The sequence below is a fragment of the Eptatretus burgeri genome, chromosome 2 (assembly GCF_056783735.1).
Source record: "Eptatretus burgeri isolate ZD-2024b chromosome 2, Ebu_testis_v1, whole genome shotgun sequence".
NCBI lineage: Eukaryota > Metazoa > Chordata > Myxini > Myxiniformes > Myxinidae > Eptatretus > Eptatretus burgeri.
In genome coordinates, this window is record NC_140962.1 from 79,938,039 (window position 1) to 80,082,217 (window position 144,179).

The following is a 144,179-nucleotide window of genomic DNA, read 5'->3' on the forward strand; positions in this document are numbered from 1 at the left end:
TGTCCATCAAGTTTTGTGTGAATCCATTCATAACCTTTTGAGATATTGTGCTATATATCATTTTGGCCCAATCTCTCAATGGTGAAGAATCACTGAAAAAGTCCTCAGATCTGGATTCGGATTTGGATCTTCATCAAATGAAATGTTGCTGTCCTCAGCTGGGTACCAACACACAAAAATTTCACAATGATTGCTTGAAAACTGTGGCCAAAAATTGTGTGACAAACAAAGAGACAAACGCAACAGACCACCATACTTGGCGAAAATTTGTTTTCGCCAAGTAATTAATGAAGATGTTCAGTGAGCCTGGATTTTGGAAGTTCACCAACTAGGGGGGGGGGGGTTACTGGAATAACATATGCATTCTGCAGTTGATGGGGATGGTCAGAGGACTGAGAGAGAGAGAGAGAGAGAGAGAGAGAGAGAGAGAGAGAGAGAGAGAGAGAGAGAGAGAGAGAGAGAGAGAGAGAGAGAGAGAGAGAGAGAGAGAGAGAGAGAGCATGAGAGTGCGAGAGAGAGAGAGAGAGAGAGAGAGAGAGAGAGAGAGTGCGAGAGAGAGAGAGAGAGAGAGAGAGAGAGAGAGAGAGAGAGAGAGAGAGAGAGAGAGAGAGAGAGAGAGAGAGAGAGGGGAGAGAGAGAGAGAGCATGTGAGAGAGAGAGAGAGAGAGAGAGAGAGAGAGAGAGAGAGAGAGAGAGAGAGAGAGAGAGAGAGAGAGAGAGAGAGAGAGAGAGAGAGAGAGAGAGAGAGAGAGAGAGCACGAAAGACAGCGAGAGAGAGAGGGGGAGAGAGAGAGAGGGGGAGAGAGAGAGGAGGGGGGAGAGAGAGAGAAACAGAGAGAGAGCGCGAAAGACAGCGAGAGAGAGGGAGAGAGAGAGAGAGAGAGAGAGAGAGAGAGAGAGAGAGAGAGAGAGAGAGAGAGGAGGGGGAGAGAGAGAGAAACAGAGAGAGAGCGCGAAAGACAGCGAGAGAGAGGGAGGGAGAGAGAGAGAGAGAGAGAGAGAGAGAGAGAGAGAGAGAGAGAGAGAGAGAGAGAGAGGGGAGAGAGAGAAGAGGGAGATGGGGATGCCTGCCCAGAAGAGAGATGAGGGTATGCTGAACGACAAAATGTTGTTGTCTGCAAAAAGGAACAGTGGGGGTTTTCCAGTGGATTGGTTTCACTTGGAGCTATCTATCTATCTCTGGTGGTATTGTGATTTCTGTGCCATATTCCCCATTCTCAGTTATCATGCGGTCAAGATACGAGCAGGAGCTTCTCCACTTGGTGCAATCCGTTGCCATTCACTGTTGCCTCCAGTCCTCCTGGCCGGTACTGAACCATTTTGATTTTTTACTTGGTATCACCATTTAATATTTGTCTTTTCCATATGTTGATTTGCATTCCGTCCAGAGATGGTGCACAATGAAAGTCAATCAGATGCCTCTTCGAAAAGGAGCATCCATGAAAACGCCGTCGAGAACCAATCCAAAGGTGTTGTCTGTGCTTTACCGCACTTACCACCGCCACTGCTCCCCCTCTCCGCCTCAAGGGGTTTTAAAGTTGATATTAAACTGTTCGGTCGAGTTTACATGACGTGTGGATGCGACGTCGGCTTGATGGGCCGAATGGCCACCTCCCTCCTGCACCCAAGTTCCTCTCGTGTCGTTCCCTTGTGTAACCACGACGACGAAGGTCGACAACGGGCAAAACCGCCACGAAGCCGAAAATCGCGGAGTTTCCCGGTAAAGTGTGACGTCACACGCTTTCCACGTGCGTCACTGCGCGATTCCCTTCTTTTCCACCCCTCCTCCTCCAGCACCACCTCTGCACCCCACACCAATTCGTCGCTCCTCCCGCCCCTCGCCGCGCTTTCAGGCCACGCCGCGTTCCTGCCGCTTCGATCTGTCGACTGTTCGCGCTTTCAGCTCTCCTGGGTAAGTGAGGGTGAGGGTGAGGGTGGTGCCGTGGAGGGAAGGTCTGGAGGGTCGGGGTGCGAGGGAGGTAAAGGGTGACGTGGTCTTGCCGCTGATCGCGGGGTCCGAAACGGCGTGGCCACAACTCCTGGCCTTCAGGGGCGATCAAAGGAAGTCGATGTCTCCCTTTAAAGTGTCGGCCTGTCCTCGGCGGAAGCATGTGCTCGTGTCCCGACATTTGTCATTTCGGCCTCTCACGGGATCCACTTTCAGGATCTCTGTCGTCCTTTCCATGGCGGCGCTTCGTTAACAATCGGCCCAAAAGACCGGCGTGTTCGTCCGGGTGTCGGATTCGGCACAGCTGTAACGCGCCGTCACCCTCGACCGTCACTCCCTTCGATCCATCGGGTCTTGTGGGTCGGGTCGCGATTCGGAGGCGAAACCTCGGTTTCCGAAGCCCAAGCAGAGTCGGGGGCTCACAGTGGTGGTGATCTGAACCGTTGGAACGACCTTGATTCCCCTGGAGAAGCCGCTCCTCGAATGTCTCGGAAATCCTGGCTCCCGGTCTCACCTCCGGGTCTCGCCTCCCGGTCTCGCGTCCGGGTCTCGCCTCCGGGTCTCACCTCCTGGTATCACCTCCCGGATTCGCCTCCAGGTCTCGCCTCCCGGTCTCGCCTCCCGGTCTCGCCTCCCGGTCTCACCTCCGGGTCTCACCTCCCGGTATCACCTCCCGGATTCGCCTCCGGGTCTCGCCTCCCGGTCTCGCCTCCCGGTCTCACGTCCGGGTCTCACCTCCCGGTATCACCTCCCGGATTCACCTCCCGGTCTCGCCTCCCGGTCTCGCCTCCGGGTCTCACCTCCCGGTATCACCTCCCGGATTCACCTCCCGGTCTTGCCTCCCGGTCTCGCCTCCCGGTCTCGCCTCCCGGTCTCACGTCCGGGTCTTGCCTCCCGGTCTCGCCTCCCGGTCTCGCGTCCGGGTCTCACCTCCGGGTCTCGCCTCCGGGTCTCACCTCCCGGATTCGCCTCCGGGTCTCGCCTCCCGGTCTCGCCTCCGGGTCTTGCCTCCTGGTCTCACCTCCGGGTCTCACCTCCCGGTATCACCTCCCGGATTCGCCTCCGGGTCTCGCCTCCCGGTCTCACGTCCGGGTCTCACCTCCCGGTATCACCTCCCGGATTCACCTCCCGGTCTCGCCTCCCGGTCTCGCCTCCGGGTCTCGCCTCCCGGTCTCGCCTCCCGGTCTCACCTCCGGGTCTCACCTCCCGGTATCACCTCCCGGATTCACCTCCCGGTCTCGCCTCCCGGTCTCGCCTCCCGGTCTCGCCTCCCGGTCTCACGTCCGGGTCTTGCCTCCCGGTCTCGCCTCCCGGTCTCGCGTCCGGGTCTCACCTCCGGGTCTCGCCTCCGGGTCTCACCTCCCGGATTTGCCTCCGGGTCTCGCCTCCCGGTCTCGCCTCCGGGTCTTGCCTCCTGGTCTCACCTCCGGGTCTCACATCCGGGTCTCACCTCCCGGATTCGCCTCCGGGTCTCACCTCCGGGTCTCACCTCCCGGTCTCGCCTCCCGGTCTCGCCTCCCGGTCTCACCTCCCGGTCTCGCCTCCCGGTGTCACCTCTCCCATTCAAGTTTCAAATAGTTTTACCAAGTGCGTTGCAATCTGGAGGATAATGTGGCGTAATCTTTTCAAACCACCCAGAGGATACGAGTCGTGGTTCAGGAGGCTCACAAATGACTCCATGCACGTGTTGTAAATCATTTTTGGGATCAGTTCTCTGTTTGTCCTCGAAAGGACTCGTACATGTATTATTACACGAACAAGTACATCATGTCACCTTGGGATGAATCACGAGTACAGAGGGCTGTTGTAGGCTGTAAAACGCAAACATTAGTAAATAATCACCATCGTGAGGCTCGTTACAAGACCATGATCCCACCATGCAGCCCCCCCATCCCCTGTTCCCTCCTCCCCCCCCCATCCCCCTTTCTCTCTTCCTCTTCCTCTCCCCACCTTGTTTTGGACCTTTAATTGCTAAATGGTAAGCGTTGAAACTTCATCTCTCGAACGTCGTCCGTTCATCGTGAAGTGGTTCGAAGATTGTGGTTTATTCGTTATTAAAATGTGCTTGTCAGTGGTTGTGGCTTTAAGCATTTAAGCCGTTCATCCTGCCATTTGTTGCTTCATGTCCTGAGACGTTGGACCAAATTGTGCGGACGTAATGCCCTTACCTATGAGCTGTCTCACGAGTGTGTGTGTGTGTGTGTGTGTGTGTGTGTGTGTGTGTGTGTGTGTGTGTGTGTGTGTGTGTGTGTGTGTGTGTGTGTGTGTGTGTGTGTGTGTGTGTGTGTGTGTGTGTGTGTGTGTGTGCTCTCCCCAACCAGGGTAACGACTGTCCGATTGGTGTTTCACAAGCAAGGCGTTCCATCACCAAATGTTCCTTCACTCTAATGAACGTCAAGCTCGCCGTCCCGTCTGCTAGCATTCGTCGGTCGTTCTTTTAAAAGACCCAAGGGGGTCTCGCAAAGAGTCGGCGACTTATCGCCGGCATGCTGAACAAATTACAAATTCCTGCCCTGACTTCCTGAGTCTGAGTGGTGACCCGTCCAGGACGATAACCCGAACCATAGAAACTACTTCAGAGCACCAACATTGTGCAGAGCATGCACGGTTCACGGTCTGATTTGTCCTGACTACCGCTGGGAAGGCAAAGGCAAAGCACCGAGTGTAGTCCTTTGCCATGGGGCGAGTGTGGCAGCACTGAACCTTCCTTCGGGTGGAGCATGAGAGACCTGTACGCATACCTACATACTTGTAGATTTATCTTGAGATCAAAACTCCCAGTACAGACAAGGTGCTGTATCTTGCAGCAAGCCATCTTGAGGAGGCAAAAAAAACCTTTTTAAGAGCCGCCAGGTATACCTGCCTTGGTGAGATTGGAGGTAAAACCCAAAAAGAGTAACATCAGTATTGTTATTCCAACACCTACCTCATCAATGTATCAGTAGCAGAATCCCAAAGCTTCCAATGCTCATGGGATAAGTAGAGTGGAAGCCTGGTGTTGGCTTAATGGTTAGGGTGACTGGCTTAAGATCTTAGGGTCTTGAGTTCAAGCTTCTGTCTTCTGTTGAATTAACACCAAGCAGGTTGACTCAGCCTGTCATCCTTCCAAGGTCAGTGAAATGAGTGCCAGCGTGCTCGTAACAGGAGGCATTGCATCAGCGGCACAGTTGTGCCCCCAAGAAAATGATGCAGCCAAGTAGCCACAGCCTGTATATGAATGAATAAAATCGTGGTTTTTATTTATTTATTTATTTATTTATTTCATTGGTAATTTTAACATGTTTACCGACACACATTAACTCATTTTTGGATGTTCAATGTTACCAGCTGAGATGGCAGATCACATTGTAAAGGCAAGTTGTGTTTCAGTTACCACCTGATTTTTTTATGGTGAGAAAAAGCACGGTACGTATGTATGGAGGATATGATATCATCATCATCTGATCGAGTGAACTCAGATACACCGTTCAACTGCTTGCCACTCGATTTTTTTTTTTTTTTTACTCCAGTCGCTACACCAGCAGTCAACTCCTGCTCGTGTAGTGCCCACACCAGGAATCAAACCCAGACCACCTGAGTGTACACCAGGTATCCTCACCACGAGACAGTGTGGGTTGGGATATGATATGCTTTGATATGTTGTAAAGAGGAATGTGTTGGTAAATTTGGTTAGGGAATGAGGAATAGAGAGGGTCGGCAGCTAGTGCAGCTGGTGGCGAGGAATGGGATGGCCAAAGGTGGTTCATTCTTTCAGAAGTGGGACAACCACAAAATTACTTACAGGAGTGGACTGCATAGAACAGCCCTGGATTTGTTGGTCGTAAGGAAGCGACATGTGGAGGATTAAGGATTGTCAGGTATTGGCGGGAGAGCATATCACCACCCAGCACACACCGGTAGTGTTTTGTTATGCACATGAAGAGAAGAAGGGAAGACCAGGGGTCTGATGATGATTAGGTGGGGAAAGTGCAGCGACAACGTCACCAAAAGAGTACAAGAAGCGAATGAGGGCCAGGTATGAGGAACTTGGGGAAGAAGCAGAACATTTGGAGGAGTGAAGAAGTACAGAGACATTTTGGGGAATTGCAGAAGTTTTGTGTGGAAGGACATCAGGAAAGGATGCATCGTCGAGGGATAGAAACCAGGTATGGTGGACGGAGGAGGTAGCGAAGGCAGTTCGTGAAAAGAAGGAGGTTTGGAAGAGGATAGAGAACATCAAGGACAGGGGGAGGCCGCCAAATGTGGGGTTGTTGCACCTGTTTGGGTAGAAGAAGAAAGCGAGGAGAGCTGTAGATAAGGCGAGGAATAATATAGAAGTGGACTTGCATAACAAGTTGGAAGAGCATGGTGGGTGGAACATGATATATAGGCTAACATTAACCTTAACCGTAACAGCTCGGCTCATGACAGGGATGAGGATGGCAAGGACATGAATGGGGGCGGTGATGAAGGATGGTGGTGGGACGCTGGTGATAGAGAGGGGATAGTATTGAAGGTGTGGGAAGGATATTTCAAAGAGCTCTTGATGGGAAGGAAGCAACGGCGAGCTGGAGCTGCTGTGTTACGTGGAGGGGAAAGTGGATTTGTTGGAGATCACAGGTAAGTGCGGATGGCATTGAAAGAATGAAGAAGGGAAAAGCGCCAGGCATTGATGAGGTGTGTACAGAGATGATAATTGCGGCGACAGAAATTGGAGTCAGTTGGACGAAGAGGCTGTTGAATGTGTGTATGAAAGAGGATTCATTTCCGGAAGAGTGGAGGACAGGGTTAATTGTGCCGATATGGAAGGTGAAGGGTGATGTTCAAGATCCGGGGAAGTACAGGGACATTACGCTCCTTAGTCATGTAATGAAGGTGCTAGAGAGGATTCTGGACAGGAGGATAAGGAAGAGTGTGGAGATGAAGATTGGAGAAGAGCAGCAGGGGTTTAGAAAGGGGAGGGGGATGACAGATGGGATGTCCACACTGGTGTTGACTTCATGGTTACTCTCAGACAGCTGGTGGAGAGGAGGTTGGAGGTGCAAGGTGAGATGACATTGGGATTTGTGGACCTGGAGAAGGCCTATGACACTGTGCTGAGAGTGATGGTGATGCCGACACTGAGATGGATGGGAGTGCTGAAAGCAGAAGTTTGGATGTACAAGGGAATGAAAGGAAGAGTCTTGGTTTGTCCTGGGATGTCTGAGGAGTTCGGCGTGAACATTGATTTGAGGAAAAGAAGCGCTCTCAGCCCACTCATGTTTATCATGGTGATGGAGCTGGTAGGCATGAAGGTAAGCGTGAGGGGTAGTATGAGGAGCATGCTGTATGCAGACGATCTGGCTGTTGTGGCGGAGAGTGGGCGGGAGATGCGGGAAGTACTGTGGGAGTGGATGGAAGCATTTGGGAAGCATGGGCTGAAGATGAGTATGGAGAAGACTGAGATGATGTAGGTTGGGCAACAGAGAAAATAAATTAATATCAGGTTCAGAGGGGAAGGAGATCAGGCAGGGAAATAGGTTTGAGTACCTGGGAGGAAGAGTGACTGGGATGGTAAATACGAGGCAGAGGGGCGGAGGAGGGTTCAGGTGGAGGAGAGTGGAAGGAGTAATGGCAGACAGACAGATATCAAGGAAATTCATAGGGAAGGTTCTGATGTCATGCGTAATGCCGGCCTACCTTCACAGTCTCGAAATGGTGGCACTGACAGAGCGACAACCACAGAGTTTGCAGAACAACTGGGTCAGGAGGATTGTGGGAGTGAAGAGGGTGGATCGAGGAAGGATGGATGAACTGAGGGAGGAGATTGGTGTGCAGATGAGCTTGATGGGGAGATTCGTGAAATGCCGGCTGAGATGAGGCAAGAGAGAATGGTAAAGGGAGCGGACAGATTGAGGGGAGAAAGGTCGGAGGAAAAGAGGTAGACCATGGTTGAGATGGGAGGAATGTGTGTGGAGGGATATAAATAAGGTGAGGGTGGTTGGAGAGTGGAGATAGTTGGCTGAGAACAGGGGAAAGTGGAGGAGTATCGTGGACAAAGCAGGGCAGAGGGTTAGGGTTGGTGCTATGTAACCTCACCCTTTATATAAAGGAAGAGAAGAAGATGTTGAATGTATGTATGTATGTCCAAAGTCTATAGTGAATTGGTACGTACTGCTTTCTTGCTTGACGTTCAGCATTTATAAGGTTAGAGCACGAACAAACAACGCTGAGAAGCCAATGGCAAACCATCCAGTGCAACCCATTCCAAGAAACTGCCTCGGCAGCACCAATGCTTTGTAAAGAGTATGGTGCATCAAAAATGTATGTCTGTCTTAAACTATGTGTCTAATCTATTTTGTCTATCCATTTGTCCAGATATATAGTGTGGTTTTATTTATTGATTTATTTTTTCAGGTGAACCACATCAGGTTAAACGGTGTTTGTTTGTGTGTTCATCTGCACACCGACACACAGTCGGCGTCATCTCGCTCACGGCAAGCACACAGGGCAACGTTGATACATTTTTTTTTTATGATGCTACAACGAGCAAGAAACAAAAGAGAAACTGGAATTCTATTACTGTATCAAAAAATTTCACATAAAGTGTGGGCACGTCCCCGGAGGGCTTTCTTTGTGTGTATACAGCACGGCGTCGTTTCAGGATGTACCATTTTGTACAGAATTTGTTCCTGGATGCCATCTTTGTGTATCTTCCCCCTTAATTTTGCAAGACGATTACATTTATCAGCAGTCACCATCACCAGTGCATTTCTCGACGTGTAAAATAACGTGGCTTAAATTGCCTGTGGAAGCTACTTTTACATATTTTAAGTGCTTTCTTAACTTCCGTCCGTTCACCAAAGAGTTGATGGTCGATTCATTTTTATCCTCATGTTGTTTGAAAAAATAAAAATAAAAAATCGGGATGTATTGTAGTCAGGTCTGTCTGTCTGTCTGTTTGTCTGTCAGTCACACTCTATCTTCCTCAATGGTTGGGCAGAAATTCACCAAAACCTGGTAGATGTGATCATCACGTGACAAGAAAGTGCGAGAGTAGTATCATTTTTGGTCCCGCTCCTGGGGCAGGGTCAAAAGGTCAAATACCGAAAAATGTAATTTTTTTTGAAACATTTTGAAACATTTCAAAAATAAAAACTTTGCATATACAATCAAGATTGGGAGATGCATGGAATATTTACCTTTTTTTTTAGGATTTGACCCCTGCTTCATGCTCCAGGGAGTGGGTCATTCCTGGTGGAACTTTTTGCCATCTTTCAACTTTACTTTAGGCGGGAAGCGTGGGGATTTGTGATGGCATGCCATCGACTTCACTCCAGTTACGATTATCTTTCAATGATCTCTCATTCAGATTCTCTGAATGTGGTTGTTGCATTTTGTCTTGCTCCACTAGGACCACTGATTGCAATCTTGACGTGATGTCGAGCGAAGAGAACAGCCGAACTGGCTCGAGCGCGTCCGATGCCCACAGACCCGTGGCTTCGCTCTGTCCAACGACTGTGGAGAAGGCTGCAAAGCAGAAATCCACCCCCAGAGATTTGAAGAAGATTTGTACAAGTGAGAAGAGGTCAGGAAAATCTTGCATCGCATGTGATTTTGTTTGATTTTAGTGTAAAATTATTTGGTGGGGCATTGAAAAGAAAACACAGCAGCTACCATGTGATTTTAACATTCGTTTACTGATTCCTGCTTAATCTGTGAATCGTTTGAACGAGAAATAATTTCTCAGAGGCTTTTGACATATGTCCAAAAAGTTATTTTGTTTTCGTATACAAAGTTTAGGTTAATGGAAGAGCAAGGTGATGGGGGGGGGGGGGTAGAAGGCAACACATTGTTAGTAGGATAATGATGTGGACATAAAACAACAAGGGGGATTAACAGACAGGGGTAGTGAGGAGGGAAGGAACAACCACCCTCTAGATTTGAGAGAGGTGGAATGGGAAGTAATGAGGATAGGAAAGGTCAAAGGTAGAGGTTGTGAATGACCTGAGATGGTGATTCACCGCCAACTTGAAAGGAGGGAAGAAGTGGGATTGAACAAACTGAGGAAGAACGTTCCACAAGCGGGAGGAACGAGGAGCGTTGGTGAGCAGCGAGCCTGTACTTTTGGAGTTTAACGAGGATGAGGCTCCTGGAATATTGTTTGTGACTTCTATCCCTGGTGGAGGATAGAACGATAAAAGAGCAGAGCAAGATCTGAGGAGAGGCCACCACCCTGTTGTGCTGAGAAAGCAGCAGACCCTGTGCTTCTGCGTCTTTGTGGGAGAGGATGTTGATGTTGAAAGCTTTGGATTCCACAGCATCTGGGAGTGATGTGTGTGTGTGAAGCAGGGGGTACCAGCCCATATAGGATATCAGTACTTTATTGAGCTACAGGTAAGGCCGTGTGGACTGTCAGAGGTCAGGTTATGCCTGGTGTTATCTTAATGGTTAGGGTGGTGGGCTTGGGATCCGAGGATCCCGAGTTCAAATCCCGCTTGGCTGTTGAATTAATACCAGGTGGGGTTGACTCTGCCTGTCATCATTCCGAGATCGGCAAAATGAGTGGTATCCTGCGTCGGAGTGGCGACCCGTCCAGGATTGTACCCAATAGCCAAGGAGACTGCTTCGGCAGCACCAACGCTCTGCACAGAGTATGGTCCCAATGGATGGATGGAGGTCAGGTTTACCGAGGAAGAACTTGGCATGATGGAGAATACCCATGTTGCGGGTGGTGTTTGAGGCCAGCTTTGATGTACAATCTGCCTTGGTGAGATCATGGCTGATAGTGTAAACCAGAAATTTGGGAGACTATATTTTTCCAGTGGTTGATTATGGAAATACACAGGTGGGTTTGTTGGCCATCTTTTTGGAGAGATGGGGTGGGGAACGAGAGGTGGAATGTGCATGTAAATTGAGAAGGAGAAGAAGGGAGAGAAATGGCACAATGATAGCAGAGGGACAAAGGGATGCAGATGAGAAAGAAGCCTGAACTTTGAAAAGTTGACGGGGTGGGGGGGGGGGCAGCGAAAAAGACAGGAGCAAGACCTGAAGTTCAAGAACGAGTTTAGTGATAATTTTCGTTTGCATTATTCATTCTAAAATCCTGAATGTTTAGCCAGTTGTAAAATGCAAATTATCATCAGTTTTATTGTACTCATTACGTGGCAAACATTGTAACTCTTGTGGCTGATTTGAGACCACGGAAGATGCTTCCTGTGCCCTGCACTTTATCTTGGAGAACTTTTTTATTTGGTGCTTTAAGGAGAAGAGCAGTTAATGAAACATGGAATGTTATGTCATTAATCATTCTCTTGCAGAATCCAAAAGGAACTGGCTGATATTACGCTGGATCCACCACCGAATTGCAGGTAAGTTATGTTAACCCGACTCAGCGGTGTAACGGATGGAATGGCTGCTCTGAGTCTGGGAAGTTGGTGGTTTGAAACCTGGCTGGGTCATACCAATGACTTCAAAAATGGGGTGTACTGCTTCCTTGCTTGACGTTTAGCATTTAGAAGGATGGAGCACAGAAAAAAAACAATCCGAGGAAAGCACTGGCAAAGCACCCAGTGTAACCCTTGCTATGAAACGGCTTCAGCAGCACCAATGCTCTGCAACGAGTATGGCACATCAATGTTTGTAATTTAAACGTTTTGGATTTGTTTTTGAAAGATCTTTCATCAGACATGTGTTTGATGCTTTCCAGCAACCTTGCAGCGATCACCAAACTCTATGCTTTTTCAGTCGTATCATTTTGGTGAAAACGATGTTTACCTCCACTACCGATTGTGGACAGAGGTTATGTGTTGACCCCTGTCTGTCTGTTTGTCTGCGAGCAGGAGAATTAAAAAAAAAAAAAAAAAAAAAAAAGATTCTTCTCCATTGAGAGATGGGCCAAAAACTATATCTAGCATGATGTTTCAAAAGGTTGTTGGATGGATTATGACAAAACGAGGTGGATGAGTTGGTTAGGTCACAAGAACAAGTCAAATTGATTTTTGTTCAGGTCCTGATGCAGATCTGGCCTGTCAGTGGGATACAAAACATAAGCTGTTCGGCCTGCCGGAGGGATGTGCTCAACCGAGTGCCGTTCGACTTTTTCATGTATTGATCATCGATGACTCTATCCAAGCAAAATAATTTGTTGTACGCGTCTGTATTCTTTATATTGCATGCAATGCATCGTGTGATAATCTTCGATTGTGTCTGTCTAGTGCCACTCCCAAGGGAGACAATATGTATGAATGGCGTTCGACAATCCTTGGACCCCCCGGTTCTGTCTATGAAGGAGGAATCTTTTTCTTGGACATCTCCTTTTCTACAGACTATCCATTCAAGCCACCCAAGGTAATATAAATATGTGTTTGAAAAAAATTCATCCTCGATTGCCTTTTTTTTTTTGTAGTGTTGAGGCTCGTGGAGGAGCGGAACGCATCAACAGCCGGGTTAAGAGACAAAACAGAGGGAGACTTGGATGGATAAGGTATGCGTGGAAGAATGAGAGCAAAGGGAGAACACAGGGTGGTGAACAAGGTGGATACAGCTGCAAACTCTCAATCACAGAAGTGGAAGGAAAACCTGGAAACTTGGAAAGATGTGGGCTTGAGGAGGGTTCATGGGTAGAAAAGATCATGATTTTGGATGGGGGTTGATCTGGGATGATGGTGAACAGCTGTCTTGAAGCCATGGAGGGAGGAATGAGATTGAAGAGAACATGGAAGTTGTTGGTTCCACAGGTGAGAAAAAAAAAAAGAGGAACAAGTAAATGGAGGTGAGCAGTGATTCTGGATTTTGAGATTTTCACCAGAAGGGGGGTTGATGGTGAACTGCATGCGCCCTGCAGAAACCTGAGCGGGACAAAGTACGGAAGGAGCAGAGGGTACAAAACCAGAAAGGAGGTGGTAGAAGACACAGAGACGACCGACCTAGAAGACGTAGAGATCACACCTGTGAAAGCGATAGGCTCATGTACTCGGCTTCATCGTGGGAGATTCCAATGATCTTGAAGGTCTTCGTTTCCATGGCATCAAACTGAGCAAGTTGCAAAATAGGGGTGCGAGCCCAGAGGGGAGAACAATACTCCAAGCTGCGGATGAAGGCCTTGTAGGTAGATAAAAGTTCCGAAACAATTGCCTTGCCTTCTATTGGCCATTGCATGAGCGTTATAGTCGCGCCTTGCACCTGTTGCTGCTTTTGAGCTGAGGGAGCAATTGTTGAAATCTACCTGTCCGGGTTCTTCCCCACATTGTTGCTCTTTGTTCCTTTCCACTCTTCTTTCTACTTTTTCACATTTCTCTTTATTCATTCGAATTCTTGCTTTTCCTTTTTCTTTTATCTCTTTTACTCCTTATTTCTTTTCTTTTTATCTATCGGTCCAGGGAGAAGTGAATTCTTGCAGAAAGTTTCCTGTAAGGCTCACTTGGCTGCACCTGGATGGGTTTGAGGATTGCGAAGTAGTGGCTGGAACTCAAATCCTGTCCAGGTTCCTCCTGATGACTCCATCTTTGCTCTTTGCTTGTTTGGATTCGTTCTAATGACTCCAATGCAGTATTTGGTCTTTCATTTGATTGCGACAGCCAACAGACGACGGCAACTAAGCGCCAGTCAAATCTGCGTTTGCTTTTTATGGCTCCGCTGACGAAGTTGCCGGTGGCATTGTGTTTTTTGGGTTGCCCGTGCCTACGTACGTCCATCCTAATTACCTCTGCCGTCCTAATTCACCCCTCTCTGTCTGTCTGTTTGTCTATTTGTGTGCAGGATATCTCAAAAAGTAGTGGATGGATTCAGATGAAATTTGTTGGGCAGGTTGGGTGTGTGACAAGGACGAATTGATTTGATTTTGGTGAAGATCCGGATCTGGATCCGGTTACTGGAATTGATCTTTTAGTGATTCTTCACCATTGAGAGATGGAGCCAAAAACGACGTACAGCATCATATTTCAAAAATGTTATTGGGCCCGATATGTTCTCGTGGATCAGGCATTGCGTGGTGGAGGTGCGTGCTCCACCCAGTGCCCTTCCAGTTTTCTCTGTTTTCTCTGCATCTGCTTATTTGATTGACACGAATTTTTCACCATATGTGTGACTATTCATGTAGAATGTTTTAATAATTATGATGTCATAGGTCATGTGGTGTGGCAGCCATGTTAAAAAAAAAATAGGAAAAACTTTGGGCGTCTGTATCTCCGAAACTGATACATGGAAAAAATTGAAACTTGGCGCATGTGAAGTACTCCCCATGGGCAAAAAGTGTGATTTTTTTTTTTGATGATGTCATAGGTGGATTCGTTTTGACGTCATAATTGCATACCTCGAACACTTTATCCGATCATATTGTTTTTAACTTAAAAACTTTATAAAATCTTCTTCTCTGAAATGGCTGAACAGATTGAGGTGAAACTTTACAGGTGTGATCACCTATCCATGAGGAACAAAACGTTTTCCACCTATCATGTCATAGGTCACATGGGTTGGCAGGTATGATGTTTTTTTTTTTTTAAGAATAAACTTTTTAAAATCCTCTTTTCCAGAACAGCTTGACAGATCGAGGGGAAATTTCACCCACATAATCCCCAAGCCTTGGGTCTACCAGGGTGTTCATGAATAATTAATTGGTCACATGGTCTGGTTGCCATATTGGATTGAATGAAAATGTGTTTAACATTCTTTCTCTTGAACCGCTTCATCAATCGACCTGAAACGTCAGTTATGATTTCAGTAGCCATGCGGAATATATGTTTTAAATTTCAACCGGATTGGACGCATGGTCTGGCAGCTAGAATTATTTAATATTTTGAATCTGTGTTCAGGAATTTAAATCAAACTTGGTACAAGTATGTATAATGATGTAATAAGATGGGTGGAGGGATATCTGGTGACGTCGTGATGTCAGAGTGCCCTTCTAGATTTTTATAGATTCCTTTTATCAGCTCTCTTAAAGTAATTACACAAATGATGTTCGAGCCTGTTGTTGAAGATCCGTTGCTGTTGAGAAGCTGCATTTGTACGAGAGAGAAATGGAGAAATTTTCAGTGCTTGATGACAAAATGGACAGATATCATCAGATGTAACAATGCGTCGGGCAATTGTGCAGTCTGATTAGACCAGTGAATCCAATAATACATTCACATGCAGCAGTTAGTATTCCATATTGTGTATTCGGCCACTTTTCTTCTGCTATTTGCGTCCCGCCATAGTCACATTCTTTGTCGTTCCATCCTCTGCCATCGACATTCTTAAACTTTTATAAGATGGACTGCCAAATTTTGTTTTATCTTAAGTTTCTATGCCTGGTGTTGGCTTAATGGTTCGGGTGGTGGCCTTTGGATCCTCGGGTCCTGAGTTCAAATCCTGCTCAGCTGTTCAATCAATACCAGGTGGGGTTAACTCGACCTGTCATCCTTCCGAGGTTGGCAAAATGAATGCCAGCTTGCTGGTATACTGTGTCGGAGAGGCGACCCGTCCAGGATTGTGCCCAATAGCCAAGGAGACTGCTTAGGCAGCACCAACGCTCTGCAAAGAGTATGGTCCCAATCTCCTCTCCTCCTCCTTTAGTTTCTGGTGTCTGTATAAACTTGGCAGCAGAAACGATTACTCTTAAAGCTGTTGTTTCTCTTCATGTGGATGACTAATGCCTCGATCCTATTGTCCACAATGTATGTATTATCCCGCATGTGCGAAGCAAAAAGTGGGGTTAAGCAATTGGTTCACCGATGTCTGTTTGTCTGTGTGTCTGGCCTGACTACAAACGTCAGTTTATGATCAAGGAACAACTTCATTTCAATTGAATGTTTTATTTTGAACATGAATCGGAAAACTGGCTGTGAATTTGTGCCGATTTCACATGCACAGACAGGAGTGAGATATATATATATATATATTTTTAGTCTGCCTGTTTGGCAATCAAGCAAAAATTTAAATCATTCCAAACAGGAAACTTACTGTTTTTAAGGACACAAACGGCAGGCACTAAGAAATATTGTAAGGTGTTAAACAAGGCGGTAGACACTTCATCAATGGCGGTCTTGTTTTTTTTTGCGACCTTTAAAATATTTATTCTATTTCAATTAAATTATGTATTTGAACACTGGAGAAGTCGAGTAACCTCCTTGGCACTTTCAAAACCCTTTCGCTTCGTTGTACTTGGACAAAATATTACGGCATTTTACATCTCAACCAATCAAATTTTCCTCTCGTTAACCCGCCCATGTTCTTGTTTTATTATATTTTTCCTTTTATATTATTATTATTATTATTATATTTATCTTAAGACTGTGCAGGGTAAGGTATTCTTTGTTTTATGATATTTTTCCTTTTATATTATTATTATTATTATTATATTTATCTTAAGACTGTGCAGGGTAAGGTATTCTTTTTTCTATTATATTTTTCCTTTTATATTATTATTATTATTATTATTATTATTATTGTATTTATCTTAAGACTGTGCATGGTAAGGTATTCTTTGTTTTATTATATTTTTCCTTTTATATTATTATTATTATTATTATATTTATCTTAAGACTGTGCACGGTAAAGTATTCTTTGTTTTATTATATTTTTTCCTTTTATATTATTATTATTATTATTATTATTATTATTATTATTATTATTATATTTATCTTAAGACTGTGCACAGTACAGTATTCTTTGTTTTATTATATTTTTCCTTTTATATTATTATTATTATTATTATTATTATTATTATATTTATCTTAAGACTGTGCACAGTACAGTATTCTTTGTTTTATTATATTTTTCCTTTTATATTATTATTATTATTATTATTATTATATTTATTTTAAGACTGTGCACGGTAAGGTATTCTTTGTTTTATTATATTTTTCCTTTTATATTATTATTATTATTATTATTATATTTATCTTAAGACTGTGCACGGTAAAGTATTCTTTGTTTTATTATATTTTTCCTTTTATATTATTATTATTATTATATTTATCTTAAGACTGTGCACAGTACAGTATTCTTTGTTTTATTATATTTTTCCTTTTATATTATTATGCTTATTATTATATTTATCTTAAGACTGTGCACAGTACAGTATTCTTTGTTTTATTATATTTTTCCTTTTATATTATTATTATTATTATTATTATTATTATATTTATCTTAAGACTGTGCAGGGTAAGGTATTCAATTAACACTAACTCACTTTGGTTCTGAGCTAGAAAAGTGGATTTTCCTTTATTTTTAACAACAGTATCCTTCAACACAGTTCACAACATCATTCTGGGGAACCATCTATTTGTTGCTTATGCAAAATGGCAGACTTTTGACTTGCCCTGGTCCATTGCACTCCCCTCCCCTATTCTCCAAATATGCTTCATTTGTGCAGCATTGATCGAAGGCTCATAATGGAGCTTGGAGATAAATCACTTGCTGAACAAAGACATTAGTAGAGATCGGTGTACTTTGACACAAATTACAAGGACATGAGTAAACAATGAAAAAATACTCATTGTATATGGGATTCAAACCTGAGCTCTGAACACCATCAGCCATCGGTTGAGATGACAAAACAAAATAGACCGACCCTATAATTACACCATATGGTGACTTTGGGGTCATTATTTATTGTGTTCATGGCATCATGATGAGCAGCAGAAGGTGAAGAGAATGATAAATGAAGAGAGCCCCTCCTGTAACTACTGGTGTGGTTTACTTGAACAGCTAACACTCATACGTGACAAATTCTCCGTCTCTCACTCCTCTCTCTCTCAGTCACGCATTGCCTAATCCCTCACAATAATCATTCTCTCCTGCACTCTCCATATCTCAGTCTCCTCTCCCCACAATCACTCGCACTTCCCTTTCCTCTCCTTCTTCATATCTCTTTTGAGCTCCCTAACATTCTGTCCCTGCTCCTCTTATACTCCCTTACTCTCACTTATCCTTCCCATTTCCCTTCCTCTTCTCAATTTACTTTTTTTTCACGTTACCCTTGCAACTCTATTCCATTCGTGCATCATCTATCTATAATTCCAGCAGTGTGTGTGTGTGTGTGTGTTTCTGTGACCGCTGTTTCTCGATAACCACCGGTCCGATCTAATTGAAACTTGCCAGATATATTGCTGGGGACCTGAGGATGTGCCTTTTCAAGGTTTGATATTAATCGGACAAGTGGTTCCCAAGTTATGGCCATTTATTTCCCAAACCAATGACAAGACACGTTGTTGCGTGGGCGTGGCCGAGGGGGAAGGGAAGCTCAGCCGCATTCGCCATTACGGGTTACAACATACGGGCTTCCGGATCCATTACGGGTTACAACGTACGGGCTTCCGGAGAGTGATGACTTCGTGTATTCTAATAATTTCTCGATTTCTAACGCTTATTTATAGATAAACACAATGCCCCAAGTTATGATCGTTTTCATATTAGACGGTGCATAAATTTCAGTAACATCAGAGTGCTGGTATGCTCCGAACCAGGAAGTAAATTTTTTTCTCTCTCTTCTCTTCTCTTTTTGTTTTTCCTTGCGACGACATTGCTGAAAGGCAAAATACGTTGGCGCTAATTGAATAATTGGCCATTAAAACTAAATTGCGAATAATTGTAACTGCGATATGCGAACTTCCGGGCAACGCACGTACGGGCACGCGAGAGCGAAGAAATGGCCTGTGTGGTTGTTGTTTCTTGCTCGCGGTTTGAATATTTCTTTATTAAATGTTGTTGTTTTTTTTACGGGCACGTACTAGTATAAGTAAATGTCCCGTTTTACAGGTATTGAGCACAACTGGTGTTACCTTTCATATCCATATTTGAAAGGCATCTTATCTTGAGTATTGTCATCGACAGGTGTCTTTCAATTATTTATATATCATTTTAATGCTTCACTGTAAACACAAAATTTGTTTCGTTTTGCCACCGCAATTGTTGTATACCATGAAGGGCCATCTCTACACCACTCCAATAAGGCACCCCACCCTCTTCTCCGACACACCCTGTTAATCATAAAGTATGCATGAGAAGTGTGTAAGAGGGGTTAATTGGAGCAGGGTGGGGGCTAGTGCTTACTTCCAAATCATAATCGTTACTTATTCATTGTTTTATGAATTATATCTGTTCTAGTTACCCTTGCCGAAGGAGAGGGTATTGCATTTGGGTCCGTTTGTTTGTTTGTTTGTCTGTTTGTTTATCCACACAGAACTTTGGTGTTGTTGTCCGCAACCGCTTGTTGGATCGAGACAAAATTTTCACCACTGGAGCGCCGACTCAAGTAGAATGTTTTATTGATAATTATGACGTCATAGGCCATGTGGTACGGCAGCCATGTTGGAAAACGGAAAAATTTGAACCTCTGTATCTCTGAAACCGCAACAAGGAAAAAATTGAAACTTGGTGCATGGTAAGTACTCCTCATGGGGAATGATTTTTTTTTATGACACAATAGGTGCCTTTGTTATGACGTCATAATTGCATATGTAGAATGCTACATCCGATCAGTATGAAAATTTTTGAGGGTCATCTCGGGATAGAATGGTTCATAGAAAAAAAAAATTGATGACGTCATCGGTCACGTGAGCTATACTGGGGTTTTTTTTTGTTTGTTTGTTTTTAAACCTTCAAAATCTTCTTCTCTGAAGTGGTTGAACAGGTTGAGGTGAAGCTTTACACATATGACCGCCTACCCATGAAGAACAAATAGTTCACACATATGATGTCATCGGTAACGTGGTTTGGCAGCCATATTGGATTTACCTGAAAACCTATAAAAATCTTCTTCTCCAGAACAGCTGGATAAATCGAGGGGAAACCACATAAATGTTCCCCATGCCATGGGTGTACAAGTTTGTTGAGGAATAATTGATAGGTCACATGGTTTGGCAGCCATATTGGATTGAAGAAAATATTAAATTCTGTTTTCTCTGGAACCGCTTAATCATTCGACGTGAAGCTTCAAATTTATGATCTCGTAATGATGGGGGATACATGGTTTAAGTTTCAACTTGATTGGATGCATGGTCTGGCAACCAGAGTTATTTAATTTTTTGATATGGGTCTTTGGGGGGGGGAGGGGTTGTTTTTGTTTTTTTTGGATAGGGCTCACTTGGCTGTGCCTGGATGAGTTTGAAGATATAGGAGTAGCAGCTGATATGCAAATCCTATCCAGGTTCCTCCTGATGACTTCATCTTTGCTTTTTTGCTTGTTTGAGTTCCTTCTGATTATTCCAATGCAGGACTGTATGTGGTCTTCCATTTGATTCGACTTGAATTTATTTTAATCCCATTCTAAATTCAATTGCATAATAACTAGAATGGCACTCAGTAGAGTGCATACCTCCGCCATGCAATGCCTGATCCACAAGAACATGTCAGGCCCAATACATTTTTGAAACATCATGCTATGTATCGTTTTTGGCCCGATCTTTCAATGGTGACGAATCACTTTTAAAAAAAAAATCCCATATCCAGATCAAGATTCGGATCTTCACTAAAATCAAATCAATTCGTCCTTGCCACACACCCAACCTGTTCACCAAGTCTCATCCAAATCCGTCCAAAACTTTTTGAGATATCATGCTATATATCGGTTTCGCCCTATCTCTCAATGGTGAAGAATCATTAAAAATTTATCACATTCGGATCTTCACCAAAATTGAATCAATTCTTTCTTGTCACACACTCAACATGTCCACCAAGTTTCGTCCGAATCCGTCCGCAACTTCTTAAGATATCGTGCTATATATCGTTTTTGGCCCAATCTCTCAATGGTGAAGAATCACTGAAAACATTCTAGTCATCAGATCCGGATCTGGATCTTCACCAAAATCTAATCAGTTTGTCCTCGTCACACATCCAACCTGTCCACAAAATGTCATCCAGATCCTTCTTCAACTTTTTGAGATATCCTGCACATAGCAGGCAGACAGACAGACAGACAGACAGACAGACAGACAAACAAACAGAGAGGGGGTGAAAACCTAAGCTTCACATTTGGTGGCACAGGTAATAAAGAGAAATGTGAAAAAGTAGAAAGAAGTGTGAAAGGTACAAATAACATGAATGAGGGGTTCACCAGGGAACTTTGGGGATGGGCCAAAAAGGTGAACTTTTAATACAAAAGAAATGTTCTGATGAAAATACTAAGGAATAGTGCAAGTAACATGGATGTAATTCACCTGTGTGTATCTCTCACTCACACACACACACACACACACACACACACACACACACACACACACACACACACACACACACACACACACACACACACACACACACACACACACACACACACACACACACACACACACACTAGATCTTCCATGGAGACAGCCTCTCATCCCTACTGTTCTCCCTGGCATGAGCAAGGATGTGGATGAACCATAACGTCCAAAGAGGCAGGAGAAGTGACATATCTATTGTGCGTGGATGATCACACCAGACGACAAAAAACTGTCAGAAAAACTGAAATTGGTGAAGCAGTACTCCAACAACATTCAAATCGAATTTGGTTGAGACAAGTGTGCCAAGTACACATTCATGCAGGTTAACCAACAGCGGACAACATATAAAATTGACTAAGATACAACAATACAGGAACTAGAAAACGAAGCATCATACAAATACCTTGGAGTAGAAGAGGACCACCAAATATGTCACAAACAATTACCAAAGAATACCTACGTAGAACGAGGCTGACCCTGAAAACATTCCTTTCTACAAGAAACTAAACCAAAGCCATAAACCAACGAGCAGTACCAGTATTCCAATACGGCTGCGGAACAATAAACTGGCCACAAATGGAAATCAACAAACTAGATATCAAAACAAGGAAACTCCTCATCATCCACAAAATGTTCCACAAAAATCAGTACATCCCGAGAATGTACCAGCCGAGACGAGAAGGAGGTAGCGGCCTGATGGAGCTCAACCAAGTGCACAGAATAACAACTGTAGGATTGCTGAGTACGTGAAAAGTTCAAGTGTCTACCGAATCCAATGTGTCAGCAAATATGAGGGCAACAAACCAGAGAAAGCATCCCGAACCCGCTGAGCAAAAAATTTCCAAAGACAGGTGTGAATGGAAGATGTCACACATAAAAGAGAAACAGCAACGAATACAAACCCAACTCCAAGGGCACTCGGTAGAGCGCGTACCTCCGCCACGTAATGCCTGATCCACAAGAACATATCGTGCTATACAGCGGTAAATCGTTTTTGGCCCGATCTCTCCATGGTGAAGAATTACTTTAAAGATTCAATTAATCTCGTATCCAGATCCGGATTCGGATCTTCACCAAAATCGAATCAATTCGTTCTTGCGACACACCCAACTTGCCCACCAAATTTTGGCCAAATCCGTCCACAACCTTTTGAGATATCATGCTATATATCATTTTTAGCCCTATCTTTCAATAGTGAAGAATCACTTTAAAAATTCTAATCGTCGGATCCGAATTTTCACCAAAAATTAATCCGTTCGTCCTTGTCACACACCGAACCTGTCCACAAAATTTCATCTGGATCCGTCCACAACTTTTTGAGATATCCTGTACACTGACGCAGACAGACAGAAAGGGGTGAAAACATAACCCTTCACCTTTGGTGGTGGAGGTAACAATTGCAAAAAAAATAGAAACCAAGTAGAGGTACATTCAAAGTACACCGCCCCGTGCCAAATAAATAAATAACATATCCTCCGGCGCGCGACATTGCTGGGGTGCCTTCAGCACCCGGCGATGCCGTCATTTAGCACATGGAGACGGAATTGGGAGGGAGCAGTGTACAATAATGACTTGATTAAATTCATAATTAAAATAAATAAATAATGATCGTAAAATAATTAATTTATTAATCAATTGGCTAATAGCATACCAAAACCACCACTGTTTCATCCAAATCTATAACTTTTTGAAAATTAAGTGGTTAATCGAAAAATGAATAATTAATTGATTTATCAATAAATAAATGAAATAAAATACCCTTTATAGCGAAATCATTGTTCACTGTCAGGAGCGGTGTACAATAAAAATATAAATCGAAATAGCAACAGATATACAACGACAACTAGGAGAATGATAAAAGAGCAGGAAGGTATTAAAAAAAAAAAATAAAAGAGTTGGACAGATTGAGAATAGACAACGAAGGCTCATTGGAATGGTTAAGAAGTCAGCTCAACTGAGAAGGAGAACAAATCATTATAAATGTCCAACACCAAAGACATGACACCAATGGCTTGAAGAAAATGGTGGGATTGAGTCAATCGGACAGGTGTAGGTTCTGCAAGGTAGAAACAGAAAGTACGAACCACTTCCTATCGGGATGTAAAAAAAAAAAAACTCATGTCAGAACAGATGTACACACAATGGCACAACAAGGTATGGACAGTAATCCACTGGCACATCTGCAAAAACTTCAATATCCCAGTTCCAGAAAACTCATGGAAACATGAACCAAAAGCAATCACCCAGTGATTTTGCCTTAAACAACATAGAAATCAAGAAAATGGCCAAATACCAAGATCTCAAAAATGAAGTTAAAAGCTGAGGAATGCCAAAATTGTACCAGTGATTATTAGAGCAACGGGACTGATGAAAGAAGAACCTTACGGAGATCTTAAAAAAGATCCCTGGGAATATTACTACAAATTAACTGCAGTCGGAAGCTGTCTGGGGCTCGGTGACGATCCCCTTAAGATTCCTCGGAACAAAACTTTGAGAACAAAACTTCACACCTTTGTCCATGAATCATGATCCCTTACTGAAATGGAGGTGGATATTTTGGAAACCTGGGGAGGACTCCGTTTCACCTTCTGAAACCCACATATGGAGAAAACCAAACACACACACACACACACACACACCGATTACAATGGCCTCTGCCTTTTTGTCGAGGTTAATTACAGGGAGCCGTTGTGCTTTTCATGTTGAGATGGCTCTTAATGAGACACGGTTGTCAAAACGATGCCGTGGCTCCTGAAGGTAGTGAATGAACTTGTGTCGTGTCTTGGTAAATGTATTTATCGGTGTAACTTGCACCATATAATTTACTGTACTGTTTGCTACGATGAGTTCACGACTGTATGACCCTGCTCATATTCACCATCCACATGCCGTGCGTGCTGTTGAAATCTCGATGCATTTCGAGCTTCACCTCACATTTCCATTTTGCAGGTGACGTTTCGCACTCGGATTTACCACTGTAACATCAACAGTCATGGCATGATCTGCCTCGATATACTCAAAGACAATTGGAGTCCTGCACTTACCATTTCTAAAGTCCTGCTGTCCATTTGCTCCCTGCTCACCGATGCCAATCCTGGTAGGCTTGGAAAACATATTGGTCATTATTTATTTATGTTGCTCGTTGTCATATCCCAAAGTTTCCTTGTTGTTACCTCCGCCACCGAAGGTAGAAGGAGGTTATGTTTTCACCCGTCTGTCCGTTTGTTTGTAACTTGCAAAATCAAAGATTTTTCCAAGTATATTGGCCAGTTGATTCTGTTATTCTGTCTGTTTGTCAATCGCCTGCAGGTCACAATTCCAAACCTATTGTTATGAAACTTTACCAAGTTGTAGAGGTCGTCTCAACTGAGAGGCTGATTGATTTTGAGGTCAAAGGTCATCTTGAGGTCGGATTTCTAAAATCGTCCTTTTTTTTCATCCGATTGACTTGAAAGTTGAACAGGATTTGCATATTGCGTCACTGAATTAGGAAACTAACTATTTGAGGTCAAAAGGTCAAAGGTCAACTCAAGGTCAATCTTTTAAAATCATCAAATTTTAAACTGAAAAATCGTCAATTTTCATCTTATTAACTTGAGAGTTGAACAGGATTTACATAGTTCATCACTGAATTGGGAAAGGAACGATTTTTGAGGTCAAGGATCAACTCAAGGTCAAACGTCTAAAATCGTCAACTTTTCAACTGTAAAATTGTCAATTTTCATCCGATTGACCTGAGCTTTGATTAAGATTGTCAGTTTTAATCTTAATGAAAGTGACAATTTGATATAATCATGGCAACCTTTGGAGAGGGGGTGGATTTTGCGAGTATTGTGCTCTGCACAGTCTTTTTCTTGTTTGTTTGTGTGGAGCATATCTTTAAAAGTTTTGGACGGATTGAGATGAAATTTGGTGGGCACGTTGGGTGTGTGACAAGGACGAACTGATTTGATTTTGGTGAATATCCGATTACGGATCCGGATAGGAGAATGTTTGAAGTGATTCTTCACCATTGAGAGATAGGGCAAAAATCGATATCTCGCACATCTCAAGAGGTTATGGATGGATTCGGCTGAAACTTGGTGGACAGATTGTGTGTGTGACAAGGACGAACCAATCCAGTTTGGTGAAGATCCTAATTCGGATCTAGATACAATGATTATTTAATGGTCAAGTGATTCTTCACCACTGAGAAATAGGACCAAAAACTATACATAGCACAATATCTTTGCATGGATTCTAAAGAAACTCTGTGCACAGGTTGAATGTTTGGCAAGGACAAATTGATTCATTTTTGATGAAGATTTTAATCCAGATCCTGATCTGGATACGAGAATTTGTCAAGTGATTCTTCACCATTGACAAATGGGGCCAAAAACTATGTATAGCATCCATCCATGGATTGGGACCATATTCTGTGCAGAGCGTCGGTGCTGCAAAAGCAGTCTCCTGGGATATTGGGCACAATCCTGGACAGGTCACCACTCCAAGGCAGGATACCAGCAAGCTGGTACTCCTTTTTTTTTTGAACCCAAGACCCGAGGCTCCCAAACCCACCACTCGAGCCATTAAGCCAACACCAGGCATCATGTATAGTATGATATCGTAAAAAGTTGTGACAAAACTAGGTGGATGAGTTGGTTAGGTGACGAGAACACACCGATTCAATTTTGGTTAAGGTCCGGATTCAGATCTGACCTATCGGTGGGATACAAAATGTGAAATGTTCAGCCTGGTGGAGGTAAGTGCCTTTCCATTTCACCAAGTGCCGCTTTATGAGTGATTTTTCATTTTTATTTTATTTATTCTGATTTTTTTTTCCTCCATCTAAAATTTTGAACATGTTATGTAATGCCTGTGGGTGTATGTATATATATATATATACATATATATATATATATATATATATATATATATATATATATATATATATATATATATATATATATATATATACATATACAGTATATATTTGATGAAGGATAAGGGATGCTTTTCCAAATATGTCAAGGCAGTGTTCCTGCAACGACTGACCATGGCATCACGGAATACCTCCAAAAGGCAGGTGGCGGGCAGGTAATGGAATTAGGGGGCTTCCAGTTTTTTAATGAGGCTTGTATTTATTGGATCACATGAGACGCACCCTTTCCCAATGGAAGCGGAAAGGGAGGGTGACTTTCAGTTGGAAGGTGCCATCCCAACTTGGTCAAATATTTTTGTTGTACACACCAGCGTCGGTAGTGTAATGGCTGAGGCGTCTCACTGAGTCTGGGAGGTCAGTGGTTCAAACCCCAGTTTAGTTATGCAAAAAAACTATAAATAGGACATGCTGATGCTCAGCATTTTTAAGGATCGAGCATGGACAAACAACCATAGGTTGGCAATAATATGGACCTTGAACTGGGCATCCCATTTGCCAGCATTAGTTTGTGGAGGATAAAGTTCCCACAGTGTCTTTTGTGAGTAGGAGAGCGATTGCTGGCACCCTGAACCAATTCAAATTCCTGCTCTAAACTAAAGGGGGGGAACTTTATCGGCGGCACTCCCACAACCTTGCGGGGATTGATAATAATCCGCAGTGATGTGCTACATATGAACACAACCTGAGGTTGTTATAGCATCACAAGACGCATTACTGTAACTAACGCAGGATACCAGCAAGCTGGTATCCTGCGTGTATATATATATATATATATATATATCCCAAAGTTTCCTTGTTGTTACCACCTATGTAAACATATGGGGGCCACCTATGTAATATATACAAGGCCACCTATGTACTAAATTATGCTTCAATTCCTAAGATCTTATTTTCATTGTTGTGCAAAGCACAAGACAGGGATCAGATTCAGTGAAGAAACATCTGGAAAAATTAAGGGCTGATTAAGCTCCAGGGCCGGAGACAATGCATCCACGAGTATTGAGAGATAATATGCATCTTCAACAGTTCATTGGAGTCAGGACAGGTACCAGAGGATTGAAGAGTAGCAAGTGTAACACCATTGCTTAAGAAAGGATCCAAAGAAGAATTGGGGACCTATAGACCTGTGAGTTTGGCTTCAGTTGTGGGGAAGGTGTTGAATATGTTAATTAAAGATTGCACAGGGAACCACTTGAATAATTTCAAGATAATTAAAGGTAGCACAGACTTATTAAAAGGAGATCTTTAACAAATATGTTGGAGTTCGTTGAGGCAGTTTCTGATTGGGTGGATGGGGGAGGTGTAGTGGACATCGTATATCTGGATTTTAAGAAGGCATTTGATAAGGTACCATATCGGAGGTTGTTAGCCCAGGTGAAGGCTTGTGGAGTGACTGGTCAGGTAGTTAATTGGATTCCAAACTGGCTGAGTGGTCGGAAGCAAAGAGTGGCTGTGAGTGGGAGGATGACTTGCTGGGAGGATGGAAGTAGCGGGGTACCTCAGGGATCAGTACTCAGACCATTACTATTCATTATTTACATCAGCGTTTTGGAGAATGGGGTAAAGAGTAAGCTTTCCAAATTTGCGGATGACACAAAACTTGGAGGTAAGGTGGATAGCAGAGAGGGGTGGTGATCAGATACAGGAAAATATTGATACTTTGAGAAATTGGGCAAAAGATGGACAGATGAAGTTTAGCATAAAGAAATGTAAGTGGTGGGGATTGGTAAGAATGAAAATACGGATTACATACTGCAAGGGCAGACTTGGAGCATGTCACACTGGAGACGGAGAAGGAGGAGAAGTGGATCTTTGGGTTGTAATATATATGGGGGGAGGGGGGTGGGGGCAATATGCAGACGGCACAATGCCCGGCAGGCATAGGTAAAGCTTGCATGGTTTTAGGTTTTATCTGTAGGGGGATGAATTATAAATCAAAAGAGATAGTGGTAACACTTTATAGAAATTGTGAGGCCTCATTTGGAATATTGTGTGTAGTTCTAGTTGCCACCTCTCAGGAAGGACATAGCTGCCACAGGCAGGACCGAGCTCGACTATGCTATGTGGAGCGCTTGAAAGAGACAGGACTTTCCACATTAGAAAAGAAGTGATTATGAAGGGGTTTCATGGAGATGCTTAAGATAATGATAATGAAGGATAAGGACAAAATATGTGCAGAAGAGTTTTTCAGCAGAATAGACAGTGATAGGACCAGAGGCCATACATAGCCTGAGAGGAAAGATATGGCAAGGGTTGTTCAGTGAGGGAATGGTTACTGTCTGGAGTGGTCTCCCGAGAAAGGTAGTGACAACAGAAAGAGGATATAGGTTTATTAGAATCGGCATTACATCGGTATCTCGATGCATTGGAGATGGAGAGGTACAGGGACATTGACATGACCTGTAGGTAGCTTGCATGGACTTGGGTGATGGTAACTGGTAACTGGTATTTAGTGTAGTGCAGGCATGATGGGCCAAATGAACTCCTCCTGTGCCAAAATTCCTCGTATATCTCTTTCTGTTCTCCAGCTGATCCTCTTGTGGGGAGCATTGCCAAGCAATACTTGACCAACCGCAGTGAACACGACAAGACTGCTCGCCAGTGGACGCTACGCTATGCCACGTAATATGTGCAACCCAGGCTTCATTTCATGGATAGCTTTGCTTTTCCCTTGTATAACCCCCTCGTTATGCTTTGGTTTAAAACAATCAGAATGAAATTATTTGACTCGATTATTGAAGATCTTGGTTTAGCAACAGCAAGCTAAATTTAATGGGGGGGGGGGTGGTTTGCGACACAGAACTTGCCTAAGTGAACCCAAACAATGCAGTCCACCATATTTTATTTTTATTTCATTCAAAGGAAAGTTTTGCTTGTCTGCAGAATTTTAAAGTTCCTTTGTCCATGATCTGAAATTAATATTTTTTTTTAGAATTCTTTGTAAATGATGAACATTCATCATGTTTTAGTTTTTGTTTTTAAGAAGGGGGATTGAACAGGTGTACCTCCATGGAAACTATCCAAATTCCTTACAACGTGCCTTTATTTCCAAGCTGCCTCCTTAGATTCTGAGGACACACAAGTTTAAATGATTGTAATGTGACGGACGTTAAGCAAAGATAGTTTTACCTCAAAAAACACACACACAAAAAACAAATACTGCGTTGTCCCGCTTTTCCCTTTCCCACCATAACAATCTGCATTTTTTTCCTTCCAAGTTGAAAACTATTTTCAGTGAACTTGCTTTTTCCTTGACTTTTATTTTTTTGAATGGTTTGCTCAAACTTGAGTGCCTCGAACTTTCACTTGCAGCTTTAACTTAACAGTTTGATTGTTCCACTGAAATCATGTCTTGCTCCTGTTGTTCTGCGCCCATTTTCGTGGAAACTTGTATCGCCCACCGAGTGATTGAACCGGTGTAATCTCTCGATTTAAGTCGAGTCAATTTGAGTCGAGAATAGTTTGCCATTTACACTGTAAAATCGGTCTCGTGTTGCATTAAGTGAAAGTAATTGTTGTTCAAGTATCTACTGTTCCATGAAATTTAATTTTTGGATCCCTTGGGATGTCGCATGCAGAGAGTGCATCAAGCAAGTGTCTCAGGATGGAAATTGTCATTTCATTCGTTAGTAAAAATGTTATCGCTTTTTTTTTCCCCTGTGTTAAACTAAATGGCATTTTGATGTTTTTGTTTTTTTTTCAATATTTATATATTATAAATATATATTTAAAATAAGCGTGGGCTTTTCTGGGTTGAGTTTCCTGAATTGGTAGCATTACTATGGGGCAAACTGCTTTGTTGTTGTTGTTATTATTATTGTTGTTTAGGGACTTAGTACGGTATATGCCTCCTGTTGGATCTTTTTTTTAAGTTTATTTGGTGGAGGTGTTTAGAATCTGACTTTGATACTAACGAAGGAGCAAACTAGTTCTTTTTCTCTTTTTTTATTTTATTTTTTTGTTGTTGTACAAATTGCAAAAGGGACATCATCTTTTTTTCTTCCTTTTTTTTTTTTTTTTTTTTCCAAAGTTTCATTGCTTCAGCACTCATTCTCAAAAATAGAACAGCTATTTCCTCTACAGCTTTTGAAACCACATGACTTTGTCAATACGTCACATCCAGCAGCTTTTTATTTTATTTTAATATTTTGTTAATTTTATTTCCTTTGTTTTAGAAGTGACTGGTGTGTGAGAATCTTGATTAAAATTCAAAATGTTTTATTTCTGGACACATATATGAGAATGGTGTTTGCATACAAAACAACACGCCACTTTTTGGTACCCAAGGTCCACTAGCAATGAGCAAATTGAAGGCCAGCCAAATAATTAAATCCAGAAAAATGGGATGAAAAAAGGCATTATTTTTTAAATAACATATTAGTCACAGTTTAACCGGGCGTAGTGGCGTGCGCCTGTAATCCGGCTACTCGGAGGCTTGGGTTGGAGGATCGCTTGAGGACGGGAGCTCTGCTCTGCGTTGGGCCTGCATTGGGCTCTGAGAGGGTGCATGGCAGCCCAGAATCATGGCGAAACCCAATCCTTATCCCTGTGTCGTAAGAGGCGACCAGGGTTGCGTCAGGAAGGGCATCCGGCGTAAAACCTGTGCCAAATCAGTATGCGGATCATAACGGATGATCCGCTGTGGCGACCCTTAACGGGAGCAGCCGAAAGAAGAAGAATATTAGTCACAGTTTGTCAGGCATCTGTTCCTTTTTGGAAGAAGTAATGTCATGAAGAAAGCACGATTGTAATCCTTTAAAAGTCCAATTTTCCCTTCATCTGGCACAGACTTGGACAGAGCTTAATGGCAAATGAAGTTATGATAAACTCAATCTTGACTGGACAAGATCTTTCAAATATATTTTGCTTCGAACTTGCTGATGGAAATACATTAGATCCCTTGACCATGATCATTATTGCCAGCTTTTCACACTTTATACAACAGTGCAAAAGTCTCGTCCCATTCCAGTATGACAAGATAAACACAAAGGTTGCATTTGAATCAACTTTTATTCCTAACACAGAAGTGTCACTTTGCTTTGATTGAAGCATTATGTTCCTGTAAATTTTTGTTGTTAATGTTTTGGGAATCTCACACAAGTGCTGTTTCTGTTACTTGCCTTCACTCGAATAAAGCTTTTCATTATGTTTGTACATTGAATATATTAACTTTAAATTTAGTTTCAAGTAGGGCCTCTATGCAAGATTTTTTTTTTAGTTCACTTGAACGGATGGAAATGTCGTCGTCATTCGTGTTCAGACTGCAGCACGCAGCTGTAGGTTAGCATCAGTTCTTACAGGGACATGGGGGTGCCGCTGCAAGTTGGAGATTACCTAGGGTGCCAGCGATAGATGGGACGCCCGGTTTCTCGTCCATCTGACGAACGGCACACAGCACTAGATTTAGGGGCAGGCGGCCTTCTGGTGTGCTGGCCTCAGGGGGTGCCGGCTGATGGGCTTGGGGTGTGCCTCCCACAAAGCTACAAGGAAACTTGGTTCAGGAGGAGGCCATTTAGACCATCATACCTGCATGACACCAACACCAGATTAAATTAATCCATTCAATTAACGACTTTATTTAATTTGGGGAGTGGGGGGAGGGGGGGATAAGAAAAGTGTGGCAGGCTCAGGGACATCATCAGGGTGGTAAAAATGCTACTGACAAATCCTACCAATATGTATGTACCCTTCTGTCTCCAATGCTTCAAGGTACAGGTAGTGGACAAAAAAAATGGAAATACCAATGTAAAGTCACTTAATAAGGTGTTGGGCTTCTATGTGGCTGGTACGGCCTGCATGCGCCATGGCATAGAGTTCACCAGCATCTGGAATTCTGCAGGAGAGATGAAACATCATTCTTCCACGAGAAAGTCAATTAACTCACACCTGTTTGAGGGAGGTGGAAAACGCTGTCTCAGGTGTTGTTCCAGAATAGCCCATAAATGCTCGAATGGGTTCAAATTTGCTGATTCAGAAGGCCATGACATATGGATAAACATCATTGTCATGCTCATGAAATCATTGGGTGACCACACGTGCTCTGTGGATGGGGGCATTGTTATCCTGGAAGACACCCCTCCCAGCAGGAAATAAATTCTGCAACACGTGATGACGATGATCACTCAGCACCATTAAGTAGTGATTGGCATTGACCTTGCCCCCAAAGGGAATGACTGCACCCTGACATGCCAGGAAAATGCACCCCACAACATTACAGAATCACCAGAACTCTTCACTGTTGGAGCCAAGCACTCAGGGTTGAAGAGTTCTTTTGGTTTGCGCCACTCATGCACTCATCGATTTGTCGACAACAAGGTGAAAGATGATTAATCTTTCCAAATCACTTTTCTCCACTGCTCGGTAGTCCATTGCCTATGTTCTTCACACCACTGGACTTGCAAACATGGATTGCCAGGTGTGATGAGCAGTTTGTGCACTGAAACCTGACTATGGTTTTTCTGATCTGCGGAGTTCTTGGTGGACCATTTTTTTTTTTTTTATTAAACTGGCTACTCTCACCCCTGGTTGAAATTTAGTCAATTGATCTGCACTTGCTCGCCTACTTTGCCTTGCACCTTAAATTAATGCACGGATATCACGATCCTGAAGTATGCGCTTCCGCCTCCTGTTGCCCTTTAGTGAGGATGCCTTTCTCTCGGAATTCCATACTGACATCACCCGCTGACCTGCATTCAATAAATTTATTTATTTATATTTCTCATTCATCCTGGTGCTTCTAGCTAACAACGTTCCCCGAACTAGCTCTTGCTCGTCATCCCTTAAATAATGAACGTTCCTTTTAACTACATGTAGCTAAATTAACTACGTCCCCCCGCCATGATCAATGTATGTCCTTGTCTCCATTCTTCCAACCAATTTCCAAACTAATTCCCCCTCCCTGTAACTTGTGTTCTTGGGCCCCCCATTGATGGCCACTTCTAATGCCCCCAAGGAGTGATTTATCCTGACACGACCCCCTTCTTCTAACCAATCTATTGTTTTCTCATGCTAATTTATTCTTACACCATCACCCCAACCTATCTATTGTTTTCTAATGCTCATGAAAGCTAAATTTTTTTGATACTACTACCCCCTCCTCTAACCTATCGATTGCTTTCTAATGCTCCTTTGCCCCGTAAGCACTACTTCTAGTGCTCTCATTGCCAAAATTATTTTTAAACAACATCCCCCCCCCTCCTCAAACTTATCTATTGCTTTCTAATGCTATTGCTCACTAATGCTAATTTATTTTTACACTACCAACTCCTCCTCTAACCTATCTATTGCTTTATTATACTCCTTTACCCTGTAAGAGGGGGGGGGTTGTTCACTCGTACCCCCATTCGGGCTCTCTACTCCCTACTCTCATGAATGATCCCCCTCCACGCAGGTGCTCAGCAGCGCATCTGTCACCTGTCAATTGATCCAAATGCTTTTGCTGGTGTGCGGAGATTTCCCACGTGAAATCCCCATGTGTCTGACATGCCCACTGCGTATGCTGCGAAAGTTCACGCCTTCTGCTCACTGTGAGCTTCGTGGCTATCCCCTGGCGGTGCTTACCATGCTCACTTTTCCACCATTCTTGCACATGATCCATACCACAGCCTTTCTCACTCTGCTTACATACCCGGGCCATCCAGCAGTCTTTACACCGTCTATGCACACAAGCTATCCCAGTGTGTTTCACGCACCACTCATTCACACGATAGACTCCACAGTCCTCTTTCTCACTCACTCTCTCATCCCAGGCTCACGCTCACTCCTTCCATGCACAGGAGCTGTCCCAAAGCTGCTTCCACTCGTGCTGGGAATCTTGTGAGCACCACTCGCGTTTCACAGCACATTGGGCCTCGGCCATCGGCTCCCATGGGAAAAAATTTCCAGACCAAATTTTATTTTCAGTCCCATTTACTTGCTCCCCCTCTAGCCGTCCTCGCACTGATTATAATTTATCCGGTGTGGAGCAATTACATGGCAGCTCATTTGAAGCCATTATCACTTCGCGGATTTGTTTGTGCCTGGGCGGTTTGCCCAGCACGGAGTGCACACACTCTTAGATACACCGTTCCTCGCACGCCGAGGCTCGCGGGGCCGGCGTGGTTTCCAAAATGATTTTCTCATCCTCTGGAGGCTCACACTTCCTCTCAGTTAACCTAACTGGCACTGTTCGGCCTCTAGGGTTTCGAACCCCACACGCTGGCCCTTGTGGGACCAACACTGAGCAAACCCCCTGGATCTGGAGGTGTACTACACCTGGCGACCTGGGGAACTCACCCCGCTCGTCTGTCCATTTGATTAACCCTATTTGGGTCGGTGGCGCGCCCTGTACCCCCTCGCGCATTCCTCCATGTTTATCCATGCCCATGCTACACACACCATGTTGCACTCACACTTGGTGCCCGTAGCACCCCAAGAAACCCAGCAGGGGCTGCTTGCAGCCTATGTTAATATCTGCAAAGCGTTCTGGAGGGTTCTTGGTCTTCGTGGGGTGCCACCAACATCGATCAATCTGATGTCTGAACTATACTCTGGTACTGAGAGTGCTGTGAGATATGGTGAACCCATCTCTGACTTATTTCCAGTTGCGACTGGAGTTTGTCAGGGGTGTGTACTGACCCCCACAATTTTCAGCACTTGTGTAGACTGGATTCTGCGGAGGATGTCTGAGAGATCAAGCTGCGGTTTATCGTTTGGGAATGTCAAGATCTCTGAACTTGATTTCGCAGATGATGCAGTCATCTTTGCAGAGACTCTGGATATCCTTTTGGGGGCCCTAGAGGTGCTGAATGAGAATTCGGAGCCACTGGAATTACAGGTTTCCTGGGTCAAAACTAAGATCTAGGCTTTCACCGACATCTTGGATGGTGCTGTCTCGTCTGTACCTGTTTGTGGTGAGGATGTTGAGGTCATGGAGAGATTCACTTACCTTGGCAGTGATATTCATGTCTGCTGGCTGTGAGCCAGAGGTTAATAGATGGCTCGGTTGGGCCTCGGGAATCGTGGATTCACTGGATCATGGGGTGTGTCGCTGTCGGTACCTGTGCAGGAGGACGAAAGTCCGAGTCGTCAGGCCCTTGGTGCTTCCAGTCTTACTCTTTGGATGTGCGACTTCGACTCTGACCAATGATCTGAGACGGAGACTTAATCCCTTTGGTACTAGGACTCTTCGAAGAATCCATGTCTATCGCTGGTCGGACTTTGTGTCCAACGAGCAGTTGCTGAAAGAGACTGAAATGAGATTTGTTACCTGCATCGTCCGTGAGCATCAGCTGCAGCTGTATGGACATGTGGCTCATTTTACTGACGTTGATCCTGCTCACCATGTTCTCTCAGCGAGGGAACCTCATGAGTGGAGGAGGCCAATGGGCCAAACACGTGCCTCGTGGTTGCAGCAGATTGATCGGCATCTCAAGGAGATGGGGATGGGCCAGGTATCTGCCTGGGGATGGCCAGATGGAGGCCCCTGGAATATTGGCAGAAAGTGGATGCTGCGGCGTGCTGCTCCAGCACATGCTCCAATACCTGACCTGACCTGGATGGATTACTGCCTCACTGGTTAGCATACTGGATCGATTACTGGTTAGAATACTGGTTGAAATACTGCCTTACTGGATAGATTACACGATAGATTACACAATAGATTACTGGATATATTACTTGATAGATTACTCGATACATTTCTAGACAGATTACTCCATGAATTACTCGATACATTTCTAGACAGATTACTCCATGAATTACTCGATACATTTCTAGACAGATTACTCCATGAATTACTCGATACATTTCTAGACAGATTACTCCATGAATTACTCGATACATTTCTAGACAGATTACTCTACAGATTACTCCATGAATTACTGGATAGATTACTCGATAGATTACTGGATACATTACATGATAGATTACACGATAGATTACTGGATATATTACTTGATAGATTACTCGATACATTTCTAGACAGAATACTCGACAGATTACTCCATGAATTACTCGATACATTTCTTGATAGATTATTCGACAGATTGCTCCATGAATTACAAGATAGATTACATGATAGATTACTGGATACATTTCTAGACAGATTACTCGACAGATTACTCCATGAATTACTGGATAGATTACTTGATAGATTACATGATAGATTACTGGATACATTACATGATAGATTACACGATAGATTACTGGATAGATTACACGATAGATTACTTGATACATTTCTAGACAGATTACTCGACAGATTACTCCATGAATTACTCGATACATTTCTTGATAGATTATTCGACAGATTGCTCCATGAATTACTCGATACATTTCTTGATAGATTATTCGACAGATTGCTCCATGAATTACAAGATAGATTACACGATAGATTACTGGATACATTTCTAGACAGATTACTCGACGGATTACTCCATGAATTACTCGATACATTTCTAGACAGATTCCTTGACAGATTACTCGACGGATTACTCCATGAATTACTCGATACATTTCTAGACAGATTCCTCGACAGATTACTCCATGAATTACTGGATGAATCACACGATAGATTACTGGATACATTTCTAGACAGATTACTTGACGGATTACTCCATGAATTACTCGATACATTTCTAGACAGATTCCTCGACAGATTACTCCATGAATTACTGGATGAATCACACGATAGATTACTGGATACATTTCTAGACAGAGTACTCGACAGATTACTCCATGAATTACTGGATGAATGACACGATAGATTACTGGATACATTTCTAGACAGAGTACTCGACGGATTACTCCATGAATTACTCGATACATTTCTAGACAGATTCCTCGACAGATTACTCCATGAATTACTGGATAGATTACTTGATAGATTACTGGATTGCCTTATTGGATAGATTACGGTATTCCTGCATGGATTTCTCGGATTACTCGATGGATTCTGAGATGGATTACTCAATGGATTCTGAGATGGATTACTAGAGAGATTACTCTATGGATTACTGGATTGCCTTATTGGATAGATTACTGTATTCCTGGATGGATTTCTCCGATTACTCAATGGATTCTGAGATGGATTACTGGAGAGATTACTCTGGATTACTGGATAGATTACTGGATTGCCTTATTGGATAGATTACTGTATTCCTAGATGGATTTCTCCGATTACTCAATGGATTCTGAGATGGATTACTCGATGGATTCCTCGATGGAATACTGGAGAGATTACTCTATGGATTACTGGATTGCCTTATTGGATAGATTACTGTATTCCTGGATGGATTACTCGATGGATTCTGAGATGGATTGCTCGATGGATTACTGGAGAGATTACTCGATAGATAACAAGATAGATTACTCAATGGATTACTGGATAGATTACTTGAAAGGTGACTCGATGGATTACTCGGTACATAGACGAAGAAGGGACGGTCCTAGCTAAACCCACAAAATGCATGTATCCCTCAGACCTCTTAGCCACAGGGAGGGAAAGCTAATTCATGACAGTCAAACAGAAGACCAAAGAAAGAACCCAAAGAAGTAAAGAGCAAAGATGAGTCATCAGGAGGAACCACGATGGGATTCGGGTTTCAGCCGCGACTCCGCAACCCTCAAACCCATCCAGGCGAGCCTTACAGAATAACTTCTGCAAGAATTCACTTATCCTTTGCGAGATAGATAAAGAAAGAGAGGAACAGAAAGTAAAAGAGATGAAAGAGAAGAAAAAGCAAGAATTAGAATGAATAAAGAGAATTGTGAAAAAAAAATTAGAAACAAGTGTGAAAAGAATAAAGATGGCGGGAAGAACCCGAATCGATAGATTTCAACAGTTACTCCCCAAGTTCAAATGCGTCAACATGTACAAGCTGTCAGCGGGGAAGCACAATCCACACAGCATCAGGATATGGTACAAACATAATCAAACAGATGACCAAAGAAAGAACCCAAAGAAGTAAAGAGCAAAGATGGAGTCATCAGGAGGAATCAGGATAGGAATCGGGTTTACTGGTTAGAACACTGGATTCTGAACATGTACGTTTGCATGAATAACCAGTTCATAATCATACATAAGAGTTGTCAAGATAAGCAGTAGATAAGATAAGAAGAGACTCTGCATTCTACACCACATTTGGTCCTTGAAGGTTTCCCATTTTTCTGATGCTGATTGTCTGATTGTCTGATTGTTCGTCTCCCAATCTACATCACCCAACTCTCTCCTCATATCCTCAAGGTTTGCCTCCTAAAATCTAATAGCCTTTCCACACCATCCTGAACTCTAACCCTGAACAGAATCTTTGCACACACAAAGTTATGGTCACTTGCTCCGAAATGCTCACTTGGGATTGTTAGTTAAAAGGTCGAACACCACACTCCCACACGTAGGCTAATCTACAAAGTTAGTTAAAAAGCAATCCTGGAATAAAATTAGGAAATCCTCAACCGCTCTGCCCTTTCCCTGTTCCTGGACCCAATCTATCTCTGGCAAGTTAAAATCCCCCATCATCAATACTCTTCCCTTACCACGTGCCCTTTTGCATTCTTCATGTACACCTCCTTCCTCCTCTTCCTTGACACCGAAAGTCGTCGAAAAGCATCCTACCAGTATCTTACAGTTTTTACAATCTATAATCTCTACCCATACAGAATCAGGTCAGGTCAGGTATGGGAGCATGTGCCGGAGCAGTGCGTCACTGCATCCACTTTCCGCCGGTACTCCAGGGGCCTCCGTCTGGCCATCCCCCAGGCAGATGCCAGGCCCATCCCCATCTCCTTGAGATTCTGATCAACCTGCTGCAACCACGAGGCACGTGGTCGGCCCATTGGCCTCCTCCACTCACGAGGCTCCCTTGCTGAGAGAATCTGGTGAGCAGGATCAGCATCAGGAAAACGAGCCACATGTCCATACAGCCGCAGCTGACGCTCACGGACAATGCAGGTTACAAATCTCATTTGAGTCTCTCTCAGCAACCGCTCGTTGGACACAAAGTCCGACCAGTGATAGCGAAGGATTCGCCAAAGCAACCTGGTACCAAAGGAATGAATTCTCCGTCTCAGATCCCTGGTCAAAGTTCAAGTCTCACATCCATAGAGGAAGACTGAAAGCACCAAGGACCTGAAGACTCGGAGTTTCATCATCCTGCACATGCACCGACAGCGCCACACCCCATGATCTCATGAATCCATGACTCCCCAGGCCTGACCCAGATGTCTATTGACCTCTGGCTCACAACTAGCAGAGACATGAATACCACTGCCAAGGTAAGTGAATCTCTCCGTGACCTCAACATCCTCACCACAAAGAGGTACAGACAAGGTTGCAGCATCCAAGATGTCATTGAAAGCCTGGATCTTAGTTTTGACCCAGGAAACCCAGAATCCCAGTGGCTCAAACTCCTCATTCAGCACCTCGACGACCCCCAAAAGGATATGCAGAGTTTCCGAAAGGATGACTGCATCGTCTGTGAAATCAAGGTCAGAGATCTTGACATCCCCAAACGATGCACCGCATCTTGATCTCTCCAACATCCTCCCCAGAATCCAGTCCATACAAGTGCTGAAAAGTGTGGGGGCCAGTAAACCCCCCTGATGACCTCCAGTAACAACTGGAAATAAGTCGGAGATGGTATCACCACATCTCACCGCACTCTCCGCACCAGAGTATAGTTCAGACATCAGATTGATCAGTTTTGGTGGCACCCAATGAAGACCCAGAATGCTCCAGAGGACAACCCAATTCACTGAATCAAATGCTCTACAGAGATCAACATAAGCTGCAAGCAGCCCCTGCCGAAACTCTTGTCTGCGTTCGGTGAGGACCCAAAGAGCAAGGATACGGTCAATCGTTGACCTCTTTGGTATAAGCCTGACTGCTCTGGACGCTGATGGTCAAGCAGATGGTGGCGAAGCCTATCAATAATTATTGTCATTATAATTATCCGAGTAATCTATCAATTATTGTCATTATAATTATCCGAGCAAAGATCTTGCCTTGCACTGAGAGCAGCGTCGCTCTTCGATAGTTGTTGCAGTCCTGGTGATCATCCTTCCCTTTCCAGAGAGGGACAACAAGGCCCCTCTTCAGGTCATTTGGGATGATGCCTGTGTTCTAAGCAGAGCACAGAACTGCATGCAACGACACGAGTACCGCATTTCCACCAGCCTTGAGAAGTTCAGCCTGCATGCCACAGATCCCAAGAGTTTAACCCTGTTCTTTTTCTGGTTTTCATCAATGATCTCTCTGACTCTGGAAAATCCTCTATCTCATTGCTGATGACTCCACCCTCTGCCGTACCATCTGTCATCCGTCAGATCGGCAAGCAGCAGCTTCTTCACTCTCTGCAGATTTGGGTAAAATCACAAACTGGTCCGACATGTGGAACATGTCTTTCAATCCGGACAAATCTCACACTCTCACGATGTCTCTCCGAAAGGACCATTTGGAAAACCCCCCCATCCACTTTCTCAACAATCCTCTGGAAGAAGTCCTTTCTTTCAAGCTTCTGGGTCTCACAATCTGCCACGATCTTTCCTGGGAAAGCGACATTTCCAACCTCGCCTCCAAAGCCAGTCGCCGACTGGGAATCCTCCGTCGTGCAAAGTCTTTCCTCGGTCCACCTGAGCTCCTGACCACATACAAAGTTTTCGTTCGCAGCCTGATGGAGTACTGCTCTCCCCTCTGGGCTGGTGCTCCTGCATCTTACCTTTCTCGGATTCACGCTGTGGAAACAAGAGCATTTCGGATCATTGGTATCTCCCGCGATGAGGCAGAGTCTTTGGTCCTCTCACTCTCTCACCGCAGGCAGGTCAGTGGTCCTTCTGTCTTCTGCCATCTCCTCTCCGGTCTCGCCCCCCCCCCCCCTGCTCTGTCTGCGATTTTTGTCTCCACCATATTACTGCAGGACGCTCAAGGTCCGCCAACAATCCCCTTCTGGTAAAACTACCAAAATCACGAATCACTGCTCACCTTTGCTCTTTCATGCCTCTTTTTTCCTGCCTTTGGAATAAACTCCCTCACTCTGTTCAATCCCATTCTTCCCTCCAGGCCTTCAAAACAGCTGTTTAGCACCACCTCTTATCATCTCCCATCCAAATCCTCGATCTTTTCTACCCCCGTTAATCCACCCCAAACCGACCTCCTTCAAATTCCCTGCTTTCCTTCCTGAAAGTCATGCCAATCTTGTACACCCCCTGTTCCCTGCCCCATCCCTCTCCCTTCCACAGATCTGTCACTGTTTCTCATTGTTTTGTCTTTCCCACTCCCGCCCCTCTCGTCTCATGCCCCCCTTGCTGTGCGTTGTTTCTCTCTCATCGGAGCCTCGACAAAGTATACAAAAAAAAAAAATTCAACCGGTTCACCGCAGCCTATGTTTCCACAAACAAAGGTGGATCACAGTTGATTGGAGGGTCAACAATAGGGATAGTAACACCCCTGACGTCCAACTCGACAGCTGGTAGATCAGCCTGGAACAGCCGCTCAAAGTACCCGGCCCAGCGGTCCTTCACTTCAGACTCCTCCGTCAAGAACCCACTACCCTCCCCTCTAATTGCAGTACATTGGCGGATGGGCTTAGAGGAACGCAATACGTGAATTGCCCTGTAAGCAGGACGAGTATCACTTGACCACAGGTGATGCTGTGCACCCGCACAGATTCCTCGCACATAGGCTCCTTGTCCTCCCTCAGTGCATGTACAGTTTTACACCTCAACTCCCTGAACATCTCAGCTCTGCCATTCAGCCTGGCCCTGGAACTGATAAATGTTATCCGGTGTCCTTTGAGAGACAAATTCTTTCTTCACCCTTCGGTGAATTCCAAGACATCCACCGGCAACGTCAAGGACGGTGGTCTTGAAGGCACTCCACAACTATTGAGGATGTCCCTCCACAGCGATGATCTCACCACTATCTGGTCTCCGAACCTCGGAGAGTGCTGCAATACCGATATTAAAACATTTGAGCTCGGATGATAACAGAGACAGTTGATCATCCTCTATTAGGGATAGGACATTCCAGGCATCCATCCGAAGGGACCGCCACTGGCAGAAAGTGCTCAGGTGGGTGACACCAAAGCACCACTCCACCAGACGTCACTGCAATCTGGTGAGCTGCCCTGCGAATGGCAGCAGCACAGGAGGTACTCCCATGGAGTGGGTTTTCAGTTTTCTTTGCATTTTTTGTGTGGTTTGCAGAATGAAGTGTTTTACGGTGGCCAGAATGCAAATCCTGCCACCATCCTCAAAAAAAGTAACCCAACTGCAGGAGGACGTCCGCAGACACAGTCGGGCACGAGATGTGGACGGCTGTTGGCTCACAAGGAGCTCCTCCGCACAGAATCCTCTTCATGAATTCCCTCCTTAATGTCACCCCTTTCTCTTGATGCTATGCTGCCCTTTACCCAGATTGCTGCTCCTCCTCCTATTCTCTCCTCTTCCTATCACACCGATACACCTTATAGCCTTCTAATCCTGTCCTGCAGTTACTCTCCTCCTGAAACCATCTCACTCACTGCAACCATATCGTACTCCTCGCTATCCACTTTGGCTTCAAGCTCATCTCATTATTACGTCACAACCTTTTGCTTTCAGTTGCTGACTCAATATTCTGTGACTATTTTTCAAAACCTCAGGTGTACCACAACCAACGTCTTCCTGCCGTGACTCGATGCGGTCATTTCACTTTCCTCACAATGTCCCTAACTCCTGCTCCTTCGAAACTACACACAACTCTGTCTATGATCCTTCTTACAGAAATTTAAAACCTACATCTAATATATAAAGAAGAAAGTTTGTTTGTGCGTTTGTTCGTTTATGCCTTTGCACCCTGCAGGATGGGCACCAGAGTACTGGTGATACGGGCACTCCATCAGTGGTATCGTCGCGCCCCGAACCAATGATGCAACCACCCGATAGGAACAAGTGCACCCAAACTTTGCATGGCCTCTTCTTTCATCCAGAGGATGGTTGAGGGCTATGTTTGGATAAAAAAAAAATTGACACTAAATAAAATCAGATGATCTGTCTTCAGGCCTCAATCAGGTCTTGTGCTTCTCCACTCGAGTGTGACCACTCCTTGGCTTTTTTCACAAGATCTTGGCTATTCGTTGTTCACCTTGGCGTCTTGTTTTTCTCTCGGTTTTCTATTATGATCGGTTTTCCGAAGGCTTGTGAATTATTGGCTTTTTTTCATTGTCTCACCTTGGCATTTATGAAAATGAGGAGTGGTCACACCAATACACTCCCTGCGTTTTTTTTTTTCTTTCTCCCAGGAGCGATTAACATGTATTGTGAAGATCGTATGTTGAGGTTTTTTAATATACAGTACATGCTCTCGGCTCATGGAAGAGCTCTGACACAAAACAAAATCAGGACACAACACAACAAAGGGAACAGCAGCAGAAAGGGGGAAAACACCAACAGCAGGGCGGAGGGAGAAAAAAGATGGAGATGGACAAACAAGGGATGCAGGTAATGATGAGGGGTAAGGGAGAATGCAAAGGGTGGACAATATCGACACAAAAGTAAAACTTTGGGAAGGGTACGGGGTGGTTTAATTGGTGTATAAAAGATCATGATTTTGGATGGGGGATGACTTCAGAAGTTGGTGTGATTTGGTGTCAACAACATCTATTTAATTACTATAGTTTTTCATAGCCTGGTGTTGGCTTAGTGGTTAGGGTGGTGGCTTGGGATCCTAGGGTCCTAAGTTCAAGCCCCGTTGGCCGCTGAATTAATACACCAAGAGGTTGACTCAGCCTGTCATCCTTCCGAGGTCAGCAAAATGAGTACCAGTGTGCACTGGTAGAGGGGCACCGCATCAGCGACACAGTCACGCTTCAAAGAAATGATAGCTACCCGGGCAGCTAAGCTGCCATACGCAAGAAGAAGTGCTTACATGTGCACCTGTTGTTGAAAAGATTGCTTTCACAGGTTTATTGCAACAACTCTGTGTTCAGGTCTCAAGGGAGTATGTTGCTTACACACTTCCATGATTGAGGAATGTATACAATTGTGAAGATCATCTGTTGAGGTTATATGGAAGTAAACTAATAACTGAAACTGTGTATTCCCTTGGCACATTTCTCCCCTTCCTCTAATCCTCCCAATCCCTGTAGGAGTCGTCTGCTTTTTAAACTTTAATCCACTGCATCATGAAGATTGATATGGTAAAATGCTTGCCAGAGCACAACTGGAACTCCCAAGGGAACACTTCCATTAAGAAATATCTTAACCCACCTTGTTTACATTATAAATACTGCCAAATAACACCAAAAAAAAAACACCCATGATGGGCAGAAACAAATCAGTTGCAAAGAGAATGGCAGTCTTCAGGTCACTTGAGACTCAAGAGCAGACACAGGCTCGGCTTGAGGATCAACATGCAAAACGAGCAGCTTCCAGGTCAGCTGAGACTACAGAGCAGACACAGGCTCGGGTTGAGGATCAATGCACAAGACAAGCAGCCTCCAAGTCAGTTGAAACTACAGAGCAGACACAGGCTTGGGTTGAAGATAAACGTGCAAGACGAGTAGACTCCAGGTCAGCTGAGACAACAGAGCAGACACAGGCTTGGGTTGAGGATCAATGTGGAAGACATGCAGCTTCCAGGGCAACATGTTGCGCACCCTTAGAAGGTGAAGCATTTCAATAAAAGTCCAAGCACATTTTGCAAACACACAAGATTGGTAAATCGTACAAAAGCAGAAGGCCAACATTCCCAAATTTGTCATCCAGGAAATATTTCAATGCAGATTGCATAGAATTTCCTGGGGCAATGCCAGGTACTTCAGCTCCCCCTTCATGTACAGCCTTTTTGGCTGCTGGTTGCATCATTGGTTAGGGGTGCGGCTATGCCACTGATGCAGCGCCACCATTACCAGTCCACTGGTGCGCATTTTGCCAACCTTAGAAGGATGACAGGCTGAGTCAACCCCCTGGTGTTAATCCAACAGGGAACAGGGCTCAAACTCAGAACACTAGGATCCCAAGCCACCACCCTAACCACGAAGCTAACAAATGGGCTGGTACTTCAGCTAATATTTAATCATTTCATTGCACACAAAAATTGTCTCCCTCAACCCATTCCAAACGATCTCGAGTTCTGCACATGAAATGAAAGGAGTGCGTGTGAAATTAAAGGAGTGCGCATGAAATTGAAGGAGTGCGCGTGAAATTAAAGGAGTGCGCGTGAAATTAAAGGAGTGCGCGTGAAATTAAAGGAGTGCGCGTGGAATTAAAGGAGTGCGCGTGAAATTAAAGGAGTGCGCGTGAAATTAAAGGAGTGCGCGTGAAATTAAAGGAGTGCGCGTGAAATTAAAGGAGTGCGCGTGAAATTGAAGGAGTGCGCATGAAATTGAAGGAGTGCGCGTGAAATTAAAGGAGTGCGCGTGAAATTGAAGGAGTGCGCATGAGATTGAAGGAGTGCGTGTGAAATTGAAGGAGTGCGTGTGAAATTAAAGGAGTGCGCGTGAAATTAAAGGAGTGCGCGTGAAATTAAAGGAGTGCGCGTGAAATTGAAGGAGTGCGCATGAAATTGAAGGAGTGCGCGTGAAATTAAAGGAGTGCGCGTGAAATTGAAGGAGTGCGCATGAGATTGAAGGAGTGCGTGTGAAATTGAAGGAGTGCGTGTGAAATTAAAGGAGTGCGCGTGAAATTAAAGGAGTGCGCGTGAAATTAAAGGAGTGCGCGTGAAATTAAAGGAGTGCGCGTGAAATTAAAGGAGTGCGCGTGAAATTAAAGGAGTGCGCGTGAAATTAAAGGAGTGCGCGTGAAATTAAAGGAGTGCGCGTGGAAATAAAGGAGTGCGCGTGAAATTAAAGGAGTGCGCGTGAAATTAAAGGAGTGCGCGTGAAATTAAAGGAGTGCGCGTGAAATTAAAGGAGTGCGCGTGAAATTAAAGGAGTGCGCGTGAAATTGAAGGAGTGCGCGTGAAATTGAAGGAGTGCGCGTGAAATTGAAGGAGTGCGCGTGAGATTGAAGGAGTGCGTGTGAAATTGAAGGAGTGCGTGTGAAATTGAAGGAGTGCGTGTGAAATTAAAGGAGTGCGCGTGAAATTAAAGGAGTGCGCGTGAAATTAAAGGAGTGCGCGTGAAATTAAAGGAGTGCGCGTGAAATTAAAGGAGTGCGCGTGAAATTAAAGGAGTGCGCGTGGAATTAAAGGAGTGCGCGTGAAATTAAAGGAGTGCGCGTGAAATTAAAGGAGTGCGCGTGAAATTAAAGGAGTGCGCGTGAAATTAAAGGAGTGCGCGTGAAATTAAAGGAGTGCGCGTGAAATTAAAGGAGTGCGCGTGAAATTGAAGGAGTGCGCGTGAAATTGAAGGAGTGCGCGTGAAATTGAAGGAGTGCGCGTGAAATTGAAGGAGTGCGCGTGAGATTGAAGGAGTGCGTGTGAAATTGAAGGAGTGCGTGTGAAATTAAAGGAGTGCGCGTGAAATTAAAGGAGTGCGCGTGAAATTAAAGGAGTGCGCGTGAAATTAAAGGAGTGCGCGTGAAATTAAAGGAGTGCGCGTAAAATTAAAGGAGTGCGCGTGAAATTAAAGGAGTGCGCGTGGAATTAAAGGAGTGCGCGTGAAATTAAAGGAGTGCGCGTGAAATTAAAGGAGTGCGCGTGAAATTAAAGGAGTGCGCGTGAAATTGAAGGAGTGCGCATGAAATTGAAGGAGTGCGCGTGAAATTAAAGGAGTGCGCGTGAAATTGAAGGAGTGCGCATGAGATTGAAGGAGTGCGCGTGAAATTGAAGGAGTGCGCGTGAAATTAAAGGAGTGCGCGTGAAATTAAAGGAGTGCGCGTGAAATTAAAGGAGTGCGCGTGAAATTAAAGGAGTGCGCGTGAAATTAAAGGAGTGCGCGTGAAATTAAAGGAGTGCGCGTGAAATTAAAGGAGTGCGCGTGAAATTAAAGGAGTGCGCGTGAAATTAAAGGAGTGCGCGTGAAATTAAAGGAGTGCGCGTGAAATTAAAGGAGTGCGCGTGAAATTAAAGGAGTGCGCGTGAAATTGAAGGAGTGCGCGTGAGATTGAAGGAGTGCGCGTGAGATTGAAGGAGTGCGCGTGAAATTAAAGGAGTGCGCGTGAAATTAAAGGAGTGCGCGTGAAATTAAAGGAGTGCGCGTGAAATTGAAGGAGTGCGCATGAGATTGAAGGAGTGCGCGTGAAATTGAAGGAGTGCGCGTGAAATTAAAGGAGTGCGCGTGAAATTAAAGGAGTGCGCGTGAAATTAAAGGAGTGCGCGTGAAATTAAAGGAGTGCGCGTGAAATTAAAGGAGTGCGCGTGAAATTAAAGGAGTGCGCGTGAAATTAAAGGAGTGCGCGTGAAATTAAAGGAGTGCGCGTGAAATTAAAGGAGTGCGCGTGAAATTAAAGGAGTGCGCGTGAAATTAAAGGAGTGCGCGTGAAATTAAAGGAGTGCGCGTGAAATTAAAGGAGTGCGCGTGAAATTAAAGGAGTGCGCGTGAAATTAAAGGAGTGCGCGTGAAATTAAAGGAGTGCGCGTGAAATTAAAGGAGTGCGCGTGAAATTGAAGGAGTGCGCGTGAGATTGAAGGAGTGCGTGTGAAATTGAAGGAGTGCATGTGAAATTAAAGGAGTGCGCGTGAAATTAAAGGAGTGCGCGTGAAATTAAAGGAGTGCGCGTGAAATTAAAGGAGTGCGCGTGAAATTAAAGGAGTGCGCGTGAAATTAAAGGAGTGCGCGTGAAATTAAAGGAGTGCGCGTGGAATTAAAGGAGTGCGCGTGAAATTAAAGGAGTGCGCGTGAAATTAAAGGAGTGCGCGTGAAATTAAAGGAGTGCGCGTGAAATTAAAGGAGTGCGCGTGAAATTAAAGGAGTGCGCGTGAAATTAAAGGAGTGCGCGTGAAATTGAAGGAGTGCGCGTGAGATTGAAGGAGTGCGTGTGAAATTGAAGGAGTGCATGTGAAATTGAAGGAGTGCGCATGAGATTGAAGGAGTGCGTGTGAAATTGAAGGAGTGCGTGTGAAATTAGAGGATTGTGTGTAAAATGAATAGTTTCCATTATTTAGACTTTTTATGATTGGCAATTGCTTTTTCGGAAACAGGCCTCGAGTCTCGACCATGAAGGTTATATGTTACAATTTCATGTGTCGAGGATTTGGTTTCGGGCTTTTTGACCACAGGAAAAGGCTTTTGGTTTCAAGTGCAATGCCCTATTTCACTCATATAACTCAAGCAGTGATGAGTTGCTGCCTTTTTAAGAAGCCTTTGTGTTTCACTTATACAGTACCTTCACAAAGTATTCACACCCCTTGACTTTTGTCACATTTTGTTATGTTACAGCCTGAAGCCTTTGACAGAAGCCAATACAGCTGGAACTATTCCCACACATATCCATGATCTTGTTCTGACTATTAAAATGTCATTACACAACCTTGCAGAAGTTGCACCACACATTTACATGCGATTGTGTTCCGTACAAGTTGGATAGCAAAAACACGATGTTCAAAATGAAACAGGAAGGACCCCCTTCATCGTCGAATTGTCTGCACAACATGGCTGTGGGATAGCATCAGTTCTGTGGAGGCATGGCAGTGGCACTGATGCAGTTCCCCCTGTAGGTTGGAGCAGGAATTTGGAATTTGTCCAGGGTGCTGGTGATAGCACACCGACTCTTGGCAAAGGACACCATGGGATCTTTAACGTTCACCAACTTATGCTGGCAGACAGTATGCCCGGTCGACCATCCATCTAAGGGATGGCACATGCACATTGATGAATTGCCCTGCAATCCTCCTTGCGAAATACCATGAAGACAGCTGAGAGCTGAGCTGAGATTCGAACGTAGGGTGGACAGCTCAGAGACGAAACTGCATTCCTCTGGGCTATCCTACTCGCCATAAGGACCCCATTGAAACATAAACATTGAATGTAAACGTTTCATCTAAGCACTATACTTGGCATTCTAATCACGTGCACATTTTGACTGAACTCGGACTTCAGGAAGACTTGCAAATAAAACTACAACGAGCAATCAAAGATTGCATAGCCTCACCCAGACTTGTTTTGTGCGATTTTATAAACGTACTCACATTTTTATTGTTCCGTACATACTTTACAGACATACAGTACTCACATTCTAATGATACATAGTTTATAGAGGTACTCGGTTGAGAAAAAAACAAACAAACAAGATAACCTGGCTACCATTAGGTGGCATTTGTGGCCTCCTTTAGCACATTCTGTGCAGACAAACAGACACGTGGACCCAAATGCAATACGCCCATCCTCTGGTGAAGGTAACAAACCTTGAGCGAGTCAGAGGTTAATTGGTTAATGAAGAAACAAATCTCAAGAAGCGACCATGGGGAGTAACAAATGGATGAAGTGGTGATATTGATGGTTTTGTGAATTTTATTTTGGTCTCACTATTGTGTTGTGTGGTGTCATGGGTCATACATCCGAGGAGAGTACCACAGACTCCAGCACTGGCTCCCTTTGTCACTCACCTACATGCTCAACATCAATTGAGTGTGCTATTTGACCAGCATGCGTGGTGTGCTGAAATTTCCTTCCCGTTTCACCCTGAAACGCTGCAGAGTCGGCTTGTCCATGGGAAACAACAGACTTGCTGTTATTGCCATTCGTGTTTTCCCATTAAAACACCGAACAGAGGTAACAGACTTGAATATACAGGTAATGGACAAAAAAAATGGAAACACCGATTTAAAGTCACTTACTCGGGCATTGGGCAACCGCATGCTCCCAGCACGGCCGGTATGCGCTGCGGCATAGAGTTCACCAGCATCTGGAATTCTGCAGGACGGACGCGGCACCGTTCTTCCATGAGAAAGCCAATCAACTGACACCTGTTTGATGGAGGTGGAAAACACTTTCCATGACATCATTCCAGAATATCCCATAAATGCTCAATTGCCTTTAGATCTGGTGACTGAAGGCCATGACATATGGACATCATCAGTATCATGCTCAGCAAACCATTGGGCGACCACATGTGCTCCGTGGATGGGGGTATTGAGGGGGGTCTCCCCTTGCAGCCATGATTATAGGCAAGCAGGGGCCTGTGCTGCATTTTTATACACGACCTTAAGTATGCAGGGATGTTATTTGCTTAACTAACACATGGGCCACACCTGTGTGGAAGCCGTTGCTTGGTGTCCCACATTTACCTTGGTGTTTCCATTTTTCTCCACTACCTGTACATTGTGGTTCTTTGTCACAAGATTGCAAAAACAATTCTCAACCCTTTTCAATCATCAGCAGGTCAAAGTTCATGTTATGTAGCCCCAACAACATCATTCATTGTATCCTTCCACATGCTGCAAACGATATTGCAAGCTCCTCTTATGCATAAAAGTAGTCTCGACCAAAGAATAGGTTGTGAGATCCATCGGGCAAGCGTGCCGTGTCATCCACACGTCTGTATCCTAGCAGGTCCATGACTTTACCGCAGTCGGCCTCCACTTCGACGACCTCGTCTTGTGACAGCCTTTCTTGCCAGGCATAGAGAGCAGCACGTGCATCCAGGGAACCCACCTGTAAAAACGAAGTCATTTATTTACTTTTACCACAATGGCAAAAGGATGGTGTTCATGTATGCATCTTGTCGATACAGTTCAATATGCACTTCTTTTCCTCCTTCCTCCGGAGATAGTTTTTGTGCCTCTGCCACCGAAGGTGAAGGAGGTGATGTTTTCACCCCTCTCTGTCTGTCTGTCTGTCTGTCTGTGTGCAGGATATATCAAAAAGTTGTGGACGGATTCGGATGAAATTTTGTGGACTGGTTCGGCGTGTGACAAGGATGAACTGATTCGATTGTGTTGAAGATCCGGATCCTGATCCATTGAGGGATAGGGCCAAAAACGATATATAGCATGATATTTCAAAATGTATTGGGCCCGATATGTTCTCGTGGATCAGGCATAATGTGGCAGGGGGTATGCGCTCTACCGAGTGCCCTTCTTATTCACCTTATTTTTCGCACGGAAAGCGAAACACAGGCCCAGGATTAAGCAATTGGTTCACTGCTATGTGTCTGTCTGTATACAAAGTCAGTTTATGATTGAGGAATAACTTGATTTCAATTGAATGTTTTATTTTGAAAACGAATCGGATAACCGACCTGGAGTTTAACAGTACTTTGGCTCTGAATTTGTCCAGATTGCGCATACACAGAGAGGAGTGAGATCATTATTTTACGGTCTGCCTGCCTGGCAGTCAATCAAAATTGAAAATCATTCCAAACAAGAAACTTACTGTTTTTAAGGACTTCATAAAGGACACAAACAACAGACAGAAATAACTAATGTAACAAGTTAAATTTGGTGGCGAAAAAGACATGGCGTCAATGGCAGTAAATGTCCAAAAAACTTTTTTCTATGATCTTTAAAATCTTTATTTGATTCAAATTGAGTTACATACTTGAACACTGAGGAACACAAATCACCCTTTTAGCACTTTTGAAACCCTTCCATGTAGCAGGACTTGGACAAAATATGACGTCATCACGGCCAATCAAATTTGCCGCTTGGAGACGCCACCCGTGTCTTTGTTTGTCAAGACAGCGTGGAGCAAGATGCCTTATGAACTCTCTAGTTTTGAAATATAAAACAAGTGCGAGTTCTTATGTGGTGGTCAAAGCTAAGAAGAAGTAAATTTGGAGTATTGTCAGAAAATAGCAAAAGCAACACTTATGCAGTTTTTTTTATGCATGACCTTAAGAAAACCACATTTTTAAAACCAACAGTGCTGCGTGTATATAAAAAATTGATGGATACAATACGTTGGGAACACAAACGACTTTTGACTTTTTTGTAATACTTCTATGGTTTGTTGGCAGGAAGACAAAGCAGTTTTCACACTAACCTGGAATGGATCTCCTTCATCTCCATAGTGCTGGCCATGCACCATGGCAAAGGTGAAGTTGAGGAGATCTGGAGTTGGAGTGAGGCCCAGGAAATTGTACATGGCAGAAAGTGCCAGCTTTGGCCTGCGCACCACATCTTCATATCGCACCAGCATGTACCGACCACGGAGCCACTCAGGTTGTTGCAGGGCAAGCTCTAGTGATCTATGCTGACCTTCACAAATAACTCCGAGAGCAGCCAAAGCGTTGAGTCTTGTTGAGCCACGGATGCGGTGACGTAGCGGTGGTGGTGCATGCATTAAGCCTCCGGGGGTTCTTGGAACTTCTGCTTCGTCTTGTCGAGGATGCAAGTTGCTGTAACGGAGGACCTGCAGGCTCTCTCTGATCAGTCCTTCCTTGGATTTTAGTCGCGAACTTGCGACAGCCCGAGGGTCCCGGACAAGATGTATGACCTGTGAAGTAGTCATGGGGAAAAACAATCAAATTAAGGGGTTTACAAAAGTGTAATACATTCTCACGTGGAACGATTATTTATTTATTTATTTTGACATGTTGCTCATCTTGCATGCGATGAACTGATTTCAATCCTCAAAATACTCAGTTCCACAGGGTAATATTCCATGATACTTGCGACCATCCTATGTGGGACGTAAACTCTCCTCGAGCTTTGACCCACAATGGTAGGGGCATGTGTAAAGATTTACAATGGGGCTTACTGAAGGGTAAGCCACGCCGATAAGGGAAGGGGCACACCACAACCACCCCTGAAGGCGGAAACCACATTCCAATCACGTTGTGAGTGAAGTGACCCAGAAAACCTCAAGATTAAGATAGACAATAAATTGTGAAACAGCACAAGTTCTAGCGCCATATCTTCACCTTTATTATGCACATATAGTCATATGGCAGATACCTGGTGTTGGCTCAGTGGTTAAAGTGGTTGGCTTGGGATCTTAGGGTCTTGAGTTCAAGCCCTGTTGGCCACTGAATTAACACCAGGTGAGGTTGGCTCAGCCTGTCATCCTTCCGAGGTTGGCAAAATGAGTACCAGTGTAATGGTATCGGGGCACAGCATCAGCGGCATAGCTGTGCCCCAACAAAATGATAGCTACCCGGCAGCAAGCTGCCATACGGAAGAAGAAGAAGAAGAAGAAGAAGAAGAATGTGGCAGATTTGTCAAGTATTCCAGTCCAAATTGGAGTAACTCAAGCAGTGAGTGTTTCAAAACTAGTGAGAAAGGTTTATGAAGGCCAGAGGCCAGTTCGTCTTCATGTTACAGGTTGTCTTGCTCTTCCATTAACATCTGTGCTTGTGAAAAGTTCACAGAGCAAAAAAAAAAAAAAAACGAAATACGTTGACAGACAAGGATAGAAACGACACAAAAATATTTCTACACAAACAAAAATGTAAACTAAAAGCAATCACAACACACTCTATAATGCCACACCGATGGTGGGCAAGCGAAGCTCATCACAGGGACACAGGTCGGGCCCTCAAACTGAAGACCAAATTTACTGCAATTGCAAGGTAAGCAGCTGTAACATGAGTGTCTGGATCATAAATACGCGTGTCTGGAACACACCTGGAAAAACAGGGCGGCCACAGGTAGAGGTGTTGCGGGTTACATACTTGTGACATATTTGATCAAATTGAGTTACATACTTGAACACTGAGGAACACAAATCGCCCTTTCAGCACTTTTGAAACCCTTCCGTTTAGCAGGACTTGGACAAAATATTACGTCCTCACGACCAATCATATTTTCCGCTTGTAGACCACGCCCACGTCCTTGTTTGTTAAGTCAGAGTAACGTCGGGTGTTTTCTGAACTCCAGTTGTTTTTGCAAGGGGCACATAATGCCATTGTAGGTGAGAGGAGGAATTGTTTTCATTAATTTGACCAGGGTGCCATTGATAGCTCGCTCACTCCTACACTTTGGCTACTTAGAATTTTTTTTTTTTATACCTCCTTTTTCACATGCCTGTGTTCACATGCCTCCCCATCATTTACTGTGATGTGTGTTCTCCAACTTCCCCCCGCCCCCCATGTCAGTCTATTGACCCTCTCATGCTAATTATGTGCTCCTCCATGAGCATTAACTCCTGTATCAATTTGGCAGAGTTTATTTTGCAATGATACTGAGCCAAATACTTCTTTTTTTTGTATTAATAGTCGAGCCTCATGGAAGAGCGAGAATTAGTACACTGAATGGATCAGGACACAACAGGAACAAGAGTGGAAGTGAGCACAATATACGCCCGAACAAGAAGGTATATACAGAATTGTGCTACTACATGGAAGACAGCATCTTGGTTGCCATGGCAACCACTTTAGATGACGAATGTATGTCGCGACACACCGTCTCCACAGTCTGTACCTATGTACCAAATATGAAACGTAAAAGTTGAAAACTTTGGGAGTTAGAGTGCGGACAGGAATGGACGGACAGACGGACGGATGGACGACCGGTATCACATAATACGCCCCGATATGTATCGGACGTATAAAAAAGGAACAGTTGAGAGAGGAGGAAAACACCAACAGCAGAGTTGAAGGCCAAGATAAAGGCAGACTTGGACAAACAATGGGTGTAGGAAGGAATAAGGGACAGGAGAGGATGCATAGGGTGGACAAGATGGACACAGAAGGAAACTCTCGGGGGGGGATTTGGAAGGAGGTGGGATTGGGATGAGATGGGGGAGAGGGCTTAATGAGGGTAGAAAATATCTGGTTTTGGATTGGGGATGATCTGAGATGGTGGTTAAATAGCTGTCTCGAAGACCTGGATGGAAGAATTAACGAAAATGTGGAAGTTGGTTCCACAGGTGGGGGAAAAAGGAGGAATCAATGAGTGAAGGTGAGCAGTGATCCTCGATTTAAGTAGTTTCACCAGGAGGGGGTTGATGGTGGACCGTGTGTGTCCTGCAAAAGCCGGGGGTACAAAGGGAGTGTGTCCTGCAAAAGTACAAAGCATGGAAAGAGCAGAGGGTGCAAGACCAGAAAAGAGGTGGTGGAAGACAGAGAGACCACAAACCTATCTGCAATGGTGAGGTGGTGGGCTCATAGACTGAGCTTCATCGTGGGAATTCCAATGATCTTAAAGGCCTTGGTTTCCAGGCTGTCAAGCTGAGCAAAATGCGAGGCAGGGAAGAGCAGTACTCCATCAAGCTGTGGATGAAGGCCTTGCAGGTGGATAGAAGTTCAGGTGTGCCAAGAGAGGACTTTGTGCGATGGAGGATGCCCAGCCGGCAGCTGGCTTTGGAGGCAAATATTGAAATTTGGTTTGTACAAGAAAGATCACGGCTGATGGTGAGACCCAGGAGTTTGAATGACCAGAAGGTCCTTTCGGAGTGAGAGTGTGAGATTTGTCAGGCTTGAAAGACATATTACAAGTGCTTGATCATCTTGTAGTTTTGTCAAGGTCTGTGGAAAGGGAAGAGGCTACAGCCTGCATATCCGAAGGATGAGGGATGGTACAACAGAGGGTGGAATCATCAGCAAAGAGACAAAGAGGATTTTCCAGAGTCGGAGAGATTATTGATGAAGATCAGGAATAGGACTGGTCCCAGAACACTGCCTCAATGCACTCCAGCCTTGACAGGGAGAAGAGAAGAAAGGATTGCATTGAGAGCCACACATTGGCTAGGAGAGTAGAGTAAGTCAGAAAAACATGTGCGGAGTTAGCCTTGGATGGCACGGCAAAAATTGAAATTGCTCTTGTAAATTACATATATTTAGTGTTGACATTATTGAAGACGGGACTCACAGTTGTTACTACGAACACTTTCTCCATTTCAGAAAAGTATGACGTGCGCTATTGGCATCACGCAAGGTTTTATAGTCAGATATGACTTCAAATGCAGTTGAACTTGTAACGAGACTCATCAAAAGTAGGATTAGGATGGTGCTCGGTGGGGCGCATACCTCCGCCAGGCTAAACAGTTTACGTTTTGTATCCCAGTGATACACCAGGTCTGCATCCGGACATGAAGCGAAATTGAATCAGCTTGTTCTTGTCACCTATCCAACTCATCCACCAAGTTTTGTCACAACCTGGACACAACTTTTTCGAAATATCGTGCTATAATGGATATCGTTTTTATCCCTATCTCTCAATGGTGAAGAATCGCATTATTTTCTGAAATCCATATCTATATCCAGATCCTCACTAAAATATCATAAATTCATCCTTGTCACAAACCCAACGTGCCCAAGATTTGTCCGAATCTGTCAATAACTTTTCGAGATATAGTGCTTTGTCGTTTGGGCCCTATTTCTCAATGCTAAAACCTAAAAATTATTGTATCGGGACCTGGATCTTTACCAAAATCTAATCAATTCATCCTCATCACAAACTCAACCTGTCCACAAAATTTCATCCAAATCCCTCCCTAACATTTTAAGATATTCTGTTCACAGTTAGAAAAACAGACAAATCGGGGTGAAAACATAACTCCCGTCCACTTTCGGTGGCAGAGGTAAATATTATCACAGGCTAACCCATACCAAGGTTTCATTTGTTTTCAAAACAAATATTTCATGCTCCTTCAAGTTCAATCAAAAACAATAAAGAGCAATACTATCGCAGACCCGGCGTCGCAGGGGAACCACGAGGGAGGGGCTGTCTTGGGTTCCTCTCTGGACTCACTGGGAATCGCAGGCCGTCGCACACGAATAACTGCGGGTCACTAATCGACCGTGGATGCCAACAACTTGACCATGTGACTTAGGGTCCTCCATCGAACAACCATTTACTTAAGGATACGTGATCTCATTATTGGGGAATCATGCCCTTGGTACGTACTTGTGTTATTTAGGTGACTTACTGGATCAGGTGCAGTCGAGCAGAGCTGCCAAGCACGTACCGGCTATTTAACAGATTCTTGGGGAATAACGTCCCGGCTAAGCTTGAGTGCGGGCCATGCTGGACCAATGGAGGAAAAGACAAAAACGAGTTGGGAACATTTCTAACAAACACATTTATTTAAACCAGGAGCGAGGAAAATTATGTGGCACAGTATGGGATTTATTGCAAATGTACAATGGGGAAAGCAACGAATTTGTGGGGTGCGGCAAAAGGCAAACAATATTTACAAAAGAAGACAGTGCAGTCTTAACTTATGCGACGAAACACACACACACACACACACACACACACACACACACACACACACACACACACACACACACACACACAATTAGAGATAGCGCAGAGAGAAAGAAGCAATTGAGGGTTAACGACCTCTCAATACCTGGTGCAGTCGGCAGACCTGCACAACCCAGAATGCTTGGGAAAGGGGAGAAGGGAAAATACTGAGGGTGTCGAGGGTGCATGCTTGAGAGGTGCAAGTGTAATGCGACATGGGGCGCAGCATAGTGTAAGAGGAAGAATGTGAGGTGCAGGTTAGTTCGGTTCACTCTTGAGTGCGCTCTTTCGTTTTGCTCTGAAAAGAACAGTTGGTCGGGCTTGCCAGCATTGATTGCTCTTTTGCGTCGACGGGAGTTGAGAGATAGATGGTAGAGGAAAGATGGGTGAGAGAAAATATCCGATCGTAAATCGTGTAAGAGTCTGTCTGTTTAAGTGTCGCTGCAGGATGCAGCCTAAGGCCTGGTCACGCCGACTCGACGCTTGTCCTTATGCCACATGTCTCCCCAGTGAGGTCCGATGTCTGACGAGCTCTGGCATCTTCTGCTTGGCTCTGTACCCGGCGATCTCTCGGCGATGCTCTCGGCAATTTCTCCAGCTCTGTCCCTGGTGATATACTGCTGCTGGTGATACCATCCAGCTCTGTCTCCGGCAATACTCTCTCAATATGAGCTGCATTCATTCCTTTTATGAGCCCTGGACGAAGGGAGGAGCCAATCATTGGATCAAAAGAGGCTCTCAGAAAAGCTGAGCTTCCCTTTTGGTCCAGAGCAGTCGTAGCCACGCCCCGCCAGGCCCCGAGTGCGAAATTCAGCTCAGTCGCCTGTAAACAGGGGCACGCACCGGGGCCATGGTTTTTGGAGGCGCTCTCTGGCCCCAAACGTGCGATGGCCTTCATTCAAACGTAGGATTTTAGGGAAATCCCCTGTGCTTCCTACGGGTCCTTAAACGAGCTCCAGCGCACGTTCCTGCTTTGAGTTATGCCCAGGAATAACCCGACCTTCATCTCTTCTGCATCCCTTTGATGACCGCGTGGCAGTTGTGGTGGTTGTAGAGTAGTGGAAACATGTTGTGGCATTAGTAGTGAAGTAAGAGTCTGTTGTGGCATTGTGGGAAAGAGGTGGAAGTTCCTTGTAACGAAGTTGTGAATAATGGTCACGTTTATTATGGAAAATGTAAGCGTGGGTTGTTGAGGGGAATTTTAGTCGTCGTATGAAGTGGTTGTGGTGGGCATGGTATAGTTTGGTGAGCGGAATGAAGGTCGAAGGTGAAATGGCAGTTGAGAATTGGCATGCGGTTTGGAATGGAAAATTGGCGTGCAAATGCAAACGCACCACTCGCTGTGTGGCTCACTTGGATTCTATTGTTTGGTTTGCGTGCATGCTTGAGTGTTTTCATGTGAGAGTAAGGGGGCGAAAGAATGCAAAGATTGAAGGTTAAAGAACTCTAACTGAAGGAGTGCCATGCAACGCATCTTTCCACTTTACAAACTAGACATATGGAAAGGACTAACGAATACACATACTAAAGAAATAACTGCCTTGGGATCACTGTATGTTGTGTGCCATTGCCTTGGAGACATGTGGTTTTACAAAACCGCAACAATACATTTTAGAACATAAAAATCATTTAAACTTCTTGACGTAAAGTAATGTGTTTAGAATCTTGCTGTGCCTCTATCAAAGGTTCACGTACCTTGATCTTGAGTCTCGGGTCAGTGATCAGAGTTTTGAGGACATTAAGGTCCATTATCCGGACAGTTTTGATCACTACAGCAGCACGTTTTGCACATTCTGACCCCACAGCATTCATGTCTCTTGGAGGGCACGTTCGCTCGCACTCCTGGTTTTGGATTAAATGGTTTAAAGAAAGAAAAAGAAAAGAAGAAAACGTAAACGGGTGTACGTAAGAAAAATAGACATAAATTGACTTGGATTAGATCAATTGATTTGGATGAGCTGAGTGTCGAAAATAACCTTGGTGTTCACGAGACTGGCATGCCACGAATCCGCAGCCTGCTCGCATAAAGGGCGAGAGCAAAGTGCGCGGGAGTTTTCCCAGTGGAACAGATCTCTGCTCGTGATGTTGGGCTCAGCCTTCTTGTACATATCCAAAACCTGTGGGTTGGTGTGCAAAGAAGGCAATGAGTGAAGCTTGAAAGATCAGCATATTTAAATATGAGCACCATTTTTGGATGACTGGTGGAGGGAAGAGAGGATCTTTGGAAAGGAAAAATGTCCTAAGTGAAAACAGGTAAGTTGAGAGATAAGTTGTGTGGTTGAACTGTAATGCAGTACATCCAATTGACAAAGCCGAAATATAATGCACGAGTCATTTTTCTACTCCTTGGTACACTTCTGTGAGGCTGCCTTGTGAGCTTGACTTACTTACGATGGTCATAATGAAAAAAAATAACATTAAAAAAACCATCTACGTATGTTTACAATACCAAGTCATAGAAGTGAACCGAGCCAAGCTATTCTGAGACTACAATGGACACAACACAATGAAAAGACATCTTCAGTTGTGTTGTTGTTCTTCTTTCGGCTGCTCCCGTTTAGGGGTCGCCACAGTGAATCATCAGTGATGATCCGCATCCTGATTTGGCATAGGTTTTACGCCGGATGCCCTTCCTGACGCAACCCTGGTCGCCTCTTACGACATAGAGATAAGGATTGGGTTTCGCCATGATTCCGGGCTGCCCTACACCCTCTCATAGCGTGGCCCAGCGCAGAGCGCCCGTCCTCAAGCGATCCTCCAACCCAAGCCTCCGAGTAGCCGGATTACAGGTGCACGCCACTACGCCCGGTTGAAAAGACACCTTCAGTACCAAGGCTAATATCTTATTTTTTTTTTTTTAAAGAAAAAGGCGCATCCAACCAAAAAGTCACAAGATCTACTCTGCTAATTTAAGTAATACAAAAGCAAAGGTAGACTCGTTCTGAGGCGATGGACACTTCACCCGCATCCCCGTGAGCTTCCTCAGGCCAATATACTCGAACATGTTCACTGGGAAGCGGGTTGGCCTGAAACGTTTTGAAGGAATTAGCTAACGTTTCAGGAGTTAAATCCTTAGTCTTGCTCCGATGAAGACGTCAGCATCTCCTTACTTCCCACGGTAGTTCACATACCTCGGTCAACGTCCTGCCGATTTAATCCATTGTTCTACCTGTCTGTTGACACAGATCAATGCTAACCTTCACCAGCAAGATCAGTTCTTAATTCAACACTCTTCCAAACCTTGTTTGGGGGTGGAGGGGTAGATGGGGTTGAAGGAGTGGTGGAGATAATTCTCACAAATTCATTTCAAAAGTGCTATATTGTGATCCTTAAATCATCTTTGTCATACACACCCAGCCTGTCCACAAGGTTTCATCTGAATTCATCCACAAAGTTTTGAAATATCATGATATATTTGTATATATTAGTGGGGTGTGCTTACACATTGAAAGCAATAAGGAAGCGTCCTTCCCCAGTCTCGGGTTGTTCACCTGCATTTGATTTTTCATTTATTTATATTTTCATTTACGGATACTTTCCGACGGTTCTATAATTTTTCCTGGTGTATCGGCTTCGATGTCCATTGGCGCACAATATTACCATGCTTCCCCATTGTCCGCTCACCTGGGTTTTTCGTTTTTTTTTTTTTCATTTAGTTATATTTTCATTTATAGATATTGTCTAATGCTTCTGCAAAAAGTTTTTTTTTTATTCCAGTGTACTGGCTTCGATATCCATCAGCACGCAAACTTTCAGCCTTCTCCATCACCCGGAAGGCACTGATCTTTAGTATCAGCCAGTGAGTCAGTGCTTAGAAAGAGCTGTATATATTAGGTATAGATATAGATATCGTTTTTGGCCCAATATCTCAATGGTGAACACTCGCTTAGGCAATTAAAAAAAAAAATGTATCCAGACAGGATCCGGATCTTCACCAATATCTAATCAATTTGTCCTTGTTAAACACCCAACCTGTCCACCAAGTTTCGTCGGGAATCCGTCCATAAATTTTTAACCTCCGTCGTAACATACCTTGCGTCCACCTTCGGTGACAGAAGTAATTAACGTTCTGAAAAGAATGGTAAAGATAAACTGCACGTTTTAAACAGTTAAATAATGCAGTGAAAGTTTATCATTGAAAAAGCTGGAATTACTAGTCGCTAAAGCCGACGTTTCGGCAAGTATCCATTTGCCTTCGTCATGGCAGATGTTGAAGTGAGGAGGAAGAAGAAGAAGCAGGGCAGGTGCAGTAAGGCCAGCTTTTGTCAATTATAAACTTTTACTGTTTTAATTTGACTGCATGAATAATAACACCCGCACTGATTTCAGGAAAATAATGTGCAGGGTTTGAAAGAAATATGGTCACTTTGTAAATAGCGATAACAATATTTAAAATGAAACAAACACTTAAACAAAGTATAATAATATAATTAGTAAATAACAAAGTACAATTGGGGATGAGGAACATGAGGGACCCCACGCGCCACGTCCTGACCTGGAAGTCACAGTGTTGTAGAGCAGAGAGAGCGTCTCGTGCCGCCCCATGCATGGCCGCCGCTCCGGTCGGGTACAGCGCGTGCCACACGTGCCAAAGCGGCTCAAACACGTAGAACACGTGTGGGTGCTGGTTGAACATTTCACCCACAAAGGATGAACCCGAGCGCCATGTGCTCATCAGCAGCAATTGCTTCTGCTGTGTGCCCTGCTGCAAACGCAAAACCCTCACGACATGATGTTACGAGTTTGGATGAGGGGTCTGACATCTTCATTTAACATTCGTTTTTTTTTGTGACAATATTTTTACTATGATGTTGCAATGTTGAAGTCTGACATCTCTTTTTGTCTTTTTGTTCTTCCTCGTTCAACCTCTTGAGAACACAAACTTGTCCTTTTTCCATTGACATAATATGTGAAGCTAACCATGAAGACTTTTGAATTATTTGGTAGAATCTAGATTCAGCAATGCTTGATTGGGGGTTGTGAAATCAGACGACTTTGTCAAATTTCCCAGGCACTGTGAAAGGCCACATTGAGGATCCCTGAGGTATGAAGAAGGGGGTGACATTAGTGGACAAAGCATGTCACCCCCTTATTCATATTTACCAACTGCGATTACTTCGGTGCGAGTATGTTGGGATAAAGCGAATGGTTATGCAAGAGCTGCCTCATGTGTACAGTTCAAACCCCATGATGGATAAATCCCATTGTACTGGTGAGCAGCAACCAAGTGGAATCCTGCCAGAGATGCCATTGGCCAAGTCACTATTGAGCCAGTGGCCAGTTTCACTGTTTGACTGGAATGTAGAAAGGTGGCCATATTCAAGGTGTAATAGTAAAGTGAGTGGTACAAGCAGAGGGAACACAGGGCGTTTGAAAGGGTGAATGTTTGTGGTGAACATGGATGTGCAGAGAGTGGAAATTGCATTTGGAAGATCACTGTTGGAGAGTTACTTCTCAGCACAACATTTGCTTTAACTTGTGTCCTGTGCTGTATTATGATGCATCACCACCCTGTCGGATTGCACAGGTGTAGCACATTTACCTTTGAGCTGTCTAGTTCTGGTTCGAACCACAACCCGATTATAAACCTTTTCTTTGTGTGCAGCCTGTGGCTGTTGGTCGCATCATTGGTTGAAGGCGTGACTATGCCGCTGATGCAATGCCCCGATTACCAGTACACTGGTGCTCATTTTGCCGACCTCGGAAGGATGACAGGCTGAGTCAACCTCACCTGGTGTTAATTCAACGGCGAACAGGGGCTCAAACTCAGGACCATAAGATCCCAAGCCAACCACTCTAACCGCTAAGATAACACCAGGCTTCATTATAAACTGTTGGATTGGCAATTCACAGGCAGGGTGTCCCTCAGATGGACATGAAGCTGGGTGTCTGCTCGCATTAGCTGGTGGATGTTAAAGATCCCACTCAATCCTTCATGAAGAGTAGGTGAGTTATCACTGGCTCCGTTAAATAAAATAAAAAAATCCAAATTTCTGCACTTTAAGTTTGACGTCAGGCCTGGCCAGCTGGTTCGTGAAAGACTTGGAGCAAAAGCTCATTAATCCAACAATCAAAGAACCAAAAGGAGATAAGCCATCAACTGACCAATCTCCAAAAATAGAGGAAGAAATGGTCGTTCAGAGGTGATGGTGATATGAATGCAGAAGTCACAGTTTATGGAAACGTAACACAAGGATTTGATTTCAAGAGTCGTTTGACCCAAGGTTGTCCTGTTGCCCCAACACTCTTTAATCTTTATTTCAATCTGATGAATGAGAGTTGGGGGAAACCCTGCCAACCCTTCAGGGTAGATGTGGTGCATAAACGTAGTGCTCGATTAGTGGGTGAACCGACTCGAATAACTGCAACACTATTGTTTTTGTTTAGTTGCAGTGTGTACAACCAGAGAGAGAGAGAGAGAGTACAGAGAGAGCAGCTGATATTCTTGATGAGGTGACATCAGAGTGGGGATTAATGATGAGCATGCTATAACCGAAGGTGCTGGTATTGGGAAATGGGGGGGGGTGGAGGTGAGGAGGACACATAGCCAGTGTACATCAGAGAAGTCATCAAGATAATAACTGGCTTCATATTTTTTAAAAAGCATTCCTTTCACGTCACCACACACATAGGGCTGCTGAGTCAGTTTCATTGGCTCAGGGGCACAATCCTGGACAGGTCACCACTCCAGCACAGGATACTCTTATGGCTCATTTTTCCCCAGAGATGGTACCCATTTTGTGGACCTCGGAAGGGTGACAGGCTGAGTTGACCCACCACTGCTGTTATTTATGGCACGACACGGGCTTAAAATCTGGACCTTAAGATCTCTGAGATCTTCAGCCAACCACCTTAACCGTTAAGGCACCACCAGGCTTGAATGACCTCATATACCCCAAGGCAATTATTGAAACGCATGGTGGTAATCTCAAAGAACATAGCAGACAGGATTTTGTGTGCTAGAACAATGCTTGGCGACATACAAAGGCCCTGTATTCAGGGACAATGATCTTTCCTTGGAGATGACAAGACTAGTTTACTGTGATGTTGTGTTTAATGTGCTGTTGTATGAGGTTGAGACAGGAACCAACAAGAGATATATCTTCAGGAAGATCGAGCCTTTCCACACCAGGTATGTCTGAAACATATTAGATATCACGAAGGCTTAAAAGTGGACAGGGAATATTAGTGGTAAACAAGTGGGGAGACAGTTCTGGATATGGGAGGTATTAAAATATAGTATCATGTGTCTAACTACTACCAAAAACCGCAGGTGATATAAAATGGGAATCATACACACCGGGAGTTAATATCCTGCGACGAACCGGTTTAAGGCTTAATTTGGACGATGGCAGTGACGCAGTCTCGTGTGACAAGCCTCTGTTCGTGCTCATGTCTAAACACACATTTAGCCAAACAAAGGGATAATCCGAATTAACCAATTTCCCTTCAGGAGTTTTCAATCAACCTAATCGGTCAATGTGGGAAAGATGGCAGAAACCACATGTGCATGTGAGAAGTTAGAAATAAATAATTTAATTGCACATGCACACAAGACAAAAGGTAATGGAATTTAAGACAAAATAGACAACACAATGCATGCAATTATTAATCCACAGTACTAAGGACAAGAAACTAAATCCCAAGTCAGAGCGCGCATGCACACGCACGCACGCACACGCACACACACGTGATATTTAAAGGGCTGGAAGTTTGTCCCCAGAATGATATAATAAGTTCTCTTACATTCTGGAAGTGGCAAAGTTCACAACAGAGAGGTTTGGGAGTATTCGCCTGGACACCAAGATTAGTGTCAATCGTGCGGTTGTCCGATCAACACTTCTGTTCGGATGCGAATCTTGGACACCGGATCGTCATCATATCAAACGCCGTGATCAATTCCATATGCGATGCCTTCGTAAGATTCTTGGCATCACCTGGCTAGACAGAATACTTAACACCTCTACCCCAGACTGCTGTCGCATTCAAGGAATTGAGTATTTCCTGCTGCAAGCCCAGCTTCTCTGGTCAGGACACTTCACACGTATGGAAGACCCTAGAATCCCGAAAGCGCTTTTCTACAGCCAACTTAAATTTGGTAAACGGTCACGTGGTGGACAAAGGACGCATTATAAGGATGTCCTTAAATGTACACTCAAGTAGTGTGCCATTCCAGTTTGCACCTGGGAACATCAGGCCACAAACAGATCAGCTTGGCATAACATTTGCCGCAAAGGCCTGGACCACTTTGGATGTGGGACACAAGAAAAGAAAACCTGCCATCGTCCACCTCCGCAAGGAACAGCTTATACCTGCGATGCTTGCAGTGGACGCTGTGGGTCAAGCACTGGACGACACAGCCATCGCTTATTGAGCACACCAACGAAGGGGAGAGATTCGTCGAAAGCGATGACTCACACCATCAGTAGTAGTGTAGTTTCCCCAAAGTACCACAAAGTGATTTGGCCCTGTATAATCTGATGCCGTTAACCAAGTCGGATATCAAAACAGTGTTCATTGCAGGATGAAGGAATTACAACCACCGAAGGGAATGAAAACGGAGCATCAGCGGAATGAATAGGCCGAAGGTAAATGCGTTGCGGCATCTCTTACCGTGTTTTCATGGAAGAGTCGCCGAGCCGAGGCACGTTCCGAGTCCTTATTGCACGGAGTATCTGGGACAAGCAGCATGCGCAGGCTGACCACGACGAACAGGAACGCTAAGCACGGCAGCACGAGGCACGGCAGCCACGAGGGCACGACACGGCGCCGGGCCATGGACGCGGGACTGGAGGATATCTGTGACATTCCGACATGGGTTGCAGTTTAATACCACGAGAGACGAAGAGAATTGCCATGCACAGCATATATGATGGAAAGAAGACTACACAGCAGACAGTCTGTCCGAGGTGGACATATGTACATAATCAATTTGAGCAGATCAAGGCAAGCAGAATCGTCTTGCCGCAGACAAACAGTCGGCCGACATTAAAGCGGAGCCGACGAATGATAACAAAAGAAAATAAACAAAATAACTTGACATCATCAGCACCAGAATAATGCCATGCACGTCAGTCATGAGTACCTTATTAATTATTGCTGAGTTCCAATTACCATCACATCTAATCAGGAATCTCCTCCAGTCTGGCACCTACTGCAAGTCGATCTCACTCTTTCTCCTCCCATATTCATGATATTTGACACTGTGTTCTAAACGTGACGTCATTGTGAAATGCTTCAATTGACGTGAACATTTCAAAGGGCCTGTCCGTCTGGTTATGCTGGATCAAAGTGGAAAGTGTACTCGCACTGCAACCCTCGCAATACAAAGCGAGACCGCTTTTCTGAAGGAATAATCCACGAAACGTCATCAATGTCATCTCACACTCCTCCACCTGATCTCTAATACACCCTGCCATGAATCCCCCACCGGATCCCTAATACACCCTGCCATGAATCCCCCACCTGATCCCGAAAAAACCCTGCCATGAATCCCCCACCTGATCCCTAATACACCCTGCCATGAATCCCCCACCTGATCTCTAATACACCCTGCCATGAATCCCCCACCTGATCCCTAATACACCCTGCCATGAATCCCCCACCTGATCTCTAATACACCCTGCCATGAATCCCCCACCGGATCCCTAATACACCCTGCCATGAATCCCCCACCTGATCCCGAATACACCCTGCCATGCATCCCCCACCTGATCCCTAATACACCCTCCCATGAATCCCCCCCCTGATCCCTAATACACCCTGCCATGAATCCCCCACCGGATCCCTAATACACCCTGCCATGAATCCCCCACCGGATCCCTAATACACCCTGCCATGAATCCCCCACCTGATCCCTAATACACCCTGCCATGAATCCCCCACCTGATCTCTAATACACCCTGCCATGAATCCCCCACCTGATCCCTTATACACCCTGCCATGAATCCCCCACCTGATCCCTAATACACCCTGCCATGAATCCCCCACCTGATCCCGAAAAAACCTTGCCATGAATCCCCCACCGGATCCCTTATACACCCTGCCATGAACAAGGACGTACACTCTTTAGGAATGCAGTAAAACTAGTCCTTGTAAGAACAGGTTGTACCATTAGCACGCCAACATTAGGGAAGGAAAACAAGTATCACATTAAGTAATAATAACAACAATATTTATTATTTTGTATGTAAAGGCTTGGCTTATTAAAAATAATAATAAATGCTTGGCTTGTGTCATGTTTTTACAGTTTCGCAAATGCTGTAATCGATGACCTTGGAAATCCCATATTCCACCTCTTTCCAATGTTCCAAGTTTTCCTTCCTGGGAGTTTGCTTGTGTATCCATATTTTCCACCCCATGTCCTCCCCAAGCCCTCATTATCCCCACATCCCTTATTTATCGAAGACTCCCTCCATTTTGATCCTCCTTTAGTGTTAGAGGAGTTGTTTTCAATCGAAATAGTTGCTTTGTCAAGGTCATCCCGGAGAAATAAATGTTGGTCCAAAAGTAAGTTGGAGATGGAACTTTTACTGATGACGGAGGATGGAAGAGAAAAGAATCACTTTTCACTCAAAAAAAATCCCCAAAAACATGAACTCATTCTGCTTCTATTTCCTTCCTTCCTTCATTCATTCTTAACTCCCTTTTCTCAACATAACCAAACTGAATCTTGATTGACTGAATTGCTTCTTAATTTAAAAGCTTTTAATGACATTTTATAAACTAGTGCGTGCCCATACGTGCATGGCCGTACGTGCAAAAAAAAACAAAAAAAAAAACAACCACACACGCCATTCCTTCGCTCTCGCGTGCTCGTACGTGCGTGGCCATACGTGCAAAAAAAATTAAAAACCGCGTGCCAGAAACAACCACACAGGTCGTTCCTTCGCTCTCACGTGCCCGTACGTACGTGCCCGTACGTGCAAAAAAAAAAACCCCGCGTGCCAGAAACAACCACACAGGCCATTCCTTCGCTCTCGCGTGCCCACACGTGCGTGGCCATACGTGCAAGAAAAAAAAAACTTTCAAACAAACACACAGGCCGTTCCTTCGCTCTCGTAAACGACGACTGGATTGGGGCATTGTGTTTATCTATAAATGCGCATAAGAAATCGAGAAATTATTAGAATACATTAAGTCATCACTATCCGGAAGTCCATACGTTGTAACCTGTAATGGGGAACGTGGCTGAGGATCTCTTCCCCAACGGCCACGCCTACGCAGCAACGTGTCCTGTCATTGGTTTGGTAAATAAATGGCCATAACTTGGGAACCACTTGTCCGATTAATATCAAACCTTGAAAAGGTACATACTCAGGTCCCCAGCAATATACCTAGCAAGTTTCAATTAGATCGGACCAGTGGATGTCGAGAAACAGCGGTCACAGACACACACACACACACACACACACACAGATTGCTGGAATTATAGATAGATGCTTTACTTTCATTACTTATGTCAGGAATACCCAATGTGCTCTTCTTCTTCATCAGGACTAATTATCTTTATTCTCTTCTTCTTCTTCTTTTTTATTCTTCACGCGGCTCCCAAACCTGTGTCACTTGTATATGCTTGGTCCATCAACCGTATCTACAGCACTGTTTTCCTCTGTGCCTTCAACAACCATTCATTATACCCCTCCCATGATGTCTGTCTCTGTATATCCAGATTGGGAATTTTGAGAAGTCCAGTTTGCAGAACTTATCTGCACATGACAGTCAATTCCCCTTCACATCCATTAATTGTGTCAAACCCCTCAATTTCATTACTCTCCCCCACATAATATCTTTTGTGCCCCCATAATATCATATCACATAATATTCTCCCAACCCCAGCCCTTGTTTCCTCCTCTTCATTATCTCCCCACTTCATGTCCAACCTCTCTGCATCCTCCTCACCCCACCCCATCCCACCCCACCACACCTCCAATCTTCCCAGTCGTACCCATCTTTCCAAGTCGTACCCAACTGCTCCTGGACTCTGTTTTTTGTCTGAGAAGGTGGAGAAGTGTCGAGCAACCCTCAACTCAGATTCTGCAACTGCACCGGACGGCATCAGCGTGCGTATCCCAAAAAACCTGCTCTACTGCTCAAGCACATCCCCTTCTCGTACTTCCATGTCGTAACCTCCATCTTTCTTTAGTGCTGAGTGAAGGTATTTGAATTTGTCCACTTGTTTCAGCTCTTCACCTCTTCCATCTCCAATATTGACCATTTCTGGTCCAGTCTTAATTCACACCATAACCACCTGTCTGTCCAGCATTAAACCTCAATCCCTGCCTCCCCAAGCTTTCTTGCTATTCTAACATTCCTCTCTCGTTCTTCCTTTAACTCTGCTGTTATGACTATGTCGTATGCGAACAGTAGCTCCTACAGTTCTCTCTCACTGATGGTGTAATCACCCTAACAAAAGCGAAGGGACTCAGTGCAGAACCTTGGTGGAGACCAACCTCCACTCTGAATTCGTGTTAGTCCCCATTTACTGTCCTTACCATCGTGCTGACTCCCATATACATTTGCAACACGATTACAACAAACTTGTCTGCTTTTGGTGGCTTCTGCCGCACACTATGCAAGTGTCAACAACACATTGTTGGAAGGGTACCCTTCTTCCTCAAACACCAATATACCATTTCTCTTGAGATCCTATCATATGACTTCTCGAGCTCGATGACTGCACAGTACTGGATACAAAGTGTGTTCAAAAAGTATCCAACCTTAATTTTTCGTGCGTAAACAAATGAAGCGAAGGAGGCGTGGTTTGGTGCACGTATGTAGGCGATCCTAACTCGTATGCGTGAATATTTTCCCGCCTGCAGAAGCTGTCAGTCGCCGACAGACCACCGATGAGTGAGGAAGTGTAAGTGAGCGCCGTCGGATTTTCGTTTTTGACAAAATGACGGAAAAACTTGAACAACGCGACTACATCAAATTTTGTGTAAAGCTTGCGATTCCCAAGTGGAAACGATCCGCAAGATTCAACAGGCCTTTGGGAACGAAGCAATGGGCACCACACAGATAAAAGAGTGGTACAACCACTTCAAAGATGGTCGCACATCAGTGGAAAGTGAAGCACGTTCTGGTAGGCCCTCAACATCCCGAAATGAGATCGTCATTGACCAAGTGAGGACCCTGCTGATGGAGGATCGTCGAATCACGATCAGAGAACTTGCAGACGAGGGGGGGGCGTCAGCATTGGATCCGTTCATTCCATTGTGACTGAGGATTTGGGCTTAAGGAGAATCTCAGCGAAGTTCGTGCCAAAGCTGCAAATGATCGAGCAGAAGCAACTCCGTTTGGAGATCGCACAGGATATGCTGGAGACTGTGCACAGTGATCCCAACTTCTTCAACACAGTGATCACTGGCGATGAGACCACAGTGATCTGTCATTTTGTCAAAAACGAAAATCCGACGGCGCTCACTTACACTTCCTCACTCATCGGCGGTCTGTTGGCGACTGACAGCTTCTGCAGGTGGGAAAATATTCACGCATACGAATTAGGATCACCTACATACGTGCACCAAACCATGCCTCCCGAGCTTCATTTGTTTACGCACGAAAAATGAAGGTTGGATACTTTTTGAAAACACTTCGTATAGCTTCATATTTCCTTTCAGCATGTTTTCCTGAATCTTTCTCATGTTGTTCCACTATTCCCCTTCCCCTATCGAAATCCAAATGATCCCAACTACCAAATGATCATAATAGCAAGCCTTTGGGTTTGGGAGGGGTTAAAACTCAGGGTTTGGGAGTTGGGATTGATGACTTGGGGCTTGTGAGAGGGAGGAGGGGACTTGAGGACTTGAAGTCACATTTTATATTGTGCGGATGTTCCACAGATACTATGCCTGCTACGCAACGAGTCTCTAAACCATAAAAGGCTCCACACACCTGTGAGTGCATGCATCCGTCCACCCATTTACTGGACAATTCACCTGACTCCACCCACAATTTAAATCTGAATATTCATACGGCCACCATGTTGATTCTTACTGCAATGGGAAGCCAAAGATACTGCAATATCTTCGGAACTGTCGTATTCACAATTGCCATTCCCTTCCTATAAGTTTTCCCTTCAGTCTCATTCCTTGTTCATATGCAGCATAAGGCTGTGAGGTAGCATCATTGGCTGAGGGTTGTGCCACTGATGCAATGCCTTCTGTTGTTAAAGCAGGAATTTGGAATTTTGCCTTGATGCCGGCGATAGCTCACCTACTCTTCGTGAAGGACATCATGGGATCTTTAACGTCCACCAACGAATGCTGGAAGACGGACCACCCGTTTAACGTCCATCCGAGGGACAGCACACACATTGACGAATCACCCTGGCTGTGAAACACCGGGATGACAGTTTATAGCTGGGTCGGGCTTCAAATCCAACCTCCACAGCTTAAAGATGAGTGTGCTCCCTCTAGGTCAAGACCATCTTGTCAGCCATTTCCTTCACTGTAAAACAACCAAAGCTGCAGTTAAAAGGATTTTGAGCCAATATGCATAACGGGCCTTGTGAAGATAGGCCTCAGCAATTGAGGCAGCAGTCTGGTGTTTATACATCGCCTAAATAACTATGTGGCATTCTCTCAAGCAGGACATTTACTGCAGAGGTTACGTGGGTCCTTGCTATTATTTCCAACTATTGTCTTTTAAACGACTCGACCAGGGACCATAAAAGCCATGTCATTGTAAAGGTCTTTGGTCGAAGACTTCCAGGAATCTCGCAATATTTTGAGAGAAAACATCCGTCATTATTTACTTTTACTATATGTGTATATATGTATCAGGAAGAAGGCAATTGGTTTTGGGTGTCATGGTGAGTTGAGAGTTGCAATTCCATGGGGTTTTTCACATATCTCAGGGGATTGTGAGTTGGGCTGGCAACGCTGATGGGATATGATATGTCGGAGCTGTTTCAATCGTGGTTTCTGTGAAGTCGGCGATAGCATGATAGGGGAGGAGGATGCGTTAAATATTCCACTGTTTCAATGTGGGAATGCTCATTTGCTTATATGATCAGAGGGAGGGTAAGGGTGGGAGGATAGAGTTGGCTTTGGAGTGTTGAGGGGAAGGGATGTGGTGGTACCATCTCTGACCTATTTCCAGTTGTTACTGGAGTTCATCAGGGGTGTGTACTGGCCCCTCATGCTTTTCAGCACTTGCATGGACTGGATTATGGGGAGGATATCAGAGAGATCAAGCTGTGGTGCATTATTTGGGAATGTCAAGATATCTGACCTTTATTTCGCAGACGATGCAGTCATTTTTGCGGAGACTCAAGATATCCTTGCTCTGCTGACACAGCTGACACAGCTGCTCTGGTGCATGCCCTCATAATTGACCTGACCTCAACTTTCTCACCACAAACAGGTACAGATAAGATAGTCGCATCCAAGATATCATTAAAAGCCTGGATCTTAGATTTGACGAAGGAAACCCATAATTACAGCAGCTCCGACTCCTCATTCAGCACCTCAAGGGCCCCCAAAAGGATATCTAGAGTCTCTGCAAAGACGAATGCATCATCTACGAAATCAATGTCAGAGATCTTGACATTCCCAAACTATGTACCGCAACTTGATCTCTCCAACATCCTCCCCAGAATCCAGTCCGTACAAGTGCTGAAAAGTGTGGGGGCCAGTACACACCCCTGATGAACTCCAGTAACAACTGGAAATAAGTCAGAGATGGTACCACTACATCTCACAGCACTCTCAGTACCAGAATATGGTTCAGACATCAGATAGATCAGTTTGGTGGCACCCCAGGAAGACCAATAATCCTCCAGAGGGCATCCCAATTCACTGAATCGAACGCTTTACAGAGATCAACATAGGCTGCAAGCAGCCCCTGCCGAAACCCTCGTCTGCATTCGGTGATGACCCGAAGAGCAAGGATACGGTCAATCGTTGATCTCTTTGGTGTAAAGCCTGACTGCTCTGGATGCTAGTGCTTAAGCAGATGGTGGCGAACCCCATTGAGAATTACCCAAGCAAACACCTCGCCCAGCACTGAGAGCAACGTCACCCTTCGGTGGTTGTTGCAGTCTTGGCGATCACCCTTCCCTTTTCAGAGAGGGACAACAAGGCCCCTCTTCCAGTCATTTGGGATGATGCTTGTGTTCCAGGCAGAGCACAGAACTGCATGCAATGACACGAGTGCAACATTTCCACCAGCCTTGAGAAGTTCAGCATGGAAATGCCACAGATCCTTGGAGCTTTAACCCCATTTCAACCACTTCACCACAGCCTGTGTTTCTACAAACAAAGGTGGAGCACAGTTGATTGGAGGGTCAGCAATCGGGATTGTAACACCCCTGACGTCCCACTCAACAACTGTTGGATCAGCCTGGTCAAACTGCTCAAAGTAACCGGCCCAGCGGGACTTCACTTCAGACTCCTCTGTCAAGAGCCCACCACCCTCTGCTCTAACTGCAGTACAGTGAGGGATGGGCTTGGACGAACGCAATGTGCGAATTCCCCTGTAAGCAGGACGAGAATCACTTGACCACAGGTGATTAAAGTTTTTTTTTTATTTTTTGTATACCTTGGTTGAGGCTCGTATGAGAGCTAACACACAACTCACAGCAAGGAGGCATGAGACAAGAGGGGCGGGAATGGAAGGGACAAAACATTGGGGAACAGACCCATTAGGTGAACTGTGGAAGGGAGAGGGATGGGGATGGGACGGGGAACATGGCGAAGAGAAGATGGACATTTCAGGGACTTTCAGGAAGGAAAGCAGGAGAAATGAAGGAAGTGGGCTTGGGTGGATTATCGGGGGTAGAAAAGATCGAGGATTTGGATGGGGGAAGATAAGAGGTGGTGGTGAACAGCTGTTTTGAAAGCCTGGAGGGAAGAATGGGAAAGAATAGAGTGAGGAAGTTTATTCCAAAGGCGGGAAAAAAGAGGAATGAAAGAGTGAAGATGAGCAGTGATTCGTGATTTTGGTAGTTTTACCAAAAGGGGGTTGTTGGCGGACCTTGAGCGCCCTGTGGAAATGTGGTGGGGACAGAGAGAGCGCAAGGCTGGAGAGGAGTCGGTAGAAGACAGAAAGACCACCGACCAACCTGCGGTGATTGAGTGAGAGGCCCAAAGACTCAGCTTCATTGCGGGAGATGCCGATGATCTTAAATGCCCTGGTTTCGACAGCGTGAAGCCGAGAAAGGTGGGAGGCAGGAGCACCAGCCCAGAGGGGAGAGCAGTACTCCATCAGGCTACGGACAAAAGCTTTGTAAGTGGTCAGGAGCTCAAGAGGGCCGAGGAAGGACTTAGCACGACGGAGGATTCCCAGTCGGCGACTGGCTTTTGAGGCGAGGTTGGAAATGTGACTTTCCCAGGAAAGGTCATGGCAGATAGTGAGACCTAGAAGCTTGAAAGAAAAGACTTCTTCCAGAGGATTGTTGAGAAAGTGGATAGGGGGTTTTGTAAACGGTCCTTTCGAAGAGACATAGTGAGAGTGTGAGATTTGTCTGGATTGAAAGACATGTTCCACGTGTTGGACCAGTTTGTGATTTTATCCAGATCTGCAGTGAGCGAAGAAGCTGCTGCTTGCCGGTCTGAGGGATGACAGATGGTACGGCAGAGGGTGGAGTCATCGGCAAAGAGAAATAGAGGATTGTCCAGAGAGTCCGAGAGTGATGCGAGTCCGAGTGATGCTCCACATCCGAGTGATGCTCCACCTCCTCACGGATTCCTCGCACATAGACCTCCTTGTCCACCCTTAGTGCACGTACAGTTTTACACCTCAGCTCCCTGAACAGCTCAGCTCTGCCATTCAGCCTGGCCCTGCAACTCTGGGTAATGGTATCCAGTGTCCCTTGAGAGACAAAATTCTTCTTCGCCCTCCGGTGAGTTCCAAGACATCTACCAGCAACATCAAGGACAGTGGTCTTGAAGGCACTTCACAACTCTTCAGGATTCCCCAAAGCACCCAGAACCCCCCAAATGTTCACTCAGCCTGTTCGAAAACTCCTCAGCTTCCCTCTCATCCTCGAGCATGCCAACATCCAGTCTAGGCTGGGATTGTACCATTCTCCCAGAATGAAGGTGCAACTTTAGAGTTGCTACAAGCCTGTGGTCAGTATTGAGGAACTGAGCACTCTGGTAGACCCTGCAGTTCTGGATCATCTCCAGCGACCATCAACGAGCACACGGTCAATCTCCTTTGCCACACCACCAGCGTTGGAATACCAAGTCCAGCGATGAGCTTGTGGGTGCTGAAACCATGAACCAGCCACCCTAATCCGTGACTTCTTGAAAAGTCAAGGAACTTAGTGCTATTCTGGTTCACAGTTCCAGACCCATAGGGACCAACAGACGTCTCATAACCATCCCTATCAATTCCAGTCGATGCATTGAAATCCCCCAAGATTATAAGTGTATCACTGATCAACCATAGACTTGAGTGCAGCATAGAATCAAGGCATAGAATCAACCATAGACAACCCTGGAGACATCGCCAAGTTCAATCACCCGTGAAATGTCATGTTTATACATGACAGAAAATCCGCCATTTTGCCTGCTCATCTGTGCACGTGTCACGTGGTACATCGGTTCGGGGTCCGCGCAAATGTTATAACTTGTTTTTTAAATGTCCGTTTTTTTTTTTGTTTTGTTTTTCAATACCAGATTTGCTTTGATTCTCTGTCGAGCACATTGCAAAATATCCGATAATATAGACGCAGATCTGGCAGACGCTATGGATCGGCAGTCCCTCTGGGAGACAGGAGTGAGGTCTTGCAGTGAATGCATCAAATCATATAGCATAATGAAACTTGTTAAATTCGGTAGGTTTGTAAATTTTTTGTTCACTCAATATAATTCTCCAAACAGTAGAAAAAGAGAAGATTAATGATTTGGAAATTTCACATTTTCTTGAACAGTATTTGTATGGAGGAGGGAACATAGCCTTGCTTGCTAAAAGTCAATAGGTCTATCGCCTTGTTGAAACGACTCGTTATGGCTTTAAATTATCAGATTTCACAACAGATTTCGACACTTTTTTTAGTCCGGACGATATCCGATCCTCAAAACCGAAATAATATTTTGATGATATACTTTAATTAGTCCGTGAGAGTATATTGTGGAAAATCGTATCAGGAAATGCATGAAATCGCTCCAAGCTCCTAATTTGAAAACTTATAGTACTTACAAAAGCGATGTATAAAACGATTCGTCGCCATGATGAACAGACATTCGATATGAGTGAGGAAAGTGGAAAAAAAAAAAAACGTTATCGTGAAGAAATCGTTGCGGCCTGTTCCAAGTCAAGGCGTGGTTGAGCAGGCCAAAAAACATGGCGGCTTCAGACCCCCCCCCCCCAGCGAGGTTACCCAGGAAACGCCTAAAGACCAAGAGAGTGAGGTGGCCGAGGATCGCCTGATGAAGGATATAATTAAATAAGGCCGTTAATAATTATCTTCAAAACGGGTGTTTTAATTAACCCAAACTCTTGCACTTCCTTGGAGTTTTCTTCGTATGCACAGAAAGTTTCAGGCTGCGAGGTTTCATGGTTTTGGAGTTATGGAGAAGACACTGACAGACACTGCCTTTTATAAGTACCGATATATAGATATATAGATATATAGATATATAGATATATAGATATATACATATATACATATATACATATATACATATATACATATATACATATATACATATATACATATATACATATAAAAATATATAAATATATTACTCAACGAATGTCGTCTGAAACCCCATTTGCTTTTCCTAAAGCTGCATAACCTACCTGACACTGTGCTGTCTGATTACTCCCGTATCTATTACCATTTGCATTAAATTAAATTGATCAGTTACTTAAATTGAATCGATAAAAATTAGAATATAGTACAGCATTAGTTTTCCCATGTTTAATGAAATTGTGGGCGTGGAAGAAGAAGAAGAAGAAGAAGAAGAAGAAGAAGAAGAAGAAGAAGAAGAAGAAGAAGAAGAAGAAGAAGAAGAAGAAGAAGAAGAAGAAGAAGAAGAAGAAGAAGAAGAAGAAGAAGAAGAAGAAGAAGAAGAAGAAGAAGAAGAAGAAGGAGAAGAAGAATGAGAAGAAGAATGAGAAGAAGAAGAAGAAGAAGAAGGAGAAGAAGAATGAGAAGAAGAATGAGAAGAAGCAGACGAAGAAGAAGACGAAGAAGAAGAAGAAGGAGAAGAAGAAGGAGAAGAAGACGAAGACGAAGACGAAGACGAAGAAGGAGAAGGAGAAGGAGAAGGAGAAGGAGAAGAAGAAGAAGAAGAAGAAGAAGAAGACGAAGAAGAAGACGAAGAAGACGAAGCAGACGAAGAAGCAGACGAAGAAGAAGAAGAAGAAGGTGGAAGAAGATGAAGAAGAAGAAGAAGAAGGTGGAAGAAGAAGAAGAAGAAGAAGCAGAAGAAGAAGAAGACGAAGAAGAAGAAGAAGAAGACGAAGCAGACGAAGACGAAGCAGACGAAGACGAAGAAGAAGAAGAAGAAGACGAAGAAGACGAAGCAGACGAAGAAGAAGAAGAAGAAGAAGAAGAAGACGAAGAAGAAGAAGAAGAAGAAGAAGAAGAAGAAGAGGAAGACGAAGAAGAAGAAGAAGGAAAAGCAACCACCACCACCACGAGAATCTAATCAGATGTTGTAGGGATTGCTGGAAAGCTTGTGAGGGGGAGGAAAGAGTCAGGGTGGAAAATTAACCAATCAGAGGCGGTTGCGAAGACATGGCAGCGCTTACTGCCTTTCGCGGTCTCCCTTTACCACTATGGGCTCGATTCGGGTCAATGGCGTCCTTGTGGACTCGGCAAGTCCGCGGCCTCTCTCAGCTTCCTCAGCCAAACGAGCTTGGTGGACAGACGTGTCGCAACGAGACATCCGGCTTGAAGGAGCGAATCGCAAACCGACGAGAGGCCGCATTGCTCGGAGGAGGAGTGAAGCGAATCGAGGCACAGCACGCCAAGGTTTGTCCCAAATCTCAACCCAAATCAAATGCTTTTTTACAACTGAATCATCTTCCATGAGGTGCATTCGCTTTCAGGGTCTCCATTACATCGACCAACAGGTACCGGTAACCACAGTGATTCAAACAACCGCCGATTTTGACCTCTGCTTGTATTGCTTTCTATTTTTTATGAGTCAGACTTGGAGGTGATCCATTTATTATGTACGCAAATGTGGAATTTTTGACACTTCTTCACCCTTCCCCCGCCCCCAAACCCTCATGGACTTCACAGCTACCTCTTCCCCTTCTCTCCCCACTCCCAAAATAACCTACCTTCCTCTCTCCCACCATCCTCGCTCTCACTTTCCCAAATTTTTGTTTTCAAAAGTTTCATTTTTCTCCAGTTCGTACGTATTAAATAGATTATTGGAATCTCCCGCGATGAAGTTGAGTCAATGGGTCTATCTCTATCACTTACCTGTCGCGGACAGCTTTGTTCCACCCAAGGTTTCTGCAGGGCTCACCTGAGAGTTTCCTTTTGTTCCCATCTTTTCCACCTCATGCATCCTCTCCTGCCCCCCCATTCCTCCCCACACCCATTATTTGTCCAAGTTTCCCTCTACTTTGTCCTTCAGCTCTGTTAGTGGCAACACCCGCCCCCCCATCTCTATTATTCCTTTTGTTCTGTTGCATCCTGATCCGTTGAGGGTTCTCGCTTTTCCACGAGCCCTGACTCTATACACAAAAAATAATGTAATATTATATAATAATTTAAAGGATTGCCATAATTGATAGTTTCTGGCTCTTCCTTGTCTGAAACACATTAAGACAGAGATTTTGTCAATCATTATTATTATTATTATTATTATTATTATTTTAAAATTTAATGTAACTTTTTAAATCATTATTAATACAATGTACAGTAAAACCCCGCTCTCTGAACACCCCGATTATCTGAACACCCCACATTTTTAGATAGGAAATCCTGTACATAGTGCCCCCGATAATCTGAACACCCCGCATATAAACATGCTTTTTACCAGTCCCAAACCAGTTTTTACCCCGCACTGTGAACGCCACTCCAACATTTGAAGGCATCAGTGCAAAACATGGCCATTGTTCAGCCACGGCTGCATGGCAAACGTCATACAAACAAACGCTGTTACTAATTACCACCCATCGCGCAGTTCGTTTTACTGGACGCAATGGCGTGGATAGAAATGCAGCGGGGTGTGAAGAGATACAGTGACTTAATTAGAACCTGTTTCTAAATTAATCAATGGTAATCAACCAATAAGCATCAATAATTACAATTTCGTCCAATCAGCAGAGGCTGAGGGAGGGGCACAAGAAGGCCCTGCACACCTCCCTTTCCATCAATCTTCACTTGCTATTGAAGTTCACGCAGTACCATACACCAAAATGCCGAAAACGCGTCACGATCTGCTGTTGGAAGATAAAGTCCGCCTGGTAAAGGAAGCGGAATCCAAGTCGCAACGCAAACTCGCTGCTGATTTCGGAATTTCGCTGGGCGCAGTGAACGGTATTTTACGTCGTAAAGAGTCGATATTGAAGGAATTCGAAGACGGGGCCCTATCTTCGCGAAGTCGCGAAAAGGAGCCAGTTTCGTAGACATTGACAACCGCATGCACACATGGTTCCATGCTGCTCGTTCAAAGAGGATCCCTGTCAGTGGACCTATGGTAAAAGCGGGTCATTCCATGTCAAATCATCAAAGAATCTGCCGTCATCTCTCAGATTTTTGTAAAACTTTGGGAACCAATTGGGACCCATGAAAAACGGCAAGAACTCAAATATTTTTGCTAACAGCCTCTTAATTAGTGAGATACAGACTAACGAACTTTGACTAATTAGCACAATGTCGCGAATTCAAATGGCCATATCCCTAAAAGTATAACACCTAGAGAGCTGGTTTTGGTGTCATTTTAAAGGTATTTTCATGCCCTTAGAATTTGTCTGGGCAACATTTTCCTACCTCCAACCACAAAAAAAGTTATCACAAAATATAAACTTCAATCGTGAATCCCCAAAAAATGTATCCTTCAAATTTCCTCAAATTCATCCCAGAGGTACCTTATGATATCAAGAAGCTTCCACATAAATTTTGTGATGGGCACTCCAATAGTTTCTGAGATATGAGCAATAATGTACATGCACATATGGGATATAGGTTCGAAAATCAGCATTTGTAATGTATTGTTGTGGTTACCAAATTCGCAAACCACCATTCAGGTCCCTTAGGTGAGGTATCTCGGTAAGTACATGTGTAGTTAGGCCCAAACCCGTTGTCTAGTGGGAATACATGTCATTTATGCATGCTGCGACTCTTCAGGATAGCCGTTTTTCTTTTGCTATCTTTATTTTGGACCAACCGCCATGATTACCACCACCAACCACAACGCCGCTTCACCACAACCGCCACGACCTTCACGTCACACCTCGCAACCGTCGCATCGCCACCTTTCTTGCGCCGCCTGTAGGTACCGGTGTTGGACTCGTGCAGGGCGCGCGCCGAACAGCGTGTACAAAATCACGGATTTTGTGCTTCAAAAACGGATCAAAAACGACACACGCCCACTTTTTGCCGTCCAATCGTTGAGCGAGGGGCGATTTGGCCCCGCCTCCAGGGCGTTGGAGGGCGATCGATATGCAAATTTATGGATCAAAAAGCATTCACGCCCACTTTTTCTCGGGCCAATGGGGAGCGAGGTGAAAGGTCGAAGGGAGGGGGTCAAAGATGAGAGGGCGAAGCTACGGGGCTGATAAAAAGCGACCGTGTTCGTCAGTCCAGTGAGTAGTAGAGTCGAGAGAGAACAGAGAGTTAAGACTTCGCGGGCGGTGGAGTTGGCAAGAAGGAGCTGGTCGTCGTGTGCGTTGGAGTCGGAGCGGAGGGGACGGAGCTGTGGAGAGGCGGCGAGGGCAGACGAGGGGGTGCTCGCGTCGTGCAGGGAGCTGCACCCCAGGGAGGCCGACAGCGCGACCTGGCCGAGGTGGAGACGCTCGTCGCGGGACTCGAGCCAGAGTAGGAATCCTCTATACCCCGAGCATCAGCAACCCCCTCCTGTTTCCCCCCGCACTGAGATAGTGTGACCAAGGGGGCCCCTTTCCCACCCCCTACCAGACACTGCCCGCGAGGCCCGCGGAGTTGAGGCACCATCGCCGCTCCGCGTCTCATCACCAGACGGGTAGGCCCGACCCGGTCTCGGCCTCAGGCCCGCCTCATCCTTGAGGGTGTTCTTTTCCTTGGTTTTGGGTATGTGTTGTCGGCGCCGTCTGTGAAGTAAAATTGTATAAGTGTTGCCGTGTGCTCGCGTAATCGGTATTAGATCTGCATTGTCGCATTTGCTTTTTGTGTAAATTGAATTGTGTTTTTCTTTTCTGTGTGCTTTTGGTGGAATTGTATATGTGTGCTTTCCGTTCGTCGCGAATAAATGTGCTTTGTGTTGAACTGTTTCCCGCTTTGCTTCGTCATTTCCTTCATTGAATCCTCATCTTGCTTCACGTAAAGGGTTGGAAGTGGGCTGAATACGCCCGATAATTAATCGAACCGTCGAGGTCGACGATAACACCGCTCGGTTATCCCGATAGTACGGAACGGGTCGCTTAAGTGGCCCGTGTCCGAAGTCGACCTGCGGCGAGGTGCGATCGCCCGGTCTACCCTCCGCGTGGGTACTTAGGTAGGTCGAATTTGGCGAGCAACCCTATCCCACGCGGGGGCTGATTGGCTCGATCGCGGTGAGACCGAAAGGTCCACCCGTGACTGGTTCCCGGCGTTAGTCCGAGAGGGTCACGACTGGATTGTTCGTCCGGTGGGCGGCGTGCCGCGATTCGAGTTACGTGGCCGTCAGCACGCCGGCGGGCGCGAATCCGCAACAGTATTATACAATCAATAAGTGAGTTCAAGTACACAGTGTTTACTAACCTGACTTAGGCTTTCAATTTCCTCTTCAATGCAGCAACAGCAGCACTTGTTTCTTCCCCTCAGGCCCAGTTGAAAATGAAAGTATATGATACTTCAAAGCAATTGATGGTCGTTCCGTGTTCCCTGTCATGGCTAGGTTAGAATGATTGTTTTATACATTACAAATGCTGATTTTCGAACCTATATGCCATACGTCCATGTACATTATTGCTCATATCTCAGAAACTATTGGAGTGCCCATCACAAAACTTATGTGGAAGCTTCTTGACATCATAAGGTCCCTCTGGGATGAATTTGAGGAAATTTGAAGGATACATTTTTTGGGGATTCATGATTGAAGTTTATATTTTGTGATAACTTTTTTGTGGTTGGAGTTAGGAAAATGTTGCCCAGACAAATTCATAGGGCATGAAAATACCTTTAAAATGACACCAAAACCAGCTCTCTAGGTGTTATACTTTTAGGGATATGGCCATTTGAATTCACGACGTCATGCTAATTAGTCCAAAGTTCGTTAGTCTGTATCTCACTAATTAAGAGGCTGTTAGCAAAAATATTTGAGTTCTTGCCGTTTTTCATGGGTCCCAATTGGTTCCCAAAGTTTTACAAAAATCTGAGAGATGACGGCAGATTCTTTGATGATTTGACATGGAATGATCCAAGCGAAGGCCTTAGAAATCACGACTGCCATTGGTGAGGTGGATTTCAAGGCATCTAACGGCTGGCTTGCCCGATATCAAGCTCAAAACGATCTCGGCACGTGCAGTTAGCAGCGAGAGTGGTGGCGTTGATCACACGACAGTAGAGGAGTAGAAAACGCGTCTGCCACAGCTCTGCGATGGTTTCAAGCCACAAGACATTTTTAACGCCGACGAGACTGGCCTCTTCTTCCGCGCTCTACCCAAAAGGTCGCTGGTGGAAAAGGGAGACACCTGCCATGGTATAAAGTCGCCAAAGGATCGAATAACGCTGCTGTTGTGCGCTAGTATGACTGGCGAGAAACTTAAACCACTCGCCATCGGTAACTCAGTGAAACCACGTTGCTTTCGTAACATCAAAGTCGATTCCCTCCCTGTGTCGTGGACAGCAAACAAATGAGCGTGGATGACCTCGGCGTTGTTCATTGAATGGTTGAAAGCGCTGGACAAGAAGATGCGAAACCAGCGGCGGAGGATTCTTCTCTTCCAAGACAATGCGCCGTCTCATCCAATGGGTGTGACGCTGACGAACGTGACCGTAAAGTTCCAGCCTCCGAACGTTACGTCGGTCTTGCAGCCCCTTGACCAAGGCGTGATAAGCAACCTGAAGCATCTTTTCAAACAACGGCTGCTCCGGCACGTGCTGTCGAAGATCGATACCGCTTCAAACGTAAACGAAATCTTGAAGAGCGTCAACGTTCTCCATGCTGTTCAGTGGAGCAGCAATGCATGGGATCAAGTCCAGCCGACGACGATTACCAAGTTCTTCGTCAACTGCGGCTTCCCTTCCGAGTCACCCGATAGTGACTGGGACGCTGACGATGACCTCAGCCTGCGCGAGCTCATTTCGCGTGGTGCAGAGATTGGCGTATACGACGACGTGACCACCGAGGAATACGTTTGGTGCGACGATACGGTGCGCGTTCATGACTGTGAGGACGACGACTGGGAGAACGATTTAATGCGGAAAGACGATGACGAAGAGAATGGGGACGAAGAGGAAGTGGAAAGCATGCAGGTGACGGTACAAGATGGACTCAGTTGTGTGCAAAAGCTTAAAACTCTCTCTCTGAATCAAGGATGGGCAGAGTTGCTCGCTCCTTTGGAAAGAATCGAACATTCAGTTCAAGTTCATGTCCTGGAGAATGCCAAATCGAAACCACAGAGTTTTATAACATCTTGGCTTGGAGACAAGTAATTGTCTAAATTTCAAATTTTGATTCTCGTGCTGTCAATTTTGCGTTGCATTTTTTATCTTATCAATTTTCTATATTTCCGTGGCAAATAATTCGAATAATTGTATTATTACTACTGAATGCCAATAATTGCGTGCTCATTTTGTCTGTGGAATGTGTATTTAGATGTGTATGTATTGATTAAACGACTTTTGTGATCTATCGAATACCGATGACGCGTCCATGGTCGGTTGATACCCTAATCCCCGATAATGTGAACACCCCGCATATGAACGCATTTTCGTCCAGTCCCAGAAGTGTTCAGAATAGCGGGGTTTTACTGTACCTCGAATCGCACTTTCTTTTTTTGTGTGTGTTCGTGGAGCAAACTCCCTGGCTCCTTTAAAATAAAAAAATAATTTTATTGGTGTAGCTGACTATTTATGTACTGGTCTTGTCATTGTATTGTGCAGGGTAAACTGACAGCTCGGGAGCGACTGAATGTGCTGCTTGATCATGGATCTTTTCTGGAATTTGATGCTTTTGTGGAACATCGCTGTTCAGATTTCAACATGGACCAGACCAAGGCATGGAAAACCACATTGAACATAACTCAAAGACAGATGATGAAAACTTTTTCCTTGCTTGCCTTTTCTTTTCTTTGACCCTCATATTTTCTAATCTTTTTGATATCCTTGAATTGTCCTGTTTTTCTCTCCCCCATTGAATAGTAAGTTTGATGTTACTGAGTTTTGATCTCCCAAACTCCAACCTCGGATCAATAATCCATTTATTTCCATCTTTCCTTTCCCAACATGCCTATTCCGTGTTTATCGATTTATTTTCTAATTCTGCTTCTGCAGATTCCTGGTGATAGTGTGGTGACGGGTCGTGGACAGATTAATGGCCGTACAGTCTTTGTCTTCAGCCAGGTAAGAGAGTTGTTTATCTACTATATAAATGGCAGTCCTGTCTGTCTGTCTGTTTGTTGTTTGTAACCAATAAGCTCCTACACCAGTGAACCGATCTTGATGAAACTTTACACACATATAGACCTAACATTCAGCTCCAGGATGCGCTAAGTGGCTTTCCATAAAAATGAAAAATATATATAATAAAATTTCCATTAAAAAAATGGCTTTCGAATAGTGTGCTGGCGTATTAATCGTAACAAAAGGCTTCATGGTTAAAAACGCTAGGGTTTTTTGAAACACAAAATGTTCGTATTCGTTGAATTTTTAAACATACACATTCTCCTCCTGTTATAACAGCTTTGAAACCCGAAACATTATGCCACTGCGAAAGCGAACAAATTTGAATTCTCGAACTGCACGGCAACAGCGACAGAGGTGTTCAGAGGTATGCCGTTTCATAATACACGTCTCCCAATTCTTACTTCAAGAACGGTTATAATTTTAACGTTATCAGGATAACAGACGTAAATAAATCAAATACGCTGGGCCAGGCTGGGTTATGCCCGACGTATAAATTAAGTCACAAATGATGACATGAAACCAGCCTCACATTGTTGAGGTATTATGGTTTTTTTTATCTGATGCGGCAATAAATCTTAACATTTTTAAACTCGAGTCTTCTGCATTTCAAACATGGCAGGGAAATATAATATTATCGTGGTGATGAAAAAAATAATAATAATGGTGGCAGCCTCTACAATTTTACAATTAACTCTGACATGTACTCCTTCAGATCCACCGTCATCCACGGGATTCCCGTGCGGAGCACGGGTATCCCTGCTCGTCGTACATAAAGGAATATTAGGCTTTGATGAAGATCGTGTCCATCTGCATTGGTGGACAATTTTAAAGATAGCTTTTATCAGCTGAAGGTAACAGAATACACCTTGGCAGGTAAAGTAAAGCAAAAAATCTTTATTGTTGTTTTGGGCATTTTCTCCTTCTCCTCCTCCTCCTTCTCCTCCTCCTCCTCCTCCTCTTTCTCCTCTTTCTTCCTCTTTCTTCCTCTTTCTCTTTCTTCTTCTTTCTCCTCTTTCTCTTTCTCTTTCTCTTTCTCCTCTTTCTCTTTCTCCTCTTTCTCTTTCTCCTCTTTATCTTTCTCTTTCTCCTCTTCATCTTTCTCTTTCTCCTCTTCATCTTTCTCTTTCTCCTCTTCATCTTTCTCTTTCTCCTCTTCATCTTTCTCTTTCTCCTCTTCATCTTTCTCTTTCTCCTCTTCATCTTTCTCTTTCTCCTCTTCTTCTTTCTCTTTCTCCTCTTCTTCTTTCTCTTTCTCCTCTTCCTCTTTCTTCATCTTCCTCTTCCTCTTTCTTCATCTTCCTCTTCCTCTTTCTTCATCTTCCTCTTCCTCTTTCTTCATCTTCCTCTTTCTTCATCTTCCTCTTCCTCTTTCTTCATCTTCCTCTTCCTCTTTCTTCCTCTTCCTCTTTCTCCTCCTCTTCCTCTTTCTCCTCCTCTTTCTCTTCCTCTTTCTCTTTCTCTTTCTCCTCTTTCTCTTTCTCTTTCTCCCTCTTCCTCTTTCTCTTTCTCCCTCTTCCTCTTTCTCTTTCTCCCTCTTCCTCTTTCTCTTTCTCCCTCTTCCTCTTTCTCTTTCTCCCTCTTCCTCTTTCTCTTTCTCCCTCTTCCTCTTTCTCTTTCTCCCTCTTCCTCTTTCTCTTTCTCCCTCTTCCTCTTTCTCTTTCTCTTTCTCCTCTTCCTCTTTCTCTTTCTCTTTCTCCTCTTCCTCTTTCTCTTTCTCTTTCTCCTCTTCCTCTTTCTCTTTCTCTTTCTCCTCTTCCTCTTTCTCTTTCTCTTTCTCCTCTTCCTCTTTCTCTTTCTCTTTCTCCTCTTCCTCTTTCTCTTTCTCTTTCTCCTCTTCCTCTTCAGAGGATTCTGTACTTTGGATCAACTATAGTACATGGGTGTGCAGAGATTGCAAACCGAGTCTTGCGTCCATACACTCGTACAGGAGGAACCAAGTTAGAAAGTCCAGCAGTACATTTGCCATGAAAATATCTGTAGAACAAAGTAAGAGTGGCAACTCTCCTAAGGTGAGAGAGTGGTTCAAGAGTTGAACCCATCTCCGCACCAACCATGTTCACTATACGTTTCTGGAGCCTACCAAGTAAAGATATGTGGCAGGCTGGTTCTCAAGCCCACATGTGGCAAGGGTATTCCATAAGGGGACGTACAGTTGTCTTATACAGGTATAAAACAGCATCAGGAGGTAAATACCTCTGCGCTCAATAAAGGCAACCAACTTGTTTGGAAGCACTCTTGGCAATACGAGAAATGCACAATCCTAATGGAGGCTAGAGATGTCAAGACCAAGAAGCAGAAGGTCAGATGATTCTGTTAAGGTTGAAGACCCCATGTGCACAGAAGGGAAAGACCTGTTTCTGGAATGAGACATGGACAACAATGTCGTTTTCTTTGCATTGAAAGTTACCAGCCAGTCATGCCCCCACTTCAACACATTCTCTAAATCATTGTCCAGTGAATCAGCAGACGTATAGCAAAGTGAGGAGTCATCAGCATCCATGATTAGCTGAGATGGAACATTATCAGGAAGATCATTAATACAAACCAGGAACAGAGTGAGACCAAGGACAGAGCCCTGTGGAACACCAGAATTGATGGAGCAAATCGGAGAAGATTGACCCTCAAGTACCACCTTCATCTCGCAATTTGTAAGGAAAGCCGAAATGATTGAATGCATTACACCAGGTACACCACATGACTGAAGCTTGTGGAGCAGACCCTTGTGCCACACTTTATCAAAGGCCTGCAAGATATCTAAAGCAACTCAGCAAGCAACCCCTTTATCAAAAAGCAACCCTTGAGCTCCAATGTCCTTATGCTTGGTGTTGGCTTAATGGTTAGGGTGGCGGGCTTTGGATTCTAGGGTCCTGAGTTCAAATCCTGCTCAGCTGTTGAATTAATACCAGGTGGGGTTAACTCGACCTGTCATCCTTCCGAGGTCGGCAAAATGAGTGCCAGCATGCTGGTATACTGTGTCGGAGTGGCGACCCATCCAGGATTGTGCCCAATAGCTAAGGAGACTGCTTTAGCAGCACCAACGCTCTGCACAGAATATGGTCCCAATCTCCTCTCTTCCTCTTGTTCCAATGATCTGTAATTAAGGATAGCAGATCACCAGTAGAGCGAGAATGACGAAAGCCATACTGGCAGTCCATGAGAAGTTCATTGTCCTCCAGATGGCTGAGAAGTTGTTCATTGATGAAGCATTCAAATACCTTGCTTTTTACAGGTAGCAGACTGGTGGGGCGATAGTTACTTGGCTCAGAATGCTCACCAGCACCCTTGAAAACAGGGACAACGAGAGCCTTGAGAGTCTGCAGCATCTGAATGACGCAGGGTAGTGAAGACACATAATCACCACTGAACAATAACTACCACATCAAACCCTATGCAGGACCAAGCCTGCATCACTGTTCACAGCTGCCAAATTGGGCAACCCTGAAAGCTGGACTTCTCTCCTCTCCTATCTACCCAGTTTTATCGATGTCTAACTGTTTCCCTCCCTGAATCTCTCAAACTGTTTGACAACTTTTGCCAAATGCCACCCTGGAATTTTCTTTCCACATCCTTTACTCACAGTTTCTGTTAAAAAACCAACTTGACTACCAGAAAGCCAGCTTAAACAATAGTGAGTTTGAACCAGCCATATGAAGCGGACATGCAAATGCACATTCAAATGTTCAGCCCACTTCAAGGCTGCCAGTGAGCACAGGTTGAGGAGAAAAGTCAAGGACAAATTCATAACAAACTCAAATTACAATATCAGCTTCTGGCCATCGAATACTTATCCTGCATGACACAATAACGTGACGTTTACATTCTCAATGGAATTGTCATCATAAAGCTGTGTCATTAACTATATTGTGTCATGTGTCATAGTGCACAACGTCATAAACTACATATATACATGGAAATCATTTTCTTAATGTTTTATTCATTTATTACCTCTGCCATCGACGGTGGACAGAGGTTGTTTTCATCCCTGTCTGTTTGTCTGTGAACAGCATATCTCAAAAAGTTGAGGCTGGATTCGGACAAAATTTGGTTGAGAGGCTGGGTGTGTTACAAGGATGAAATTATTCGATTTTGGGAAAGATCCTAATCCAGATACTAGAATTTTTCAATGATTCTTCACCATTGAGAGATAGTGCCAAAAACGATAAAGCACAATATCTCAAAAAGGTGTGGAGAGATTCGGACGAATCTTGGTAGACACATTGGGTGAGTGACAAAGAAGAATTGAGATTTTGGTGAAGACCCGGATCCGATAATTTTTTTAAGCGATTTCTTTTTTTTTTTTTTTTTTCACCATTGATATGGCTAAAACCAATATATAGCACGATATCTCAAAAAGTTATGGTTGCATTCGGACGAAACGTGGTTGACACGTTGGGTGTGTGACGAGGAAGAATCGATTCGATTTTGGTGAAGATCCAGATTTGATAATTATTTAATTTTTCAAGTGGTTCTTCACCATTGATATACAGGGCCAAAAACGATATATAGCATGATATTTCAAAAAGTTGTGGATGAGTTATGACAAAACTAGGTGAATGATTTGGCTAGGGGACAAGAACAAGGCGATTCGATTTTGGTTCAGGTCCGGATCCAGATCAGCCTATTGGTGGGATACAAAGCATAAACTGTTCAGCCTGGCAGAGGTATGCACTCTACCAAGTGCTGTTCTAGTTTGTTTTTGTTCCAAGGCATACATGTGAGCATGTCTGACCTTTTTTGCATTTGTTGCGATTCATGCATTTAGTCCTTTTCTCGTGCTCTCAACACAGATCAATGATTACCCTGTGCATTCAAACCAAAAAGGAAAATCAAAATTGTAAACAGTGGATGATCGTACCCATTTGCATGCTGAGGATTGCCAGCTTCTTGTGAGTAATGAAGTGTTTTGCGACGCTGTGCTGCACAGGATTTCACGGTTTTTGGTGGAAGCTTGTCCGGAGTGCACGCACAGAAAATATGCAAGGTGAGAGCAGGTGGGATCACTCACACAAGGTGGTTTGTGCCTGGAGTTTAAACTATATTATTGTGTTTACTATTTGGGAGATGCTCTATGTCCATTCATGATCGTATATTGAATGGCCAATCACAGACCGATTATTGAGACTTTTTTATATTATTATTATTATTATTTTTCATTGTGCTACCCAAATTGTTTTCAATAGGTTAAGTATTGTTGGTGGTGAATTTGGATATGTGTGCAAATTTTGACCTTTACGTTAAGCAAATATTAATGTAATGCAAAGGTAAAATTGAATACAAGAATAGCAATGTCACCTGCCTTTCATTTTGCAACCAAATTGTTGACACAAAAAAGTTGGTGCTAAAGAAAATCTATTTTATTTTTTATTTTTTATTTTTCTTGATGCTTTTGCACTCATTTGTTTTTTGTGTGCATTGTTTAAAAAACAAAAATTATTGTGCTGATAATAATCATTGCATGCCTGGCTGCTAGTTAAATGTTGTATGCCAGTTCAAGCATGGCAGGGCAGTCAAAAATATTGCAAGTGCCCAGCCGGTGTGTCTGTTGACCGAGTCCAATTAATGATTGTTTGCAGTGCCCTTTAGAACGATTCTCACTGACCGCCTTTGAACCTAACCTCACCTCCTTCCCCTGAACCGCACCTTTGACGTGGATGTCTCTACATCGTCAGTTCAATCTTGTACTCCTCGGTTCAACCTGGTTCACCAATGTCACATATTACTTTGCTCTGTCTACAGCTAGCATCGAGCCTCAATAAGTGGCAAATAGAGCAAAGTTGATGGCGCACTATCGCAAATCCCTATGCTTCCCACCTAAAGCAAAGTTAAAAGATGACAAAAAGTTCCATCAGAAATGACCCAATATCAAATTTGGAGTAAAAAAAATTTTTTTGAGCTTTTTGACCCCTGTTACCATAAGTCCTCACCCCCTGGTGAATGAACTGGGGAGCCAGGGGTCAAATTCCAAAAAAAGCATTTCATATTTCATGCGTCCACCAATGATGATTGCATGTACAAAGTTTCAGTAAAAGATGTTTTAAAATGTGCCCGTAATTGCATTTTTCCGTACCTGACCTTTTGACCCCTAAAACATTAAAATAAATAAATTTGACCCTGGCGACTCGAATTTTTACAGTGATTGTTCACCATCGTGAGATAGGGCCAAAAACGATATATATTTGCGGCCACGGGTACCGAGACACCAGCTTGTCACTCCGGGATTAATCCCCGGTTGTCCTCGGTAGAGCCGGACCTGGGGCCACCGCTCACAATTAACGTTGTGGTATGGTGGGTTGTTTTAAAACCACGAACTCCACCCAGTCAACCATGAGTTCCAGTGTCCACTGTCTAATGATTCCGTTTAACTAGAGGTCACGTGGCTACCTGAGCAGGGAGCGCACCCTCAGCAAAGCACCAATGTTGTCTGATTAGATTTTAATTAAGGCGGCCGAGCGTTTTCACCGCTGGTGCATGCCAACAGTTTTTTGTTAAATCTGTGGTAATTACTTCCCAGTCTATCTCGGTTCGGATAATGCTAGACCAATGGAAGGAAAGGACAAACACGGACAGGTTGGAAATCGACAAATGATTTATTAATAATATAATAAATAAATAAATAAATAAATAAACGTTTTATTTGCTGAGGTATGAATTTATTTGCTGAGGAATGAATGTCAAAGCAAAATCAATCAAAATGCCAGGAAAGAGACAAAGAGCAGATTCTTATCGGGGGTTGACTGACTTACAGCTAAACACAGACAAGGGTACCCAACAGATCATTCAGAGGGAGGGGGAGGGAAGAATCGTCTCGCTCACCAGAAAGTCGTTCCTGAAGCGAAAACGTCCTGAAATGTGTGCGTGCGTGTCACGTCCGTCGCCAGCACCCAGCCCCGCCATGCACCCTCTCGCGAACAACCTTGAACGCCAGTCGACGTCTGGAGGGCACCGGGATCGTCCGTCGCGGGTTTAGACCTTGGTGTTGTTGGTGACCGACCCGTGCCTCATTTGTTGGCGGTGCTGCTCACACCCACACGTGCACCACACGTTCACTTGCCGAAGCACTGGGAAGGACGAATTGTCTCGTTGGCGCAGGTCAGACACCCGCTGTCTTTCTCGCTTCTGGTCAGACACCCGCTTCTTGCTCGCCCTTTGCTTTTTCCTCTCTCCTTTCGCTTTCGCTTTCTCTCCTCGCGCCTTTCCTCTCCTCGCGCCTTTCCTCTCCTCGCGCCTTTCCTCTCCTCGCACCTTTCCTCTCCTCGCGCCTTTCCTCTCCTCGCGCCTTTCCTCTCCTCGCGCCTTTTTCCCCCCGACATAGCTCTCGCTCGTTTTTATATCTCCGGGCCGTCTCTGTGGGGTGCCGTCTACCCCAAGCTCACCCCGCCCCACTGGCGATCGGTTATCATAACGACCCGTGCGCTCTCAAAAAAGTCGGGCGTCGGAGCTCGCGAAAGAATGTTGCTGAGGAAAAATGTGGGCGGGCTTCAGAGCTCGTGACAGAAATGTGTGTGAACATGTCTGTCGTGAAGAAAAAAGCTTCCCATAAGAGAGGGGATCTATCCTTTACCCTTCTCAACGCATCACATTTAAGATCCCATTAGGCATGGGGATGGGGCTAATCTGAACATGCATTTAAGGAAATAACTGTCTGAGGACCTGGATGTGTGGATACATTCATCAGACCGGATTCTGAAGTCCGTAAATATTATTTATATATAAAGATATCTCAAAAATCTGTGGACGGATTCGGACGAAACTTGGTGGACACGTTGTGTGTGTGACAAGGACGAATTTATTTGATTTTGGTGTAGATCCAGATGTGTATGAGAATTTTTTAATTATTATTTGTATTTATTTATTTATTTGTTTTTCTTCCTGCACTCCCAAGACTCCAAATTTCCAAGCTGCACCTCTGAGCCAGCAGGGACTTTCGAAATAAAAATTTGCATTAATAATGCGAATAACAAGCTCGAATGAGCTAAGATCCTCGTCCTCTTAATGATGACGTCATAAAAACGAATATGACGTCATTGTGATGTATTGTGATGCCTAGTTTCGGAGATAATGGTGTAGGCGATTTCCATTAGCGGCGATATTATGACGTCAACTTTTTTTCTAGGAAGAATTTCCAAAATCAGAGATGGTTACTGCCTGTGATTGGGCTTTCTGTATATACATGGCAAGTTTCACGAAGATCCGATGAAAACTCTTGGTTGTGAAACAAAAAATGTCAAAAAATAGGAATGACGTCATAAAATTGATATGACGTCATAGTGATTTATCATATGTGCGGTAATTAATCTCTGCTAATGCCCTGTTCGATTCCCACAAACAGATTTCAAAAGCTTGCCTAGTTTGAGATAATTTTTTTCGGCAATTTCCATTAGCGGAGATATTTTGACATCATAACTTCTTTTTCTAGGAGGAATTTTCAAAATCGGAGATGGTTACTGTTTGTGCAGGGTATTTTTACATATATATGCCAAGTTTCAGGAAGTTTCGATGAAAACTGTAGGCTGTGAAACAAAAAGTCCACAAGAACAACAACGTGAGTAAGACTTGAGATCCTCCAAGAGGATCTAAAAAGCATGTGGGGTTGACATACTTTTTGAAGGTCATGACCGAATTATAGATATTTTAAACATTTTTCACCATAACTCAATGAAGATTTTCCTGATCAGAACGAAATTGCCCTCACGAGAAATAGCTTGGAGCAAGACGCATTTATGCTTGATTTACAATTTACATCGTACCATTCCGGGTTAAAGGTCATGGTCTTACACCCACCCTGAAGAGTATTAAACCATCATTTATAGACAGGTCTCTGCCAGGCAAAAACTGCCCTTTTTTCCAGTCAAGGTTTTCTCTGCTGATTTATGTACTTTGGAACATACTCTTTCAAATAAGCTTCTGGGCCACCCTGAATTTTGCTGCAAATCCAATATGGCAGCCAAAATCCAATATGGCTGCCCCAGATATTTCATTGCCCAGAAAACTTTTTTCTGGTGCATTTTACACCCCATAAATGTATTACCAACAGATAGAAACATGATGACAAACTACACAAATATCATATTGGAATTGTTCTATGACGTCTCCTTGACGTTGAAATGACATCAGAGTCGACCGATCGATATCAGAAATTCAATGTACTGCAAACGTTTTTCTGGTGCATTTTACACCCCATAAATGTATTACCAACAGATAGAAACATGTCACTAAACTACCAGAATAACCCTTTATTTCTATTCTGTGACGTCTCCTTGACGTCGAAATGATGTCATAGCAATGCGATAGCCCCCATAATTTCAAATTTTATCAAACTTTTTATTTTGAATGAATTAAAATCGGATAGAAATGTGGTATTCCAATCACTGGTCCATAAATTTTCAATGACAGCAAAATGACGTCATATTAGGTACAGCAACCTCTCCTCGCTGTGCCATACTAGATTTCAATGTTAGAGAAGCTATTTGGGATTAGTCCAACAAAATACATGAATTGAAATGTATTTCTATCCCCTCTCAATGATCCCAGATTCTTAGTTATTGTTTTAAAAAGTCACAGTTCTAAAAGCACAGAAGCTTTTCAATTCTCAGTCACTAAGGTCTATATCGCTGTCTTCACTCTCGAAGTCAGAATCAAGTCCGCAGTTATCTGAAGAACATTCTTCCATGTCATCATCATCTTACAGCTCGTGCCGTAACCACCTTGCATTGGACCACCCCTAACTTTCACCTCTCTGTTGATTGTGATCTCAGTGATCAAGTCTCCATGTATTGTCGAAAAAGGTTCACCAGACAAAGATCCCCCAAATCCATTTTCCACCAGGTCATCCCAGACATCCTTGTGGTTCATCTTTACATTCTGCAGAATGACGTGTTGGAATGTCAGGTATCTTGCATAGTTGACATGCCCAAAAGCAAAGCACTTTGGAAGAAGCGTTTGCTCTGCTGCAAGGTGTGTTTCAATACTTTTCTCCCTCACGGCTGCTATAAGGCATAACATCGCTGATACATCCTTCAGATACTCTACCATCATCTTGGCCTGTGTTCCTTCTGAGTGCATCAATGTGGCACAAATTTCCTTGAAAACAGGTAACCCAAGGAGTGATTGAAGGTTTGTTGGACTTGGATCATTCCTGAGGTTGGCGATCACTTCTCTGGATGTCTCATTCATTTTGGAACCAACATCTTGTGTTTTCATCCTGTGTCTCAGTAGTGCCTCAAATGACTGTCTGTGCAGACGAATGCTTCGTGCATAGTGACGTCCCTCAAACGCTTGAACAACAGAACCATCAGCAATGGCTCCGGAATCTACCCACCAGTCCTTAAAACCAAGACATCCATACTTCTTGAAGAGAATTTTCAGGTTAACCAAAATGGTGTGGAATCCTCCCATGAGTGGTATGATTTTGTCGTACCTCTCCTGATTTAGCCATGAAATGATCAACATTTTGCTGTTAATTGCCTCATCTGCATGTGCAAAAATATAGTCCAATTCAAGATCGTCTGCTATCTGTTCGATCATGTCCATGTACCATTTAATCACATTGTCTGCTGGAGGCAAAGGAACAACAGGAAGATACTCCAACTTGCACTTAGTAGTGGAGCAGTCAGTCACAGTTTTCATGAATGAAGTCCAAGAACCTACAGGCCCGAGCACATCTTTATCAACCTCTGGAAAGAATTCTTCTAGGCAATCATCACTCACTGTACCAACAATAACCCATGCAATACTTCATTGCAAAGCATCAGCTGGAAGTTTTGAATCTCTGTAGTCATCATTGAAGTCAGGAAACGATGGAGGGGGTGCTCTCTTCTTTGGGATTTTGAATGTTCCATAGTCTGGCTCCTCTTAGTCAATAAGACTGGACTGTTCCTGTTTGGAGGCAGTACCGGTCGGGGTATCATCTGCTCGGACAGCCTGGAATATTGTACCAGTTTTATGGTGGGTGATTTGAGCTCCTGTTAGAGTCTGTTGTTTCCTGTCAGAGTTATCAAAAGTTATATGCACACTTTGCCCTGCGGTAAAACCTGGAGGAAACATCCTCTTATGCTCCATCGAGATGAACTTTGCCCAGATGTTATTGATATCAAGAACATCCGTGTACGATACTCCAATGCCACATCGGTTTAGGAGTTGAGTGGCTTCCTTGCTGCCTGTTATCCTGTGAATGGTTAAACTCATAGCAACTCCTATTGGAGAACGCTCACCATTGACCAGTTTCTCCCAACTTTCAGCTATGGCCGAAATTTTCTCGGCTTCAACCCTCGAGACAGTGGCATATCCAAATGTGTTTGACCTCCTGGGATTGATTGACTAAGCAATGGCATTGTAAATAAAGTGGAGTGGTCTGTGACTATCAAGTAGAGTAAACAGTTCGTCTGGTTCTAACGGCCATTTTACAGCCTCCCTCTGTGAAAGTTTTCGACGAATTAGCCTAGCAAATGCCTTGGTCAGATTAGATTCACGAAGTCCATTTCCTTGTAATGAAGCCGCAGAGTACGAAAGTAGATTGACCGCACTAGAGTGGACGACCAGCCGGTTTCCCAGCAAGTGAAAGTCAATGGCATCTCCAAATCTCTCAGTCAGGCATTTTTTCAAAGTATAGGTTTTTGAAATCGGAGGGTCCCTAACGTCATATTCTTCACTCATCTCCTTTATATCATCAATTAACTCTGTCAGAAAATAGGCATTCAGATCCATGATGACCATACGTTGGAACAGTTTAAAAAAGTCATCCATGACCTCTTAAACTAATCCATCCTCCTCTGCTGAAAGCTTCCACTCATAAGTGTAAGTAAACTTATCATAGCATGTCTTATGATAATACACATCCGCTGCAAAAACGTCAAAGGACGCACCACTAAGAATTACATCAATTCTTTTTGCGGCAGCATGCAACTTGTCAGTTTCATCATTTATTTTCACATCCCTCGCTTGCAGGATTTTTGATACTGCATTTTTCTCAGAACATCGGCCTAGACCACCACTATTGAAGGGTTTGCTGTCATCCGCTGTTTGCACATTGCAGATAAAACATATTTTCTTCGTTGGAAGGGACCCTCTCCGTATCCTATACGGGGGACTAGCAACATCTTCATTGGACTCATGCGAACCAATTGTCCCTGAACTCGACGGCAGTAGTTTTTTGGACTGGGCTTCCTTTCGGGTGATTCTGTTTCGAAATGTGATTCTGCAGTTCTCATGAACATAGATATCCTGGCCTGCTCTAGAAAGATGCTGTGCAACAGACAGGAATTCAACATAGGGTGCCTGAGTACATAAACTCTGGTCAATTTTACCCATCTTTCTGCCAGTGCTCGAATAGACTGCAATCCATCCTGAGTTAACTTTGAAGAGGGCTCACCTTCGTCGATACGTTCATTACACAGACAACACAAATGCAATTCATCTCTCAAAACACAAAATTGGTGTAGATGCCATTGTGCAACAGTTTACATCTGTTCAAAAGCTGACATTGTCTTTATCTGTAGTCAAATGTGGATTCGCTGAATCTTCTCAGGAATCCTGGAATCTTTACTGCCTGTCCTGATGTTAAGGATTCTAAAATAAAAGGGAAGCTGAGGAAATATGACCATGGAGAGAGGGAAATACATAAATCACTTGAAACCTTTTTTATACAGTAGAAAATAGTAAATCCAAAGTGACTTAGACTAGTGATTTGATATTATTGGTTATAGAATAAAAAGTTTGATAAAATTTGAAATTATGGGGGCTATCGCATTGCTATGACGTCATTTTGACGTCAAGGAGACGTCGCAGAATAGATATAAAGGGTTATTCTGGTAGTTTACTGTTTCTATCTGTTGGTAATACATTTATTGGGTGTAAAATGCACCAGAAAAACGTTTGCAGTACATTGAATTTCTGATATCGATCGGTCGACTATGACGTCATTTCACCGTCAAGGAGACGTCATAGAACAATTCCAATATGATATTTGTGTAGTTTGTCATCATGTTTCTATCTGTTGGTAATACATTTATGGGGTGTAAAATGCACCAGAAAAAAAGTTTGCTGTGCATTGGAATATCTGGGGCAGCCATATTGGATTTTGGCTGCCATATTGGATTTGCGGCAAAATTCAGGGTGGCCCAGAAGCTTATTTGAAAGAGTATGTTCCAAAGTACATAAATCAGCAGAAAAAACCTTGACTGGGAAAAAGGGCAGTTTTTCCTGGCAGAGACCTGTCTATTAGGTTTTTCTGCCAATACCCGAGCTGTATCTCGGAGCAATCTGGGGCTTTCGGAATGAAAATTTGCATAAACAATGGGAACAAGAAGTATCACTAATGAAAAGTGAAAAATTCTCATAGCCGGATCCAGATTCGGATCTTCACCAAAATCGAATCAAATTGTCCTTGTCACACACCCAACCTGCCCATCAAATTTCGTCTGAATCCATTCATAACTTTTTGAGATATACAGTTCACAAGCAGACAGGTGTGAAAGCATAACCTCCGTCCACCTTTGGTGGCGGAGGTAAATATGATTGTGTTTTAGTGCAGACTGAAAGATTTGTGAACTTGTTTTGTATGCACTCTTCTGGTGTTGTGCCTGAAGGCAGGTTCAGCACTGCCAAAGCGGTCCATGGCAAGGATTGCTCTGTGTGGTTTGCCTTTTCCTGCCCAGTGCTAGTCAGGGCATGAATTTGGAAATTTATCCAGGGTGGGAGAGTTAGCTCGCCTACTCTTCATGAATGACTCTGTGGGATCTTTTATGTCCGCCAACCATTGCCGGCAGACAGGACACCCAGTTTTAACGTCCATCTGAGGGACGATAGACACATTGAATTACCCTGCCTGCGAAACACCAGGGTGACGGCTTCGAGCTGAGTCGAGATTCAAACCCAGGCTGGAGAGCTCAGAGGTGAGTGTGTATTCTCTGCAATAAAAAAGGTTTTGATACTGCATTACAGGATTGTGTTGTAAAGTTTTAACAAGATAGCGATGTTTGTGGGAAGGTGAGTTGCAAACCTCCTTTATTATTGCACGTAGTCCCTTACTCCAATCTCCTCCCAAACCTCTTCTTTTTCTTTTTCTTTTACTTCTACTTTTCCTTCACCCACCTACTCTCCCTTCTCCTTTTATCCATTTACTTTTTTCTCAATTTCGAACTACCTCAACCACTATACTTCCACCTCATCACCACGTGAGTACATAATAAGCAAACGGTGCCCAATCACATGTAATGAGAGGCTCATTTTCAGCATACAGCTGACGGGATAGCTCATAGGTGGCATACTTGTCTTTGAGCAGTTGATACAAGTCAAGGTTTTATTCTTCACCTGACTGAAATATTCTGGTGCATTGAGTAGGCCGTCCTTTGGGGGACATGTTGCGCTGACTCTTGTCTGCTAATTTTCAAAAGGTAGGCTGTTGTGAACCAGTGCCCTGACCAAATCCTACTTTCCTGTGCTTCCCTATTTACAGGGGGTACTGCATTTAGCGACATAGTCGTGCTTGGATAATGATTCAATTGCCCTTCTGAAATTGAATCTTGCAGTTCCTGTTTCCTTTGTTCCCACCCACTCTCCACCCCACCCCCCCCCTCCCCAACTCGCTGAATTATGTGCTTCATCATTGCAGATAATGGACCAAGCAATGCTCGTTGGGGCTCCAGTGATTGGACTCAATGACTCCGGTGGCGCGAGGATACAGGAGGGAGTGGAGTCACTGGCTGGTTATGCAGACATTTTCCTGGTGTGCAGATTTGCAAATATAATGTAACCAGAAAATCCCCTTGTTGCTGATAGTGTCGGCCTCCTTTTCCACAAAATCACCAAAAACCATCTCCTGCTTTTCCCAGCCACAGTGACCATCTTCATTTGTACACTTGGTCACTTCTTGGCTCAACAATTGCTGTCCCTTCACTGGTCTCCCTCTTTCGCTTTGAACTCATACCATCCATTCAAAAAGCCAACGTCACTTTTTCAGACTTCTCACTTTACCCCAATCATGACCCTCATCTTCTCTCTCTACTGTCTCCCCCTTTCATGTCTCTATACACCACAAATACTGACTTTCAAAATCCTGTACTTTGTTCCTACCCTCATCTGATATGTGCTCTCTAATCACCCTCCCACCTTGCTGTCCCCTCCCTGAAGTCCCCACTCTGCCAACACATCTCCTTACCATCCATTACTCCAAACAAGCCAACTCAGACTTTTGCACCTGATCTTTCTACCCACCAACCACCCCCTCCCCCCAACCTCCAGTGAAAGCTCCTCCACACTCCTGCCAAATCAACTCCATGTATGCCACAAAAACTATATTTTTCCATGAGGACCCTCAATGCCCCCTTCCTCCCACCCACCACTGAGATAATTCCCTCACCTGAGATTGCCTGAGAAGAATTCTACTGCTGTGTCATCCATCCATCCACTCCTTCCTCCATGTTGGACCCTGATTGTTACCCTTAACTCATCTTCAGGTATAAAGTGCGAGAATAAATGATGATAATACTCAGGTTTGAATTTTTTTTTTTTTAATAATTTTATTTTTATTTTTACTAATACTTCAAAGTTTTGACAAGTGGATTTAAAAACATTTTTGGGAAGCACCTTCTACCTTCCCCTGCCCCCACCCCCTTTCCATCTCCCTTTTCTTTTGTATCCGCAGAGGAACGTTTTGGGATCGGGGGTTGTGCCCCAAATATCGTTGGTGATGGGACCTTGTGCTGGTGGTGCTGTCTACTCTCCTGCCCTCACAGACTTCACCTTCATGGTCAAGGTCATACTTGTTTTGTTCTGTACTTGATAAAGACCGTGGCAACAGTGCTGGTCTGTGCAGCACAGTGCTGCATTTAGCGATTTGGTGTGATTGTCCTAAATATGGATTCAACAAAATGTTACTTCATTTGTGAGACTTCCTCAATGGCCCGTGTGAGATAATTGAACTTTTATAGAAACACATCAAACCTCTCCATGAAATTGGTTGGAGTGGATGAGAGAGAGGAACTGACAAATGCAAAAAAGGGACAGAGGGGGTTGAAAGGGTTACCGATTGAGTCCAGCCTACACATATTTACATTATGTGTGTGTGTGTATATATATATATATATATATATATATATATATATATATATATATATATATATATATATATATATATATATATATATATATATTACACATGTATATAAAACAGTACATCCAACTGAATTATATTGTGGAACAGAAAACTTCTCTGTAATTGAAATGTCAGAGCCAAGCTTTATTATTTTTAAACACAAGACCGATTCGAGTTGGTTTGGCCATGTGTTTCTTTGCATCTTTTCCCAACGATACCAAAATATTTTCTGATGAAGCTATAACTTGAGAATACGAAGGAGGCAGAAGGTACAATTTGCACATTGCTTCGAATATCTTGGTTTATTGTGAAGGTCCGAGGTTCGTAGTACACAGTTGTAATCACTCATCAGTCTACAATAGACCTTTTGATTATTACTTTTTAAAATTCTTTTTTGCCCAATACCGACAGCATAATCGCATGGTGTACGCATTATTTATTTTTGTCATAGTCAACTGCACGAAGATTTGCAGCACCATGTGATGTTGCTACATGCAAGTTGTGCTGAGGATCCTTGTTCCCTCCTGCCCTGATGACTTGTTTGCTTGGAGTGCACATTGACTTTTGCTTTTGTCATGCTGTCCAAAGAATGAAAGGGCAAGCGGAATGGTTGGCAGTTGAGAATGAATTGTCTTTAGCCTTGTTACTTCCGCCACCGAAGGTGAAGGAGGTTATGTTTTCACCACTTTCTGTCTGTCTGTCTCTTTGTCTGTGTACAGCATATCTCAAAATGTTTTGGACGGATCCGGATGAAATTTTGTGGACAGGTTCGGTGTGTGACAAGGACAAACTGAATAGATTTTGGTGAAGATCCGTATCCGGATCCAACTACTAGAATTTTTGAAGTGGTTCTTCACCATTGAGAGATGGGGCTCAAAAACGATATGGAGCACGATATCTCAAAAATGTAATGGACCCGATATGTTCTCGTGGATCAGGCATTACGTGGCAGAGGTATGCGCTCTACCAAGTGCCCTTCCAGTTATCTCCACCACCAAAGGTGAAGGAGGTTATTCTGTATGTCATGTACAATACTGAATTGGTTACATGGGACATACAGGTGGTGGAAAATAAAATGGAAGCGCCAATGTAAAGTCACTTAATAGGGCGTTGGGGCACCACGTGCAGTCAGTACATCCATCGCACAGTGGAATGGAGTCCACCAGCATCTGGAATTCTGCAGGAGGGATGCTGCACCATTCCATTCTTCCATGAGAAAGTCTATCAACTCACCTGTTTGATGGAGGGGAAAAAGCTGTTTGGCGTCATTCCAGAATATCCCATAAATGCTCCGTTTGGTTCAGATCTGGTGACTGAATCTATGACAAATGGATAACATCAGTATCGTGCTCATCAAACCATTGGAAGACCACACGTGCTCTGTTGATTGCGGCATTCATGGGGAGGGGGGAGGAGGTCTCGCCAGCCATAATTGTAGGCAACCAGGCCTGTGCAGCATTTTTATACATGATCCTAAGCATGCTGGGATGTTATTTGCTTCATTGACGCATGGGCCACACCTGTGTGGAAGTCGTTTCTTGGTGTACATTTACCCAGGTGTTTCCATTCTTTTATTTTTTTGTCGTATGTACGTATGTACACTGTACAGTATGTATACAGGAATGGTGAAGTTTTTATCCCAAACCACCTTGATTGCAATGCATTCCCCTTGGTTCTCTTCATTTTACTCAGATCTCCTCGATGCTGCTTTAGCTGTAACCCTGAAATCTTCTGCCATACTCCTGCATTCTCTCTCTCTCTCTCTCTCTCTCTCTCTCTCTCTCTCTCTCTCTCTCTCTCTCTCTCTCTCTCTCTCTCTCTCTCTCTCTCTCTCTGTCTCTGTCTCTGTCTCTGTCTCTGTCTCTGTCTCTGTCTCTGTCTCTGTCTCTGTCTCTGTCTCTGTCTCTGTCTCTGTCTCTGTCTCTGTCTCTGTCTCTCTGTCTCTCTGTCTCTCTGTCTCTCTGTCTCTCTGTCTCTCTGTCTCTCTGTCTCTCTGTCTCTCTGTCTCTCTGTCTCTCTGTCTCTCTGTCTCTCTGTGTCTCTGTGTCTCTGTGTCTCTCTCACCTCTCTCTCTCTCTCTCTCTCTCACCTCTCTCTCTCTCTCTCTCTCACCCTCTCCCTCTCTCACCCTCTCTCTGTCTCACCCTCTCTCTGTCTCACCCTCTCTCTGTCTCCGTCTCTCTCTCACCCTCTCTCTGTCTCACCCTCTCTGTCTCACCCTCTCTGTCTCACCCTCTCTGTCTCACCCTCTCTGTCTCCGTCTCTCTCTCACCCTCTCTGTCTCACCCTCTCTCTCTCTCCGTCTCTCTCTCACCGTCTCTCTCTCTCCCTCTCTCTCTCTCTCTCTCTCTCTCTCTCTCTCTCTCTCTCTCTCTCTCTCTCTCTCTCTCTCTCTCTCTCTGTCTCTCTGTCTCTGTCTCTCTCTGTCTCTGTCTCTCTCTGTCTCACCCTCTCTGTCTCCGTCTCTCTCTCACCCTCTCTGTCTCCGTCTCTCTCTCACCCTCTCTGTCTCCGTCTCTCTCTCACCCTCTCTGTCTCCGTCTCTCTCTCACCCTCTCTGTCTCCGTCTCTCTCTCTCTCTCTCTCTCTCTCTCTCTCTCTCTCTCTCTCTCTCTCTCACCCTCTCTCTCTCCGTCTCTCTCTCACCCTCTCTCTCTCCGTCTCTCTCTCACCCTCTCTGTCTCCGTCTCTCTCTCACCCTCTCTCTCTCTGGCTCTCTCTCACCCTCTCTCTCTCTCTCTCTCTCTCTCTCTCTCTCTCTCTCTCTCTCTCTCTCTCTCTCTCTCTCTCTCTCTCACCCTCTCTCTCTCCGTCTCTCTCTCACCCTCTCTCTCTCCGTCTCTCTCTCACCCTCTCTCTCTGTCTCTCTCTCACCCTCTCTCTCTCTGTCTCTCTCTCACCCTCTCTCTCTCTCTCACCTCTCTTATTCCCATCTTTGACTTGACTCTGTTGTTGTTTTGTTTATTTTCTCATACCCTCTCCCTCATCTTCCATCCCCTCTCCCCATCTCCCATCTCTTCCACACGTATAATGGAAATGGATCTGTGCACATTAAAACACATTCTTGTGTACACATTGAACAAATTCTGTACACAAGTGCCATTTTTCACAGCAACAACACTGTACGCCAATGTCCATCTCCATGTTTGTGTTATGTGAAGTGGTACTAAATTGCATCATGTGTCGTATCCTTCACGGCCATATTTCACCTGACGTGGTGTGATGGGGAACCAGCAGATTTGTAGAGAGTCACCCAAGATTGAATTTCGTGCGGAGAAGCATCAATTGAACGTTGTGCTTCTGGAACCCCTTTTTAAAATTTATTTATTTATTTATTTATCACAGAACACATCTTATCTGTTTATCACTGGACCTGATGTGGTGAAGTCTGTCACAAATGAAAAGGTGACACAGGAGGAGCTTGGAGGAGCCCAAACACACACAGCGATCTCTGGTAATATCTTCCCGCTCATCGTTTCTTGTGTTTTTTTTTAAACTATTTTTTATATGAACTCCTTTTGGTGAGGGTTCTCCAAAGGGAAGTGCTGCTATCTTACTCGCTTGTTTCTTGGGGTAACCATTTGAAAATGGTTAGCCTTGTGAAGTTCAAATTTTGTATTTTTTGTTTTTTTTCTCCAATCCTGTACTGACAATTACATTTTGAGCACAGTCTAATACAAATGCCATCATCAACAAAGCCATATCCTGGCTTTTCTTGACCATTCCATAGCTATGGAATCCAAAGTCAAAGAGATCCAAGCTTTTGTTTTGACATTCATCGTGAATCGTTTGAAATGATCATTGAGCTATTTCTCATGGTACATTGTATGTAACTAGTGGAGTACTCACCCTACGGGCGATGTTGTTCCAAGCGTGCAACACGTTCTTCTGACACATCCCTTTGTCTGGGCGGTGTATAGGCAACAGACCGCTGCCTCGATTGCTCCCGAAAGGAAAAATAACCCCAGTTGCGTGCATGAAGCAAAAGCGTGTACTGCTTATGTGCATGTATAATGTATCATGGTTGTATAGCTGGGATAATTCCAGTTGCATCGGGGTTGCACACAGTGGTGAGAAAAAGTTTGTGAACCCTTTAGAATATTCTGTATTTCTGTATAAATTTGACCGAAAATGTGGTCAGATCTTCGTCTACGTCTTAACAATAGATAAAGAGAACCTGATTAAACGAATAGCACACGAGAAAAAAGCATCTACCTTTTCCTTTATTTATTGAGCAAAATGATCCAACATTCAATTTCTTTGTTGGATGGCCACAACGTAAGCCACCACATGACACATGGGGGCCACAACTTGAGTTCATGACATGGTCCTTATGTTTCATGAAGAGTTTGGTTTGCATCTGGCTGTCGGCTTCTGAGAAGATTTTAAAATAAATTACCTGAATTTGAAGGGAGAGCCCCCTTTTCAGCCTCTTGTGGATCTGGGTGGATCCAGATGGGGAGCACAACCTCATGAGGTCTTACGTTTTATTTGGTCCATATTGGTGACGTATTTTCTTAGGAAAGTATGTTTAAGGATGTGAGGAATTAGGGGAGGGAGGCAGTGGCTCCCTTTTCAGATGAGATGCGGCCATGGGGCGAACAACTTAATGTTAGAGCATGGTCACGATGCCCCTTGGCTAGTTTGGTTTGGATCCGGTTGTCTATCTCTGAGAAAAAGGATTTTTGAATGAAATACCAATATTTGGGGCAAACCCCACCCTTTAACCAACTTTAAATGGGCAGATTCAGATGGGGAGCACAACCCCATGAGACCTTACTGTCCTGATGCATTGTTCCAAATTTGGTCTGTATTGCTCAGGTATTTGTGGAGAAGATGTTTTGGTGAAAATGAGGGATTCGGGGAGGGGGTCCATGGCCCCCTCTCCTGGGGAGATACAACCATAAGGAGCACAACTTAAGATTAGGGCATGGTCACGATGCCTCATGTCGAGTTTGGTTTGGATCTGTCTGGCAGTTTCTGAGAAGCATTTTGAATAAAATACCAATATTTGGGGCAAACTCCCCCCCCCTTTTTCCTCCTTTATAGAGGGTGCATCCGGATGGGGAGCACAACCCCATGAGACCTTGCTGTCCTGATGCATGGTACCAAATTTGGTCCATATTGGTGGGTAGTTTGTGAGGAGAAGATGCTTTAATCAAATGTTAACGAACGTATGGCCGGACACCGGGACCCACTCTGCGCTTATTTCGGAGAAATAACCTGAAAATCTCTCAACTGGTGGCTTTGGTCACTCATCATTGGTTCCGTGAAAGAAGAAAAATAAAATTGATACATACTGACCTCCCTATACAGAATGACTTATTGTGTCGGAAAGGCAAGTTTCACTCGCCATCTCTTTCATACTTGGCTCCTCAGGTGTCGCTCATCGTGCATTTGACTCGGACATCGATGCTCTGCTTCACCTGCGGCATTTTATGGACTTCTTACCACAAAGCAACCGAGAAGCAGCACCAGTACGAGACTACCATGACCCTAGGTATTTCAGCACCGATCCTTTATGGTTAAAGCAATAGCTGCCTCATAATGCTACTCCCTCTCACAATCATAATGCTACTCGGCATCATTATGACTACTTTGCTCTCATGCTCAATTTTACCATGATTCAAACACAAGTGAACAATGCTCCTGTTCTTACCCTTGCTTTATCACCCACTTGGTGTAGTGACAAGCTGATTCCTGCATTGGACCATATTGTTCCGCTGGAGAGTACAAAGGCTTACGACATGTTAGACATCATTCACGCTGTACGTGAGCCGGGAGCCTGGGGGTAGGAAATGATGGAGCAGAGATTGTGTAGAAGTATTGCATACCATAAGCTATTTATTGAACTGTTATATAGGCTAGCAAACTGGGGGCAAACTTTTCTCGAAATTGTGGGTTTTATGATAAAATGCCAAATTTGTTAGATGGAGCATGGCCCGAATAATATTGGACATGGACGCACTTGAATAGTTCCAATTTCGGCTCCACATTTTCAACATGTCTGCCAAGTGTTCTTGAAACATAAAGACGACTTCCATAGGTTAGTAAGTGTTGGCTATATTTATTTATTTAATGCCACTGCAGTATTTGAGTAAATAATGAAATTAGTTGTATTGCTGAGCTATTCTTTGCCAATTGATGTCCTTTGAAACTCCCCTTTTAAGCAATTTTTACTCCTGACATGCTGGGGCTGCTCGATACACATTTGTCACAATGTCCATTTTCCTTACATTTTTAGCTCGCCTGTTCGAAGAACAGAGAGCTATAGCGATACCCCTGGCGTGAGCGTCAGCGTCAGCGTGAGCGTGAAAATGTTAAAGTTTTTGATGCAAGTTATTTTTTCCTTTCTCATGTTTTTATCTACCACACTTTTTTATACGCCTGATATATATATATATATATATATATATATATATATATATATATATATATATATATATATATATATATATATATATATATATATATATATATATATATATATATATATATATATATATATATATATATATATATATATACACGTCGGGGTGTATAATGTGATACCTGTCGTCCGTCCGTCAGTTCCTGTCCGCACTCTAGCTCCCAAAGTTTTCAACTTTCACGTTTCATATTTGGTACATAGGTACAGACTGTGGAGACGGTGTCGTGACATACGTTCGTCATCTAAAGTGGTTGCCATGGCAACCAGGATGCTGTTTTCCATCCGTTCCTGTCCGCACTCAACCTCCCAAAGTTTTAAACTTTCACGTTTCATATTTGAGACTTAAGGCGCTGTCACATCTTGACGATTTAGCCAGCTTATGCCGACTTATGAAAAATTTGTCTAAAACGCCGGCACACGTCAAATACGTTATGGGTAAGTTTGTATACATTAAGAGCATGCTGAAAACACTGCCATACATCGTAGTACGCTGGCTTTCATCGTTGTACTTTGCGGTTGTCCTCAAATTTTAGCATGCTTGAAATTTTACGACGTATGCCAGCGTATGACTCACAGGTTCCGCAACGCTGGCCATAAGTTGTAGGCACGTTATGTGATCATTGACACACGTCGACACACGTTACTTGTAAGTTACTCATAAGTCGAAACACGTCGAGGTAATGATTAGCATCCTAGAAACTTATTTATAACCTATGAGTAACGTGTTGTAGGCACGTTACACGATCGTTGACACACGTCGAGGCACGTTACTTGTAAGTTACTCATAAGTCGAAACACGTCGAGGTAATGCTGAGCGTACCCAAAACTTATTTTTAACCTTCGAGTAACGTGCTTTGAACCTATGTGTAACGTACCTCCAACGCATATGTAGACGTATTTGATTGACGTCTTCCGGACGACCACAGAACTTACTGAACGTGTTTCTAATTTACAGCTACCGTATAATGGCGTATTGGCAGCGTTTTAAAAAAAACAATGACTTCCGATATTTCGTCACATGCTGTTACGTCATGTCCGATTGCCTCTTCAGTTTGCTCATGTCTTATTCTTAGTTCCTCCTCTGTGAATATTTTCTGTTTGAGGATATTGTCACGTCGACGTCGAAACAACTTAAAAGCAAATGTCCGAATATATTTTAACATTCGTGATGGACTAAAAAAATAATAATAATTAAAAAGAAAAACAACAACTTCAGATATTTCGTCACGTGCCTTCACGGAGCCAAGGAGAAAAAAAGAAAATGTGCCTTGACGGAGAAAATAAGTTTCGGGTATGCTAAACATTACCTCGACGTGTTTCGACTTATGAGTAACTTACAAGGAACTTGTGTCAACGATCGCATATCGTGCCGACAACTTATGGCCAGCGTAGCGGAACGTGTGAGCCATACGGCGAGTACGTCGTAAAATTTTCAGCATGCTTGAAATTTCACGACGTACGAGACGTACCACGAAATATGACAGCGTACTTCATCGTTTTTCAGCGTTCTCTTAACGTATACACAACTTACCCATAACGTATTCGACGTGTGCCAGCTTGGTTCGGCAAATTTTTCATAGGTCGGCATACGCTGGCTAAATCGTCAAGGTGTGACTGTGTGGTTGACACTTTCAATATTCAGGCGGTTATGATTTAAATCGGCATGCGGCAGGTGTTTTAACAGGCTACGCCACGAGTTCGTCGGCGATACGTGCAGCGCGCTATGCCTAAGTTAAACTATCGTTGGGCATAGGTTGTGAACGCTGACAACAGGCTAAGCATTCTTTAATATAAGTTATCGATAAGACAACGAAACGTTCTGTGCCCGTTACAAATATGTTATGCATACGACCAACACGTTATGAATACGACCAAAACTTAAAAAAAAACATCAATTTCAGCGTACGCCAACGTTTTACATACATTTTTATATGTTGCCATTGCTGGCTAAATTGTCAAGGTGTGACAGCGCCTTCAGGTACAGACTGTGGAGACGGTGTGTCGTGACATACGTTCGTCATCTAAAGTGGTTGCCATGGCAACCAGGATGCTGTTTTCTATCCGTTCCTGTCCGCACTCTAACTCCCAAAGTTTTCAACTTTCACGTTTCATATTTGGGAAATAGGTACAGACTGTGGAGATGGTGTGTCGCGACATACGTTCGTCATCTAAAGTGGTTGCCATGGCAGCCACGATGCTGTTTTCCATGTAGTAGCACAATTCTGTATATACTTTCTTGTTCGGGCGTATATTGTGCTTACTTGCGCTCTTGTTACTGATTACAATATACAAATACATATGTTGCTTTAAAATTATTTGGATCAGACTTCACTGCAATGCTTTATAAAAAATATTAATTGTTAGACTCGTCTTTTAAAAACGATAAATGTATAAACAGGCGAGCATTGGGTGGCTTTAACACCAACTCTGTTTCACACGTAGCAGCAAGACCTGGTGGATATATTCCCAAAATGTTTTTCAACCGCCAGGATTAAGCATTATATAATGAGGGCAGTAGTACCGTCCGTAAGCAAACGATCAATATATGGGACTTCATGAGCAGGAAACAGCTTTGATAGGCAGACTTTCAAGCAGTATTTGCACCCAACTTGTCCTTTGCCAAATTGTGATGAGAATATTGGTTTTCATGGCAATTTTTTTTTAATCTCCATTATGGTGTCCACCCATAATATATTACTTGACCATTCTTGGAGAAATTATGGGAGGGAAGTTGTACCAGCCTCTCCATATGTAAAGTTAAATTATTGGGATTCAAGAGTTAAATAAAGTTGACTATCTTGAAGACCTGCAGGATGGCGTAGACCGCAGAGGTATGCACACTGGCCTCCAACCTGTCTACCCTGGGTTCGAATCCTGACCCACTGATAAATTGTCATCCCGATGTTTAACAGGCAGGATGATCCATCAATGTGTGCGCCGTCACTCAGATGGACGTCGGACTGGAGTCCCGTCTGCCAGCATTCGTTGGTGGATGTTAAAGATCCCACGGTGTCCTTCGTGAAGAGAAGGCGTGCTATCGCCAGCATCCTGAACAAATTCTAAATTCGTGCCCTAAATTCGAGGGCATTGCAATGACGCACAGCCACACCCTCAGCCAATGATGCTACCCCACAGCCTTGTGCTGCATACAAACAAAGAAGTATCACTGAATTAATGTTTAGCTTCTTGAATGCAAATGATGATGCTGAGTGTGAAAATTGCAAGCCATATATTTTAGTAAAACTAAGAATAACTTGTGGCCATTTTAAATTAAATGCAAGTGTCTACACACAATATTATGTTAAAGGAGGTCGGTCTTTGTGCCAAACATGCTGCTTGCCACAAAATGCAAGGTTTTTGATCGATCGATGTCGGGCCAAGTCAAAACTTGCACTTATTTGGCTTGGAAAATAAAATGCAAGTGATACTCGCACACGCCTGCACGGCACTTTACAGAGCAAAGCAAATGATGACTGGCCCTTCTCTCCGCTCTTCACTCTTGCTCTCTTTTACTATTCATATACTTAGTCCAACAACATCCGCAAAAACCACTCCCTCTAGAAAATACTCTTAAGTACTAGATGGTTCAACATACAGATGGTTGTAAAAATTTTCATATGGCTTAAAATCGAATGACAATATAAATACTTGTCACCTTTTCGCCTTATGAACATCTCACCTCAAAAAATATTCATCGCACATAATAAAAAATTCGGATAATTCTTGATCGGGTTTGCCACCATCTGCTTGAGCACCAGCACCCAGAGCAGTCAGGCTTTACACCACAGAGGTCAACGATTGACCGTATCCTTGCTCTTCGGGTCCTCACCGAACGCAGACGAGAGTTTCGGCAGAGACTGCTTGCAGCCGATGTTGATCTCTGTAAAGCGTTTTATTCAGTGTATCGGGATGCCCTCTGGAGGATTCTTGGTCTTCGTGGGGTGCCACCAAAACTGATCGATCTGATGTCTGAACTATACTCTGAAACTGATAGTGCTGTGAGATGTGGTGGTACCATCTCTGACTTATTTCCAGTTATTACTGGAGTTTGTCAGGGGCGTGTACTTGCCCCCACACTTTTCAGCAGTTGTATAGACTGGATTCTGGGGAGGATGTTGGAGAGATCAAGCTGCGGTGCATCGTTTGGGAATTTCAAGATCTCTGACCTTGATTTCGCACATGATGCAGTCATCTTTGCGGAGATTCTAGATATCCTTTTGGGGGCCTTCGAGGTGCTGAATGAGGAGTCTGAGCCACTGGGATTCCAGGTTTCCTGGGTCAAAACTAAGATCCAGGCTTTCAGTGACATCTTGGATGCTGCTGTCCTGTCTGTACCTGTTTGTGGCGAGGATGTTGAGGTCACGGAGAGATTCACTTACTTGGGCAGTGATATTCATGTCTTTGACCCTATATGGTCAGCAAAGTTCAACGTCATGAAATGCACCACCTTGTAAGTCAACCGTATGCTCAGTTAGTTTGGGTACAGTAGTTTCAGGGTACAGTAGTCAAGTAGTTTGGGTACAGCACCTTTCTATTTATTTTGTTCGGCCTAACTTGTGTGACCATCCAAGTCATCCAATCGGCTCTGTGATCAGGGACTTGGGATGCAGTTAAGGGTGCTATTTCTCCTGTTCCTTGGTCTTCAAATAACATGTTAGCTGTCTGACAAACAGGTTTTGAAATCGAGATGTGTGTGCATGTGCGTGCGCAGATATTGGACAAAAGAAATGGAAACACCAGGGTACACGGGCTGTACAACATATATGCAAAGCATGGAGTCGCCACACTGACATGACCGGTGTGTGAAATGTGAAAATCTCTTCCCAGCATTCCGCTCATCACGCATATATAAGCGGGCTGCGGCTCGAGTCCGGTATTAAGAGCCATATTGCCAAAAGAGGAGACCTCAGTGACTGAACAGGGTGTAATTTTTGGTGCATGTTTAACAAGTATTTCAGTGACAAAGGCTGTGGAAATTGCTAAAGTGTCATGAGGAATTTAGATCGTACCTTTTCGGAATACTCCGAAAAAGTACGGGTCCCTTATCTGACCGTGAAGCGTCAATATTTCTGCCACGTGGTACAGGGTTATTTGCCAATTTTCAAAATACCTAGATTTCCACGTGACGATTTACCGAGTCTCCACACCCTCGGCGGCACCCGTACGGAACGAGCCGCTTAGTGTACTCGAACCGCGTGCGACCCGTGTGCGACCCGAGCGGTTTATCGCCGCGATCCGTCGGTCCAAATGTCCCGTTACAGTGGCAACAGCCTGGCTAATTTTCCAACACGCAGCACGCTAAGCCAATGGAGGAAAGGACACGAACGAGCGGATACATTTCACAAATGGGGCTGTTTAACAATAGGCAGGGAGGGGGAACACAGAAGAGCAGAGTTATGCAAATATTAATAAGCATGTATATACAGCAAGGCACTTAACAATTCATTACTTACTATACTGGCACCACAAACACACACATATGCACACACCCAAAGAATCGGACCAAAATGGTCTTTATTGAGGCCTCCAGGCCAGATGGAAAGGACGAGCTGAAGACCAGATTCTGCCTCAGACCTGCCCACCTCGTGTGGTCTTCGCGTTGTCGAACTGGGCACCAGCGAGGGCGAGCTGAATCCAGACAACGGCGAGCCGTGATCAGCTTCCCGAGCTCCGGCGGATCCTCTCGCGCTCCAGAATACGCGCTGGTGAAGATGAGGCGCCGATCCCTCACAATCCGCTGAGTTGATTCAATCGAAGAACCACCAACCACCTTCCGTGCTCTCCGAACAACCAAGAACCAAGAACAAGAACCCAGAAGAGCCAGAACCACCAACCAAGCAGAGCAAAGAACCTACTTCTGTTTCTCCGTTCCCTTTTTATCCCTCTGGTGTGCGGCTCGCTTCCGGCGTGACTCATTCGCCGTCGGTGGGCGCTGTTGCCTCCCATTTCTCGGAGTGCCCAAGCGAGCCGATTCATGTCCATATTAGGGAATGGAATTCAGTTCGCTCATCTTTGGGTGGGGGCTGTCGCATCCCACCCCTTGGAGTGCCCAAGCGAGCCAAGTCATGTACATATTATGGAATGGAATTCAGTTCGCGAATGCATTCTGAACACACCCGCATTTCAGCGAGCGCGCGGAGAATGCCAGGAGCAGAGGGTTTTCGTTGGTGTTGTTATTGTTGGTGGTGTGAAATAAAAGAAGGAAAACCTGACTATTAAAATAACTCCACAGCACAGGAACATTTAATTACCCATTAGACAAGGGAAAAGGGAGCTATCTGTCCACATTCACTTATTAAAATAACTGAGCTATAGGACCTGAATGTTGTGTGCTCATGGCTTCCATATTCGCAACAATATCAGCCTGGGAAAAAGAAGGAAAGACGTCATCATCGAAGGGCAGTAATGGGCGGAAGCGTATACTCGATAAGCATGATGCACGGGTATTCGTCCACACTGTGAGGCAAAAAAGGAAAGCAATGATGGACAAACTGTGTGCGGAGTTCAACATGGTTTGTGAATATCCTGTAATGTCAAACAGTCAAGAGGGAACTTCACAGGATGGGATTAAGCTCATAACACCGGGCATCACCTGTCTGCGGGTCGAGTGGTGCATCGGCAATGAACTGCTGAGAAGTAGAGGAATGTGATATGGTGTGATTCATCCTCAATCATGTTCTCGACTATTGAACGTGTGCACGTGCGGCGACAGCCCATGGAGCTATACAGCCCCGAGTGCCTGTTTCTGGCGGATCCATCATCGTGTGGGGCGTGTTTTCCTGGCATGGCTTGGGTCCACTCATTCCATTTGATGGCAGGGTTAATGCAACGCACTACATTACCATCCTGAGTGATCATCTGCATCCCATGATGCAGCATTTCTTCCCTTCTGGAAGAGATTCATTTCAGGATGACAGTGCTCTAGTACACAGGGAAACTAAGGGTGTCGAGATATCTGTGTTAACTCAGGTGTTATCACTGGGTGGTTTGAGGAGCATGAGCTGTTACTCATCTTCCATGGCACTCCCAATCACTGGACCTCAATCCCATATAGCATTTGTGAGACTGTCTGGACAGGTGCTGAAGACAGTGGTTTCCACCTCCATCAAACTGAAGCGAATTGGAGGACTTCCTTATGGATGAATGGTGCCACTTCCTGCAGAACAGATCTGGTCCTTGTTGACTGCATGCCACCTCATATCCATGCCGTCCTGGATGCACCTGGTGGCCCAACACCCGACTGGTTGATATTGTGTTGGTGATTCCATTTTTTATTTTTTTTTGTCCATTGCTGAATGTATGTATATTGTTACGGAAATGGCCCTTAGCAGGCTACTAAATATAGGATTAGCTCAGATCCCCCTTTAAATGCATGTTTAGCTAGGTTGTTCGGTGAAATGGACGTTACATGTGTGTCGGGAGGTGTAGGATGCGTGTTTATTGTTCGTACAGTGGTGGTGTGCCGAGGGCTTCTTCTTCCTCCCCTCTCTGAACGATAGGCCCCGCCCAGTCGGCTGAGGGGGAGTGGCCTGGAGAGGGAGGTGGAGCTAAGGGGAGGAGTTTGTCGACTTCGTAAAGGGGGAGAAGCGAGTGTCTCGCGGCGAGCGAACGAAGACCTCGTGAAAAGGTTCAGTTTGGGAAAACAGTCGTTTTGAGGCGTGCTCGGGGTCGAGGCGTGCTCGGGGTCGAAGCGAGCGAACAAAAAAGAAACTGTGGTGAAAGGGTGAGCGCCGAGGTGGCGCCGATCGGCTGTACACTGGACAGCTGTGTCTGTTTTTCATGAGGAACGAGCCGAAAGAAAGGCAGGGAAGGCAACAGAGAAACGACGAGTGCCTGTCTGCGATCTGCTTCGTGTAGGAGGCAGGATAACCGACTCGAGGCTACTTGCATGTCGAGTGGGCGATCGACTTTCATGAGAAGGTCCTCGACACATTTGTCGATCCGCCTGCCAGAGCCCAAACACCTCGGTTTGGCCTTGTCTGGTGAAAAGGACAGGCCTGGATTTGTGTGCTGGACCTTGTGAAAAGCCAGCTGGAGCATACCACCATCGATCTAACGGTCTCGTGCCACCGACATTGCGCGGGGCCAGAGCGCACTGAGGAGGGCGTGCGCACGCGGTGCCTTGAGAAGAAAGAGTACGGCACCGCCATCTTGCCACGCGGCGTGTTCGAGCTGGGGGCTCAAATCCGTGAACATCCGCTTATTACGAGCGACATTCGTGCTTTTGACACGTTCCTCTCATCCATGAAACATCACCAAGTACTCTGTCGTGCATGCATGCTGTCTGTCTGTCTGTCTGTCTGTCTGTCTTGTCTGCACGTTGTGTAAGGCATATCTCGGTAGGGACCCCCTCAAGACCTGTAATCCGTAGTTCCCTAGTTAAGAACGGGTTAAAGATTGTTCATAAAAACATTGTCGTGAATGTTTTGCTTGTGTTTTGTTCCCCGATGTTCCCAAATAAATCTGGTTGGTTCGTATGAAGATGCCGCTATGGATCAATTTGTGTCACGTCGAGGAATGATCCGTTCGATTGGTATATAGAACCCAAATGGTTACAGACTGGCAGAAAACGCTCGGCATCTGACAAAACCAGTCTGTAACCGGGGTTCTATTTCCCCAACTGGTAAGGTCCAGGATTACGTTGGTTTCACGATTGAAGACGCGTGACCTGTGCTTAGCCAGCCAGCGTTGTAAACCCCGGAGACTGCCGGAGTGGGTTGAGAATCCCTCCGTCGCTGAATCCTTAACAATATATTGTTACAGTTGTGGAAATGGACAGAACATTCAGGGATGCATAAGAAACCCTCAGATAGATATTTCATTTGTAAGTGTGCATAGTTAGGGCCTTGCGCCTCATATCGGGGTCGGGAGAAAATACATTGTGAGATTAGCATGTTGCATCCTCTCTGATTTTCCCACTTTCTATCCACTTTCAATTCGTCAATCCATCTTTCGTTCCATAAATCCATCTTTCAACCCATCCATTCCTTCCTACCACACATCCGTCCAAATCTTCCAGATCTTCCACCCTTTCCAACTCACCCTCTCAACCGTGCAAACCCAGTACATCCCCCTTTTCATTGAATCCATTTTAATATCCCCTGACTTCAAAACCTTTTCTGCACCCTCCCACACCTCAACCACACCGACATTACAATTATACTGACGTGTATTTAATGCACCATGCACTGCGATCATTAGCGCCACAATTGTTATCAGCCTGCATGGCAGTTCCTAAGTGTTTGACGCTGCTACTAACGGAGACACCAAAGCTGCTCTCAAGGGGGTTGGGGTGTGCTTGTTGGACCGATCCTCCGAATCTCTGGCCACGCATGAGCCATTGAGCAGATGATACAAGAGGTCTACGTTCAATGCCAAAACGCTGTGACCACACCTCGAGCTGACCTCTATAAAAGGCGGCTGAACGGGTAGAGAGCCTCTGCCACCGTTCCTGTCCACAAGTCATTGCTGCCTGCCCCCGTTCCTGTCCACAAGTCATTGCTGTGTGCCGCCGTTCCTGTCCACAAGTCATTGCTGTCTGCCGCCGTTTCTGTCCACAAGTCATTGCTATCTGCCACCATTCCTGTCCACAAGTCATTGCTGTCTGCCGCCGTTCCTGTCCACAAGTCATTGCTGTCTGCCGCCGTTCCTCTCCACAAGTCATTGCTGTCTGCCACCGTTTCTGTCCACACGTCATTGCTGTTTGCCGCCGTTCCTATCCACAAGCTTTTCATGTTTAAAAGTCATTCCTGTTTGCTGATCCAGCTGGGCGAACGAAGCACAAGGTCCTCATGTGCGGGGGCTCCAGCAACACATGACACTTTGACACCACACCAACATTCCCACCACATTTCACCTCCTCCATTTCCCTTCCCTTCCCTGCAATTTGGACCAATGCAAACCGCTTGTTTGTACAGGGTGAGTTGCGTGGCTGCAACCACGCCTCGTTCTTTCCTCTATCTTCCTCTTCCTCCTCTCTACTTGTCCTGCTGATTGTTGCGCCTGTCCATCCCGAGGTAATTAAGTGATTTTAAGGAGAACTTACGTGCGAGGGGTGAATTGCTTTTTCTTTGTGTCTTTGATATCCATATGTGCTCGTTTTGTATATTGATGTGAATACGTGTTTTATATTTGTGAAACACTTCAAACCTGCCCAGTTGTGCTTTTTCTTCATTGGTCTTACGGTGTGCACGTATTAGATAGATGGGAAGTTGTACCCCAGTAATTCGCTCCAGTCGGATAGCCGACATTCACCCACGGTTCACTCAGCCGTAATTGATAAATAAATGGGGTGGACGGTTTCCCAGTTGCAGGAATTAAATTGTATAGTAAGGTAACTCGAGCTAATTGGGCATGAGGACCTTGCTTGATTTAATCACCTCAACGGACTTACACGGTTGTTTAACAACCTGAAGGGCTGCGGAGGTATTCGTGGCTTGCAGCTTCAGGGTCGAAGATCGAGCGGCGGGTCTGAGAGAAATCCCTCGTGCATCCCAGCACGCTCACCCCTGAAACCCATAACACACACACACACACACACACACACACACACACACACACACACACACACACACACACACACACACACACACACACACACACACACACACACACACACACACTGATTTTAAAGCAGGTATTATATTTGCCTTCAATGTAATATCCAATTGTCAAAATTGTTTCTTTTCATGTATACTGTCATTTTGTACATGCTGTGGGTATGAAGTTGAAACTATTCATTTGACACACTTATATTCCATCAATCAGACTTTTGAAATGCATGTCTTGTGCCATAGATTGTGGATGAGGGAGACTTTTTTGAGATAATGCCAAATTATGCCAAGAACATTGTTGTTGGATTCTGTCGCATGGCTGGCCGAACCGTCGGCATTGTTGGAAACCAACCCAAGGTTGCTTCTGGTCAGTCACCCAACAATTAAATCAGTGCTGTTTTGTGTGTAATGTTATTGATATTGCGACAAGATTCGTACCTATTGTGGTGTAAATTTGAGCCCTAAAATGTGGCCAATTAACGCATTGACTGAGCACGGAACTCAAAGCCAAGGACCAGAATCTTTGATACAAATATCAAACGAATCTTGGTCTTGTTTTTTGACTTGAATTCGCTGTTTTTACCATTTTGCAGGTTGCTTGGACATCAACGCATCCATAAAAGGAGCTCGCTTTGTGAGGTTCTGTGATGCCTTCAACATTCCTCTCCTCACCTTTGTAGATGTTCCTGGTTTTTTGCCTGGTAAAGTCATTGATCCCTCTTTCTGGGAGCTTGTTTCTGGCTAATTGTTTTCTTTATTCTTGTTCATTATTCATCTTCAGCCTAAGTTTGATGATATACAGGTGGGTGTGGACCTGAGGAGAGAGAAAGCAAAAAGTCAGGAAATCTGAGATGGCCACTATGGAATCATAAAGAAATATTTATTTTCATATCTTTGCAACTACATAAGTTGCTAACATTCAAATGTCCTTTTATATGTTTTCAGATGTGAGGAATCTGATGCTACATTTATTTATTTATTTATTTTAAAAATGGCAGCCATATATATATATATATATATATATATATATATATATATATATATATATATATATATATATATATATATATATATATATATATATATATATATATATATTGCTGCACATGGCTGTCAACGTGGAGGGAAATGACTCAAATTTATCAACCGTATAACGTAAGATCATGACCAAAATAATTTTGTTTTCAGTTGTGGAGAATCAAACAGCATCATATCTTCTTGAAATAATGTGGTACAATGCAGATTGTATAAATGGCAACCAATATGCACGTGCAGCATATCATCTCCACGCTTTTTGGGAAAAAAAACCTGGGGGGGGGGGTGATATTGTAATCGGCTCCCTCTGTCTGTCTATTCGGTGGTTTCCCCATTCGAACCATGGCTGTGAACCTTGCATACTTTATTTGCTTGAGAAATGTGACGTCCGAGGAGATGACTGGGCAGACCAGGTGAGACTGAGTACAAGGTGCATTGAGTGACTTGCATGCAGTGGAAGCTCGATTCCACAGGGATTGCATGAGTCGGTTCTTTGCAAAGCAGTAATTGCCGCAAGATGAGCATGAGGCAGTGGCAACTCAAGATGAAGTACACTTGGCATTGGAGTATATCATCAAGACTTTGTGCATTGACAAAGATCATGTGAGGAATTCAATTGTTCGAAGAGTTGACAAGTCATTCAGGTTGTACATTAAGTAGGGCACGTCTGGTTGATGAGCTACGTTGTCATTTTGCAGGGGAACTTATTGTGCTATCCTCATCGGGTTTTGCAAGCATTATGACGTTCAAAGCTAACACTGCTAAAATGCTCAAAAATTTCAGACTATGATGAAGATCATATCCCTGGAAGTGTTCGTAAAAGAGTGCAAGGCAATCGTATGTGATAAATCACGCTACAGTACCCACATTGACAGACACAGCTGCCAAATCTATTTGAAGCACATTGCAGACATTATTGGCTAAATTTCTCCAAAATTGGACAAATCCTTGCCAGATTTTAATTGGAAACAATCACAAACCTGGTCAATGGTGAACCATCCAATCTTCAGAAAGCATTGGGCATGTTGATGAGAGACTCAAAAGCATTACTGTCCCACGTGTATGACTACCGTGTTACATGCAGCTATGACGAAGTCCTTCGTTTCAAAAAGTCAGCAGCTGTAGCTGCTGCTAATAACCTTGCTCAGCAAGGAATATCGGATGCGAAGCACGGGTTAGTTCAGGTTTTATCAGACTATTTTGGCACTAACATATTTTCCTTAATTGGCAAGTCCTCGACCTTACAATGATTGTCATGCATCCAGCTTGTGGTCTGAAATGCAAGGGAGTGACACCATCAGATTACTCAAGAAAGATGAAATCAGCCAGTTCTACAGTTGTGTGTGTGTGTGTGTGTGTGTGTGTGTGTGTGTGTGTGTGTGTGTGTGTGTGTGTGTGTGTGTGTGTGTGTGTGTGTGTGTGTGTATATATATATATATATATATATATATATATATATATATATATATATATATATATATATATATATATATATATAGTTGTGTTCACTATATTACTGTGTTCACTATATATGTTCCATACATATATACATATATATATATATATATATATATATATATATATATATATATATATATATATAGTTGTGTTCACCCAGTTCAGTTAATTACCCCGACCTAATTGTCGTGGACGGGAGGATAACACCGACCTGGATGGATAGCCGAACAATTCTACTTTGGAGGTTATAGTGCACACGGAATGGAGGGTGGCAGAGGCGTGTACCAGTGGCATACATCATGATGGAAGCACAAGGATTTATACTCAAACCCACAATGAACAGACAGACACAGGCAATGTTAATAAACAAGGGTTTAATGAACATAAATTAAATGTTTGTAATGGAAATAAATCAACGTGTGATAATAAAAACGTGAGGTAAACCAAAGCTAATTTTGAGACGTCTCCACATACACTCAGATACAGACAAGAGGAAAGATGGAACAAAAGAAAATCCTTCCCTTTATTCTGGTACTTAGCTTTGTCCAGAGATGATCGTTTAGGAGCTTGCGGATCGAACCCCGTCGTCTTGTGTGGGAAACCGCACCCAAAAATGGCGCCAAGCCACTCTCTGCGCGGGAAATGTGCGTCAGGTAATTCATGAGGCGGTATTCAACGCCAGGGCTCACCAACCACCATGCAGCTTCTTTTCATGAACCAACCTGCTGACCCCACTCCTCTCTTACACCAGGTCCGCTCACAAAGATGGCCCACCTTCCTCCTCGAACACACAATAAGATTGCGCTGAGTTATGGCTGAGAGGCACGCTCCTCTCTCTCTCCTCTTCTCTCCTCTCTCCTCCTCTCTCCTCTCTCCTCTCTCCTCTCTCCTCTCTCCTCTCTCCTCTCTCCTCTCTCCTCTCTCCTCTCTCCTCTCTCCTCTCTCCTCTCTCCTCTCTCCTCTCTCCTCTCTCCTCTCTCCTCTCTCCTCTCTCCTCTCTCCTCTCTCCTCTCTCCTCTCTCCTCTCTCCTCTCTCCTCTCTCCTCTCTCTTCTCTCTTCTCTCTCGTACAACTTCGTGACTCAGCCGAACAGTAATGGCTAGCATCTTGCTCCAGCATGTGAGCAAATTCACACAGCATGAACACGAAAACCCCGCAGCCTTCTTCGTCTTGTCGAGGAGAAGCCTGCGAGCGAGACCCTCCATCTCCAACACGTACCTCCCCAACTATCTACTCTCCATATCATGTCCTCTTGTACCTTCTCATATCATCCCGACCAACCCCAAGCCTCGGGGCGTGACTTACCGGTCCGAAGCCGAGAAGGCAGGGTTTTCGCCTGCTCCGGAATGTTTGGCTCTGTTATTGTTGTTGCTCTTCTTATAATAACCATCCATCCATTTGGACCCTACTTTGTGCAGAGCGTTGGCACTGCCTAAGCAGTCTCCTTGGCTATTGGACACAATCCTGGATGGGTCACCACTCTGACACAGTGTACCACCATGCTCGCACTCATTTTGCCGACCTCGGAAGGATGATAGGCTGAGTCAACCCATCCATCCATCCATCGGTGGCTATTGGACACAATTCTGGATGGGTCACCACTCTGACACAGTGTACCACCATGCTCGCACTCATTTTGCCGACCTCGGAAGGATGATAGGCTGAGTCAACCCATCCATCCATCCATTGGGACCATACTCTGTGCAGAGCGTTGGTGCTGCTTAAGCAGTCTCCATGGCTATTGGACACAATCCTGGATGGGTCACCACTCCGACATTATTCCAGAATGCTGGCACTCATTTTGCCGACCTCGGAAGGATGACTGGCAAAGTTCACCCCATGTGGTATTTCTTCAACAGCAGAGTGGTATTTGACCTCAGGATCCTCAGATCCCAAGCTCACCACCCTAACCATTAAGCCAACACCAGGCATATGTTATAAGAACGTAATTCTTTTATTTCTGGTTTTGTAAGTGCAAAAACATGGGAAAAGGTCACAGGGGGTAATCGCATACTGGGATAAATTAGCCTTAAACCCTACCTAATTGACACGGCACCCCCCCCCCCCCCGTGCGGTGACATAATCTTAAGTCGCAGTTTTCCTTACTTAAATCACATCGACATGTCTCCTGCTCATCCATGGACAATGCTACACAACACAATCCTATCTTTCCTAGGAAATTACTCCATCTACCACACAAACATAACAGTATCATTCTGTTGTATATTATGGTCACAAAGCAATAAACTGGCGATGCCACATGTACCCGCTGCATCGCTCCCATCATATTTTTCAAATGCACCAGGAAGTGTCACGAAAGAGAGCTGAAGAACTTGACTTTGTATTGTCAGGAAAGAGCTTTAAGAAGAAAGATGTGAATGTGACGGTTTAAACAATGCCAGCGTTTCTATACGGCAGTCATTTTGTATGTTATGAAACATTTAGATTTGTTTACAAACACAAAATAATAATATATATTGTTTCACATCGGCTTTTTTTCTGAGACGAAGTATAATCTTATTTTCTACATCTGAAACGTAAAGTGAATTAATCATTGCTATGTGATATCTGGTTGTTGAAATTGAGATACAGTGCAGTCTTTTCTCGCCACATCAGCGGTAATATATAACACATATATGGCTCTGGATTTCCTTTTTTTATTAGTAAATAATGATGGCATCAGATTCCTCATTTAAGAAAACATATAAAAGGACATGTTAATCAATCATGTTTATACCTTTGCTAGTTGTGAAGATACGAATACGAGTTGATTTTTCTCCATTCTGTTGTGACTATTTTGGATTTTCTGACTTTCTCATTTCCCCTTGAGGGTGAGACGTCCACACCCACCTGCATATCATCAAACATATGGTAGAGATGAGTAATGAACAATAAAAAAAAACTTGATCAAACATATAGGGGTTACCTTCTTTGGCCACCCGACCAAATGGGACTTGTGTTCTTCATCATCTGGTTGAAGATTGGTGTTTATTTTTGGTCATTCAATTGTTTTTGTGATACCTTTATAGGATCTATCTCTGATTGCAAGCCTGGTGTCGGCTTAATAGTTAACGTGGCTGGCTTAAGATCTTAGGGTCCCAAATTTGAGCCCCTGTCGTTCCACTGAAATAACACCAGGTGGGTTGACTCAGCCTGTCATCCTTCCGAGGTCGGCAAAATGAGTACCAGCTTATTGGGATAATAAGCCGTTCGAGTATCCTGTGTCAGAGTGGCGACCCATCTAGGACTGTACTTGTTAGTCAAATGAAACTGCCTCGGCAGCACTATGTGCCTCATGGCATACAAGGAATGGTTGTTGTTGTTGTCTCTGATTGCAAATGCACCCAAATTCTTCTCCCCCACCCTCCACCCCCAAATGTTTATATTGGCCTGAATGTTGATTTCCCAACCATGAACCACTGCATGTACTCCACTCCGAGCTGAGCGATGATCTGTGTGTTCATCTTCATACAGGAACAAATCAAGAGTACAGTGGGATAATCCGGCATGGAGCCAAACTTCTCTTTGCCTTTGCCGAGGCAACAGTGCCAAAAATAACTGTCATTACTCGCAAGGTAACTTAATGGGTTTGTCTCTGAATGAAGGGATCATCATTTTCTTGCATAATTGTGAAGGCATTTTGGAGAATAATTTGGCATAATGTTCATACATAACTGATTTACATTTCAATTTCGGTTTTCCATGAGCCCAGATAATGAACTTCAGGCCTGGCCAGCCAATTAGTGAAAAATTGGGCCAATCACACACGAATGTGGGAATAATTGTAGCCATTGTAGAAGAAGATAAGCCTAGATAACAGAGTAAAAGATTAACAAGCTGACATGTATTGGGGAACAGGTGGATGATTGGGAATATGGACCATCAAGCCTCCAAAGGGCAGGTAAAAGTGGTGACTTGAAATATTTGAGCTGCTCTCTGGAAGGACTGGAGTAAAGGGTGAGATTGGATGGACAGAGGAAGGTGATATTAGTTTTTTCCCCAGTGGGAATACAAAGGGGACAAATGAGTGATGAATACAAAGGGGGCAAGAAGTGCAACAGCACATTGAGAAGTGGTATAAGTCTAAAAGTCAGGAAGTATAATCTAAGCTTATCGAAACTCATTATTTTGCAAAGCTCACAATACCTAACCCATCCCACTTAGTCCGTGAGCTGGACCCCCAAATTTCAGAGATCGGTATCAAACGAGGGCCAAAGCGGCATGTCATTTTTTTTGGTAGGTCATAATGTTTAGTTTCGGAAATCTCTTGCTGGCCCTTCATGCAGGTTCGTTTTTAAGCGATATCCGCTAGGGGGCGCTATTAGGGTGTAAAAATAACAATTCCTTTTTTCGCGGTATTTTACGTCTATTCATATCCTGCATCTTATCCAATGCTGGACTGAGGTGATTTCCTATTGTAAAGTCGGTAAATCCTTAAATTTAGAGTGGAAATTAATTGCAAATTAATTGAATTTCCAACGTTTAAATGCGATTTTCTCTTATTTCACTGCACGCAGCTCATATCCGTTTTGTCAAGTTTGTTGTACACCAAAATGTATACATCTTTCTAATATTCTTGCTAGTTTGTAAGTAGAAATATTGTCGGAAATTGGAATCTGGCGAGAGTGAGTTGATATTGATATATATAAGGATATCTCTCCTGCAAATGATGTTGCGTTACCAAGTGCTTCTATCATTGACGGCATGGCCCTGGTCCATAAGATGAGTGGTGACAACCGAACATTTGCAGAAGTTTCCGAGGAGCTGTTCCAAACTGTCTTGCAGACCTACCCAGGCAGAAAACGCATAGACGTAGTCTTCGATGTCTATTGGGATTTCTCCATGAGGAATGCAGAACGAGTAAAGCGTGGTTCATCTCAAGTAGTCCTGTTTTCGGTTATAATCCCAACACATAGAATAAAGAACTGGAGGCGTTTGTTGGCATGTTCTGTGAGCAAGGAAAACCTTACCCACTTCTTCGCTCAGGACTGGCAGAATAAACAGAACAAACTTGGTGGGAAGGAACTGTTCGTGACATATGGTAGCAAGTGCTTCAGGATTACAGAGGATGGAGTCACATTGGATGTCCAGCAACTTGCTTCAAACCAGGAAGAAGCTGATACGCGGCTATTGTTGCATGCAGCTCATGCTGGGAAATCCAAATTCAAGTCAGTCGTCATAGTGTCAGAAGACACTGATGTCTTGATCTTATGTCTGGCATTCTGCAGGAGGATACCGTGCAGGCTATACATGCATGTCGCTGCAAAGGGCAGGAACAGGATATTTAGCATTGACAGAATGGAAGAAATGATGGGGGATGAAGTTTGTCTGGCCTTGCCTGGTCTACATGCATATACCGGATGCGATACGGTCAGTGCCTTTTCTGGTGAAGGCAAAATCAAAGACTTCAAGCTGATATGCAAGGAAAAGGTGTTCCGCGATACTTTCGCAGCTCTAGGCGAAACCTGGTCCCTCACAATTGACATGTCGGCACTGGAGTCATTCACCTGTCGCCTATATGCAGCCAGGACTCCCGAGACGGGCGTGAATGCCCTGAGGTTCAGCATGCGGCGAGCGAAGAAGGGGGGAGTCGAGTCTCGACAACTACCTCCATGCAAGGACTGCCTGGAACAACATGCCCATCGAGCAAACTATCAGTGTACAGTCTGGCGACGGAGCTTGAAGGCCAATCCTGATGTGCCAGCTCCTGAGCCTGGGTATGGCTGGGTCGTTGTAGATGACGGCAATCTGGATGTTCTGTGGATGAGTGGTCCACCTGCACCACAAGTAGTACTAGAGTTCATGTCATGCAAATGCCGCCGTGTTTGTGAACTCCCAACCTGCGAATGTATGGTTAATGGCTTGAAGTGCACAGACGATTGTAGGCTGTGAAAGACTGTACAAAATGACAGACGACATAGAGGACAACCTTACCGATGGCTATACTTCAGAGAAAGAATCTGACAGTGGGGAAGAATAAGTGCAAAGTTCAGAATCAGACAGCTGTTATCATTGCCTCCCACTATGTTGTATGTAATTACCAATGAAACGTAGCAGTGAACATTGTATTTTCGGGGTACTTGTGGCTAATTTCTCATGGCCCCAAGTCTACAATGTCAAGAAAGAGAAAGATCAAGTCTGGTTTAGTCTGTCGTGCGTTCTGAATCATATATTGGGGCCTGTTGCATCCCCCCGTCGGATTCCCCATACTTTCAACTCAATGTTTTTGCTACCAAACATGAAAAATGCATTAACGAAGAAAAGGTATGTATTATGGGCGACCTTAATGCACGAATACCAAACCTCGAACGTTTTAACTCGCAAAACGGTTATTACACAAGAAACCCAGACACGAGATCAAACCAACACGGTCAAATTATTTTTGATTTGTGCAAAGAGCTGAACGTTCAGCCTATAAACCACTTTAATAATAACAATCTTCACTGTGACGGCGGGATGACATTTCGACAACGTAAGATATGGATCTCGCAATTAGACTGGACCTTGTGCTCTACAGAAAGCATCTCGTTAATAAAATCATTTGAAGTTATTCGAGACGAAAATCTCCCGACTAATCATGCAGTCCATGATAGCTCTTCCGTTACAACTATAATGAACAGCGATCCGTCTTCCATTCCAAAATTTTGCCACAAAGTTCTTAAACAGATTTACGACTATTGATTCTTAACAAAAGTAAAATTTTCCATCTTGACTTATAGCATTCCGCTCCATGAACACTACTAAATTCAGTTTATATGAATGGACTACTACTATTAGGGAGGAGGTGAGACAGGCGTTGGATGGTGGTAAAGATGGGTGGGATGATTGGGCAACGACAGCAGAAGTTGTGAGGGAGATAGCTAGGAAGGTACTTGGTGTGACATCTGGACAGAGGAAGGAAGATAAGGAGACTTGGTGGTGGAATGAGGAAGTACAGGAAAGTATAAGGAAGAAGGGGTTGGCGAAAAAGAAGTGCGATACACAAAAAGATGTGTATACTTTCATGCTTTACTCTCTGTATGTGATGGTGGTCAATTAATAATAATAATAATAATAATAATAATATTGGACACGGCAGTATGCTTTAACATATTGTGATGTTGGCGTGACATTTTCTATGCTGACTGCAATCAACGGCACTTTTATTTGGCACAGACTTGCCTCTTCCCATTTCAGTTTGCAAATCAAGAAAATGCCGACTTGTATGGGCTCCAGTCGAACTTCTGCAAAATCGGTCTCGTTGATTTTAAAGATATTGGAGAAAAATGCGTTTGAAGATTGAAAAAGTAGTTCATTATCATTAAATAAATTGCATATATAATGTAATTACACCATATTATTGTCATCAAAACACAAATTGATCTTGACAGTTAGATAATTATTTATACATTTTACTTCGCAAACCTGCAAAGAAAAAAAATCAGTTAGTTTTACCCTCAAAGAGCACCCCCTAGCGGATAACGCCTAAAAGCGAACATGGATGATGGGCCAGCAAACATTTTCGTGAAATATAGGTTATTTCTCACCAAAAAAGTAAGGTCTCCCTTTGCCCCAAATTTGATACTGAATTTTTGTCTCGCTCACGGACGAACTGCCCTCCAAATAACCCCACTCCTCCACTCCTAACTCCGACTTCCTCCTGCGTCATGACTTTTTCATGAAAGAAAGTTAATGAACCTATCAGCAGCCTCGACTCTGCCACCGTGATGTGTGGATGTTAAATATGCCGCAGTGGCCTTTGCAGAGAGTAAGCGATTTACTGCTGCACCCTGGCCAAATTCCCAGTTCCTGTTCTACCCGACAGGGTGCAGGGTGGGTTGGGGTAGTGCATCTGCGGCAGTCTGTGCCCGCCAAAAAATGATGCTTCCCTCAGCCACATGCTGCATACGAAAGAAGTGCCTTGCTTGTATTTATTTTTTGAAAGGTGATGCAATATTTTGCAACGATTGCATCACATCCAGGTATTAATTCCTCATTTTATATCTCCGACTCATACAGTCTGAAAAACCATTTCTTATGGCAATAATTATAATGCCACATGAGCTCCTACATTTCTCCTGCACTTTTGTAATCCCACTGATAGGTTCTCGACTGACTTCCCAAGAAATGTCTTGGACCGTTGCCAAGAACATCATGAATTTTGTTTTCAAGTTCATGTATGGAGCCACTTTCTCCAGCAGCCCGTTTCACTGATTTTAATAAACTTCAGGTGAACCTGTCTTGCACAACCTGAACATTTGCTGGTGAACGTGATGTTGATCTCCCAGATCGTTTTGTATCCAAAACTGAATCTGCAGTGATTAACTTCACATGATAGTTTTTGATGATCTTGGCGTTGAAGACTGCATTTCTGCCATGCTCATTTCTCCACCGCCTTTGAACTTGGACAACTGCCACACCTCGTATATTGATGCAATTTGTGTCCGTTCTCATAATCCCAACGTTCAGCCGTGATTGTTCACCTGCCAATAAAATTTAGTGGTGTTGGTGAAGAATTTAATATTAAATATTAAGGAATAACCATTAGATAAGGGAAAAGGTGTGTTGGTGTTGGTGTTGTTTTGCTTTCTCCACCATTTAAAAAAAACAAACATATGATTGTTGTTTGTGGGATACATGAGGTGCAAACCTCTGAAAGAGATAAATGATAAATAATTACATGTGCATTTCATTGTGACTGAATCACATAATGCTTCATTGTGGTGAATGTTTTCACATTGGGATCTGACGTGGAAGTAACAATCTCAATACCGGGTATGTACACCTCCAGCAGCAATCGCTGCATTGCACGGTCGTCGCATTGACCGTGTGAGCTCCACACCCAAACCAGCTCCTGTTCCAGCTCAGAGGGTCTGTACTGTCTTGGCAAGATTCAAATGTGATGATCAGTGATATCCTGGTGGTGTTCAATTGAATTTAAATATGGTGAGATGGCAGGTTAGGGTATCATGACATTAACGTCGGCATTGACAAGAATGTTCCTTGTTCGAATAGCCCTGTGAGCAGGAGCATTATCATGCCCAAAATATGATTTTTGGACCTTGTTGTTAAAGGGTAGGTAACACATGTTGCTGTAAGATCTCATCAATGGATAGATCTGCCATTAGATTGCCAGATATACGGATCAAGTTGGTGTGAAAAGTTTCAGCAATACCACTCCACATCATGACACTTCCTCGACACAGACTGGGGCACATTGCTCATTGTGTCTTCTGTAGACCCATGCATGGCCATCATGCCTTCCAAGGAGAAAACTGGATTTGGTGCTGAACATAACACTTTCCCATGTTCATGGAGGTGCTGGTTTGACCACCGTAAGTGTGCTTGGATGTGTCGCGGTGCAAGTCTTGGTTGCTGGACAGCACGATGAGCACTGATCCCTGCATCACAGAGACTCCACAAGATGGTGTTGACACTTACCCTGTGAGGTTCAAAGAGTGTTTGCAGTACTCTGGACAGTTTGAAACCGATTGCGTAGATGGTTCGTACGAATGTATCGGTCCTGAGCGGGAGTCGTTATCCTGGAATGTGCACTTCTTGGCATATCTATTGTTGATCCAGTGCCTTCAAAACATCTTCTGAGGTCATAAACGGTTCCCCTCTTTCACGTTTAAGAGCCTTGTAACATGTCTAATTCCATGATTGAAGCATGCTTCCACATTATGTGGTATGATACTGTCCAATTCACTGATCCTCATCAGCAGCTGCATTCTTCTCAACAGATCTGGAAAGTTTCAGATGCTGGTGCAATACTCCAGATGTGCCATGTAACCCATGCACTTCTCGTATCATTGCTCTTTCTGCCAGCCTTGGTAAACGAACCAAACTCTGATCATCAACTGAGCCTCACCATCAGACACAACCTTTCCTGAGAAGACTACGTTTCCACGCAGGCTTCCACAGCCAGTTTTAGACTGGGCATCCTCCATCATGCCAACTCCCGAATAGATCTCAACTTCTCATGGCCAACAAGGTATTTCTCTGCACCTCAATTGAGTACCGCTCTCTCCTATGTGCTGGTGCTCTCGTTTTATACCTGTGACTCAAGGATGTTGTGCAATTAAAAACTCAACATCATCAGCATTTTCCACAAAGAGTGTGTCTCTCTGTCTCTCTCTCTATCTCTATCTCTATCTCTATCTCTATCTCTATCTCTATCTCTATCTCTATCTCTATCTCTATCTCTATCTCTATCTCTATCTCTATCTCTATCTCTATATCTATCTCTATCTCTATCTCTATCTCTATCTCTATCTCTATCTCTATCTCTATATCTATATATATATATATATATATATATATATATATATATATATATATATATATATATATATATATATATATATATATATATATATATATATATATATATATATATATATATATATACACACACACTTGCTGCTCACCTCCATTGTTTTGTTTTTTTCCTGCCAAATGGAATTGCCTGTCTGATTCAGTACTTCTCACCAGACGGGCTATTCTTTGTTACTCGCATGATTTTTCCCCTTCGATCCTCACCATACTCACCTCATTTGCAGGTTACAATTTTCCCATCTCTCCTCTGCTCTTATCCAATTCACCTACCACTTGTTTGTATGGTTGTTTTCCCACCACTCTATTTTCACTCTGCTTCCCATTTTACGCTTTGTCCCACCACCCTCGACTCCACACACAAGTGCAAAGTGTGAGGCAGGCACTTTCTCCTCAAAGCAATATCGTTGCATGCAGCATTCTGTTTTTTTTTAATATTAAACTTGATAATTCAATTTGGCCTTTTCAGGAAGTCAAGTTCCACTTTTTCAAGAATATAAATAATTGCTCAAAATTGGGGACTGTTAACCGGCACCATAGATTACCATGCAATTTATCACCAGTTTGGTTTAAATTTTGTGTTTATGGCAGTCTTGTTTTGTCCATGCAAAAATGCTTTCCCTCCACAGGCTTATGGGGGTGCCTATGATGTCATGAGTTCAAAGCATCTCCGTGGTGACATGAACTATGCTTGGCCCACAGCAGAGGTTGCCGTTATGGGAGCAAAGGTAATGTTGAGTGTTCTTGATTTTTTTTTGTTGAGTCGTGCACTATAAAATCTGATATGCCACTGCAATGATCATTTCAGTACATGTATATATCTTTGCTGCAGATGTTCCTTTTATACACAGCTGTATTATATATCAGCATGATGATCCTTGTCCTTTTGTTGTGAAGGGAGCTGTGCAAATCATATTTAGAGGGAAGGAGGACCAGTTAGCAGCAGAAGAAGAATACGTGCAGAAATTTGCCAATCCTTTTCCCGCTGCATCCAGAGGTATGATTTTTTTTTTCACCCCCTCTGCTCAAACTATACTATTTTGCTCAGGCTAGAACTGTGGTTCCCAACCTTTTTTGGTGGCGACCCCATTCCAGATCTCAGCATCAGAGCGCGACCCCTCGAAGAACAAAGTCACATGTGTTCACTATGAAACATCATTATCGTTCGCGTTTATTGCCCACTTATATTTTTGACAAATTATTGATACAATCATGATCAATGCGATGGCTGGGCCTGTTTCTCAGCCACGAGTTTTGCAATGCACGGCTCAATGCCACTCAACGCGACGATCATGTCTTTCTCGATTTCAAGATGATTGCGGAACTTCGTTTTCATCACAACCATTGTAGTAAATGACTTCACATAAGTATGATGAAGGGTACGGCATTAGGAGCCGTAATGCCTTCTCGGATAGATGTGGATAGGATTCAAGCAATTTGCACCAGTAACTGGACAAAGACACGGACTTGTACAATGATTTCGCTCCGGAATCCTGCTTCAGTCTCACAAGCTCCTCTTGGGCAATATCATCGTCGGTGATGGCATCTAATGGTGCACTGAATGGGTCTCGGGTCACGGTGAATGACTGGATGTCGAGCTCGGGAAAGTAGTATTCGAACTGATCAATCAGTGACTGAAGGTGTTCATTGATTTCGCCAGAAACATGCTCGACTTGGATGTCTTCGGATTCTTCAACTTCCAGGTGGGCAGAGAGGCGCGGAAATAATACGAAACGGTTGCGACTCACTTTATCTTTCAACAATGCTCGTGTGGCAAGAAACCCTTTTATTTTGTCATGGAAGAATATCAGATTCGTGTCTCTGCCTTGAAGCGTACGATTGAGCACATTGATACGTTCAAAAATGTCACTCAAATAGCACAATTTAGCAAGCCAGTTACTGGACTCCAGCATTTCCACCCAATCATTCTTGTTTTGTGTACGTAAAAACTCTTTACTCTTCACGTAACTCGTAAGCACGCAGAACAACGTTTCCTCGTGAAAGCCATCGTACTTGAGTGTAGAACAGTAAGTTCATGTGATCGGCGTCCATTTCATGACAGAATAATCTGAATAACCTCGTGTTTAATGCGCTACATTTGATGTGATTCACGATTTTTATCACCTGCGACAATACGTTCATGAGACTTTTGGGCATTGTGCGAGCAGCCAGCGCCTCCCGGTAAATCATGCAATGTATCATAAATGCATGAGGAGCCACTCGTTGTAACTTAGCTTTAAAGCCAGAATGCCTGCCAAGCATTGCAGGAGCTCCATCTGTTGTCGATCCAATCAATTTATTGAAGTCCAGACCTTCTTGATTGTAAAAGGTTTCGATTTTTGTAAAAATGTCAACTCCTTTAGTTGTTGTTTCCAATGACTTGCACTTCAAATGCTCGTCCACAAAATCACCATCTTTGATGAATCTGACCCAAAGCATAAATTGTGCGCATGATGCAATGTCCGTTGATTCATCCAGCTGTATGGCATGCCAAAGTGACTGCTTGATATCCGTAACATTCTGTGCGGTAATGTCCTCACTCATGTCACAAATTCTACGATGAACAGTGTTATTCGAGAGAGGTATGATCGCGAGTTTACTAACCATGTCTTCTCCGATCATGAGAGAAACCATTTTCTTGGCACATGGCATTATCAGTTCCTCGCCGATAGTGTGTGGCTTTTTAGCTTTTGCAATGAGCAACGAAACACCAGAGGGCGCTTCCACAGCATGTGCATTGGTCTGATGACATTTACTTTCTTTATCCAAGCGGGAATTCCTAATGGCGGTTAACTTGCGTTCGAAAAATGAGCAATCTCTATCTTTGTATGCTGTATGTTTTGATGACAGATGCCGTTGTAACTTGTTGTGTTTCATGGATTCACTCGAAAGTACTTCATAACAAATGACGCACTGAGGTTTCTGGACTCCACGCTCTGTCACATAATAGAAACCTAGCTCAATGAATTTGTCATTGTAAGGTCGTTCGCGCGACGCGCCGGCCATATTCCTTCACAAAAAGTAACAACTTTCAACTTTGGGTATAGTATAGAAACGAAATGTTCAAGAAGGCTCTTCTTCAATAAGAAACGACGTAAAATGAATAATCGAGGCACTGAGTGGTATCCAGTAATAATCCAGAAAGTTCAAACACTTCGCACGCAGGTATTCCAATGGTCGGCAGAAGTAGAGATGATGTAGTTGTTGCAGTTGTAGCGTTGTAAAGATGATGTGAAGAACTTTATATTTGGCCAACTATTTATATGCCTGCTGGACCCTGTTTGCACCCTTACTTCAAAGCAACTTTTGATCTGACAACGAGTACTTTTTATCTTATAACTTTCAGTGCTCCATGTCGCTGGGCAAACATGACTCCTTTCATGTCATTGTCAGCTTCACATGGTCAAAGCCATTCTTGCGCACATGCGTGGGAACTGTCCCTCCACTCTCACAAACTTTGAGTCCGTCCATCGCAGTCAAAAACCCAAACATGGTTTCAGGGGTGTGGATGGGTAGGGGGTAAAAGTGCACGGTTTCACTCCAAGTGGCCGAATTGAACCGAACCGTGAACCAACTATGGGTTCACCATATGGTTTTAACAGAGCAATGCACGTTACGGGTAGAACTGGGCATGCTCGTTTAAAATTGCGAACATACTGTAACTCGCATGCGCCAGCTGGCTGACGAGGAAATATCATCAACTGATCACCTGAATTAGAGCGGGAAAACCCACCTTAGTTTCTATTTCCAGAAGAAAATGTTGGAATGAGAAAGTAATTCTTGGCAATGTCAAGAATGTGGCAAGCGCTGTGTATTTACATACTTTTCATAAAAACAGCATTTTTTTTAAGTTTTCAGATGAGTCCGCGACCCCACTAGAAGTACTTCGCGACCCCGAGGTTGGGAACCCAGGGGCGAGAACAAACAATTACACCATAAATTCTCTTTCTTTTACCTATCTGGAAGATGAAAAATGAGGGTTTATGAAAGAAACTTGGTCGTTGGTGAAATCATGAATATAGCCATTATGCATGCATGCAACATGCTTTTGTAATCACTTTTTTATTTTTAAGATATGAGCAGTTGTTAAAGTAAAGGTGATGGGATGATGTCGGATTTGATAGGATAGGAGGGCCAGAGAACAGCATTAACGCCATCCCAAAGCAAAAAACAAACAAACAAACAGAAGAAATGGAGACGACACCAATTCCCGTGCTGTTTGGACCGAAAGCGCTGCCCACTGGAATGGCATCACGTCTTCCACTCTGACAAATGCAAGGAAATTTAGATGCCGTAAGCAGAATTATAAGACATCGTTGATTATGGCTCCGGAGTTTAGCGAAGCGGTGAGAGTGAAGGGAGGAAATAGAATGCGACATCGACACCATCCTGTGATTCGATATTTATATTCATTATTTATTTAGTCCTTTGAAACAAATTCAGAACATTAAACAAATGAATATCAGTAAAATACAGGCACTCCTCGCTATACACACTCCTGGTTAAAGCATCTTCACCGATACGCAATGTATTTTTGCTCAAGCCCATCCTCTCCCCCCCCCCCGCCCCCGACCATGTGTCAAAAGGGGCAGGGGAAGCATATGTGCTCTCTAGTATAATGGAAGATCACTCTTCTCTTGTAAAGCGAAGAGTATGCAAATAATACAAGTACTATTGTATTGTAAATTAACATCCATTGAACGTTTTTTTAATTTTTTTTAATCTGCACATCCTTTGTACTTTGGACTGCACTATTTTGGACATCATCAAGTGGGATCAAGTAACTTTCGTAAAACTTTCCTCAAACCCTACATTATGAGTAGAAAATGACCTGTATCTACTCCATCAAGCATTCACGGTAAGAGGTCTAGCAACTCTTTGTCCTGCCTCACCACCAAAATAACCACTCCCCACCCACACATCTCTGGGCCTGCACATGCAATCTCTTCTATTATATTGGTGCGTATAGTCCTGAGTACTGTACTCATATATTTTTATTCTATTTTGATGTATTTATGGTGGGTGTTCATTTAATTATACATTTACTGATGTTCTGCATTGATTTACCGAGTTATGTCTTTTGTATTTGGTTTGGTTAGGTTGTGTAAGGGGTCTGAACATCAGCTCCTTAAGAATACATCTTTGATTTATAACATGATGTCAATGGGAAAGTTTTTTGCTAAATGCATTTTTGCTTTCCAAATAGAGCTCACATTGAAGTGTATTGATGGTGTGCACAAAACTTTATGAGTTTCTGTATCATATAAACCAAAGGGTATCGTCGTATCATTTGTGGTTCTAAATATATTAACAACCAAAGTTGTCCCGTCTTTTTGGGACACCCTGTATGTATGTATGTATATATTAATGCATGAATGGACACAGCTACATCTAAACATTTTGTAACCCTCCACCTTCCTCGCAGGTTTCGTCGATGATATTATATCTCCCAGTGAGACCCGACGTCGAGCCTGTGCTGACCTCGAGATCCTAAAGAGAAAGTTGCAACATAACCCATGGAAGAAACATGCCAATATCCCTTTGTGAACCGTCACTGCATACTATACTTGCCCGTCACCATTTTATTTGCACTATAATCAAATAACAACCGGTTGCTTCAATTATCAGGTCTTGTATTCTCGGGGAGGTTGGTTGGTTGTTCTATTTGTGGGCAAGGGTGACTTGAGGACCACCTGAGTTTTTCACCAAAAATCTCATTGCATTCTCATTGGCTGAGCTATGCAATAAAATTCTGTTTTCATACAATTCCTTAAATTACTTCTTTCAAACCCATAACTTGGCCAACCAGGTTTTTCCATTTATCCACTTTAGCTGCACGGCCATGCCGACACTAAATGCCCATGCTCGTTTATGTTGAGGAAATGGTGTTTATTGCTATTAGTTGGAGAAAAGGGACCTGGTCAAAGGAAATGCTTTCTTGAAAATAAATATAATGCGACACAGATGTATTGTCCTCACTGTTGCTGTGCATTTTAATTTATTCAAACCTTAGAAAATAAATAAATAACTTTGCCATTGGACTTTTTGGACACAAAGTCTAGACTTGTCGAAAAGGAAAGTAACAGAGGATAGGTTGGCATATTGCCATTGGGGTGGTGGGGAACAGTTGCACATGAGCGGTTGAGTGAATTAATGGGGAAATTGGGGGGGGAGGTATACAAGCAAGAGGACTAGGTGTGGGAATGGTTGATTCGAGTAAAAATAATCGGTAGAGATATAAGACAATGACATGGTCATGGTTTGCCAACTATAAGCCCTGGAGAGAGTAGTAGGCCTGTCGGATTGCTTCAAGGTCTTGCCTATTAGCATGCTCCATGTCAATCATAAATGTGAGGAAAGAGGAATAATAAGAGCTTCGATTTTTGAAAAGTTAGCCAGTCGGTGCATTTATGAGAAGAATGTGTACATCAGCGAGAGGGTGACGAGGGGTTGGCTGAAACACAATGGGGAGAAAAACCAAAAGTGAGACGGTGCAAAATAGACACCACTGACAAATTCTGCAAATGGGAGCAGCAGGCCTCATGTATCAACCTCCTCTCAGAAGAGGCTAATCATTGTTTTGGATTCCACAACATCGAAGGGTGTCGTGGTGTGAAGCAAGGGCACCAGCTCAAACGTGAGATTGGTATTCCACAAAGCCGTTACGTGGACAAATTGCTGCGATAAATTTAGGTTTCGCAACAAAGGACTGAGCACGATGGCGAATGCCTTGCTTTGGAAGGCTGCTTGATAAGGAAGGTATTGAAATTTCAAAGCTCCGTTTTGTTAAAAGTAGAAGCAAGCAACAAACCCAACCTACTTCGCACTTCACCTCTTGGTTTGAATTGCACCAGGAGATTTTGTTTAACACATACTACCAACTTGTACCGTCCACTTAACTAGGCCGAGAGCCAGACCGCTGGTCTTGTGGACGATTTTGTTTTGTCTCTGGAAAGTGGGAATCCTGAAACGTACTTGTTACACATAACCCTGCTAATTTAGGCTGAGCTTTACAATTTCAATCATACACAACCATCATGTACTCCAACCGAGATATTGTTCTCTCTGCACAAGGAATATAACTTTCAATGTTGCTGAGTGTAAGATGTACACAAGGAAGCATGTTCTCACTTGGTTAAAGAATGCAAGTACGAGGCCCACGAAACCGATCAATTTCCCAATAACTTCGATGGAACAGCCATGTCTTGACATTGTAGATCGCCGATGGTGAATTACTGGAAAATTCATTGAAGTTGCATTTGATGCTGAATGATGACTTTATAAAAATTAAGATGTTAAGTGAAAATTACATTTACAATCACATCTGATAAGTAATTACTGTTTTTTTTGGAATCCTAATTTAATTTACTCTACTTTTAAAAGGTTCTGGATATTGGTTCCTTCCACACGAGGGTGCTCTTTTCCTGGAATGAATCAAGAATTCCAGCTGGCTCAGCATGGTCGGTCTGCCCATCGTTGGTGAAAATGGATGTTTAAGTCTTGAAGTCTTACTCGCAGATGAAAAGTCAGTTCGTGGACAATATGCGTAACATGGCCTTTCAAAACACACACACACACACACACACACACACACACACACACACACACACACACACACACACACACACACACACACACACACACACACACACACACACACACACGTATGTTGGTTTGACTGCTGTTTCATTGGTTCCATCACAGAGGTACTCGCATGTATGAGAACGTGTATGAGAAAAAGAACATGTATGAGAACGTGTATGAGAAACATGTATGAGAAAAAGGTGCTTGAAGGAATCTTATTTCCTTTTGCATTGTAGGCCACGCAGAGATCAGCACAGATTTATGAGACTTCTGAAATAGTGCTGCTCATTTACGATCTCCTCTAGAGACAGTGTTTATTGAAAACATTTCGGAGTATGTTTCTGATACCAAATGTTTTTTTTTTATCTCTTGAAAGGGCAGCATTTGACAGAAGGGGAGATTTCTTCATCTTCTTCTTTCATCGGCAGCACACGGCTCGGGGCAGCATCAGTTGCTGGGGTTGTACCTGTGCCACTGCCACAGATGTTTGTAGGTGAGAGCAGGAATTTGGCCGGGATACTGGTGATGACTTACTCTTCATGAAGGACACCATGCGATCTTTAACGTCCATAAACTAATGCAGTCAGTCGCAAGGTTCAGTTTAACATCCATCTGAGGGTGCACACGTGAATTGCCCTACCTGCGAAAAACTTCTCGTTCTTGTTTATACCTACACGATATCGTGGCAACATCTGAATTGGCATCTTTAAGTGATGGAGAGGAAATGCTGTTACACCTTTTATAGGTAGGGTTAGGGGGAGAGACCTCTAGTAACCTCATCTTGAGCTAAAACGACCTCATGACCCAAATGCTATGAGCTGAATGACGTCACTATAAATCTCTCCAACGGTAAAAAGGGTCCCTGAATCATTCCGGTGGGAGGGGGGGGGGGGTTGTTCCATTACATTCGTGTTCTGGTGTTCTGCTCCGACGCAGGTTCAATAGGGTGCTGCCGCTGCAGTTTATTGGCAACGGTTAAATATACTGCATGGTTTGCCATTGCCTTCTCAGCAGTAAGTTAGGGCAGGAATTTGGAATTTGTCTGTCGTACCAGTGATAGTTCACCCACTCACCACAAATTAAGGACACTGTGGGGTCTTTAATGTCCACCAACAAATGCCAGCAGATGGAAATCCAGTTTAACGTCCATCCGAGAGACGGTACACACATTGATGAATCACCCAGCCTGTGAAACACCAGCATGGCAGTTTATAGCTGGGCCCGGATTCAAAGCCAGGCTAGACAGCTCAGATGATTGTGTCTCAGCCATCGTGGCAGCCCTCCATTGGATTCATCAGTATTTGATTTTTCTGACCACATGCGTGCAAAGTGAAAACGCCATCATTGCAATCGGTCTGTTTTACACTTCAACACCAGAGTAACAATTCCCCCATCTAATGACAACTTCCCCAACAAAACGCGGGCAGCGTCCATTGTATCACAAGTGGGTTGATAGTGCGAAAAAAATGGAGAAGTTGCATTATGTTCCTCATGCTAGTAAGCCACATCAAATCCAACCTTTAAATGTACAACAACCACCACCCACCGTTTCTATAATTTAAAAAACCCAATTTCGTGAACATGCGTGGAAAGTTCCCATGAAAGCTGCTCTTTTAAAGCTCGACACGTTGACCATCAAGGCCAAAATGAGTACTATTTGCAGTCAGAGAGAAAGGTGCACAGGAAGCACACTTACCTTTGAGCTGTAGTACCTGGGTTCGATTCCCAACCCGGCTATAATGCTTTCTCCCAGGCAGAGTGGGTGTGTCATCTGACAGATGGAACTGAAGCTGGATGTCACGTCTGAGCGGCAGTTGGGAAGATGTTAAATATCCCACGGTATCTGCCACGAACGGGAGGCGAGTCATCACCGGCCCCCTGAAAAACCCACAAGCACCGGTCAAAATAACTGAGTCAAAACCCACCGGTTCAGGAAAGATTTGGCCAAAAACGCCATCCCTGGCAGACCCGACAAAAAGTTGAGCATAATAATTGGAGCTGTCAAAGTAGTCGTAGTAGTAGTAGTTATTGGAAGGCTGAAAACCGTGAAGTAAATTTAGTCGACCACAAGCAGTAGAATGTAAAAGGCAATTTCATCAGAGAAGAGAAAGCATGAACATTGTGAGGTGTACAACTGTTTTGAACTCGAAAGGAGCCGAAGTGGTCTTCGTGCTCACAAATGGATGAATCAAACAAGACAAGCCGAAAAGGGACTTCATCGACATTCAAAGATCTTGAGCTCATACAATGGATTACCGACACAAAAGCATGAACAACATGAGAGTTATCACAGATGTTGCTGGGTGTTCAAGGTGAGGGTTATCACAGATGTTGCTGGGTGTGCAAGGTGAGAGTTGTCACAGATGTCACTGAGTGCGCAACGTGAGAGTTATCACAGATGTTACTGGGTGTGCAAGGTAAGAGTTATCACAGATGTTGCTGGGTGTTCAAGGTGAGAGTTATCACATGTTGCTGGGTGTGCAAGGTGAGAGTTATCACATATATTGCTGGTGCACAAGGTGAGAGTGATCACATGTTGCTGGGTGCACAAGGCGAGAGTTATCACAGATGTTGCTGGGTGCGCAAGGTAAGGATTACTACATGTTGCTGGGTGCGCAAGGTGAGAGTTATCACAGATATTGCTGGGTGCGCAAGGTGAGAGTAATCACAGATGTTGCTGGATGTGCAAGGTGAGAGTTATCACAGATATTACTGGGTGTGCAAGCTGAGAGTTGTCACAGATGTTGCTGCGTGAGAGTTATCAGATGTTGCTGGGTGCACAAGGTGAGAGTTATCACAGATATTGCTGGGTGCGCAAGGTGAGAGTAATCACAGATGTTGCTGTGTGCGCAAGGTGAGAGTTATCACAGATGTTGCTGGGTGTAAAAGGTGAGAGTTATCACAGATGTTGCTGGGTGTGCAAGGTGAGAGTCAGCACAGATGTTGCTGGGTGTGCAAGGTGAGAGTTATCGCATGTTGCTGGGTGTGCAAGGACAGAGTTATCTCAGATGTTGCTGGGTGTGCAAGATAAGAGTTATCCCAGCTGCTGCTGGGTGTACAAGGTGAGGGTTATTACAGATGTTGCTGGGTGTGCAAGGTGAGAGTTATCACAGATGTTGCTGGGTGTGCAAGGTGAGAGTTTTCACAGATGTTGCTGGGTGTGCAAGGTGAGAATTATCACAGATATTGCTGTGTGTAAAAGGTGAGAGTTATCACAGATGTTGCTGAGTGCGCAACGTGAGAGTTATCACAGATGTTGCTGGGTGCGCAAGCTGAGTGTTATCACATGTTGCTGGGTGTGCAAGGACAGAGTTATTGCATGTGGCTGGGTGTGTCAGGTAAGAGTGATCACAGCTGTTGCTGGGTGTGCAAGGTGAGAGTTATCACATGTTGCTGGGTGTGCAAGGACAGAGTTAACACATGTTGCTGGGTGTACAAGGTTAGGGTTATCACAGATGTTGCTGGGTGTGCAAGGTGAGGGTTATCACAGATGTTTCTGGGTGTGCAAGGTGAGAGTTATCACGTGTTTCTGGGTGTTCAAGGTGAGAGTTATCACATATGTTGCTTGCTGTGCAAGGTAAGTTTCCACAGATGTTACCTGGTGTGCAAGGTGAGAGTTATCGCAGATGTTGCTGGGTGTGCAAGATGAGAGTTATTACATGTTGCTGGGTGTACAAGGTTAGGGTTATCACAGATGTTGCTGGGTGTGCAAGGTGAGATTTATCGCATGTTGCTGGGTGTGCAAGGAGAGAGCTATCGCATGTTGCGGGGTGTGCAAGGAGAGAGTTATCACTGATGTTGCTGGGTGTTCAAGGTGAGGGTTATCACAGATGTTGCTGGGTGTTCAAGGTGAGGGTTATCACAGATGTTGCTGGGTGTGTAAGATGAGAGTTATCACGTTGCTGGGTATGCAAGGTGAGAGTTATCACATGTTGCCCGGTGTGCAAGGTGAGAGTTATCACAGATGTTGCTGGGTGTGCAAGGTGAGAGTTATCGCAGATGTTGCTGGGTGTGCAAGATGAGAGTTATCACATATGTTGCTTGCTGTGCAAGGTAAGTTTCCACAGATGTTACCTGGTGTGCAAGGTGAGAGTTATCACAGATGTTGCAGGGTGCGCAAGGTGAGAGTTATTACATGTTGCTGGGTGTACAAGGTGACAGTTATTACAGATATTGCTGGGTGTGCAAGGTGAGAGTTATCACATGTTGCTGGGTGTGCAAGGTGAGAGTTATTACATGTTGCTGGGTGTACAAGGTGAGTTATCACATGTTGCTGGGTGTTCAAGGTGAGGGTTATCACAGATGTTGCTGGGTGTGCAAGATGAGTTATCACACGTTGCTGGGTGTTCAAGGTGAGGGTTATCACAGATGTTTCTGGGTGTGCAAGGTGAGAGTTATCACAGCTGTTGCTGGGTGTGCAATGTGAGTTACCACAATGTTGCTGGGTGTACAAGGTGATCGTTATCACATGTTGCTGGGTGTACAAGGTGAGAGTAAACACAAATGTTGCGGGATGTGCAAGGTGAGAGTTATCACAGATGTTGCTGGGTGTGCAAGGTGAGAGTTATCACAGATGTTGCTGGGTTTGCAAGGTGAGAGTTGGCACAGATGTTTCTGGGTGTGCAAGGTGAGAGTTATCACGTGTTTCTGGGTGTTCAAGGTGAGAGTTATCACATATGTTGCTTGCTGTGCAAGGTAAGTTTCCACAGATGTTACCTGGTGTGCAAGGTGAGAGTTATCACAGATGTTGCAGGGTGCGCAAGGTGAGAGTAAACACAAATGTTGCGGGATGTGCAAGGTGAGAGTTATCACAGATGTTGCTGGGTGTGCAAGGTGAGAGTTATCACAGATGTTGCTGGGTTTGCAAGGTGAGAGTTGGCACAGATGTTGCTGCTTGTGTAAGGTAAGAGTTATCAGAGCTGCTGCTGGGTGCACAAGGCGAGAGTTCTCGCAGATGTTGCAGGGTGTGCAAGGTGAGAGTTATCACAGATGTTGCTGGGTGTGCAAGGTGAGTTATCACAGATGTTGCTGGGTGTGCAAGGTGAGAGTTATCGCATGTTGCTGGGTGTGCAAGGACAGAGTTATCTCAGATGTTGCTGGGTGTGCAAGATAAGAGTTATCCCAGCTGCTGCTGGGTGTGCAAGGTGAGTTATCACAGATGTTGCTGGGTGTGCAAGGTGAGAGTTATCGCATGTTGCTGGGTGTGCAAGATAAGAGTTATCCCAGCTGCTGCTGGGTGTACAAGGTGAGGGTTATTACAGATGTTGCTGGGTGCGCAAGGTGAGCGTTATCACAGATGTTGCTGGGTGTACAAGGAGAGAGTTATCACAGATGTTGCTGGGTGTGCAAGGTGAGAGTTATCACAGATGTTGCTGGGTGTACAAGGAGAGAGTTATCGCATGTTACTGGGTGGACAAGGTGATAGTTATCACAGATATTGCTGGGTGCGCAAGGTGAGAGTTATCACAGATGTTGCTGGGTGTGCAAGGTGAGAGATATCACAGATGTTGCTGGGTGTGCAAGGTAAGAGTTATCACAGATGTTGCTGGGTGTGCAAGTTGAGTTATCACAGATGTTGCTGGGTGTGCAAGGTGAGAATTAGCACAGATGTTGCTGGGTGTGCAAGGTAAGAGTTATCACAGATGTTGCTGGGTGTGCAAGTTGAGTTATCACAGATGTTGCTGTGTGCGCAAGGTGAGAGTTATCACAGATGTTGCTGGGTGTGCAAGGTGAGAGTTATCACAGATGTTGCTGTGTGCGCAAGGTGAGAGTTATCACAGATGTTGCTGTGTGCGCAAGGTGAGAGTTATCACAGATGTTGCTGGGTGTAAAAGGTGAGAGTTATCACAGATGTTGCTGGGTGTGCAAGGTGAGAGTCAGCACAGATGTTGCTGGGTGTGCAAGGTGAGAATTATCACAGATGTTGCTGGGTGTGCAAGGTGAGTTATCACAGATGTTGCTGGGTGCGCAAGGTGAGAGTTATCACAGATGTTGCTGGGTGTACAAG

The 144,179-nt window shown here is 44.1% G+C and overlaps 3 protein-coding genes and 1 pseudogene across 9 annotated transcripts; 2 read left to right on the top strand and 2 right to left on the bottom strand.

Moving 5' to 3' along the window:
* Positions 1-1,759: 1,759 nt before the first annotated feature.
* On the top strand, positions 1,760-44,062 carry LOC147032396 (ubiquitin-conjugating enzyme E2 E3-like). 2 transcript variants are annotated; one of them, XM_085869996.1, is made up of 6 exons: positions 1,760-1,912; positions 9,321-9,494; positions 11,227-11,277; positions 12,124-12,256; positions 24,046-24,193; positions 42,197-44,062. In XM_085869996.1, the coding sequence occupies exons 2-6, from the start codon at positions 9,346-9,348 to the stop codon at positions 42,199-42,201; spliced, it is 486 nt and encodes a 161-aa protein (XP_085726122.1). In that variant the 5' UTR covers positions 1,760-1,912; positions 9,321-9,345; the 3' UTR covers positions 42,202-44,062. The 2 variants fall into 2 exon arrangements, with proteins under 2 accessions (XP_085726122.1, XP_085726121.1); XM_085869995.1 differs by lacking the exon at positions 42,197-44,062 and adding an exon at positions 28,546-31,171.
* A 4,947-nt stretch (positions 44,063-49,009) lies between these two features.
* On the bottom strand, positions 49,010-66,339 carry LOC147032397 (carbohydrate sulfotransferase 7-like). 6 transcript variants are annotated; one of them, XM_085869989.1, is made up of 7 exons: positions 66,096-66,339; positions 65,595-65,780; positions 61,477-61,683; positions 58,958-59,098; positions 58,677-58,823; positions 51,835-52,287; positions 49,010-50,505 (listed from the first exon to the last, which is right to left on the bottom strand). In XM_085869989.1, the coding sequence occupies exons 1-7, from the start codon at positions 66,096-66,098 to the stop codon at positions 50,314-50,316; spliced, it is 1,329 nt and encodes a 442-aa protein (XP_085726115.1). In that variant the 5' UTR covers positions 66,099-66,339; the 3' UTR covers positions 49,010-50,313. The 6 variants fall into 6 exon arrangements, with proteins under 6 accessions (XP_085726115.1, XP_085726118.1, XP_085726114.1 ...); XM_085869992.1 differs by having other exon boundaries at positions 66,067-66,333; XM_085869988.1 differs by having other exon boundaries at positions 61,477-61,686; positions 66,096-66,331.
* An 11,182-nt stretch (positions 66,340-77,521) lies between these two features.
* On the top strand, positions 77,522-136,551 carry PCCB (propionyl-CoA carboxylase subunit beta). Its single transcript, XM_085869987.1, has 15 exons — positions 77,522-77,916; positions 84,187-84,300; positions 84,577-84,645; positions 89,633-89,689; positions 99,317-99,430; positions 100,349-100,459; positions 104,144-104,252; positions 106,178-106,298; positions 106,485-106,566; positions 118,025-118,148; positions 118,375-118,482; positions 123,749-123,849; positions 131,218-131,316; positions 131,486-131,585; positions 136,014-136,551. Exons 1-15 carry the CDS (start codon positions 77,680-77,682, stop codon positions 136,133-136,135), a joined length of 1,668 nt encoding a protein of 555 aa, XP_085726113.1. The 5' UTR covers positions 77,522-77,679; the 3' UTR covers positions 136,136-136,551.
* On the bottom strand, positions 94,269-97,152 carry LOC147032399 (uncharacterized; annotated as a pseudogene).
* Positions 136,552-144,179: the final 7,628 nt, after the last annotated feature.

Excerpts from the sequence above, each read along its gene's own strand:
- LOC147032397 (XM_085869988.1), bottom strand. Across the intron at positions 61,687-65,594 it reads GACTCTTCCATGAAAACACG|CAGGGCACACAGCAGAAGCA; the intron begins GTAAGAGATGCC and ends TTGCGTTTGCAG. Across the intron at positions 52,288-58,676 it reads ACCCGAGACTCAAGATCAAG|GTCATACATCTTGTCCGGGA; the intron begins GTACGTGAACCT and ends ACTACTTCACAG.
- PCCB (XM_085869987.1), top strand. The coding sequence starts at position 77,680 with ATGGCAGCGCTTACTGCCTTTCGCGGTCTCCCTTTACCACTATGGGCT. Across the intron at positions 77,917-84,186 it reads TCGAGGCACAGCACGCCAAG|GGTAAACTGACAGCTCGGGA; the intron begins GTTTGTCCCAAA and ends TGTATTGTGCAG. Across the intron at positions 106,567-118,024 it reads TGTTAGACATCATTCACGCT|ATTGTGGATGAGGGAGACTT; the intron begins GTACGTGAGCCG and ends CTTGTGCCATAG.
- LOC147032396 (XM_085869995.1), top strand. The coding sequence starts at position 9,346 with ATGTCGAGCGAAGAGAACAGCCGAACTGGCTCGAGCGCGTCCGATGCC. Across the intron at positions 11,278-12,123 it reads GATCCACCACCGAATTGCAG|TGCCACTCCCAAGGGAGACA; the intron begins GTAAGTTATGTT and ends GTGTCTGTCTAG. Across the intron at positions 12,257-24,045 it reads ATCCATTCAAGCCACCCAAG|GTGACGTTTCGCACTCGGAT; the intron begins GTAATATAAATA and ends TCCATTTTGCAG.